General features: G+C 44.7%; 4 protein-coding genes across 5 annotated transcripts in view; 1 reads left to right on the top strand and 3 right to left on the bottom strand.

Moving 5' to 3' along the window:
• LOC115480841 (gap junction beta-6 protein-like) overlaps positions 1-409 on the bottom strand; it is a 10,212-nt gene extending 9,803 nt beyond the window's left edge. Inside the window, exon 1 of the mRNA XM_030219775.1 lies at positions 326-409. The gene's annotated coding sequence lies outside the window, so the exon portion shown is untranslated. The remainder of the gene's footprint in view (positions 1-325) is intronic.
• A 27,225-nt stretch (positions 410-27,634) lies between these two features.
• APC2 (APC regulator of WNT signaling pathway 2) lies at positions 27,635-91,310 on the top strand. The gene is made up of 15 exons (XM_030219911.1): positions 27,635-27,775; positions 31,560-31,650; positions 38,610-38,808; positions 45,956-46,064; positions 52,265-52,378; positions 61,150-61,227; positions 63,408-63,500; positions 67,622-68,003; positions 68,647-68,742; positions 71,889-72,028; positions 77,112-77,189; positions 80,575-80,691; positions 84,243-84,457; positions 85,682-91,104; positions 91,180-91,310. The coding sequence occupies exons 1-15, from the start codon at positions 27,635-27,637 to the stop codon at positions 91,308-91,310; spliced, it is 7,407 nt and encodes a 2,468-aa protein (XP_030075771.1).
• A 16,222-nt stretch (positions 91,311-107,532) lies between these two features.
• Positions 107,533-118,789, bottom strand: LOC115479797 (UPF0449 protein C19orf25 homolog). The gene is made up of 3 exons (XM_030217992.1): positions 118,528-118,789; positions 111,593-111,760; positions 107,533-109,006 (listed from the first exon to the last, which is right to left on the bottom strand). Exons 2-3 carry the CDS (start codon positions 111,726-111,728, stop codon positions 108,837-108,839), a joined length of 306 nt encoding a protein of 101 aa, XP_030073852.1. The 5' UTR covers positions 111,729-111,760; positions 118,528-118,789; the 3' UTR covers positions 107,533-108,836.
• An 8,414-nt stretch (positions 118,790-127,203) lies between these two features.
• The window catches only part of LOC115480849 (receptor expression-enhancing protein 6-like), a 19,576-nt gene continuing 2,600 nt past the window's right edge, over positions 127,204-144,179 (bottom strand). The window contains exons 2-6 of one of the 2 annotated variants that reach the window (XM_030219785.1): positions 137,222-137,315; positions 129,853-129,991; positions 129,412-129,580; positions 129,017-129,090; positions 127,204-127,712 (exon numbers count right to left, since the gene is read on the bottom strand). In XM_030219785.1, coding sequence (XP_030075645.1) covers positions 127,698-127,712; positions 129,017-129,090; positions 129,412-129,580; positions 129,853-129,991; positions 137,222-137,315 — 491 coding nt within the window. In that variant the 3' untranslated portion in view covers positions 127,204-127,697. The remainder of the gene's footprint in view (positions 127,713-129,016; positions 129,091-129,411; positions 129,581-129,852; positions 129,992-137,221; positions 137,316-144,179) is intronic. The other variant, XM_030219787.1, reaches the window with a different exon arrangement.

The following is a 144,179-nucleotide window of genomic DNA, read 5'->3' as shown; positions in this document are numbered from 1 at the left end:
AATGTGGGGCTCCTGGCACCATGAGACATCACCTTAGTATGGTCATTGCAGCAATATTTCTGAGGAGCCAGAGATTCTACTGAAATCCCTATTATTCGCTCTAAATCCAGACACTTACATGAAAACCACAACTCCACCCCCCTCCCCCAAGCCAGGGGACTAAAGACCTCATCCAGGAATTGAACCGGGGCCACTGCAGCAGCCTTAATGTTTTTTTAAACAGAAATGTCCTTTCTGTAAATCTTGTTTATCTTTGGGCAATATTCCCAGCATTCAAATATACATGAGCAGCTCAGGATTCCTGCCCCCTGTCATTGTCACTCACCTCAGAAGTTTGCGAAACTGCCTCCCAGAGTTTCTGGCCTTGCCAACCATCCCCTCACATCTTTGCTGGCTGCTGAGGACTCCTCTGTTACAAGCAGTCCCCTCTCTTACTAGGATCAGTTTCTAAGGGGTCATGACTGTTTGCAGTAAATAACAGAAAAGCTCTGTGGAAGTACAGGGTGTGGAGGGGATTACATGTAAACAACATGAGTTAGTCTGCAACTAGATCCAAGTGACCATGACTGGATAAAGGGCTGACAGAATAAACGTAGTCTGAAATCACCTTGGGGAAGCCAGCAAGGAAATGTAAGCTAGAGCAACTGCATTCTGTGTACCAATGACATCAGCGCAAAAGCACACACATCTTTAGAGTGTAATGAATGAACAGTAGAGAGCTTTAAACTGGTGTAGGCCTGAAACAGAACAATTCCTGAAGCTTGTATTTCAGCAGAATGAAGGTATTACAGTAACTGATCTTTCCTGTTTATTGATTCTGCCTCTGTTTCCCCTCACAGTCCTGCAGCAGGTCCAGTATATCCTGCCACAATCATTCCAAAATTATACAGCAGGAGCCGGCTCTGTGAGTGCTGTGGGTACTTGAGCACCTCCAATATTGAGAAAATTCCTTGTATGTGTCTAGGGAAGGGTTATTTCCATTGGGCTTAGCACCCCCCAATAATTTTGAAAAGTTGGCTCCTATGCAAAATGCTAACTTCTTTCTTTATTTTTGCTTTATACAGATAAGATTATGTTCTGATATTTCTCTTGTGTTTGGATATACTTGTTTCTTTAGTGAAGGGGGATTTTAGTGATCAGTGCTTGGAAGGGAAGGGGAGGAGGAAAACTAGGGGCTGGGAGAAGAAAAGAGGAGGGGGTCTCAGAGGAAGGAGATTAAGAAAAGATCTCAGGGAGGAGAAGGAAGGAAGGATTGAGATGGAGGTGACAAGGAGCAATAATGGGGATCCAGATCAGGGGATGGGGAAGGGGTGGACCTTTGCTTACACACTCACATACCCGCTGTATTCCCTCACTCACTCCCCTGACTCATATATACAGATCAATATTAAAAGGAATATTTCTGGATAATGTCTGCTGTTATCTGGATATTTCACTTAGCCAGTGCTGGCCATGGATATCCAAATAGTGCCACTGAATATCTTGACAAACCATCTTGGCAATATCCAGATAGTGCTGTGGTGGTATGTGAGCAGAGCAAGGTTGGAACTGACAGTTATTGGAAAAGCGGCAACTTTCAGTTCGCTATCCAGATAACTGCCATAAAAATGTTAGGACAGAAAAATTGCAGTTCTAACGTTATCCAATTATATAGTAACATAGTAGATGATGGCAGAAAAAGACCTGCACAGTCCATCCAGTCTGCCCAACAAGATAAACTCATATCTGCTACTTTTTGTGTATACCGTACCTTGATTTGTATCTGCCATTTTCAGGGCACAGACCATAGAAGTCTGCCCAGCACTAGCCCTGCCTCCCAACCACCAGCCCCGCCTCTCACCACCGGCTCTGCCACCCAATCTCGGCTAAGCTTCTGAGGATCCATTCCTTCTGAACAGGATTCCTTTATGTTTATCCCACGCATGTTTGAATTCCGTTACCATTTTCATCTCCACCACCTCCCGCGGGAGGGCATTCCAAGCATCCACCACTCTCTCCGTGAAAAAACACTTCCTGACATTTTTCTTGAGTCTGCCCCCCTTCAATCTCATTTCATGTCCTCTAGTTCTACCGCCTTCCCATCTCCGGAAAAGGTTCGTTTGCAGATTAATACCTTTCAAATATCTGAATATCTGTATCATATCACCCCTGTTTCTCCTTTCCTCCAGGGTATACATGTTCAGGTCAGCAAGTCTCTCCTCATACGTCTTGTAACGCAAATCCCATACCATTTTCGTAGCTTTTCTTTGCACTGCTTCAATTCTTTTTACATCCTTAGCAAGATACGGCCTCCAAAACTGAACACAATACTCCAGGTGGGGCCTCACCAATGACTTATACAGGGGCATTAAAACCTCTTTTATTCTGCTGGTCACACCTCTCTCTATACAGCCTAGCAACCTTCTAGCTACGGCCACCGCCTTGTCACACTGTTTTGTCGCTTTCAGATCCTCAGATACTATCACCCCAAGATCCCTCTCCCCGTCCGTACATATCAGACTCTCACCGCCTAACACATACGTCTCCCATGGATTTCTACTCCCTAAGTGCACTTTGCATTTCTTCGCATTGAATTTTAATTGCCAAACCTTAGACCATTCTTATAGCTTCCGCAGATCCTTTTTCATGTTTTCCACTCCCTCCCGGGTTGTCTACTCTGTTACAAATCTTAGTATCATCCGCAAAAAGGCAAACTTTACCTTCTAACCCTTCGGCAATGTCACTCACAAATATATTGAACAGAATCGGCCCCAGCACCGATCCCTGAGGCACTCCACTACTCACCCTTCCCTCATCCGAGTGAATTCCATTAACCACCACCCTCTGGCGTCTGCTCATCAACCAGTTCCTAATCCAGTTCACCACTTCGGGTCCTATCTTCAGCCTGTCAAATTTATTCAAGAGCCTCCTGTGGGGAACCGTGTCAAAAGCTTTGCTGAAATCTAAATAGATTACGTCTATAGCACGTCCCTGATTCAATTCTCCGGTCATCCAGTCAAAGAATTCAATGAGATTCGTTTGGCACGATTTACCTTTGGTAAAACCATGTTGTCTCGGATCTTGCAACTTATTGGCTTCCAGGAAATTCACTATCCTTTCCTTCAGCATCGCTTACATTACTTTTCCAATAAACGAAGTGAGGCTTACTGGCCTGTAGTTTCCAACTTCTTCCCTATCACCACTTTTGTGAAGAGGGCCTACGTCCGCCGTTCTCCAATCCCACGGAACCTCTCCCGTCTCCAAGGATTTATTAAACAAATCTTTAAGAGGACCCGCCAGAACCTCTCTGAGCTCCCTCAATATCCTGGAGTGGATCCTGTCCGGTCCCATGGATTTGTCCACCTTTAGATTTTCAAATTGTTCATACACACTCTCTTCAGTGAACGGTGCTCTATCCACTCCATTCTCATTCGTGCTTTTGCCAGTCAATCGCAGTCCTTCTCCAGGATTTTCTTCTGTGAAAACAGAACAAAAATATCTAGTTAGCAAATTAGCTTTTTCTTCATCATTATCTACATAGTGGTTCGCAGCATCTTTCAGTCTTGTAGTTTTCCTCCTTTCACTAATATTCCTGAAGAAATTTTTGTCACCCCTCCTTACATTTCTAGCCATCTGTTCTTCTGCTTGCGCTTTCGCCAGACGTATCTCTCTCTTGGCTTCTTTCAGTTTCATCTGGTATTCCTCTCCGTGTTCCTCTTCTTGAGTTATTCTGTATTTCAGGAACGCCAACTCTTTAGCCTTTATTTTCTCATCCACTTGCTTGGAGAACCATATTGGTTTCCTTTTTCTCTTGCTTTTATTTAATCTCCTTACATAAAGGTTTGTGGCCCTATTTATAGCTTCTTTCAGCCTGGACCACTGTCCTTCCACTTTTCGTTCGCCCTCCCAGCCCATCATCTCCTTCCTCAGGTATTCCCCCATTTTACTAATGTCAGCATGCTTGAAATCCAGGACTTTGAGTTTTGAGTGGCCACCCTCCATTTCAGCTGTCATATCAAACCAAACTGTTTGATGGTCACTGCTGCCCAGGTGGGCACCCACTCGGACATTTGACACACTATCCCCATTTGTGAGCACCAGATCCAGGGTCGTTCCCTCCCTCGTGGGTTCCGTCACCATTTGACTGAGCAGAGCACTTTGAAAAGCATCCACGATCTCTCTACTTCTTTCCAATTCCGCAGATGGAACCTTCCAATCTACATCTGGTAGATTGAAATCTTCCAGCAACAGCACCTCTATCTTCTTTCACAACTTTTGAATATCTGCGATCAGATCTTTATCTAGTTCCTCCAATTGTGTTGGGGGTCTGTAGACAACACCCACATGGACAAAGGTTCTATCATCTCTTTTTAAGGTGATCCATATCGCTTCTTCCTTTCCCCAGGTCCCTGTCATTTCAGTCGCTGCGATATCATTTCTCACATACAGAGCTACTCCTCCACCTTTATGACCATCTCTATCCTTCCTAAATAGATTATAGCCTGGTATGTTTGCATCCCATTCATGGGAACCATTGAGCCACATTTCCGTGATTGCAACAACGTCTAAGTCTGCCTCTAACATCAGGTCATGAACTTTATTGCTTAGACTGCGAGCATTTGTGGTCATCGCTTTCCATCTACATTTTCTGGTATGTGTTTCAACGTTTGTGATTTGGGGGTGTGTCTTTTCTCTTTGGGTACCTTCATATCTTTTTGTTCCACCTTCATTGCTTTTTCTTCCACCTCAGTTCTATTTTCAGGAACATCACAGTGCTGTAATGGAGCAAAAGAATTCTGTAGGGGCAACACTTGTGAGGGTGGATGCTTCTGAGTCACATAATGAAGTCTGCTTGAGCCTACCGTGAACCATCTATTCTTAGGTGGTTTTATCCTTTGAGGCAGTGGTGAGAATTTGGTAAGATTCTGTGCAGTATGATTTTGTGCAGTCCTAGAAGATGCTTTAAGTGCATTCAATTCCTGCTTTACTTTACTGAGCTCCTGTTTTAAACTAGAGAGCTGAAGACAGATAGGACAAGCTTTAAGTCTCCAGATGATTGGCCTTGAAACTAAAGCACCACAGTTATTACAGAGAATAAAAGTCATCTTGATTGGTTGAAATGGGTATGAACAGGTGTACTATGATGGGGTTGTAATTAGGGTGGAGTTAATTAGTGATAAGTAGTGTATGTAGGAAAGCTATTTAGGAAGTGTCAGTCTTGGGGTGGGTGGGCTTAAGCTTAATACCTGTGGAGTGTGTTTGCTGTAACCTGTCTCTAGAGTTGTATTGAAATGCACCAGAAATGCCCAAAACCACAGAAATAATGTCAGAATTAAGTCTTATCTGTGTGCATCCCACTCCACAGGCAGAAACTGAGACTTCGAGGAATACTCTCACCAGCAGATGCTTAGTCCACACCTATGCTTTACAACCAGGTGGGGGAGGGTGGGCTCTACACTCTAAGGAAACAGACAAACTTTAAAGCAGTTTTTAAACCCAGTTCTCTGATTTACAGATATCAAAAGGAAATAGCTAATAAGCAGATTTAAACCAGTACTTGGATTTAACAGATATCAAATTAGAAATAGCCAATAGCAGTTAGTTAGGAAATCAAACAGTAAACAAATCACAAAATTCACAAGCTTAGCAGAGCAGATAAAGACAGGTGTTTTTTTTTTTAATGTTTTTGCTGTAACCTATCTCTAGAGCTGTATTGAAAAGCACCAGAAATTAGCTATCTAGATAGTGGTTTGAATAGCAGCAGCAGCAGTAGTAGTAATCATTATACCTAGATATTGAGAGCCACTCGCCATTGTACCTGGCTAGAGAGCACTGATCACTGTACCTGGATGTAGTGCATTTGTCATTGGAACTAGGTATTCAGAGCCATTCAGCATTGCACCTGGATATATTCACTCATCAGTGTACCCAGATATTCAGACTCGGGAGACAGCCAAGGTGACCAAATAAAACGATGATACTGTGTGGTCTAGAAGATTTATTAATCAGCAAGATTGACTCAACATGGCCGTGTTTCGGCCCAGTGGCCTGCCTCAGGAGTCTTTCTATGTCGTGTAGATGGATCTGTCAGTAACACTTGCCGTAATGTAGTATCTCAAGTACTATCGCTAAGAACCTTCTCTCAACTCGTGACAACTTTTCAGCAGTTCAAGGGTATTCAGAACCATTCACCATTGTACCTGGATATGGTACACTCATCATTTTACCCAGATATTACATAGTAACATAGTAGATGACGGCAGAAAAAGACCTGCACGGTCCATCCAGTCTGCCCAACAAGATAACTCATATGTGCTAATTTTTGTGTATACCCTACTTTGATTTGTACCTGTGTTCTTCAGGGCACAGACCGTATAAGTCTGCCCAGCACTATCCCCGCCTCCCAACCACCACTCACCACTGTACCTGCATATGGTGGCACCTGGATGTAGTGCACTCACCATTGTATCCAGATATAGTGCAATCGTCACTGTACCCAGATATTCAGAACCACTCACTATTGTATCTGGATATAGTGCACTGGAGATTGTACTTGGATATTCAGAGCTGCTCTACCTGGATACAGTGCACTAGCGTTGTATCTGGATGTTGCCTCAGGTACAAAATTAGATTGCGAGCCCTCCAGGGACAGGGCAATACCCAATGTACCTGAATGTAACTCACCTTGAGCTACTACTGAAAAAGGTGTGAGCAAAATCCCAATAAATAAATACATTCAGAGCCACTTGCCTTTATACTGGATATAGTGCATTCACTGCTGTACCTGGATACAGTGTCACTGAATATCTATAAATAATTTAAATACCGAGGCCGTCTTATATTCAAATCCTGGGAATGGAAAATGTTGCAAACTGTCCTAAACCTGAATTGGAAAGGTGGTGTAGGAATACAATTATTCGTTGCTTTGGTTTTATAATGCAGATTGGAATTGGGGGAAAGTACTCACCGATGGAGCGACTGTTTTGTGCGAACGTTCACATGGAGGCGCACAAGGTGCCGAGGCTGCGCTGTCACTACTAACCGGAGAGAAACCCCGGCCTCCTTTCTTGGGAGGTGACGGATTTTAGCCAAGGTGCTTTATGCTGTGCCAAAGCCTTTCTACTGCCATCTAGTGGTGAAAGCCGGCCTAGCACGGAGGACCCAGCCCAGCAGACAGACGAGAAGAACGGATGCAGGATCGGGGCTGCAGGATGCACACCCAGGGACTCTGCCCCGTTTTCGCTCCTTTCTGGACCCTTCCTCCTTTGGACATGAGGTAAATGACAAATATTTTCTCAGTTTCCGACACCATGTTAAACTAGATATTGTGAAGAGAAGAGGAGAGGAGGCTGTCTGCAGTAAGAATGAGAGCTGTTTATGTTGCTGCTGAATTCGCTCTACGTTCACACTGATAACCTGAGCAGCATATTAAACAGCTAACCAGGCATCAGCGCACACGGGGACTCTGCCTGGTGATGCTAATTAGAGCAAAGACTCTCAATGTTTCTACACCCCAAAAGCACCATTTTAGATTAAAATATAAGGACATTTTAAAATAAATAGGTAGGGTGCTGCCGGTGGGGGTTTCATGTGTATATAAACAAAGATTAGCTGAATCATTATAGAGGCTGTGGGTGGTGTGTGTTGTCTGGATCTATAAATGGTGAGCAGGGGTAGTGCAACATCTTTTTGGCCAAAGAAACCAATCTCCTGGCCTGCCTCACCTCAAGCTCTCTTATTGCTGATGCTGTGTTGGGCAATTATTGCCCCTGTGGGGCCCCCCCCCCCTTCACTATGATGGTGAGTGTTGTCTGGATCTATGAATGCTTGGAGTAATGTCATTGTCTTGGTCTTTGGATGGTGAGTCTGTGAATGGTTGAGTGTTATCAGTATCTGGGTCTGTGGATAGTGGGTATTGTCAGGGTCTGGGTTTGTGGGTGGTGTATGTTGACAGTGCCTGGGGTCTGTGGGTAGTGAGTGCTGCCAGTGTTTGGATCAGTGAATGGCTGTCTTGCCAGTGTGTTGCATTTGTGGATGGTGAGTGTGTAAATGGTGAGTTTTGTGAGTTTCTGGGTCTGTTGATGATGAACGTTTAGGTCTGCGGATGGTGAATGTTGCCAGTGATTGGGTCTGTGAATAGTTGAGTCTTGCCAGTGTCTGTGGATGGTGAGTTTGTCTGTGAATGGTAGTGTCTGGGTCTGTGGACGGTGAATGTTCTCCAAGTCTGGGTCTCTGTGGTTTATTGCTGTCAGTGTCTGGGTTTGTGAGTTTTGTCTGGATCGGTGAATGTTTGAGTGTTGTCAATGTCTGGGTCTGTGGATGTTGAATGTTTATTTATTTTATTTATTTATTTTCCAAGGCTTGATGTACCACCAATTGCCACGAAATGGCTTCAGAGCGGTTTACAAAGGCAATACATGCAATACAGAACAGAAAAGCAATTAACAATTAAAGGCGAGCTAGAGGGAGGGAATGAAACAGAGACTAATGAGGAGCAGCATAAGCAAGGGTTGTCAGTGTCGGCTCTGTGAATGTCTGAGTGTTGTCAATGCCTGGGTCCGTGCTGGTGAGTGATGTCATTGGTTCTTGGATAATTACTAGGGGGCACTATATTGTATTTGGCAGCAGAGAGGCAGTGCCATATATGAAATGTTGTGGAACCTCAGAGTCCTGGTGTCATGTTCTGATTGCATAGTAGGGGCAATTCTTTGCTACTTGATATGTTTTACCACAACAGAGACTCTCAGTTCTAGCTCTTCTAGTTCTGTTAATGGGTTTCATTTTGTAACTAAATTTAATTTCTTTAGAACAAAAATTGAAAAGGAATTGAGGTGAGGCTGACCCTTGCACTGACGCTTGCTTGCTGTTGTGATGAAGGTAATGTACTCAATAACAATATTATACTTGGTCCATTAACATTCCTGCTGTATTCACTGTATTTTTTTTTTTGTAATGACATGAGTAATTTCAGCAGAAAATTGTGCCCACTTGTATAACTAAATGGGTTCTGGTGTTCTTCTGTATCTGTTAGCATGAGTCAATTAATGCATCTGTGGGGAGGAGGGAGTCTAGAGGCTTTATTCAGTAAAGATTTTTTTCCATAGGCAAAGGATGGGAAAAACCTATTGTTCAACAAAGCCTAAATCTGGCGATGTACAAGGCCTTGCCGGCTGTTTAGCTTTCTCCCTGCTGCTCTTTCGTTTCTTGCTCATTGGAGGGCATCCTCCAGTCCTCTGCTGTTGAGTATACAGGAAGGGTGACAATCGCTGTCCCCTCCTCTGATAAACATCTGGAATTGGGCTTTTCTGCTTTCCCAGGCTCTTCTTCCATGTCAGGTTTTCCCTAGAGTGACTGCACCATGATGTGTGTACATCTGTAGCTGAGCCTTCATCTGATCATCTGGAGATATTGTTCTCTAGTTTTAGAAAACAAAGTAAAAATTTGTGGATTTGAGCCAGAGCTTTCTATTTGTCTTGAGCTGTGATTTTAGAATGTTCTATTGCTACAAAATAAGGTGTCCTTTTACTAAGCCACACTGAAACGTGGCTGGTGGTACTTTTAGTGCATGGGTTTCCCACACACTCTGGCCACTTTTTAGCATGGCTGTAAAATGGCTGAATTTTAGTTCTAGTACTCTCTCAATTAGAACAGTGGAATAATAAATATTCTTCACTGAGTCCAGTATCAGTAACTGTAAATTTTCTTTATTAAATTTTCATTTATGTTCTCTATTTTCTTTTAGGGGTCCTTTTACTAAGCCGCATTAAAACGTGGCCTGCGGTAGTGTAGGAGTGTGTATTGGGTGTGCGCCGGGCCAGTTTTTACCGCATCTACAAAAAAAATTTATTTTAATGGAATGGGATGGGAAAAGGGCCTGTGGTAAAAATAAAACCAGTGCACACCCAAAACCAGCATGAGCCCTTAAGGCCACCCATTGATGTAGCAGTAAAGGCTCAGGCGCTACACGCGCAGTGACTGGTTTGCGCGTGTCAAGTGCCGATTACTGCCAGAACCGGTGAGCATAGGAGGAAATAAATAAATAATTCATCCAAGCATTATGGACGCGTGCCAAATCTGAAATTACCGCCAGGAGGGCACGCTGGCCTGGTAATAGTTTCATTTTGGCATGCGCTGCATGCACGTAGAGGCTACCACGGCTTAGTAAAAGGGCCCCTTAAATACTTAAAGTATAAAAATTCCTTTGTTCAAATCATGCTTTCTCTGTCTATAAATTAATGTGGGAAAAGAAGCACTTAGCTCAATATGGACGATCCCGATGGGGACACGTTTCACCCTGGCTTCATCAGGGGATGTCCTAACGTGCTTTTCTTTCTCACTCTCCCATTACAGTTACTGATACTGGACTCTAACCAGAGTTTTTTTTTAAGCCAATGATTGACAAGAGCTGGAAGTAGTTGGGACATTGTTTACACTCCTTATATCGCCATTGAGCGTTTTCAGCAAAAACGGAGGCTTTTTCCTCCAGCAACATAGAAGTTCAGTTTTGAATAAAGCATATGGAACTCCTCTCAATGAAGTATATTTATTATTCCACTGTTCTAACTGAGTGTGTACTAGATATTTGATTGGAATATATTCTCCAATTGTGAATTGTACATTATTGGCCATGTGCTAATTTCTGTCTGAGCCCTTACCACCACCTAATTAGTGGGTGATAAGGGTTCATGTGCTACCTGTATGGTAATCGGCCAGAGGGTGGCAGTGTGCCTGCACTGCCTGATTACCGCTGGGCTCGCCTACTCCCCATCCCCCATGCTAGAAAATAAAAATGATTTTCTAGCGTGGGAAACAGCACACGGCAAAAGCAGAACTACTGCAGGGCACCATATGGGTAATGCACTGTCTTGCCACGCACTACCCGTATGGTAGCCCTACCGCACCTTCATGAAAGGGCCCTTAAAAATATTATTTCACATTTTTTCATGTTGAACATTTATTTCTAATAAGTCAGTTTTCAGATCAAGGGGCCCTTTTACTAAAGGACGTTATAATCTGGGCTTAGCAAGTCTTAACAACGGACTTTCCTGCGTGCTAAGCCTAGATTCGACATGACAGAAATTAAGGCATTTAAAAGTATTTTTTTAGGTCATGCACTAATGTTCACATTAGCATGCATTACCTATAGAATGTTTGTACGTTTGGGAAGCTCACCAGGTGCCCTTGGCCTGGATTGGCCGCTGTCGTGGACAGGATGCTGGGCTCGATGGACCCTTGGTCTTTTCCCAGTGTGGCATTACTTATGTACTTATGTACCTGTGAAAAGTTATCATGGAGCACTTACTCCTGTTTAGGAGATGCTGACTGCTCCCACGTTAACTCAGCTTTAGCCAATTAGGATGCTGTAATTTGAATGCGCTACTGGTTAACACGTCCACACCCATTTTCTGCCTGTGAAACACACCTGCCAAAAAATATTTGAACAACATAGCTAATGCATGGGCTAGCGATTGCCATGAATGCATTGTGCAGTAGCCTGCTTTTCATGCGTTAACCTATGTATTACGGCTTAACGCCCATTAGTAAAAGGACCCCTTAATGATTACATTCAGAATGTACAAAATGTCGAACTATGAAAGAGTGACCCCACTGCTTGTAATGTTGCACTGGCTTCCAATTAAAGCCAGACTAATTTTTAAAACAAGCACTCTAATGTTCAAAATACTATTTGGAATGTCTCCAGACTACATGTTAGACTTGATTGACCTATCGCCAAGAAATGCAAATCCAGGAACTAGAAGTTATCTGCTACTCTACCTACCCAATTGCAGAAACCCAATTTACAAATCCTTCTGTACGGCTGGATTTAGTTACATGGGCTCCAAATGGTGGAACTCAACACCCAAACTCATATGCAGTATTACAAACAATTCAGAAAAGACTTAAAAACAAATCTCCTCAAGAAATTCTATGAATAACCTGCCTGTGTCACAAATTCCCTAATGTTTCCTGTGCTCCACACTGCCTGCAACTATAACATAACAATGTATCTCCTCCAAAACTAATAATTGTAAGCCACTTTGAACCGAAACCTTGTTTTTGGATAATTGTGGGGTATAAGAATGAACAAATAAGTAAATGAATTTCCAAAATATTTTCTTAAATGGTATATCAATTACTTGTTATTTCAATAGTGCTACTGTACCTCCTCAGCACATAAGGCACAATCCTCAGGATGTAGTCAAGAGAAGCAAGGCAGGAGAAACAAAAATCTTCAGGAAACACATATACTCAGAGCTGCCAAGTTGCCCAGTTCCAGGCTGGAGATTTTGGGACACCCCTAGTTTTGAACTCACATCCCAGAACACTGTGGGATTTATAGTGTCTGATCCTGCCCATTGAAATCAGTACTGCAAATCCCATAATGCAACAGGGTGGGGTGGTCAGACATCCAGGACTGTCCCCAGGGTCACCGAGGGGGGAGAGCGGGAGGGGGTAAGATTCCCCCGGACCCGTCCTCCAAGGGGGACCCGGCACAGGGGTCTGTCTCTCTCCTGCTCCTGACAGGACCTAGGTGATTGCGTCCCGAGAGGAGCAGGAGAGAAAAAACTCCTGTGCTGGGCCCCCCCTTAGAGGCTTGGGGAGGAGCACACACAGGGTTTCAGGGCCGCCGAGAGACTAAGCTGGATCTGGGGCAGGGCTGCTGCTGCTGCCCCCTCCCCACGCCACATAGCCAGACTTAAAATATTGGGGGGGGGGGGGGCAGAGCCCAAAGCGGGAGGCACATTTTGCCCCACCTCCCTGCCCCCACCACAACTCAACATACCTTGGCTGGCAGGGGTCCCAATCCCCGCCAGTAGAAGCCTTCCTCCAACACTGATCTCCACCTCGTTGCCTGCCCTGTGGCTGCTTTTTCCCTCACATCGCGCATGCTCGGTTTTGATTAAATTGAGCATGTGTGATGTAATGGGAAAAGCATCCACAGGCCAGGCAATGCGGTGGAGAACAGTGTTAGAGGAAAGCTTCTGATGGTGGGGCTTGGGGACCCCCAGCAGCCAAGGTATGTGGAGTTGTGGTGGGGGCAGGGAGGTGGGACAAAATGTGCCCCACTTTGGGCTCTGGCCCGCCCCCCAATTTTTTAAGTTTGGCCATAATATGCAGCGTGGGGAGGGGGCGGCAGCGACAGCCCCGCCCCAGGTCCAGCTTAGTCTCTCGGCGGTCCTGACTGTCCCAAAAGCTCCAGCCTGGAACTGAGTAACTTGGCATCTCTGCATACTTTTATTTTTTAAATAGTTCTATCATCACAAATATTAAGAAAATAATAAACAGAACAAAAAAACACAAGTCATTTCCATGAGTGAAGCAGCTTCTGCTCACATTCATCTTGAAAATAGTGGAGTGATTTAATTTCACTGCGACGGTGTGGGATGTTGTACTGAGTGGATGGAAGATGTTGAAAAAACCCCACATTTCCTTTCATAGGTTACTCATAATGATGAATCTACTCATCCACAGATCACAGATACCAAGGATAGCCCTTGCCAAAGAGTTAGACTTATTGCACTAGTGGATGAGATTGAAGGACAAAGAGTGAGACCTTTCCTGTGGCGTGGCGTGGCGTGGCATGACGTGTCTGGGGGGGGGGGGATTACCTGGAAAGAACTAAGTCTTTTATTTCTTTGGCATTGCTCCAATTTCCGGTCTGACACTCTTCTTGTGCTGGTGGGGCCTGGAAAATCCCATCAGCTGCACTGCTCCCATCCATGACCTGACTCTTCTTGTGCCAGCAGGGCCTTGGGAACTTCACTTACCATTCTACTTCTTGTCTTTGGCTTCCGGTGGCAGTGCTTGGGAGGAGGTGCTCACTGCACATGTGTTTCTCACACCTAATGGGTGATCATTCATTTCACTCATGACATCTCCCCACAGCCTAATCCCAGTGTTTAATAGATTGTGGCTGGATTTACCCAGAGATAAAATAACTGACCTGCATTTCTGCTTTTGCAGCTTTATTTATTTAATCAAGGAACAGGCTGGCTTCAGGCAGCCTGAATGGATGAGAGGATGAGAGCAGCAGGCCTAGCTGTCATGGCAGTGCTAGCTTTGTCTATATGTTTATTACTGCCTTTCTGTGGTACAACCAAAGTGGTTTCATAATACATTCAGGTACTTTGTATGTACATACAGTATTGGCACAGAGCTATACTTGTGAGATAAATAATCTCTGGATTTACTGGGACAGATATGAGGCCTTTTTCCACCCTGACTAACCGCCTTATTTTCGAAAGAGAAAGACGCCCATATTTCGACCCAAATCAGGAGATGGGCGTCCGTTTCCCGTGGGCACCCAAATCGGTATAATCGAAACCCAATTTTTGGCTTCCTCAACTGCAGTCCGTCATGGAGATGAACAAAGATCAAGGGGGCGTGTCTGAGGCGTGGCGAAGGCAGGACTGGGGTGTGGTTATCGGCAGAGGGAAAATGGGCGTCTTTAGCTGATAATCGAAACAAGAAGGGTGTTTATTATGAGAATTTGGTCCGCTTTATTTGGACCCTTTTTTTTCAGGTCCAAGTCCCAAAAAAGAGCCCCAACTGACCAGATGACCACCGGAGGGAATCGGGGATGACCTCCCCTGACTCCCCCAGTGGTCACTAACCCCCTCCCACCAAAAAAAAACCCACTTTACAAACTTTTTTTCCCAGCCTTTATGCCAGCCTCAAATGCCGTACCCACCTCCATGACAGCAGAATGTGTTCTATCCTCTGACAGCCTTTCCCTGGTTCTGATGTGGGTCTCGGGTGAGTGTGACACCTTTTCTGTTAAGGGCACTGCAGAGTCACATCAGCAATGCATTGTGGTGGGTGTAAGGTATTGGGCTCCGTGATTCCACTAGCTTGTGTTAAATGCTCACGATGTTGGTAGTTGGTAGGCTCTACTCCCATGGTGCTTTTTCTTCTGCTTACTGGGTCAGAGTGCGCCCTGTTTTGTTTCCGGTAGTCCATGAGGTAGTGGCCATTTGTGTAAGACACTTTTAGATCCCTTTCATGTGTTAGCCATGTTACAGCACTTAGTTCTTACCTTGAATGTTGCTGAAAGAGGGCATTGTACACCATTCTGCCAGCTTGGACATACTGCTAATCTTAGTACCAGCGAGACTCGTTGCTAGTGGGGCACAATCTCTGATCTGCAGTTAACTGTGAGTAAACGTGCTTATTCAAATAAAGGACGTTTTCAGCAAGATTAGTCTTCAGGTGTGAACTGCTGTGCCAAGGTTATACACCAGCAACAAGTACTGTCCCTGGAGCACTTTTAGTGTGTACTGCAGTGCACTTCAGGCAGGCAGACCCAGGCCCATCCCCCCCCCACCCGTAACACTTGTGGTGGTAAATGGGAGGCCTCTAAAACCCACTGTACCCACATGTAGTTGCCCCCTTCACCCCTAAGAGCTATGGTAGTGTTGTACATTTGTCCCTCCCACGACCAAATGGCTTGGATTGGGATGTTTCTGAGCTGAGCGTTTTTAGTTTCCATTATCGCAAAAAACAAGGAACGCCCATCTCAGAAGGGACCAAATCCATGGCATTTGGTCCGTCCAAACCATATTTTCGAAACAAAAGATGGACGCCCATCTTTTTCAATAATACGGTCTGTCCTGCCTCTTCACATACCCGTTTTCGGACATAGACGCCCATGGAGATGGGCGTTCACGTTTGATTATGCCCCTCTAAGTGAGCTTTGACCTCACTGTACCAAGTTTCAGTTTTGATTCAGCCGCCTTCTTCTGGTTCTCTGTTCTGGGTCATGCTGAGAGTTTTTATATTCTGTAGAAATGTTATATAGATTGCAATTTTAATTTTCTTATCTGCCTGATCTCTTCTTTACATTAATTACTTCCACAGACCTTCACTGTCGTTATGGCATTATCTTCTTGACGAATCAGTATTTCCCTTTCATTGCTGTAAGATCTGTGATAAGATAAAGTAGATAAATAAGTTACAGATGGACACCTAGATTTACTAAAGTGGGCTAATGTAGTTAAAGCAGGTTATTAGTAACTAGGCCACATTTCACAAAATAGGACCTACCTACGGTATATAACACACAGAGATCTAGCTTTCAGACTGTAAGTCCTCTAGGGAGAGGGAAATACTTAGCAAAATGCCTTGAGCTACTACTGAAAAGACCTCAGCTAAATCAAATAAATAATGAAATCCTATGTAAAATGGTATAGGAGCAAACGAGGGAGGGAGTGAGAACTGTGCGGGTGTGTGAATTTTCTGGCACATTTCAATGTTACTACTATGAAGAATGAGCTGAATCTAGGCTTCATCCTTCTCTTCTGTTAGTTTATATTATGATTTTTTTTCTTTTCTGTTTTTGTTTTGTTATCCTCTTTGAACCTAATTTGGGAGTTGACAGACTACAAAAGCCATATTACATTACATTACATTCTAGTGCTGATCCAAATGTTTTGTGAATTCTTGAGCTTTCCACTGCTGATCTCATCCTTTCTGGTCATTTTGTAGGCTTCATTCCAGAGTTCATTAGGGCACCGATGTCTTGGCTGTATGGATCCAAAGTGATCCAGGTACCAACCTTATTCCTGAAGCTGTGTGATGAACTGTATGCAGACACATTCAGGAGCCTCTACGAGAAAGTGACCCACTCCTGAGCCGAGGCAGGTTAGGTACAGGACCTGCACCTTGAAGCTAAGTTAAAACAGAGTGGAGGAGTAGCCTAGTGGTTAGCGCAGTGGGCTTGCTTGATATTCAGGGGTGCCTGGCACAAATCCCACTGCTGCTCCTTGTGGTCTTGAGCAAATCAATCAACCCTCCATTGCCTCAGGTATAATGATGAGATTGTGAACCCTTCAGTGACAGGGCAATGGCTAGTGTACCTGAATGTAATTGGCCTTGAGCTATAACTAAAAAATGTGTGAGCAAAACTAATGAAAAGTCAGTCAGGGTCCAATAATGAGAGAGTTGGTATATCCTTGGATGGATCCTGCTGCTGTGGGCCCAGATCTAATGCACAGCAGCACTGGCACCTGGTCAGAAGGATAACATTTAGAGCTGTGCTCCTTGGTGTTGTTGGGTTCATGAGGTGTAGTGCTGTGGGAATAGGTTTCATATTTATTTGATGTACCACTTATTAGTGAACTATCTAAGCAGTTTACAAAAGAATAAAATTATAATTATACAATAAGGGCCAGGTTTTGTATATGGCATCTAAAAATGTAGGCACGTCGGAATAACGCACGTAGTGGTACTCTATGAACCGCATCTACAGTAAGACACGGTTTATGGAATAGCACACAGGCCAGGAGAACAGGCATACATTTTGGCGTGGCCATTTACATCACTGAAAACATGATTTAAATGCCCGCGCCTAAATGTACACACGTTCCCCTGAATTCTGTAACAACATGTGTAAATCTGATTGACGCCCCTGACACGCCTACACTACTCACATGGCCATGCCCCCTTTTCAGCTACACACATTGGAATTTACGTGTGCCTCTTTTTAGAATATGCCTAAAAGAAGTGCATGTAAATTCCAATTACTGCCAATTAGTGATGACGGTTGGTTGTTATCAGCCAGTTATCATGACTTGCCGTGCCTTATATAGAATCCAGCCCTAAATGCAATAGTAAAGCAAGAGGGAAAAGGAAAAAAAACTGTAGAAGTTGTCATAGTAAAAAAGTAATAAATAGAAGTAAAATAAAACAAAAGAAAGGAAAATAAGGTGATACCTTTTTTATTGGACTAACAATACATTTTTGATAAGCTTTTGAAGGCACAGTTTCTTCAGGTCAGTTCTGAGCAAAGGATGACAAAATCAAAATATATATAGTGAAACATGAAAAGCAGTCCAACAACAGTCGGGGGGGGGGGGGGGAGGGGGATGACAGGGAGTAACAGGGATTGGTTGATGGGTAATCAGTAGGATCCTTTTATGTTGGCTGTTTTCCCATGTGGGAAACAGTGGGGTCCTATGATATGTGCTGGCTCAATTATATCGCAAGGACTAGTGTCCTTCTCAGTAGTTTTGCCAGGTGATGTCAGGAGGAATGGAGAGGTGACCGCATAGATGCGGGCTCGGATTGCATAGGCTCAACAGACCATGTGAAAAATAGGTGGCGGCACTGTCGGAAGTCCGTTTGGGGGAGCAGTCGCTCCCCTGGTCCCCCCCCCCCGCCCCCGCTATGCCACTGGTCCTTCTCTTTCAGCTTCTGTTGGGAGCTTGCTCTTCACTAAGTTTTGCTTCAGATTTGGTGGCTGTCAGAAGGCCAGCATTGCTGGAACTGAGAATATCTCTTTGAGTAATTTATCTTTCTGGAATAGTGGTTGTAGATCTTTTTATGATTTTTCTCATAGTATAAAAGCATCAACAGAATTTGGGTGCACTTTACACATTGGGCCTGAAATTCAGCCTGTGGGGATAAGCGACTTGTAAGCTGCTCACACCTGAGGACTGAAATAACCCCAGACATTCAGATACCTGCAGTCACTCAGAAATTAACCTGGTGCTGGTCGATATTCATACCAGTGCCCGGTTAACTCATCAGATAAAGTTAGGACAGCATTTTTATTGTCCAAACGTTATCCGCATAATGACACTAACCTCCGGATTCTATATAATGTGCCTAGAGATCTGCACCAAAAATCCAAGTGTATTCCATAACAATGCGCATAACTTAATTGGCTTAATAAGCCAACCCACATTGATAACAGCTCTTAACAAGCAATAATGAACACTAATTGGCAATAATTAAAATTTACATGCACAAGACACTAAGCGTATTCTGTAATGCAGTGCGCCTAACTTTTAACGCGTGCAGGCAAAAAGGGACGTGGTTATGGGTGGGGAAATGAGCGTTTATTGGGTGTTCCAAAATATACATATCTAGTTATAGAATATGGCCCAGGGCGCCTAAATCAACGTGCCAGGATGTATGCCATGGTTTGCTGGCTTAAATGGATGAGCATAGTTTCAGGCGCTGGAATACTAAGAGTATTCTATACACCATGCCTAAATCTAGGTGCTACTTATAGAATATGCTTAGTTGGCACTGTTTTCCACGCAAATGTTTTATGCACCATATATAGAATCTCCCCCTTACTGCCTAAGTCGTGGCTCTGCCGAAAGTCCTCCCCTGGACTGCTCCTCACTTAGCTAGTTAAGGAATAGTGTGCTGGTAAATTTTTAACAACAGGCTCTGTCTCCGGGCGTAGCCAACCCTGCTATTTGGGGGGGAGGGCAGGGATGGTCTATGGGGGCAACGCATTCCTCTCCCCCCCTCCCTCCATGCGGGCATGCTAATCATATATTTGCTGGCAGGGATGCTGCTGACTCCCGTCAGTCAAATAAATGGATTACTGCTACTGCCTGCTGCCTGTTTCCAGCTCTGAGCAGCATGCGGATACGTCTTATGCAGTCCTGACATGCCGCTTAGAGACGGAAACAAGCAGCAGCAATCTATTTGGCTGGCAGGGCTCAGCATCCCCACCGGCAAAGTAAAAGTGAGTTCAGGATGAACTTTGGGAGCCAGTTGTTAAAGTAGCCACAGGGAGCGTACTTTAACAACCAGCTCCCCAAATTCTTCAAATCTTAACAAATGGCTCTTGTGAGCCAACTCCAGCACTCCATTGGTTAGGGCTGATATTCAGTGGCATTACCCAATTAAATGCCACCGAATATCGCTGGCAAACCAGCTTAGCAGGGTTTAACTGGGCAGGAGCCTCTTCTGCCAGTTAAACCGCTTTTGAATATCAGGCCCGTTGTGTCTTTCAGTGTGGCCTGGGTGGGATATTGGATGGATATGTTATATTGGCTGTCACTAGGCAGGTGTGGTGCTTTGGAGCGAATGGTTTGCAGAATTAAGGGAAGCTTTTTTTATTATTATTATATATATATATTTTTAGTTGTACCTGGCAGTTTATAATATGTACTGAAAAATGAACTGATTGTGTTTCCACCCAGCTAAGGCAGCCTTTGTCCTAGCTGTGGAATAATGAGGGTGGGGAGAAGGTTCTCTCTGTGTCTGGTGCTGTGAGCTGTTTTTATTGTCTTCATTAAAGCTTCCCTTAGAAGTCTATAAATAGATTGTAAATGTGTTTTATTCCATTTCCTCCAGTCCAGCCTAAACAGCTCATTCAGCTTGACCCAAGGACCTTCTGTACATCACGTTTCCAGTGTTTTTTTTGTTTTTTAGTTCAATATTTTATTAAGTAGAGAGGTGTAGTAGCCGTGTTAGTCCACTCTTAAAGGTTATCAATAGAAATCAAACAAAATAAAACATGGAAAAGAAAATAAGATGATACCTTTTTTATTGGACATAACTTAATACATTTCTTGATTAGCTTTCGAAGGTTGCCGTTCTTCCTCAGATCGGAAATAAGCAAATGTATACCATGCATACCTCCTACCCACCCCCACCTTACTAGACTGTCATTGAAATGCTTTGAAGCTTCACTTATATATACTATCAACTAACACATTTGCTTATTTCCGATCTGACGAAGAAGGGCAACCTTCGAAAGCTAATCAAGAAATGTATTATGTCCAATAAAAAAGGTATCATCTTATTTTCTTTTCCATGTTTTATTTTGTTTGATTTCTATTGATAACATTTTATTAGAAATGTAATCAACAACAGCAACATAACATAATAAATAAGATAGTGTGCACAGTGTTTTTCTAAGGTGCTTTAACTTGTACACAAAATATTCATAGGTAAATTTTATAGTAATCAGACACACATCGGTACCACAGTCTTTTCATTCTCAAAGTGCAAAGCTGTTTATTTCTGGTTCTTCTTTGTCTTTAACAACTGGCTGCTCATTTCTGTATTTGATAGGAAAAAAAGCAAATTGGTGGAGTGTTTTCCAGTAAGATAGTGAGAGACAATGAAAAGCTCTCTGCTTCGCCTAGTCTTTTGTTGTGGTGTGATTGGTTGTTGCTTAGCAACCAGTCAGTCTCCTCTAGCTGTGATTGGTGGATCTCACTTTATTCACATCAGGCTTGCACAAGAATTGCTCACATGGCAAGACTGATTATGCCTCATAGCCTGGCAGACCAAGCCTTTGTCTGCAGCTTGATGGTATTTAATTCAAAAGAAATTGGTTCTCATTAAAGAGGCAGTAAGAAGTTTTCCGCTGTTAAATTTCTTTTTGCCTGGATGTCTCTTTTTTTTATTATTATTATTATTATTATTATTTTTGTTAAGTTAAGACAGATCCTCTTTTCTTCTTTTTTTTTTTTTTCTGCCCCACTTCCCTTTCATATCACCTGCAGGTCTATAACATCAGGCTTTTGTTTGTTACCATGTCCCTTCCTCAAAGAGGCTGCAGTCTGTTTAAGCACAGTGTGGCTTAGTGACTTGTTCAAAATCACATAAGGTCTTTTCAACAAAGTTTTATTTTCCACTGGCACAGAACAGGGAAAAGGCAGCTTTGAGATTCTAATCATATGTGGATGGTTGTTGTACTACTACTACTTAACATTTCTAGAGCGCTACTAGGGTTACGCAGCGCTGTACAATTTAGCAAAGAAGTCCCTGCTCAAAGGAGCTTACAATCTAAAGGATGAAATGTCAAGTTGGGGAAGTCTAGATTTCCTGAATAGAGGTAGGTGGTTAGGTGCCGAAGGCGACATTGAAGAGGTGGGCTTTGAGCAAGGATTTGAAGATGGGCAGGGAGGGGGCCTGGTGAATGGGCTCAGGGAGTTTATTCCAAGCATGGGGTGAGGCGAGGTAGAAAGGGCGGAGCCTGGAGTTGGCGGTGGTGGAGAAGGGTACTGGAAGGAGGGATTTGTCTTGAGAGCGGAGATTACGGGTAGGAATGGGTAGAGAGGTAGGGAGGGGCTGCAGATCGAGTGCATTTGTAGGTTAGTAGGAGAAGCTTGAACTGTATGTGGTACCTAATCAGAAGCCAGTGAAGTGACTTGAGGAGAGGGGTGATAGGAGTATATTGGTCCAGGCGGAAGATAAGACGTGCAGCAGAGTTCTGAATGGATTGAAGGGGGATAGATGGCTAAGTGGGAGGCCAGTGAGGAGTAGGTTGCAGTAGTCAAGGCGAGAGGTAATGAGAGAGTGGATGAGAGTTCGGGTGGTGTGCTCAGAGAGGAAAGGGCGAATTTTGCTAATGTTATAGAGGAAGAAGCGACGGCTATCTGCTGGATATGCGCAGAGAAGGAGAGGGAGGAGTCGAAGATGACTCCGAGGTTGCCTGCGGATTAGACGGGGAGGATGAGGGTGTTATCAACTGAGATAGAGAGTTGAGGGAGAGGAGAAGTGGGTTTGAGTGGGAAGACAATAAGCTCGGTCTTGGCCATGTTCAGTTTCAGGTGGCGGTTGGACATCCAGGCAGCAATGTCGGATAAGCAGGCCGATACCTTGGCCTAGGTTTCCACAGTGATGTCTGGTGTGGAGAGATAAAGCTGGGTGTCGTCGGCATAAAGATGTTATTGGAAACCGTGAGATGGTACAAGAAGAAGAAGACTTCCCTGTTCATAAGATCTCAGAATCCCAGGTTAGATAAGTAAATGAATGAATGCCTCATTAGGACAATGAGATGTAGGGAAAGAGAAAGCATAGGCAGTGAAGCTGAAGAGGTAGGGTTAAAGGTTTGGGTCCCATGGTGTTACAGGAGTGTGTGGCGTGTGATGTTGTGAGGTACAGCCCTTTCAGCACCTTCACATCTCCAGTCTTTCCAAAAATGGAGGGACTGTGTTCTTTGCATATGGTCCAAGGAGTGAACAACTGAACTCTGCTTTGTTTTCCTACTTTACGAGATACAGTAGAGAAGTTTTCAAAGGCTTAACTGGTGCAGCTAAAGCGGCTTCACATTGGTAGAATTTCTGAATCCCAAAAAGGGATTTCAGACAGCTAAAAATATGTACATAGGACTAGATTCATTATATGGCACTGAAAAAAAATCATCACTGAATGGTATTCTACTTGTTGTTCCTATTTCCAGATCATTAATAAATATGTTAAATGACATGAGGATTTATGCCAGCTGAAACCTGGTGTACGTCCTGGTGTGCAGGTTAAGTGTGGATCCCCAGAATTCTATAACAGTGTGTATCTCTTGAGAACGCCCCTGACCCTTCCATGGCCATGCCCTCTTTTGGGGTGTGTGCTATAGGATTTGGGCACCCAGGCTTATAGAATAACATACAGTCAGATGCTCATGCAGTCCCCTAATTGGTGCCAATTAACATTAATAATTGATTGTTAGTGTCCAATTATTGGTGTTAATTGGCTTGTTAATCAATTAGGTTGTGCACACATCTTGGACACATGCCCAAATTTGGGCACAGATATTTGGGTTAGTGTGCACATAGCATTTCTGCTCGTGAATATTACATTCTATAATCTATATTAATGTTGTATTTTATAATCTTAGTGTGCAAATAGCACTTACATTTAGGAGCTAAGATTATAGATTTAGAAAATAGTGTGCTGGTGAGGTGTGCACTTGCCAATAGGCAAACAGCATGCCAATGAAGTGTGTAGTGTACCAGGGAAGAAGCAAAGGAGTAGTGTATGCAACAGGACACTTCTGTACTCAAGGAAAAATGAAGATGCAGTCAAGATGTTCACAAAAGGGTAATCTTTATTTTGAGATTGAAAGACTCGACATGGCACTGTGTTTTGGCCAGATGCCTACCTCGGGACTCTTGATAAATAGTATATGGATCAATAGAGTCTATATTAAAGGTGTATCAGTGAGCTGTAACGTACCACTGAGGCATAGAATGTGCTACTGAAGATCCCACCCACAAAATACATCTCACTATGTTTGATCAGGGCCGGCTCAAGGGATAGCGACAGCCTGAGCCAACTTGCTTTGGAGGTGCCTCCTCCCAATCACATTGCACCACTTCTGGCACCCCTCCTTCCCACCGTGGGTTCGGCATCTCTCCCTCCCTTGGGTTGGCATCTCTTCCCCCTTCCCTGGTCCAATCTGTCTTTCCTTCTCCTCTGTCCTCCTCCCCATGGGTCTGACACTGCTCCCTCACCTCTCTCACTCCCCTGTGCTTCCATAACGTTTACGTTGGCCAGCAGCAGCAGCATGACAGGCTGCCTTTGGCCAGCCCCTGAGTCTTCCCTCTACCCCATCTTGCCCATAGGAAATGGCATCAAAGGAGGCAGGACACAGCAGAGGGAAGACCCAGGGGTTATCCAAAGAAAGCCTGTCATGCTGCTACTACTGCCACTGCTACTGCCAACTGACATTAATTTTACAGGACAACGGGGGAATAAGAGAGGTGAGGGAGCAGTTCTGGACCTACAGGGGGGGGGGGGAGAAAAGGGGAAAGACCGAACGTGGGGGGGGGGGGGGGGGGGGAGAGAAAAGGCTTAACCTGTAGACCAGGTGAGGTCAAGGAGCATTGTCCCCATTTTGTGCCTATGGAAAACTGTTTATTGCATTCACCTGCTGAAGGTATTAGTGAGTTGTGAAATGGGCTTTGCTTAGCATGGGTGCCCTCTAATGTAGTTTGAACCAGAGGAGACATGACAAGAACTGTACAACTGTACTGTCCTTCCTTCTGTCCCTGCCAGTGCAGGGTATGGAAGGCTGAGTTTAGGCAGGATGATGGCCAGGGGTCAGGGGCCAGCAATCAGGGAGAACTAGATGTAAGTCTGACGGAAGAAAATCTGCTTTCATTTTGTTGCTGTGATGGACCAGAAAGAATCAGGCTCTGATGGAAATGCAATCCAAATCTCTCATAGTTAAATTCCCTGTGTGAGGTGCAAAATGCCACAGGTGATTGTCTTTGGCATCAATTATCTGAAGAAAGGATCTAGGTAACCTCATCTTTAACCTTCTTCTCCATATTTTTCACAATTAAAGCTCCTTTATTAAGACAGTTTTCAGAATATGGTTGCAGAACAAATGATCATACTCTACCCAAAATGTAACTGTCTATCCTGCACTAGGAAAACAACCCTCAGAGTTAGACTAAAGTAACACCCCAAACTCCTTTTATAAAATCTCATTTAATGACAGTTATTCCAGCCAAACACTCACAGATAAAGAATTTAGGACTTGTCCATGCCTTAATTTCCAAATCATTTAAGGAATTTTTTCAGATAATTACACTGGAGAACAAATTTCAGGAAAATATTTGGTTTGTTCAACAAATTTGGGCTAATCAAAATATATCCTTGCAATATTTCTGTCACACAGGGTTTGGCTGAAATATGTACTCCGCTGTCCAAGTCAATTAATTAAATTTGAGTTATTAGATGAGGTTTGTTTGATTGTGATGACTAAAAATCTAGATAATTTTCGCTGCCGAAGTCCAGTGTTTCATCTGTTGCTTTGCCATCATCAATGTCTAAGGTATATTTGTCTGGTCGCTTCGGCATAGGAAGACTGTCGTCATGTGGTACTGATCTGAAAGCTGACGGCAGATTAGGATATGAAATTGACTTGTTTTTGGAAGAAAAGCCCAAAACATTTGTCAAATAGAAATAACAATCTGAAATATGATCTTACTGCTCTCTCCATATCTTTGGGACACTAAATGGCATGGTTGGCCATGAACCTGTGATCCAAGCTCTCAGATTAACTGTACATGATGCACAATAAACACGAGGAGCTCAGCTTTTGTCTTTATCGCCAGTTTTACATTGAAGATACAGTTCATCAGCCTTTTTCACCAGCAAAGACATGGTTCTTCATTGCACCTTCAGATAGAACTTACTACAAATGTAGTAGAAACTGTCAGCATGATTAATATATTTCCGTGGAAAAAAAAACCAAGGTGAGACGATGGAGAGACCCTATGTCACATCAGTCAGTCTTTTTAATAAAATATATAAATGAGGTATATTTTCAAACCACTTAGACTTACAAAGTTCTAACAATCCTGTGCCACAGATTGGTTACTATAGAACTTTGTAAGTCTAAGTGGTTTGAAAATACACCTCATTTATATATTTTATTAAAAAGACTGACTGATGTGACATACAGTCTCTCCATCATCTCTTGTCTCACCTTGTTTTTTTGTCCATTCTCTTTCATTGTGGGAACCATATCCATCTTCTGTTTGTCTACACTTCTAATACCTTTCCGTGACATTCTCAGTTTAATTAACCATCAGGTCATCCAAAAACTAGCAGCTATTCGTCAACTTTTCCTATAAGCAATACATAAAAATTGAGCTAAATGACACTCATTTGTTGACGCACATGTGTCATAATAAATTTCTGGAAAACCATAAGTTATGGAAAACGTTTGCTGTCATTTCTGTAATCAGCATCCAAAAACCTATAAGAAACACCCAATCTCATTATGGACAAAAAAATCATGTTGTCCAGTGGCATCTTTACAGAGAAACTAAGGGGTGCTTTTACTAAGCTTCATATGCGTCTATGCGTGCCCAACGCACGCCAAAATGGAGTTACCACCTGACTATCGCATGGCTCTTGCGGTAATTTCAGTTTTGGCATGTGTCCGATAGGCATGTCTGAAAACAATTTTTTATTTTCGGGCACTCATAACGGATGCGCGCCAAGTGGCATTTGACGCGTGTAGGTCATTACTGCCCGGATTCTTTACCACTAGGTCAATGACTGGTGGTAAGGTCTCAGACCCAAAATGGACGTGCGGCAATTTTGATTTTGCCGCACATCCATTTTCGGCAAAAAAGGCCTTTTTCACAGGTGCGCTGAAAAATGGATTGGCGCGCACCCAAAACCCACGCCATTTTTCAGTGCACCTTTGTAAAAGGACCCCTAAGTTCCATTGTAGCCAAGTTATGAACTGTGGCTTTTCCTGTAAGTTCCAATTTCATCCAGCAACAACAAGTAAGTGCGCATTCAAAGAGGGGATGTGACTGCTTTCTACCTTTTGGAATTCTGCCGGGTACTTGTGACCTGGATTGGCCACTGCTGGAAACAGGATAAAACATAAGCACATAAGAATAACCATACTGGGTCAGACCAATGGTCCATCTAGCCCAGTATCCTGCTTCCAGCAGTGGCCAATCCTTGTCACAAGTACTTGTGGCAGAAACCCAATTAGTAGCAACATTCCATGCTACCAATCCCGGGGCAAGCAGTGACTTCCCCATGTCTATCTCAATAACAGACTATGGACTTTTCCTCCAAGAACTTGTCCAAACTTTTTTTAAACCGAGATATGCTAACCGCTGTTACCACATCCTCTGGCAGTGAGTTCCAGGGCTTAACTATTCTTTGAGTGAAAAAGTATTTCCTCCTATTTGTTTTAAAAAGTATGTCCATGTAATTTCATTGAGTGTCCCCTGGTCTTTGTACTTTTTGAAAGAGTGAAAAATCAAATCTACACCACTCAGGATTTTATAGACCTCAATGTAAACCGTTCTGTTTTGCAGTCGCAATAAGATACGGTATATAAATTAACATAAATAAATAAATAAATCAAACCGTTAGTCTGACTCAGTAGGGGAACTCTTATGTTCTTATGATATAAATTTCTATTTCTTGTAATATAAGTCTAAATGTTAAATAATTGCCTAAAGACAGATTGAAGCTCTACATTTGTCAGTTTTTTTGTGTGAACCACTCTGACTTTCACTGTTCTGTTGTGTCAAAGGACATGTACATTGCATCCAGATCTTTGGCTTTCTTTCTAAAGAGCTGATGTATGTAGGTGACGACATGAGGCTGTATGTTTGACCTTTTGCAGGAGCTCAGGATGTCAGGCTCTCTTGCATCATATGATCAGCTTGTGAGGCAAGTGGAAGCTCTTAAGAAAGAGAACTCTCATCTTCGCAGAGAACTGGAGGACAACTCCAACCACCTGTCCAAGCTGGAAAATGAGACTTCTGACATGAAGGTTAGAAGCTGCTCCATTGTAAGCTGTCTGTCTCAGTGACAGATTTTGGCTTGTTGGTCTAATCCCTTAATAAACTCCTTTCTTTGGTACATTCTATTCTTTTCTCCTACCCCTTCTTCAGATCAGATCTGAGCTCATGGGCAAACCTGAGATGCCATTCACCAATTTCCTACCCCCACCCCACACACACAACTTGCTTACTTCCAATTTCATTTTGTTCCCCTATTCCAGGCCACATATTCGATCCCTTAACCCATATGCCCAAAGAGATCTCAGATTCCACTGACTCCATTCTCTCTCAGCTCCCACCAGGGGTGGACTGACCATTCGTGCAACTGGGCAGTGCCCGAGGGCCCAGAGGCTCTATGGAGCCCAGAGGCTCTACCCAGTTGCCCACTACCACACACTACAGCCCCCACGGGGCCCTGGAGGTCTAGTGGCCACTGCTGCTATTCTCCCTGGTTGCACCGCTGTGTTTACAAAATGGATGCCGAGACTACCGAGGAATGTCTCAGCAGCCATTTTGTAAACAGTGCTGTAATAGGAAGAGTACAGGCAGCGGGTGGGCAAGAAAGAGGGGATTTATTTCCTGCCCTGAAAAGCCACAGCCACTAGCCACCAGGTCCTTTCAAGGTGGGGGGGGGGGGGGGGGACAGCGGCAACACGGTGGGAGGGAGGCAGCACAGCGGGGGGTGAGGGCACTGGTGGCAGTGGCAGCAGCATGGCGGGGGCAACAGCAGCATGGCAGGGGAGCCCAGAGTAGTCTCAGTGCCCAGGGACCCAGAGTACTCTGTCCACCCCTGGCTCCCACACACCTCAAATTCCAGTTTCCTTCCTGGCTGCCTCTCAGTACACTCTCTCCATAAAATCTCAGATTTGATCCCTTAACCTCCATGCAGACTTGAGATTCCATTTTCCATCTTGCCACCTCTAGTTCTTTTCTCTCCCTCTTCCCATTTCCAATGTACCTGTGTCTTAGCTGCAGGAGGGAAGCCAAACAGCATGTCTCCATCCCCATTAGCCACTTAGGATGGATGCAAGTGCCTGTTCATCCTTGTGGGCCACCTCAGGGGTAGAGGGCAAGGGCAGGGGCATTTGCTGTGGCGATGTGCTGGGGAAGTATTCTATGCAGTTGCACCAGGACCCAAGCAAGCAGGTTGTGCTGTGCAGTTTAACCAACTGGAGTCTGTGCGCTTCCCATGCAGTGTAGAAACAGCATTGGCTCAAACCAGTGGAGCCACACAGGATCCCTGCACTCACTCAGCCCACCTCTACCCCAGTTTTCATCATAGAAGGGCCCCTTTCCTCCTCCCTCATTCCCTCAATTTTGTGGAGGTGACCCAAGCAATTCTTTCTGCACTACTGTTCAGGGAAGGGGCAATAATGATTCTTATGTGGCCCCAGTGGGCCATATGGGAAGGTGGCAGCCACTCTTGTGTCTTTTTACTCATGGCTACAGGGAGTAGAGCAGACAAAATTGAAAATGTCAAAACATTTGATCTGTATACTGCCCAGAAGTGTAGCCAGGTTGTGACACCAGGGAGAGCAGAGAGGCACGTGTGCCCAATGCTTAGGCCCAACAGATCGCCTGAAAAATAGGTGCCGGCGCCATCTGAAGTCCATTTGGGGGAGAGGTCGCTCCCCTGGCGCCCCACCTAGCTATGCGTCTGTTACTGCCCTGGATTTTTGCCACCCTGGAGTCTGGTTCTCTGTCAAGGCTGGTTAGAGTCATGGATTTTATATACCACCATACTGTGGTACAACCATAGGTGTAGTTTGACTGTTTCATTTGGGGGGGGGCAAAAAAAAAAAAATGGGCAGGAGCATATTAGCATATCATTTGCATATATACATATGCAAATGAATATGCTAATATGGAGGAAGGAAATGAAATTTACAGGCAAAATATCACAGATGCACATTTCAAAAAGCTGACACATTTCAATTAATAAATTATGAATAAAATAAACTTTTATTTACCTTTGTTGTCTGATCATGTAGTTTTTCTATTCGCTTTGATCCCAGTGTCTTCTGTTTTATGCAGTGTCTTCTTTCCAGTAGGCTTCCCTCTGCTCCCCACCCTCCCAGTCCCATCCATCTCTTGCTCCTTCCCTCTGCTCACCATCCCTCCGTCCCATCCATCTTCTGTTCCTTCCCTCTGCTCACCATCCCTCCGTCCCATCCATCTTCTGCTCTTTCCCTCTGCTGTGCCTGACCTCTCCCAATCCCATCCATCTCCTGGTCCATCCCTCTGCTCCCCACCCCTCGCAGTCCCATCCATCTCTTGCTCCTTCCCTCTGCTCCCCACCCCTCCCAGTCCCAACCATCTCTTGCTCCTTCCCGCTGCTCCCCACCCCTCCCAGTCCCATCCATCTCTTGCTCCTTCCCTCTGCTTCCCACCCCTCCCAGTCCCATCCATCTCCTGCTCCTTCCCTCTGCTCACCTCCTTTCCCAGTCCAATCCAATTCCTGGTCCTTCCCTCTGCTCCCCACCCACCCCTCCCAGTCCCATCCATCTCTTGCTCCTTCCCTCTGCTCCCCACCCCTCCCAGTCCCATCCATCTTCTGTTCCTTCCCTCTGCTCACCATCCCTCCGTCCCATCCATCTCTTGCTCCTTCCCTCTGCTGTGCCTGACCTCTCCAAATCCCATCCATCTCCTGGTCCATCCCTCTGCTCCCCACCCCTCGCAGTCCCATCCATCTTCTGTTCCTTCCCTCTGCTCACCTCCTTTCCCAGTCCAATCCAATTCCTGGTCCTTCCCTCTGCTCCCCACCCACCCCTCCCAGTCCCATCCATCTCTTGCTCCTTCCCTCTGCTTCCCACCCCTCCCAGTCCCATCCATCTCCTGCTCCTTCCCACTGCTTCCCACCCTCCCAGTCCCATCCATCTCCTGCTCCTTCCCACTGCTTCCCACCCTCCCAGTCCCATCCATCTCCTGCTCCTTCACTCTGCTTCCCACCCTCCCAGTCCCATCCAATTCCTGGTCCTTCCCTCTGCTCCCCACCCACCCCTCCCAGTCCCATCCATCTCCTGCTCCTTCACTCTGCTTCCCACCCTCCCAGTCCCATCCATCTCTTACTCCTTCCCTCTGCTCTCCACCCTCCCAGTCCCATTCATCTTCCCTCTGCTGCCCCCCCAACCCGCGGGGTCCAGGATCGTGACTCCGTTTACCCCCTCTCTTCCTCCCTCCCTCCGGTGCAGGCTGCAGTCTTCTTCAACCTTTCTGTGCTCCTGGCAGCGGTAGCGATGTACACGCTGCCTTCAGTCTGCCCCGGAAGCCTTCTCTTCCAAGTTCCTGTTCCCACCTATGCGGGAACAGGAACTTGAAGAGAAGGCTTCGGGGCAGAGCTGAAGGCAGCGTGTACGTCGCTACCGCTGCCAGGAACAAGAAAGGCTTAGAGAAGATTGGTGCTGCCTGCGCCGGAGGGTAGGAAGAGAGGGGGTAGATAGACGCGCTCGTCTCCGTCCGCTTTGCTGCTTCCCTGCCCTCTCTGTCTGCGTCCCGCCCGAAAGGAAATTACATCAGAGGAAGGCGGGACGCAGACAGAGAGGGCAGGGAAGCAGCGAAGCGGATGGAGACGAGCGCGTGCCTGCTTGTTTTTTGTTTTTTTTTCATTCTAGCGCCAGTCCACGTCCTCGTCGTTTGGGGGGGCATTGTCCCCCCTCGCCCCCCCAGTCTACGCCTATGGGTACAACCATGTATTATTTACAACTACTTTCTCTGTCCCTAGTGGACTCACAGTCTAAGCTTTTGTTACAACATCATGTCTTTGTCCCTTTTCAGGAGGTTCTGAAGCATTTGCAGGGTAAGATGGAGCAGGAAACTGAGGTCACAGTCTCCTCTGGCCAGATAGCTGTCCTTGACCAACTGAAGGGTAAGAAAATTCAGATGTTATTGACCACAGTGTCTGATCTTAGTTGGTTCTTCCCTTTATGGATTCTTCCAACTACAGCCATTACAAGATGACTGGCTTTTGGCACTGTTTTTATTTCTCACTGATCTCTTGAACAGTCGTACCTCTCTGCAGCCTGTCTGCCACACATATGGATTCAGTTAAGCATATAGGAGTCGATATTCAAAAGGGTTTAACCAGGTAGGAGAGGCTTCTGCCTGGTTAAACCCTGCTGAGCTAGCCGAATGAGCAGGGGCCCATCCAGTTTTGCTTCAGGCCCACCCAGTGGCGACACACATCATTAGTGTAGTTGGCGGGGATCCCTGGGCCCCACCGTCTGAAGAGTCCTCTCTAGAGTCCCCCCCCCCCAGGCAGTCTTATCCCTGAAGCGGTCAGCAGCACATTTCCAGCTGCTGACGCCAGAACTCCTCTGTCTTGCACATGCTCAGTTCAGTTGGCACCTCCACGCATGTGTACTTGGGGGGATGCATGTGTGGGGGAGGGGGAGGCAGTGTTTGTGTCAGTGGCCGGAAATGTGCTGCTGGTTATCATGAGGATGAGACTACTTGGAAGGACTCCAAAGAGGATTATTCAGCTTGCGGGGTCCAGGGATCCCCGCCAGCCAAGGTATTCATTTTTAGTTCTTTGAGGGCAGGGGCAGGAGTAGCAGGCAGAGAGGAAATGCTTGAGTTGAGCCTACATCCCCAGACCCACCCAGAAATTGAGTGTCTGGCTATGCTGCTGTTCAGCGACACTGAACCAGGTAGTGCTGCTGAATATCTCTGCTAGCCGACCATTCCCTAAACGGCTAGTTTAGGGGTGGTCTGGGGGTGGAGCCAGCCAGAACTTAGCCAATGAGTGGCAATATTCAGTCCACTAATCAGCTAAGAAGGCCCTTAAAGTTAGGACTGCAAAAAGGCTGACCTAACTTTAAGCTTCAAGTTAACTGAGCACTAGTCTGAAGGTCAGCCAGTGCCTGGTTAACTGCCAGGTCAGTGCACATTTAAATGCCAGCTGAAAAGACATTTGTTATGCCTGGCATATTATATATCTGATGATGCTTCTTTTTTGATTACCGGAACCTGGATGTTACCTCTTCTGCGGTCTGATTTACTATGCATTTGATAATACTTCTTTTCTAGATCTTTTCTACTTTTCTATAGGGCCCGGATGTCATTGCTTAGTATAATTGAGTATCATGTACTACTACTACTTAACATTTCTAAAGCGCTACTAGGGTTACGCAGCGCTGTACAATTTCACAAAGAAGGACAGTCCCTGCTCAAAGGAGCTTACAATCTAAAGGACAAAAAATGTGCAATCAATCAATTTGGGGCAGTCTAGATTTCTTGAATAGGGGTATAATGGTTAGGTGCTGAAAGCGACATTGAAGAGGTGGGCTTTGAGTAAGGATTTGAGTAAGGATTTGAAGATGTGTATTTACTAGATATTATGTATGCATTTACCTGATTTTATTTGTGTACTTTTGTAAGTTGCCTTGGATAAAGGCGGGTTAAAAATAATAAATCCAAACCAATCCAATCCAGTACCCAAATTGTCAATGCCAAGAGTTGCATGAGCCCTGGCATTGCATATCTGAGGTTAGGTCAGCCCATGGCTGAGAGTGGTTTTCTAGCCACTTACTGCCATGGGCTGAATATTACTCCCATAACTTTACCTTGATATGTTATCCAGAGGCGTAGCTAGGTTTTGACGTCTGGGGGAGCAGACTTTGTAAAATAGGCGCCAGACATGGGCATAGTTTGACTGTTTCATTTTGGGGGGCAAAGTGTGTGGCTTGGCACATTTGCATATTCATTTGCATATGTACATCTCATACATATTTGTTAAGGCCATTTAAAAGAACACACATATGCACCAGACTAAAATGCTGAATATGAAGCCAGCATATCAAAAACAATAGGGCCAGACACTTTATGAAATAACACAAAACCCTACAAAAAGACACTCAAAATCTATACAGAAAACTTAACACACAAGAGCCCTAACTCACCTATGAAAATACCCTGGACCCTAGAGCACCAATATACCTGCTACTGGAAAATGGAACAAGCTGGATTATTACACATTCCTACACAAAACAGTACATGCTAGCAGAATCAGTCACCTCAGTCACATATGCAGAACATGGACAGACCCTCATGTGATACAAAATAGGGAACCACAAAAAACATGCCCACAAAAACTGAAATATAGATCTCTTCAAGAAAGCCAGACTCTGTAAGCAGTGCAAATACTGGTAAAAGAGAAACAAAAATGTATTTTCTCCTGTACTCTGCAAAATACAATACGAAAAAAAAAATGTACATTTCACAAAGCAGGCACATCTTAGTCCTTAAAAAGCATTAAATAAAAAGAATGTTTTGTTTTCTACCTTTGTTGTCTGAGCATTCTATTTTTCTAGTTGGGCTGGTCCCAGTCTCTTTTCCACTTTTCATGTGTCAGTCTTCTCCTAAATTCTTTTCCGGGTTGGCTTTTCCATTTCTTTGCTCTTCTCTTGTCTTCTTCCTGTCCTTCTCTGCATCTGTCTGGCACTATCTTTCATTTTATGTTTTTCCTCCCACTTTTCTCTCACTCTTTAGTCCTTAGTATTCATCTACCTTCTAGCTTTGACCATCTCCCTCTCATTCCCTTTCCAGCACTCCCATTCCCCCCTCTATCTCTCCCTTACCCAGTCTCCTAAGTTCTTCTCCCATCTTTCACCCACTTCATAAGTGTTTTTCTGATCATGCTAGCCCAGTATCTGATTCTGCTGCTATCTGTCCTCTTAACTCCGTTTCCAGGGCTTCCTTTCTATTTATTTATTTACTTTCCTCTTCTTCATTTCTTGCTCTATATCCATAAGTAAAACCTGGGTCCTCCGCAAACTTGACTGTCCAGTGGATCCAACTTCTGCCTATTTTCTCCATCCATGTGCAGTTTTTCTCCTCTCTTCCTTTTCCCTCATCTCATCTTCTTCCTCTCTCTTCCCTCCCCTCCATCCTTGTCCAGCATTTCTTCTCTCTCCCTTCCCCTCCATCCATGTGTATCTCCTTCCTCTGTCTTCCCTCCCCTCCATCCATGTCCAGAATTTCTTCTCTCTCCCCTCCATCCATGTGCATCTCCTTCCTGTCTTCCCTTCCCTCTCCTCCATCCATGTCCAACAATTCTCTCCTTGCCCTCCCCTCCATCTACCCATGTCCAGCAACCCTCCTCTCTCCATTGCCCTCCCCTCCATCCATGTCCAGCAACTCTCCTCTCCCCTCCATCCACCTATGTCCAGCAACTCTCCTCTCCCCTGCCCTCCCCTCCATCCACCCATGTCCAGCAACTCCCTATCCATATCCAGCAATTCTCCTCTCTCCCCTGTTGCCCCCTCCATCCATCCATATCCAGCAATTTCTCCTCTCTCCCTGGGCCCTGTCCTCCATCCATGTCCCTCTCAGCCCTTCCCTCCTCCATCCATATCCAGCAGTTCTCCTCTCTCCCCTCCCTTCCATTTCCAGCAATTTCTCCTCTCTCCCTGGGCCCTGCCCTCCCATCCATGTCCATCCATGTCCATCCTTGTCCCTCTCTACCCCTTCCCTCCTCCATCCATATCCAGCAATTCTCCTCTCTCCCCTTCCCTCCATTTCCAGCAATTTCTCCTCTCTCCCTGGGCCCTGTCCTCCCATCCATGGCCATCCATGCTCCTCTCTCCCCTGCCCCCCTCCATCCATCCATATCCAGTAATTTCTCCTCTCTCCCCTCCCCTCCGTCCATGTGCATTTCCTTCCTGTCTTTCCTCTCTTCCATCCATATGCAGCATTTCTCCTGCCCTCCCCTGCATCCATGTACAGCAACTCTCATCTCTCCCCTGCCCTCCCCTGCATCCATGTTCAGCAACTCTCCCCTGCCCTCCCCTGCATCCATGTCAGCGATTTCTCCCCTCTCCCCTGCCCCCTGCATCCATATCAGCGATTTCTCCCTCTTCCCTCTCCCCTGCCCTACCTCTTAAAACTCATTTTACCTGGCTGAACGGCAGTGAGAGAAGCAGAGGACAGCCAGCTCGTTTTCAGATTTCTCCTTCCTCTCAGCGTCCCATCCTTGCGTAAACAGGAAATGAGGGCGGGACCACAGCTGCTGCCCAGCCAGGTAAAATGAGTTTTAAGCACTGGCTGGGTGGCAGGAAAGCAGGAGGGCAGGGTTCAAATGGCTGCATAGGCGCCGATTTTAAAAAAAATCGATTTAGGGGAGCGACCGCTCCCCCTGCGCCCCACCTAGCTATGCTTCTGATGTTACCCATTGCCAGCTTTTTGAATATCAGCTTCTAATGTGTACATCTGGTTCATGGGGTTGATATTCAAAAGGTTACCCAGATACAATGTTTAATATTTATTAAATATGATATGCCATTTTTCAAAAATTAAATTAAAAGCGGTACATAATCATTAGTACTAAAGATACAGAACAATCAAAGCACTAGCACATAATTGTCAACTCTAGCTACAAAGCAGTGTACATAACAAACAAACACTAATACAAAAGTCAAAAGACTCAAAATTCTCAAAGAGAAATTTCAATTCAAGAAACATCAAGGCTTACGGCTCTTCAGAGAATCACAGCGGTTCAGTCCAGAGACCTGGAACTCATTATAAACAAACAAAAAAACAGACATAGGAACAGCCGAGGTAGATATCTATAGAAGTGTGCAACTTTGTTTATGAATAAGAAAAATTCAGTTGCCAAATTAATTTCGTGTTCAGTTAAATAAATTATTAAACAAATAAGCATTATTTTTCTCAAATAAAGGTCTCTTTTGTACATATAGCACTGGACAAATTGCTCTGTTGCCCTGCCCCACCCTGATAGACCTTGTCAGGGATCAGTTACACTCAAAGGCGGCCCCAGGACCAGCAGAGTCCTGCTTAGTCAAAATATGCCAAAGAAAAATACCAGTGGGTTAATATTCAAAGTGATTTAACCAGCCAGAAATGGATCTTGGCAGGCAGGGCCGGTCTTAGCAAGTGCGGGGCCCTATGCAGACCAATTTGGTGGGGCCCCATCCTAGGCCCGCCCCGCCCCACCCTAGCCCCACCCCACCCTAGCTCCACCCCATTGAAAAGATTATTCCATTTTTAGAAAAATTTTTATTTATGAAATTTCAAATAAAGACAAATGAAGCTGTAGCACAAGGGTGCACCCTGATCTGCTTAGCTTAACCTTTCTACAGGGACCCACTAATCTAGCAGAGTTCCCTGTGGGACCACAATGTTTAATTGGTACTTGATATACCAACTTGTCTAAGAAGGTCAAAGTGGTTTACAATAACAATAATAACAAGAATATAGCAAGGAAATGAACTCCATTTTAGGATAGGAAAGACAAATTCAGCAAGTGATTCAATCATACAATAAGTTAAAATTATAAGTAGCAAAGCTTCAATTGCTCTATATTACAGGGGGGGGCAACAAAATGCTCAATCCGGAGGCCAACTGAAAGTCAGTTGAAAGTAATAGGTCTTGGTCTTCAACAGGATTTTCGAAGGCAGCTTATTCAACAAAGAAGGTGCTAAAAAATAAAAGGCTGATTTCCTCCACTTACTTCACTATTTTATTTTGCGTCGCACTCGCACCAGCGATGGCGATGGCTCACCTCCGCCAGGCTTTTCCCTTCCCGCTCATTGACTCCCGCCCGCCCTCAGGAAATACCTCATAATCAGAAGGCGGGACATTGAGCGGGAAGTGAAAAGCTGGGGTGAGCCGTCGCTGCAACTGTATGTCAGGGGCCGGGGCCGTCGCTGCAAGCCTGCAACTGTGTGTCGGGGGCTGGGCCGTCACTGCAAGTTAACTGTCGTGGTCCGGGGAGGCGGGAGCTGACGGCGGGCTCGGCGGGGGGTGGGTACCGGACCGGTGGTGGAAGCAGAGCGGCCGAGCGGGATCAAATCATGATGCGGTCCGAGCGGGGGTCGGTCGGAGAGACAGAGTTGAGGCGCGGGGCCCCCTTAAGTGCGGGGCCCTATGCGGCCGCCTTGGTCACGTCTGCCTAAGACCGGCCCTGTTGGCAGGGTTAAATTCCCTGTTCAGGGCTATCTGCTCATTTTCAGCAGCATGTAACCAGTTAGTGCCACTGAAAATAACCGGTTAGCGCCACACTGTAAACCGACTATTTTGGGGGCGTTCCAGGGTGTGGAGTCAGCACTTGGCTGGTTAAGTGGGGTCAGCACTTGGGGTCCTTTTTACAAAGGTGTGGGAGGGCTAACTCGTGGGTAGCATGTGCTTTAATTCCGAGTTTGGCTTGCGCCGAATCCCGCAGTAGAAAATTATTTTCTATTTTCTACCATGGGGGGTATTTCCAGCTGTAACCGGCAGCATGCCCACATTAGCACGTGCTGCATGGTTACCACATGGGTAGCGCATGAGCCCTTCCTGCTAAGTCAGTGGGTGGTGGTAAGGGCTCAGGTCGTAAATAAGTGCACGCTAGTTTTAATATTAGTGCAGGCCTATTATCCAGCCCATTAAAAAATGATCTTTTTTCCAGCTGCAGTAAAAAAAATGGCCCAGTGCACACCCTGAAAGACAGGTCCACACTACCACAGGCCACTTTATACTGCGGCTTTGTAAAAGGACCCCTTAACCGGCCATGGTAACTGCATAACCAGGACAGCATATGTCAGTCCTGTCTTTATGCAGCGCCCCATATCTGGTTAAATGCTATGTGTTAGCTGGCTCCGCAAATCCGGAAATTCAGTGCCAGAGCTCGGACATGACCCAGTATTTGAATTTCTGGCCATAATGCCAGCAGCGGTCACGAAAACGCTGAGCGCTGCTGGCTGAATATCAAGCTAGCCTTAAACCAGGGAGGCAGATCAGAGGTCAGAGGGAACAGAGTTCCACAAATCAGGAGACGCTACTTTTTTGGTGTATATATTTTTAATGTGCCTTTGTCTCTGCTTCTTGCAGCTATTCAAATGGACATCACAAGTCTGTATGACCTGAAGTTTCCCATTTCCACCTTGGGCCAGGCATCTGAAGTGCCCTCCAAGTCAGGATGGCCACCAGAAGGAAGCCTGGAGTACTCTGCCGCTCTCCAGAAGAAAGGCAGCCTAGGAGACCTAAGCAAATCAACCTTAAAACATCTGGATGAACTGGACAAGGAAAGGTACAAGAGACTACTTAGTAAAAACAATCAGAGAAGTGCCTTATTCAATCCAGGCTCAAAGTCCACCTTTTTGAGGCTACTTTTAAATCTTAGCCTCTTCTCTGTCTGTTTTAATCGTTCCCATCTAAATGAGACTCCATAATCTTTTATTTGTCCTGTTTGCATGTCTTGAATAGATTGCAAGCTCTGTCAAACAGGGACTGACTCTTATCTGCCTGTGTGCAATGCTGCATATATTTAGTGGCACTATAGAAATAATAATAATAAGCAGTAGTAGTAATGCCCCAGAAAAGAAACGTTAAAGGCCTTGGACCTTGTGCATTTCATTGACTAACTCTATGACCTTGGGTTTGTTTCATCACTTCCCTGGGCTGTAGTTACCGTCTGAGTTATCAGATTCTGGTGTACCTGTAAAGTGGCAGATCAATCTTCTATCCTGCTGGAATTCTAATGGGAATATAATTTGTGCCCAGTGGCATACCAAGGGGGGGGGGGGGGTGGTGGGTGCAGTCCGCCCCGGGTGCACGCCGTTGAGGGGGGTGCCGTGCGCCTGTCCGCTACATTCGTTCTGTGCTCCCTCTGCCCCGGAACAGGTTACTTCCTGTTCCGGGGCAGAGGGAGCATGGAAACGAACGAAGCGGACAGGTGCGCGGCACCCCCCCCCAGCGGCGTGCACCCGGGGGGGTTCTTTCGCCGGGGGTGTGTGTCCTTCCGCCGGGGGTGTGTGTCCTTTCGCCGGGGGGGGGGGGGGGTTGTGCTGCACCCAGGGGGCGGAGCGTATCGGCGATCTGCCCCGGGTGTCAGCCCCCCTAGGAACGCCACTGTTTGTGCCTGTTAGAGCACATTACAGATTGCCAGGGGTGGCATCTTGCTGGCAGCGATCGAAACAAACACAAAGAGGGGTCCTCACAAGTCTCACAGAAGAGTCCAGCAGCAATGACAGGGGTGAGAGTGAGGCGGGCTCCAAATGACCAAGGCAAGCAAGCAGTAGAAACATCAAAGAGTTTATTTGCCAAGAAACTGACTCCAAGACCCTACACGGGCTGTGTTTCGGCACAGAGCCTTCCTGAGGGGTCGTAGCAGTTCAGAGCAAATCTACTTCACGGTGTTACAAATTGAAAAACAATTAGGAACAGTATGCACTGCAGTGCAAAACAGCCAGCCGTTTGTTCCTGCGTGTTTTCCAGTTTGTAACTCTGAGAAGCCGATTTGCTTTGAACTGTTACGACCCCTGAGGAAGGCTCTGTGCTGAAACACGGCACGTGTAGGGTCTTGAAGTCAATTTCTTGGCACATAAACTCTTTGATGTTTTTACTGCTTGTTTGCCTTAGTCATTTGGAACTCGCCTCACTGTCACCCCTATCTCGCCGACAGCAACAGATAAGAATGTTGGAAGGTTGTATGGTGGTTTGGAGTCTATCTGTCTTAAGAGAATGACTCATGTTTTGTTCTCTAGAGGTTAATGTCTCCAAATGGGTGAGTTTTGTACCAGGGGCGTAGCCACGGGTGGGCCTGGATGGGCCTAGGCCCACCCAGTTTGGGTTCAGGCCCACCCAGCAGCGGAGCGGAGGAAGCAGGCAGTGCTGATCCTGCATCTGCCTCCTTCTCTCTGATGGCAGCGCTTCCCAGACGCTGCCTACCGCCGCCACGATCTACTTCCTCCCTCTGTCTCACTCTCAACAGCAGCGGTAGCGATTCAAACACGCTACCTCCTCCTTCTAACCCGGAAGTGTCTCCTCTGCAGAGGAGACGCTTCCGGGTTAGAAGCAGGAGGTAGCGTGTTTGAATCGCAATGCTACCGCTGCTGTTGAGAGTGAGACAGAGGGAGGAGGTAGATCGTGGTGGCGGTAGGCAGCGTCTGGGAAGCGCTGCCATCAGAGAGAGGGCGGGCAGGTGGAATGGGAGGGAAGGATGCATGGGGGTGAAGAAGAATCGCTGGACACATGGATGGGAGGGGAGGGGAGAGAGGAGAGTCACGGGATGGATGGATGGAGGTGGGGGGCAGGGGAGAGAGGAGAATTGCTGGGGATGGATGGATGGAGGTGGGGGGCAGGGGAGAGGAGAATTGCTGGGGATGATGGATGGATGGAGGTGGGGGGCAAGGGAGAGAGGAGAATTTCTGGGGATGATGGATGGATGGATGGAGGTGGGGGGCAGGGGAGAGAGGAGAATTGCTGGGAATGGATGGATGGAGGGGACAGGGGCAAGAACAGAATTGCTGGGGATGGATGGATAGGGGCAGGGGAGAGAAGAGAATTGCTGGGTATGGATGGATGGAGGGGAGAGGAGAGTTGCTGGACATGGGTGGATGGAGGTGAGGGAAGAGGAAAGAGGAAGGTTGCTGGACATGGGTGGATGGAGGGGAGGGCAGGGGGCAGAGGAGGGTTGCTGGACATGGATGGATGGAGGGAAGGGCAGGAGAGAGGAGGCTGCTGGATATGGCTGGAGGAGAGGGAAGGGAGAGAGAAGAAATGCTGGACATGGATGGAGGGGAGGGAAGAGTGAGGAAGGAGATGAGATGAGGGAAAAGGAAGAGAGGAGAAAATTGCACATGGATGAAGAAAATAGGCAGAAGCTGGATCCACTGGACAGTCAAGTCTACGGAGGACCCAGAGCAAGAAATGAAGAAGAAAGGCGGAAAGTAAAGAAATAAATGGAAAGGAAGCCCTGGAAACGGAGTAAAGAGGACAGATAGCAGCAGAATCAGATACTGGGCCAGTATGATCAGAAAAACAAAGTCACCAGACAGCAAAGGTAGAAAAAAATCATTTTATTTTCATTATAATGATTGGAACATGTCCACTTTGAGAATCAGGTGCTCAACTTTAAAAGTTTATATTTATTTACTTATTTATGGCATTTTATCCCACATTAAACATGAATTAGATTGGAACCTGGGATCATTTAATGTTTTTTTTCCTGGAGAGAGTAATGCATTGCCTCCCCCACCCCCCAGGCTCTCTCCCAGGCTATAGCCAGCTCTGCAATTTTGAGGGGAGGTGCACAGGTGGACGGGGGGTGGGGGGGGGGGGCGCAGAGGTGGACCGGGGAGAGAGCCTGTTGTTAAACATTTACCAGCACACCACTGTCTAGTGCCCACCCATCCAACCTGTTGGCCCACCCAAAAATTGACTTCTGGCTACGCCACTGTTTTGTACATATTATGACAACAATGAACCTCATTCCTAAGCCAGGGTATGTGAAGTATGATATCAATCTCCATAGCTATGATTAGAAAGTAGATGTGTTATTTACACATAGACTTCTTTGTAGGGTTACCATATGGCTCCAGAAAAAGGAGGACGGATTGAGCCAACCGGGTTTTACTTCCATTGCTTTCCATTGAAAGCAATGGAAGTAAAACCCGTCCTCCTTTTTCTGGAGCCATATGGTAACCCTACTTCTTTGGAGCATCCAAGCAATGCTTATTTGGCCTCTGACAAATTGACATGCATCAGACAGACGCAAGAAGTGACCATATTTCAGAGAGAACACTCTTGAACAAGAAGTCACGGTATGACATTTGCAAGGGGGGAGCTGTGAAGAGACCCAGGAAAATATTCCTTCACAGAGAGGGTGGTGGCTGCATGGTTTCTGTCTCCACTAGTAGGCCAAACACTAACAGGATTCAAGAGATAAACTTAGGAGATCCCTTGTGAAGGATAAGACAGAGATAAACTGGGGTCTATGGGACTGCACCTAGAGTAAAACCCATTAACCCATTAGTGCCCAATGTTCCCATAGTAAGCCATATGGGAACAAATTGATTTGTTTGGGCACTAATTGGTTAACTAGATAGGTCTTCTCCACTGTCATTCTATAAGAACAATAGGAACTGGATTAGGAGAATGCCATGTTTCTAAGAAGCCACACTTCTCTCCAGAAAGAGAAGAGGTAATAGGGAGAAAATGAGGGCTGAATTAGTGTCAGCAGGCTGCAAGTTCTCAGAAAACAATCAAGTCAGTGACAGCAGGTTGGTAAGAGCCGGCTACCATCTAATGAGGTCGCAGGGTCATAGGAGGCCAGTTGTTTTAGCCTCAATGCAAGTTATTTCTTAAAAATGGAATATAAAATAAAATACATTTAATCTAATCTTAGCTTTCCTGATAATTGCAATGTAATTCTAATTGAGCGAGACATTGCTGAAGTGTTAGAAGGGAAAGTTTGCCTTTTTGCAGATGACATGAAGATAATCAGTAGAGTCGATACCCCAGAGGGAGTAGAAACCATAAAAAGAAATCTACAAAATTAGAAGAATGATCAAAGGTTTGGCAATTAAAATTTAATTAGCACTTCTCTTTTTCTGGGGTAGCCACTCTTTCTGGTTTCACTTTTACTGTCGTATTAATTCTAAAAGAAACCGTTACACCTCCTTTTTTATTATGCTCTTATAGTGAACTTCTACCTAATGTGTATTCTAATGTTATTAATAATATAACAGTGCTCAGTAATCACATATTACTCCGGCTAAGTTGCTCTTAGCAATATGTTGTAACAAACATCACAGCACTGCAGCTCTCCCTGCCTCCTTACATCATCACTCGTTTGTGTTTTTCTTTGTTCAACATTATATATGATCACCCAAATCACTTTTCTTTTGTAACATCTTATTGACTCGTGCACTTATCTTAGGGCTGGTCTTCCTTTGTGCTGATGGAGATGGAGATGTGGTCATGTCTCCGGAGTAACTGGTTTGTGTGATATTGTGCTCATGAACGCTCTAGATAAAATTATCTTTCATTCAGTCTTCTTCCATTCTCTTAATTCTCGCTCTGTTCTCTCATTCTCGCTCTGTCAACACAAGCTGTGTTTCGCTAGTTGTTCACGTCATCAGGAGAACTGATGGTGTCTAGCGTGGAACCTCGCTCATACTCAAGCTGATATCTAAAATATAAATGTATACTTCTGTTATGCGATCCCCTGTTGTTTATTGAGCTTCTGCTTCCATATTCACATATATTATCTCAATAATGAACTTAATACTTTCCTCTTATCAATACATTCTAAATTTCTTAATGTTCTATATTCTTAGCCTACCTGGCGTGGAACATCGCTGCTACTCAAGACTAACCGTTCAAAAACGCCAGTGCATGCGCTTTGCTTTTATAGACTGCTTTTATGACATTCCTCCCTTTCAACTATTCATGTAGCCACTCAATCTCCCGGTTCAGGCCACGTGGTATTACCGTATCCCATTGAAAAATTAGTTTTTGTTCTTTGCGCTGCAATACTTTAGCAATATCCCCTCCTTAAGGTAGCTTTATTTGAGTTAGTGTTACATATTTTAAATCCCGTAGATCATGATTCATGCTATTCCAATGCTCCACTAGGGAGGCTTCTTTCTTTTTTATTCGTAAATTACTGATATGTTCAGCTATTCTCTGTTTGATCTTCCTGGTCGTGTATCCTATATACCACTTTTTGCATGGACATGTTATGCCATATACTACTTGGGATGATTCGCAGTCAGTGTTAGTCGTAATCCAGTATTGTTTCCCCGTCCTAGGGTGCGGCACTGCATTAGTCTGCCATATGTATTTGCAGTAAACACATCTGGAGCATGGTCTATGCCCTCCTTCACCTGGACTTGTTTGCCTGTCACTGCACCTAGACTGTTGTTGCAGCAATTCCCCCCCGTATTTTTAGCTCTTGTATACGCAAACAATGGATTTTCTTTGAAGTTAAGTAAGGATAATATGGACCAGTGTTTTTTTTATTATACTTTTCACTCGCCCCATTTGGGTGGAGTACGGTAATATGCACATGAATGTGTCCCGCTGTTCTGTTTGTCTCACTCTAGGTTGTAGCAGCCATTGTTGGTGTGTATTGGAGGCTCTTTTTTGAGCTTTTCTGATCATTTTTGTGGGATACCCTCAGGCCCTGAACCGGTTATACATTTCCTTTGACTGTGTCTTGAAATTGTTCTCTGTACCACATAATTTCCTTATTCTTCAGAACTGCCCTGTTGGAATGCCAGTTTTTACTGCTTTTGGATGAAAACTTTTTTATGAGTTTATTTTTGTTGGAAGATTGAATGGACTATACAGGTTTTCATCTGCCGTCATCTACTATGTTACTGTGGGTCATGGGGGTTGGAGAGAGAGGACTAGATAGATTTTGGATCTTGTACGCTTATCTGCCCAGGATGGTAGAGAATCAGCAAAGACTGACTTGGATAAGGAGCTATATCCTAGAGCTGGTTTATATCCTTGCAGTGTAGACAGGAGTAACTGGGCTAACTGGTCTTTCTTCTGAGCTCAGCACTGCATGTCTGGTACTAGGAACATACGTGTTACAGACAACTTGAAAAGCTTTACAGCCTGGCCTATGATAGGGTTACCATATTTTCCATGACAAAAAAGAGGACACAAAATATAATTCATCCATGCCCCCTGTCACACCCCTGCCCTGCCCCCCTGCCACACCCCTGCACAGGTGTCACCTTGATCCCCCAAAAGAAAACCAGATTCTCTCCCTCTCCCCTCATGTATGTCCCCTCCCCAATTTTTCAGCCTCCCTCCACCTACCTTCTTTTTACAGCGCCCTCCCTCCCTCCTCCCTCCACCCACATGACTCCATTTACATCCCCTCCCCTCCCCTCCTGTACGTTATCATCGTGCCTTGGTGGTCTAGTGGCCTCTTCAGGGCAGGAAAGAGCCCGCTCTTTCATTCCTGGCACTGCCGCAGATCTCTCGCTCCCGGCGCCACTCCAAAATGGCTGCTGAGAGTTCAAATGGTGATCTTGCAAGATATTTGCGCAAGTCTTGCGAGGCCACTGCTTGAACTCTCGGCAGCCATTTTGAAGCGGCGCCAGGAGCGAGAGGTCTGCGGCAGCTGCAGTCAGGAAAGAGGGGGTTCTTTTCTGCCCTGAAGAGGCCACTAGACCACCAAGGCATGATGATAAAGTACAGGAGGGGAGGGGAGAACAGGACAACCTGAGGCCCACCCGCAAGCCAGCCCGCCCACCCGCCCACCCACAAACCTGGACAAACGGGCAGGCTGACAAAACCCGCCTGGATGCCCTGCGGTGTCTTCAAAATGAGGACATATTTGGGTAAAACTGGACATATGATAACCCTAGCCAATGACATCTGCTCCCTCAGATGTGATGCAGATGTGATCCAAACCCTTTTTTCATTTCCTTTAGATGCTTCCTTTTGAGTGAGATTGACAAGGAAGAGAAAGCAAAACTCTGGTACTACAGCCAGCTGCAGAAACTATCCAAGCGCCGGGAGCAGCTCCCTCAGGCTGAAACTGTGAGTAAAATGTGGTTGGGAGATCCTGAAGCCTAAATAATCCTCCTGTGCTCCCCACATCCTGATAGAAGCACATGTGTGTACACAAATATCAACCAATGTACCTAAAAGTCGATTCCAGACTTGCAGGGATATAGGCAGCCCTCCATTTTTTTTTGGGGGGGGGTGAACTGGGGGGAGCAACACATTTCCTCCCCCTCCCCCCCCCCCCCCCCCACCCCGTGCATTAAAAAATATTACCTCGGCTGGTGGGGATGCCAGAGCCCTGCCAGCCAAATAAATTCACTGCCTGAGCTTCTCCCCTCCTCTTCATGCTGCTGCAGTAAAGAGAAAGTTGACGGTGTGCATCCAGCCGTCAGCGCCAGGACTCCTGTGCATATTCAGTTCACTTAAGAACTGAGCATGCACAAGGATTCCTGGCGTTGGCGGCTGGAGGGATGCCGCTGACTTTCTCTTTACTGCAGCAGTACAAGAAAGAGGGGAGAGGCTCGGTCAGCATATCTTTTTGGCTGGTAGGGCTTTGGCATCCTCGTCAGCCATTTAACAGGTGCTGCAGGTCTGGAGGAGGCCCGGTCCCCAGTTGTTCCAGAAGTAAATATCCAGCATGGCAAAACTGATAATAACTTTATACAGAGAAAATATTTATATAAAGTTATATGTCTACATGCTGTGATAGGGTTATGTACATATATTTTATCCATATAAAGTTGTACCAATTTCTGCAGTGGCATTTATATTTATATATTATAATACAAAGAAACTGTCACACACTTTGATCGGTTGCTGCAATAAAAGATCTTACAGACATATTACTTGGAAAGGCACAATACAGTTATAGCAATGATTCATTGGAACTTTTGTATGATATACAGTTTACCAGCTTAAAATAATGCTAAGGATCATAACAAATAGAAAGTAGCTGAGAATGAAGAAGCTAAGTACTCTAGGATGCAAACGGACAAGCACAGGCACATAATACACCAGATGTAACAGTGGTTCAAAATAAGGAAGAAGAAATTGAGATTGTCAGATATTTGTTTTATCTTAGTTTTCAATGGTTGTGTTGTGTGGACTAACACGGCTACCACACTCCTCTACTTACAATGGTTGTGTTGAATGTTGGAATATTTAGTTTTATATTGTAATTTTATTAAGTGAATGTTAGTTGGATTTTTTTTTAGTAATTTTTTAAAAACTTTTCCCTGGTGATGGTGTATGGATGATTATGTGTAATCATTACATTTTTAACTTGTGAACTGCCATGATAGTTTTTTGCTGAGAATGGCAGTATAGTTAAATTTTCATATACAGTTCACTCCATTTAAGTGCACGTCGGATAAGCGCATGCTCTGTTTAACTGCATGCCGTACTTCTGTCCTGTTTTTGGTGTCATCAATTTCTATGGGGACAAACTTCGGTTTAGCCTACCACTGATAAGTGCAAGATTCGCTTACATGCGTGGTTTAAGACCGCTCCTCTTCAGGGAAGACTCCGCATAAGCGTGCGCACGGAATATGGAAGCCGATTGGTGCTTGACAACCAACGAGATTTAAATTTACTGCCCCTTTAGCTGCCACAGGCAGAATAAGTGAAAGAATGTTGTAGGAGTGTACACTGGGATCGTCGTCGCAGCGGAACTGTAAGACTTTAACACTGGCTGAACGAATAGAAGTTCTTAAAAAATTAGAAAACAAACAAAGTCAAGCATCTATTGCTAAAGAATATGGTGTCAATCCCAGTCAAATTTCACGAGTCTTGAAGCAGAAAGACCAGCTTCTGGAAGACTGGCAAAACAATACAAATCCACAACGGAAACGAAAACAGGCAGGAAAAGCTGAGGAGGTAGAAGATGCTCTTCTTCGGTGTTTTTCTCAAGTCAGGAGCAGACAGTTTCCTGTCAGTGGTCCACTGCTTATGGAGAAAGCTAACCAACTAGCCGAAAGTCTTGGACTAACTGAATTCAAAGTCACTGTTGGATGGTTGGAAAGATGGAAGGAGAGGAACAACATAAAATTCAAGAAACAGCATGGTGAGAAAAAAGACGCTGATGACTTTGGTGCTGAAAATTGGGTTGTTTCAGTTTTTCCTACCATCTTGAATGAGTTTTCACCTCGTGACATTTTCAATGCTGACAAAAACGGTCTCTACTGGCGAGCGATTCCTGATGGAACACTTGCATTCAAACATGCCGAAACTACTGGAGGTAAAACGTCGAAGGACCGATTGACGATCCTCCTTTGCTGCAATATGGATGGGAGTGAGAAGTTGGAACCCCTCGTCATTGGAAAGAGCAAACAGTCCCGTTGCTTCAAGAAAGTTAAGTGACTTCCTGTGTCATACGAGGCTAACGCAAATTCATGGATGACTTGGGAAATTTGGAAGCAGTGGCTAAAGAAGTTAGACACTAGAATGTGGGCACAAAGGCATCAGATTTTGTTGCTTTGTGATAATTGTGCTGCACACAGGGATGATGTCAGGCTGTCTAACGTCAAGGTGGTCTTCCTGCCACCAACACTACCTCTCTGATCCAACCTATGGATCAGGGCATAATAGCCAATTTCAAACAACATTATCGGGCTCTTGTGCTATGTCTTCTGATGAGCGTTATGGATGACCAGACAGGCAAGGATAAACGTGCTGTTGAACTGGCTCGTAATCTATCACTGTTGGATTCCCTACATATGCAGAAAGAAGCCTGGAATCATGTTACACAGGCAACCATTGTGAACTGCTACAAGCGGGCAAGCTTTGTTAAGGATGTGGAGAGGGACGAAACAGATGCAGCTGTTGCAAGCGTGTCAGATGAACAGGTTATTGACATCCCAGCCGTTGTTACTGAAGAGGAGTTTCATTGCTACGTAGCTGTTGATTACGATCTACAAACAGCTGACGACAGCACTGATGTGGAGATATGCACCTACAAGCAGGTAACAACGGCTGATGATGAAACAGAGGATGAAATGAGCAGCGAGGCACATGCTGACGAAATTCAACAACCTCCACGTGTCATTTTTGCAAGAGCGCTGGAGAATCTCAACACCATGCGGGCCTATCTGGAGGCCACTGGATGTCAGTGTTATAACAGTTTTTACCGTCTGGCAGAAGTAGTCTATGGAACTCACAGACCCATTAGTGTACAGAGGACTATAACTGATTACTTCAAGTAAGCCTAATGTCAGTTAACGGAGACTGTATACTGTACGTATAATAATAAACAGTACTATACATATGTTTATCAGATGTCAAGCTTCTTTGGGTCACAAGGTTAAGTGCACGCTCCGGTTAACTGCATGCATTTCTTTGGTCCCAGACCCTTGCACTTAAGCGGATTGCACTGTATATATATATATATATATATATATATATATATAGTAAGTAAGTTAAAAAAGACACGTCAATACCAGGTGACAGAAGAAACAAAGAAACTTGAGAACTGAATAAAATATAAAGATTTACAAACTGAAACTGAACGACCATGGAGGAAAAGGGCAACAGAAGTTCCAAGAGCAAGTGACGCCCTGTGTACAATCCTCAAAGATTGGACCACCACCTAAACGCATTAGCTGCCAATGACATTTCCAGCTCTACTTGGCACAACCCATAGCTTCTGACAATAACTCTAGGTGTTTTGGGCTCTGGGAAGGACACGGTACCTCTAGACCTAAATCGGTCAGTAATATTTATGTATCAAGGTAAGGTATACACATATGAGTTTATCTTGGGCAGACTGGATGGACCGTGCAGGTCTTTTTCTGCCGTCATCTACTATGTTATGTTATATTATGTTACTATGTAGCATTAAATATTATTTATCTTTTTTTATATATAGAAGTACTGGACAACTGCAGCACTGCACAGTGGTACAATACGCCCCTGCCCCAAAGAGCTTACTATCTAAGTGGGTACCCAAGATATTAGGTGATAAAGTGATTTGCTGAAAGTCATGAGGATTGTCAGTGGCAGAAACAGGACTTGAATCCTGACTGCCCTGGTTCTGTCTGCACTCTGCCCTAGCCTACCCTAAATCTCACCATATTTAAATCACATAACTTTTGGCCATAGAGGCAGTGGCATACCAAGGGGGGGGGGGGGGCGGTGGGGGCGGTCCGCCCCGGGTGCACGTTGCTGGGGGGTGCCGCGGCACGTGCCTGTCAGCTGAGTTCGCTAACTTCGCTGCAGCTCCCTCTGTCCCGGAACAGGTTACTTCCTGTTCCGGCCCGGCCAGAGGGAGCTGCAGCGAAGTTAGCGAACTCAGCTGGCAGGCGCGCGCCGCGGCACCCCCCCCAAGCGGCGTGCACCCGGTGGAGGGTGTCATTTCGCCAGGGGGGGGGGAGGTGTCATTTCACCGGGGAGGGGCCGCGCTGCACCCGGGGGGGGGGCGCATCGGCGATCCGCCCCGGGTGTCATGCTGGCTAGGATCGCCACTGCATAGAGGGGTTGATTTTATAAAAGATTACCCATGTGGAATCCAAAAAAAGGCTCCTGTTTTATAAAGATTCCCTAGACACCCATATACCTTTATAAAATAACTAAAAATGTTCTTATTCCCAAAGACTGTTATATGATCAACCATTATATTGTACCCTAGAACTGCTTACAGGATTGTTTTTTTTTCCTTCTGTTTTTGTATCTTCTAACTGATTATTGGTCTGCTTTTCCTTGCGCTGTACTGACTAATGTAAACCACACTGAACCCTGAAAAGGGGATTTTAGCGGTATATAGGACCTGATTTGAATTGAATTGATATAGGCTGCCAGACCTAGTAGCTTGCAAATGCTGACATTAACATTTGCACCTGCTCCAAAGAGTGTAAATATGCACTTAAGTATTTTATAAAATGCATGCATAAGGTCGGATTCTATAAATGGCGCTGAAAAATGGGTGCTGGAAAAGATGGTGGTAAGTGCGATTCTATAAAAGGCATGCGTTATATATTAAATTGCGCTTAGCATCAATTCCTGCATCCTAACCTTGGTCACCAGACTTTCACCTATCGAAACCTGGTGTAAATGCTGGCTCCCCAGTTGGGCACACTGACCCATTATTCAGTTAACCGGCATCCACCGGTAGTACGTGTCTTCACAACTATTTATTCTTCTTATCAATGGTCTTTTTCAAGACCTCCACTAGCAATTGACTCTTTGGAGAATAGACTTTCTTAATACAAGATACACACGTTTGTGATTGCCATTTCCACAAAACTTTTAAGAAACTCCGAAACATGGTACCGTGTTGAGTCATCATCCAGATTCATCAATAAAAGTTTGGATTTTATATGTGGTATTCCTTGGTCTGTGTTTGAAGTGCCTAGATCAGTTTCTCACTACTGTTCCCCATTATTCAGTAGTAACAACACATGCAACTTTATGGAAGGCCCCGACTCGCCCATGGTCAGGCCCCCTTTTCAGTTACGTGCTATGGGATATGGGCGCCCAGCGATATAGAATAGCGCACAATCGGATGTGTGCGCAAATCTCTGTTGGTGCCAATTAACATCAATAATTGGTTGTTAGCATCCAATTATTGCTTGTTAATGGCTCATTCACCAATTAAGATGTGCATGCATCTCGGCACGTGCCATATATAGAATTAGGGGGCTACTTCACAACTCAGAAGCTTAGCCAGGTAGAGGGCGCGGGGGAGCAGAGAGTGGACTGCTGATGCTACCAGCGCGTATTTTGAACAGGACAGATCGCGTGAAAAATAGGCACCTGCAGAAGTCCATTTGGGGGAGCAGCCGCTCCCCTGGAAACCCACCTAGTTACACCTCTGATTACATCCCCAGGAATGTGCAGTCTTGAAGGTGTTTCAGCTCTGTAGTTGTATAAGAACCCTTTAGTGCAGGTAAAACATGCTTCTCATGTGGAAAAATCTTTTCTTAAATTAATCCCCTAAAGAAACATATCCATTACCTGGATCGTAAAACTGAATGCAAAGGAGTTATTGAGTTGATGCCTGCTTCAGAGCACATTACTGTTATTTTGGATATTGGCCCTCAGATGAAAGTAATTGCAAAGTAACAAAGATTTGATTGATGATATCACTGATTGATTGGATGAAGCAGCAAAGGGTCAAGATGAAGTGGGAAGCTGCAGTATGTATGTGAGGATAATTGCACCCTGCTGTCTGCTCCTGAGATTTCACTATAACAATAGCTTCTTTAAAAAACACTTTTCTGACATTCATTCCCTGGTCTTAGTTCTCTTTGCAGATGGATTTGATCCAGCAGCAATTGGAATTTGAGGCTCAGCACATCCGCTCTCTGTTGGAGGAAAGGTTTGGGACTACAGATGAAATGGTGCAGAGGGCTCAGGTACATGTTAGAATCTGGACCCTTGGAAAGCTTCACACCTCTCTCTCAGGCTCATCTGGGGAGCTGGATTCAGTGTTTTGTCCTGGGGTTGGATCCCATGTACTTTAATAACAGATAATGGGTGTTTGTATACTACATTTCTCAGATGCACAGTCAGACACAGAGATTGCTCTCTCAGTAAGAAGTCATGGTCAGGAGCTATTCTCTGTTAAAAATGAGATCTTACCTGCTAATTTTCTTTGCTTTAGTCCCACTAGACCAGCCCAGAACCTGTGGATTATATGCCTGCCAAGAGCAGCAGATGGAGACAGAGAACAAAAGCTGCAAGCTCTGCCTGATAAGGGTACCATGCAAGCTTAGTTCCTCAGTATTTCAAATGACAAAGCAATGGTACAGGTGTCTTGCCCTTTTCCAGAGTTGTTATGTCCAAATTATTTCTTTCCTATTATTTTCCTTTTCTTTCTTTTTTATAAGTACAACCTGAGAAGACTTCAATACCTAATAAAATCAACAGAAAGAGACTGCTTGAACTTGAACTCAATAAGGACTGCTGACTTAGTAGGGAGGGTCACTGATTGGTTGTTAGTGATCTGCAACCTGTCATTGTTAGTCTGGTTGTGAGCCCTTGGGCCCCGGCCGAGGCCTAGTATAGGGGTTAGGCCAAGGCCGAGGATGGGCATAGCAGGCATTACACACTACCCCAGCTACCAAGCCCTGTACATACACACAGCAACCAACTTGCACCTCCAGAAAAGGGAAGATAGGGCAATCAGGCGGGCCTCACGGCCTATCAGGAACCGATTCACTCAGAATTCAAGCCTGCGGGCCTCATGGCCTAACTGGAACTGACTCATACTTAGAGAGGGGAGAAAGAGACTAAACGAGGGGTCCCCCACGGGGACCGGAGCACCAGCAACACCCTCGGTGCTGGTAATCAAGGAGAAAGGGAAGCATACACAGAAACATGTCAAGCCGTAGCCCACCACACACAAAGAAGGTAAGGGACTGTAATATAAGATACTGTAGGCAGAGACCCTCAGCAGATAGGGAAGGGAAAAGTCCGCAAAACGGAGTGCGGAGCCTAACACACACACCCAGCACAGAAAGGGACAGTGCTCTGTAATACAGGAGGTAGTACAGCAAAGAAAGTACTGAGACAGTCACAAAGGGAAGACTGCAGTAAACAGACAACTGCCAGAAGCAGAGAAGCTCTGCAGACAAAGGGTTAAACCATAGGCGCCCCGTATAAGAGGCTTGGGGAGGCTAAGCCTCCCCAGCCCAGCTCTGACCTTCCCCGCGGCCCTGCCGAGACTCCTGACAAAATCTTCTGCTGCCGCCGCTTCTATTGAGCAGCGCAGCGGCAGCCAGGAACGACATCTATGCAGCTGATCCGCTGCCGCCGCTTCTCTCGGAGCCAGCATAAGAAGAAAAAGAAGCACGGGGCCGCAGCAGCGTTCAGACATGTGCTGTCGGCTCTGCCGGTCTCTGCCCCGTGACGTCAATTTCCCGTTCCGGGGGCAGAGGACCGGCAGAGCCGACAGCGCATGTCTGAAGGCTGCTGCGGCCCCGCGCTTCTTTTTCTTCTTCTATCAGCGCTGCTGTTAAGAGGCCCGGGCCGGAGGGAGAGAAGAGAACGTGGCCACTGGCTGGAAACGGTAGGCGGAGAGAGAAGAAGAGCAGGGGAGAGCCAGGGGACATGGCCAGCGCAGTGGAGAGCCGGAGAGCAATAGGGAGAGAAAGAGGGGACATGGAAAAAAGCAGAGGAGAGCCAGGGACATGGAAAAAAAGCAGGGGAGAGCCAGAAAGAGATGGGGAGAGAAAGAGGGGCCATAGAAAAGAGCAGAGGAGAGCCAGGGACATGGAAAAAAAGCAGGGGAGAGCCAGAAAGAGATGGGGAGAGAAAGAGGGGCCATAGAAAAGAGCAGAGGAGAGCCAGAGACATGGAAAAAAAGCAGGGGAGAGCCAGAAAGAGATGGGGAGAGAAAGAGGGGCCATAGAAAAGAGCAGAGGAGAGCCAGGGACATGGAAAAAAAGCAGGGGAGAGCCAGAAAGAGATGGGAGAGAAAGAGGGGCCATAGAAAAGCGCAGAGGAGAGCCAGGGACATGGAAAAAAGCAGGGGAGAGCCAGAAAGAGATGGGGAGAGAAAGAGGGGCCATGGAAAAGAGCAGGGGAGAGCCAGGGACATGGAAAAAAGCAGGGGAGAGCCAGAAAGAGATGGAGAGAGAAAAAGGGGACATGGGCAGGAGAGAGAGAGAGAGAGAAGCTGCTGGGGAGAAACTGGGGGAGACCCTAGCTGACAGACTGAGAAATGCTGGCTGGATGAAAGGAGGGAGAAAGAGGAAAAATGCTGGAAGGAGGGAAGAAACTGGTAGGGAGGGAAAGAGGAAAGACACTGGAAGGATAAGGTGAGAGAGGACATGCTGAATGGAAAAGGGTCAAGAGAGAACTGTCTAGAAGGAAGGGGAGATAGAGGAAGACAATGGATGGAAGGATTGGGAGAGGATAATGGGTGGAAGGATGTAGAGAGAAAGAAAGAGGGATAACACTGGATGACATGGTAGGAGAGAAAGAGGGAAGGTGCTGGACATGGATGGAGGGGAGGGAAGTATATGCACATGGATGGAGGGGAGTGAGGAGAAATGCTGGATATGGATGGAGGGAAAACTGTTGAATATAAGAGCTGGATCGGGATACTGAAGGATAGGGACAGGGCTACAGATGGTAGACAGGACGTATAAGGACACAGGAGGATGTGGACATGGTGAGAGAAAAAATATCAAATGGAAAGAAGACACTGCATAAAACAGAAGACACTGGGACCAAAGCGAATAGAAAAACTAAATGATCAGACAACAAAGGTAGAAAAAAGTATTTTATTCAGAATTTATTAACTGGAATATGTCAGCTTTTGGAAATGTGCATCTGTGATGTTTTGCATGTAAATTTCAATTTTTCTAGTATTGCTGCATGCTGAGTCTGACTTCTTGAGGTAACTTTCCAGTTCAGTATTTTGCCTTCATATCTGTTGTGTCATGTGTTTTTCATGTGTGATCAAGGTGCAGTATTCTGCTAGCGTGTAGTATTTTCAGCCCTTTTTGGGTTGTTTTTTTTTTGTTTCACTAGGTTGTGCACTGGAGTTTTAGAGCCCCGTGTAATTACAGTGCTGCCTTTCCACGCATAAGGTTTAGCTCGTCCTGTCCTTGGAATTAGTACTGTTATGGTTTGGTAAGGCTATATGAGTGTGTTTTTGCACAAGTTTGTGTATAGTGTTTTGCAGTGGAGAGATTGTATATTGGCCTTACTGAGGTGGCACCAAATCATCAGAAAGGGTTTTAGAGCCTAAATCATGACACACTACCTCTTGAAGGATCTACATATAGTCATTCATAAAAGGAGCTCATTGTGAACACTTTCCACCCTAAAAGGGTGTTTTGTGGCTCTACATGAGAATTGTGATATTATGATCCCTTGTTTCATATTGTTGACGGTCTGCATTTTCCGTATGGGTGGTATATTGGTTTATTAGGGTCTGCCCAGTGTTATGGTACAGTAAGATTTATGAGTGTGTTTTTGCACAAATTTGTGCATAGTGTTTTGCAGTTGAGCAATTGTGGTTAGTACATGCTTTGAGCAACCACTTTATTCTTTGACATATGATACATATTTAATATCTAAATTTAATAAAAGGTATTAATTGTGTCTTATTTTTACTTATTTTTTTCTGTTGTCAGACAATTATGGATGTAAGCCCCGCCTCTGGTCCCACCCCTAACCCCGCCCCCTTTAGCCTCCCCAAACAGTTGGGCCACCGACCGCCTATGGGTTAAACCAAGTTCAGCACACACACAGCAACCAGAGGCAGGGAATACTGCAGACAATGGGTTAATCGGGAGTACAATGAAAGAGTGAACAAACAACCCCCCCACGGAGAGAAACAAAAGGGTCCCGAGTCTGCTACAAGGGCAGGACCTGCCAAGCAGAAAACAAACACGGCAAAGGGAACTCTGAAGGAAGGGGAAGCAAAACGAACAAACTGGAACAGAACTCACCACACAGCACCACAGCCAAACAGAGAAACCCAGGTGTAGTGAGAGAGGTAATTAGGCACAAGCAAGCAGCAGCCAGCAGACAGAGACAGAGCAACAGAAACTGCAAGCAAGGAAAGGAGTAATAACTCCACGCAAGCACAGAACTAATAGCTCAGACAGAGCAAAGGTAAGGCTTCAGCAGAATTGAAGTAATGCCAAAGCAGGGGTTGTAGGGACAGGTGAGCTTAAGTAGATCAGACTGACATCAGCTCAGCCCCTGACGGACCAATCAGGAGTGGTTCCAAGCATTCCCCTGTCTGACTAGCAGAATTCTAACAGAATCATAACAGTCATTAAAATCATCGTAGTACCTGACGCCAATTTTTAAAAAGGGCTTCAGGGGTGATCTGGGAAATTACAGACTGGTAAGCCTGACTTCAGTGCCAGGGGAAATAGTGGAAACTATTATAAACAATAAAATTACAGAGCATAGAGACAAACATGGTTTAATGAGACAGAGTCAGCATGGGTTCAGCCAAGGGAAGTGTTGCCTCACCAATTTGATTCAATTTGCTTCATTTCTTTGAAGGCATGAATAAACATGTGGATAAAGGTGAGCCAGTTGATATAGTGTATCTAGATTTTCAGAGAGCTTTTGACAAAGTTCCTCATGAGAGACTCCTGAGAAAATTAAAAAGTCATAGGATAAGAGGCAATGTCCTTCTGTAGTTTAGGAATTGGTTATTGGACATAAAACAGAGGGTAGGGTTAAATGGCCATTTTTCTCAGTGGAGGAGGGTGAATAGTGGAGTGTCACAGGGATCTGTACTGAGACCGGTGCTATTTAACATATTTATAAATGATCTGGAAATCGGAACGACAAGTGAGGTGATTAAATTTGCAGATGACACAAAACTATTCAAAGTTGTCAAAACACATGTGGATAGTGAAATATTGCAGGAAGATCTTAGGAAACTGGAAGTCTGGGCATCCAAATGGCAGATAAAATTTAATGTGGACAAATGCAATTGGAAAGAATAATCCGAATCATGGTTATCTGATGCTAGGGTCCACCTTAGGAGTCAGCACTCTAGAAAAAGATCTAGGTGTCATTGTAGACTGGGCTGAAATTTTCTGCCCAGTGTGCAGCAGCAGCCAAAAAAGCTAACTGGATGCTAGGAATTATTAGGAAAGGCCTTAACCCTTTCATCTATGCAGACGATGTCACTATATTCTTTCCTTACAAATCTAAACTGACAGAAATCACCAACGAAATCACGATCAGCTTGAACAACATGGACTCTTGGGCAAATGCATTTCAACTAAAACTAAACAAAGAAAAAACACACTGTCTCATTCTCTCATCCCTACACAGCGTGGATAACCCCACAGTTATCAACACCCCAGATTACTCCCTCACTATCTCAGACAGGCTGAAAATCCTTGACGTTACAATGGACCGCAACTTAATACTAGAGAGCCAAGTGACATCCACAACAAAGAAAATGTTAGCAAACAATTGGCTTGCAATTACTTGAGACACAGAGCCAGAAAAAAAGCTAGCTTTTGTCTAGGAGACCTCCCAGCATAAGGGTTGTAGAAATCAAATTCTTCTCTTTGTTGCTACATAACTGCAGGAATCAGCCAGTTGTTCCAAAGATTTCTTCTAGGAATAAAAGATTACTACTAGTACTAAGAGCCAGGAGAACATACTGAGAGCAGTTGGGAACAAAAGACCCAATTTGAAAATGGAAGCTATCCTAGAATGGAGAAACTTAAGAATCTGTGAAGCGGCAGCCAGATTGGAATATGGATAAAAACTTACTTGAGAACCAAGACTGCAGGGACCATTTCATATCATGATCCAAACATGAAACCATAGAAAGGTCAACCATCGAACCTCGTTCCTCCTCTGAGACAGGGCCTAACTCAGGGTCCTAGAACATGTGAATTACTCATTTGAGATCTAGAAGTATCTTCTTTTGTTGGCACTATAAAGAAATATACACCGATTTCCACTCAGCTTGGAACTGGTTCCACTGCTCTGAAATCTCAGAGATTTAAATCTGCAAGGAAAAGAAAAAACTCCAGAGCTGAATTTTTTGAATACCCCCTGACTGAAGTGATTTAGAGCCATTCCTAAAGAAAAAGGCAGCTGGCCATCTGGTGGCCCCTGCAAGAAAGGAAGGCAAAAGAGTACTGGATTCATCTTAAAGGAAGACTGATGAAATTGAAAAAACAAAAAAGGAGAATAGTAGTGAGACCTAGAACATCCCTATCTGAACATTTCCATTTTCTGAAAAGTAGCTCTGTCCAGAGAAGGCAGAAGTGATGGCTTGGGTAAATCCCCAAGGAATCTCCAACTGGCTCAGGTGAGGAGCAGTCCCATTGACCAGTTCAGGAGCCGCATGGTAAGCCTGTCACCATCTGCTGGAGACAAAGAAATACTGAGGGCAGAGCTTGTATCTCTTATTCTCTGTCTCCATCTGCTGGAGGCATAATCCATAGGTTCTGGAGGAGTCTGGTGAGGACACTAAGGAAAGAAAAAAAAAAAACAGGTTAGTACCAGCAATGACCTCTTCTTTTTACTCCAACTTTAATGGGGGAAGGAAACATTTCAGGAAGGTCCCAAGTCAGTGATCTGGCAGAAGTTAGCACTGAGCAGAGCAAAACACCTGCACTTACACTCAGCCTGCACAGCATCCCCTGGATTCTGTAAAGGTCGTCCAAATTTGGGTGCAGTCCTGAGATCCATGTACAAACTAATTATTTAATGATCTATTAGCAATCAATTATTGGTATTAATTGGCACTAATTTGAGTTTATACGAGAATCTGCCTATGTGCTATTCTATAACATTGTGCGCCCAAAGTGTCTCACATACAACCCAAAAGGGGGTGTGGCCATGTGAGGGGCATGGGTGGGTCAGAGACTTTCCAAAAATATAGGTGCAGTGTTATAGAATTCCTAGGTTGCATGCTAGGATTTACAGTAGGTTTCAGCAGGGGTAAGTCCTCGTTCCCAAAGTTAGGTACAGGAATCAGCATTAAGTGCTAGTCTATAAAGGGCAAGTGACACGGAGCACCCTTTGTAGGATATGAGTTTAACCGGATCTTTCTGGTGCCTAATTTTGGGTGACAGTTACTGAATCTGGCCCCATGTATCTTGCTAGCCAATAAAGCTCATGGTCATTTGTAGCACCTTGTTTCTTTATTCTAAAACAAACAAACAAAAATCTGAAGTCTCTGCTTCATATACCTGAATAAAATAATACTTTATTGCTCATGTTAGCTAAAGTGGCTTTTTTGTACTTGTGCATCATGGATGAATACATCAGAGATGAGCACTAAACCACTGCTCATCCCTGAACCTACTTCTGCTGCCACACATCTTTGTTGCTGGAATCTTGCCCTCTGCTTTCTTATGAAATGGAGCCATCCAAGTTAGGGTTGCCAACTGGGTCCAGATTTGCCCAACAGGATTGATCCAGTCCTGGGCTTACCCCAATACATGCAGAGACTTGTAGCCTTGCTTTTCCTAGGGAATCCCAAGGAGGTTTGATAACAGGAGACAACATGATGTCTCAAGGCTGAAGCCGGTCTCCACCCACTCCACCAAAGGTGGTTTTAATTCTCCTCAATGCAGCTGCTGCCATCTTACAGGCTCATTTTCAAAGCACTTAGCCTCCCAAAGTTCCATAGAAGCCTATGGAACTTAGCCTCCCAAAGTGCTTTGAAAATATGCCTCATAGTAAAACCCAAACAATTACATTGATAGGGTGACAAGCTCTGCCTACTGGCTTCAGCCCACATAATGGGCCAGATGGCTCATGCCATCTCCTGTTATTAAACCTCCTTGGGGAATCCAATGTGGAAATCGGAACCACAATTCTCTGCATGCTGTGGGGTAAGCCTAGGGTTACCATATGTCCGGATTTACCCGGACATGTCCTCTTTTTGAGGACATGTCCGGGCAACCGGGCGGGTTTTGCCAATCTGCCCTTTTGTCCAGAAATCCGGACAAATGGGCAGATTGCTAGCCTCCCCTCCTCTTACTTACTACTGCCCTGGTGGTCTAGTGACCTCTTCCGCCTTCGAGGCAGGAAAGAACCCCCTCTTTCCTGCCCAGAGCGCTGCCCTGCATGCATCGTTCGTGTTCCTGATCTTGGCGCCGATTCAAAATGGCCGCCAAGAGTTGAAGTGACCTCGCGGGACTTCAACTCTCGGCAGCCATTTTGAATCGGTGCCGAGATCAGCAACATGAAGGATGCATGCAGGGCAGCGCTCCGGGCAGGAAAAAGGGGGCTCTATCTTGCCCCGAAGAGGTCACTAGACCACCAGGGCAGTAGTAAGGTAAGGGGAGGGGGTGATGGGGTGTGTGACAGGGGGGAGGGGAAAATGTGACAGGGGTGGGGCAATGGCATGATGGGCGGAGCAGGGGCGTGACAGGGGTGGGGTGAGGGCGTGACAGGGGGTGGGGTGGGTGTGTGGTGGGACGGGGCATGTGTCTTCTTTTTGGGGGACAAAATATGGTAACCCTAGGTAAGCCCAAGACTGAATCGACACTGTTGGGCGAATCTGGATCTAGTTAGCAACTCTAATTCAAGTAAATGGGTCAAGGCCAGAAACCTGTGAAGTTCTTGTTGTGGAAGTACCTATTACATTGCAATCACAGCAGCACAAACAGTCTCACAAAGGCACCTACGAACTCTGACCCAGCATGAATTCTTTAAATCCCTGCAGATCCGGGCATCGAGGCTGGAACAGATCGAGTCAGAGCTGGTGGATGTTCAGGAGACGGTGCAGCAAGTAGAGACCCAGGTGTGCAGCAAAGACAGCAACCTCTTGAGAGGCAGGATCTCTACTCACTATTTGATTTAATTTGGGCTTAGCGTGTACACCTATTCAGTTAGATGCAATCACACACCCACAGATGGATATGAGCAAGACTCAGACCGGCTGATATTCAACCGGCAGCAGTGAGCGTTTTTTTAAATGCTTACTGACCGTGGCTGAATTAGCCACCAGTATTCAATGCAAGGCCATGTCCAGGCACTGAATATTGGGGGCTAAATGTAGGCAGGCTGGCTGCTGGGAGTTTATGCGAGACCAGCCAATATTTAGCCAGGGCCTGCTTAAGACAGCTATGTGGGTCCTGGCCGAATATCAGGCTGGCACCTGTATAATTTTTTAAAACATATTTAAGCCCCCTCCTACCCTCCATGACAGAACCCCCTCCATCTTTCCCCCCTCTTTCAGCCTGCAGCCAAAAAGCAGTCCCCCCTCCACTGGAAGGCCCCCGCCCCCAATCCCCCAGCCGTCCAGGTGATCCCCACCGGGCTTACCTCTATTCGTGGTGGTCCAGTGGGGGTCGATGAGGGCAGGAGCGCAGACCTCTTGCTCCTGCCCTTTGTGGCTTCCTGGCAAACTGGCTGTCACAACCTCTTATGGCAGCTCACGGTACTTCATGTATCTATGCCAGCATCCCCATAACCCTGGGCTTCTCCCTTATGCTGCCCCCTGTACTACCCCTGACCTGCCCACTTTTTTTGTGAGTGGTCAGAGGCAATATTCAGTGGCACTGCCCACTTTAGTACCTCTGAATATCAGGGGTTAAACTGCCCCGGGGTATTTAAGCGGACAGGAGCAGTGGCGTAGCAAGGAGGGCTGCCACCCGGCGGTTCGCCGTTGCACACTCCCCCCCGGGTGCAGCACGATGACACCCCCCCCCCCTCAGCGCATCAACACCCCCCCTGACCCAGTGCCTACCCTCCTCAGCTCCCTCCAACCAGCTGAGCACCCTACCTTTAAAGAAATTTCGGAAGCCGTGGAGAGGCGAGGCGCAGCGCCTCGCGCTTGCAAGTAAAATGAGTTTGATTTCCGGCACAGGCAGCTCCTTGTGACTCTGGGCAAGTCACTTAACCCTCCATTGCCCCATGTAAGCCACATTGAGCCTGCCATGAGTGGGAAAGCGCGGGGTACAAATGTAACAAAAAATAAAAAGAAAAAGAAGCGAGGATCGTCATCGGGCCTTCCCTCACGCTGTCTGTCCCGCCCTTGCGGAAATAGGAAGTTGCGTCAGCGGAGGGCGGGACAGACAGCGTGAGAGAAGGCCCGATGATGATCCACGCTTCTTTTACTTGCAGGCGCAAGGCGCTGCGCCTCGCCTCTCCACGGCTTCCGAAATTTCTTTAAAGGTAGGGTGCTCAGCTGGTTGAAGGGAGCTGAGGAGGGTAGGCACTGGGTCGGGAGGGGGTGTCATCGTGCTGCACCCGGGGGGGGGAGCTGGCAGGGAGCACCCCCCTCCCCGAGCTGACACCCGGGGCGAACCGCCCCTCCCGTCCCCCCTTGCTACGCCACTGGACAGGAGCCTCTCTTGCTCACTTATATCGCTTTGAATATCAGCCGGGGGGGGGGGGAGTTGGGGTTAGCTAGAGAACCTATATGCTGGGGGTATGTGTAGAATTTCCCAGCTCCAGGAGGGAGACTTTATGCTAGTCCTGGTTTTAAAGTTATGTCTGAAAATGATATGGTATTTATACTTTGCTATTCAACTAAAATCAATGCTGCAAGGCCCATAATACATCCAGATAGGGTTGTCAGAAACCTAGGATAGGCCTAGAATATCGCTCCTGAGATTAGGGTAACTCAGCAGGAGTGTGTGTAAGAGATAGAGAAAGACCAGGGCTCAGAGTGACTATTATATCTGGGATGACACAGAACTGTGTGCTGGGGTAGGATGGATGTGTTAGAAGGTGTGGGGGAGAGCAGGGCTCTGTGACAGTTATACCTGGATTATATCTGGAAGGGAGATGCCGTAGGACTGTGTGTTAGTGTTAGGGGGAGTGCATGTGTTAGAAGGTATGGGGGAGATCAGGGCTCAGAGTGACTGTTTTATTCCATAGGAGCTGAGTGGCTATGGTATGCTGGAACAGCATGGGAACACTATCCTGGTGATTGCACAGCAGTAATGTATTGTGACAATTTCTCTTCTGTTTCAGTCACTACCTGAGACACAAGAGAGCCCAGAGAGTGATGTGGGTCCAGAAAGCTCTACCCATGATGAAGCGGAAACAGGAGCAGCACAAAGCAAGGTACAACACCCTGATGGTGTGAGGAGATGGGAGAGAGGGCAGGAAACAGGAATTAGATGTAGGGGAAGGAAGTTGTGACAATGTGAGAAGGAAGAGATTATATCCCGATCCATTTGTTCTGCTCTAAACTTGGTGATTTGTGTGCAAAAATCATGAACTAACACCAAATTAGGATGTTATTCTATGTCCTCATGTAATTTAAAATATATTTTTAAAGTAAAGTTTGGAGAGCAATGAGGGAAAATGATGGTTTTGTTAGAAAGAGCGGTTCCTATCTCTGGTAAAATATCTCAATCCAATGACTCCCACTCTTCTATGGTGCTGATCCAGAAAGAATAAATGTTGTTCAAACAACGGAAGAAGAGTGGACACAGAGGAGGAGACGGAAAGGACCTCCCAGGGTGTAGCTAGCATTGGATTTTTAGGGGGTCCCAGGGGTGGACTGGGAGGTGAAATGCATTTCCTCTCCCCCTCCTTGCATGCCTTACCTTTGTTGGGCTACTAATGAAAAGGCTTCAGTTAAATACCCAGTGTACCTGACTGTAACTCTTCTTGAGCTACTACTGAAAAAGGTGTGAACAAATGATAAATAAGTAAGTAAATAAATAAAAACTAGTTGCTGGGTGAGGCTGTGAATAATATAACTAGAGGACACGTGGAGGGGCATTTTTGATATGATATCTAAGTCCGACATCCCAGGAAAGCAATAGGGCACCCTAGGGGGCACTGCAGTGGACTTCATGAAATGCATCCAGGTACATATCTCACCACTGCTCCTTTATCTTAATGGCTGAGGCCCCCAGAACTCACTACCCACAACTGTACACCTCTACCATAGCACTTACGGGTGAAGGGGACACCTATATGTGGGTACAGTGGGTTTTTTGTGGGAGTTTTGGAGGGCTCACAGTTTCCTCCACAAGTGTAAGGTAGGGAGAGATATGGGCCTGGGTCCACTTATCTGCAGTGCATTGCACCTACCACTAGACTATTCCAGGGACCGGTATTCTGTTCTAATGGACTTGACTATAACATCTGAGGTTGGCATAGAGGCTGGCAAGTAATATTTTTAATCACATTTTTGGGGGGTGGGAGGGAGTTAGTGACTACTGGGGGAGTAAGGGGAAGTCACCCCTGATTCCCTCCAGTGGTCATCTGGTCATTTAGGGCACCTTTTTGTGCCTTATTCGTTATAAAAACAGGTCTAGCTCAAAACATCTTAGTGTTAGTCTTGAACGGTTTTGTTCTGTTCCAATATGGCTGAAAAACATCTAAGTGTTAGGAATGCCCTTAACATGCCCTTGACATGCCCCCTTATGATCTGAACACACTTCTGACAGAATTCATAGAAAAATGTCTAAAAATTGGTTTTGAATATACCAGTTTGGATGTTTTGTGAGAAAAATGTCTAAATGCAGATTTATGCCACTTTTTGGATGTTTTTCTCTTTTGAAATGAGCCCAATAGTCAGGCCCATCTGGGAGACTAGAAGAGTGAAGTTTGGGAATGGCTACATTACTTCATATAGCTATTTAGATTATTCAGAAACCTTGTGATTAACATGAGAAGAGAGGGGTGCTAGGTACGAACTAACTGGGGAATTCTACAGTTGGTCAGCTGCCCCAAAACTGCAGAGTACAAATGAGAAAGACATCCAAACCTGTCCTGGATATAGCCTGAACAGTGTGGACAGGAAATACCGGGCAGATTGGATAGGTCAGTTTTTTTTCTGCTGTCATCTATTAATTGCTATTGGGGCTCATTTTCAAAGCATATGGATGTCTCAAAATGGCATCAAAATGACAAAAAAAAACCAACAACCCCAAAAACAAAACCTCCATCTGACAAAAATGTCCTACACTGCAGTTTGTCCAGATAGCAGGGGATGGGGGGTTGTGGCATATTTTGGGCTGGATTGCAGAGGGCCAAAAATTAGGACATCCAACGGCGACAATCAAATTGGAAGAAACATCCAGGTCTAAAAAGAAGGATTTTATTTTTTTAGACTCTTTTCAGTCACATCAAGGATACAAAAAGGTGCTCTGATTGAGCAGCTGACACTGGAGGGATTAAGGCAAGACCCCTCATGAATCCCTCGGTTGTTTGGCCCCCTCCCTCGCCCCTGAAAATCAGAAAGGAATATCAGGTATTATAGACATTCTAAGCAAAGCAGGCCTAAGGAATAGCCTAGTGGTCAGTGTAGTGGACTGTAAACCAGGGGACTCAGGTTCAATTCCTACTTCAGCTTTTCCCTTTTTTTCCCCTTTAAATTGTGAGCTGTCCAGAAACAGACATATACCAACTGTAGCTAAGTACTTATTCACCTGCAAGCCTGAAGGCTATTGAGATGGCATATAGTATGTATTTTTCCCTGTTTCTGGAGGGCTCAGCATTTAAAATAAGAGTTGCAGGCGGATATGAACCTTGGTGCCCTGGTTTAGAGTCCATTGTACTGACCAATAGGCTGCCTCTCTGCTCTGCAAGGATGTCTATGTGGCCATTTCTGTAAAAATGTTGCCAGAAAGATGGTCTTTGTCCCAGGAGTTTTGGCATTCATAACTTGGACGTTTCAGTTTATAAAATAGCTGTTCAGTTTGGACGTTCTCACATACTTTCAAACAGGAAACCCCAACATGTTTCCTGTTTGAAAATGGCTGTGAGATGAATGGTTTTTATTGTGGGGGGGGGGGGGGGTTATGAGTAGGACGTCCCAATTCTGACTTGGATGGCCTTTCAAAAATGTTCCTCTATGTAAATTATCTGAGGTGAAGACTCAAGATGGCCAGTTTAAAAGCTGAAGACCAACAAAAAGAGAGTCCAAATCTCCCACAAAAAATGTCAAACGCACAAAACAAAAGAAACTGAAGAAATCCAAAAAGACCAGACTGAAACCACAGATGGTAAGAGCACAAAAAATGTTTATTGGGACCCTACACGGTCCATGTTTCGGCCAAAAAGGCCTTCCTCAGGGGTCTAAAACAAAAAACATAACATATAAAAATATGTAAAACACATACAAAAGTCTTCCATGCAAAATTCTGTATATAATACGTGTAATGGTGACATTCAAACACTATTAAAACCATAAAAGTCTAAAAACATATAATTTCACAAAACATTATAAAAGGTAAATGAGGATGCAACATTTGAAATAATCTGGAATAAGAATAGCAATAAAGACAAATTAAGACTGCACCTCTAGTGGAACATTGGACACAGGCTAAACATAATTGCGATGATATTAAATTTTTCATTTTTAAGACTTTTAAAAATAGTTGGCGAGGTGGAAATCTGGATAGTGCACTGTTAAAAGCCGAACAACGTGCTATCTATCAGTTAGACTCGGTAATTCCAAATGGCCTAAACAAGGATTTGGAACTCATACATTTCTTGTGATGTACATTTTTATCATGCTGTGTTTCAAAAAAATAACATTAAAGTGCTGACTGTAATCTAACAAAAGACTTAATCAAAAGCGCCAACAAGTATAAGGCAACACTTAGCATTTATACACATAAAAACAAGGAGAATTTTGAACCCCCATGATAGAAACTATCAACGGCCACTACCAGGCACGTTGTAAACCTAGGACGTCATGTCCGATAGGTTCTGAGGGGTTCTCTCCTTTTTACAAAAATTTACATAAAGCAGACTAAAAATACTAAGTATTTAAAAGAATGTATCAGTGGATTAGCCATTGTTTCTGGTGTTATTTCTTTGTTTAGTATAGATTTACCGTATGTTGCACCAGTTTTCCTGCACTATTTTCATTTGATGGATTTCTAAGCCCCACAAGCTGAAGACATCTGCAGCCTTCCATAACCCCTATCATAAAATGGCAACAGGCAGCGGCAGGGCTCAAACCGTGCATGGTCATTTCTTGTGCATGGCACTATTTTCTGACAAGGGTTATGGCAGGCACCAGATGCCTTCAGCTGGCGGGGCTTGGGGATCCCCACTAGCTGTTGAGTTGGGAGGGATGGGGAGGAAATGCATCATGCCCCCCCTCATTCTACCTATTGGCCTACCCAAAAATTACCTTCTAAATACACCATTGGATCCTATACAATGAAAATACACAGATTCCTTATCTAAGCAGAAAGATGTCTTGTGATCCTTAGGTGGAGGTTGTGTTCTGGCTCTTGTCCATGTTAGCGACACGGGACAAGGAGGAGATGTCTCGTACACTGCTGGCCATGTCCAGTTCCCAGGACAGCTGTATCGCCATGCGAAAATCTGGTTGTCTCCCATTTCTGATCCAAATCCTGCATGACACAGACCGAGATGTCACAGTTCCTGGAGGAAGCAGCAGCAAGGATTCCCGCATGCATGCCAATGCAGCTTTGCACAATATCATCTTCTCACAGCCAGAGGAAGGACAAGCCAAGAAGGAGATGCGAGTCCTGCATGTGCTGGAGCAGGTTCGCTCATACTCTGAGACTTGCTGGGACTGGTTGGAGATGCAGAATAAAGACAGTGGAGACGGGAAAGGCCTTGATGCGAGTTTGGGTATGTACTTAGGAGGTTATAAGGAGAGTGTGGGGTGGGAGAATCTACATTGGCATGAGAGAATGCAGACCCCCACTACTGCCGTATCTATATTGTTAACTATCTCCCTTGTACAATCCTATTTATTGTAAACTTTGGTTTTATATGTGGTATATCAAATTCAATAACTAAATAGACACATACTGTACTTAGAGGCCGACTGAATTTCGGTTTTTGGTTTTGGTGCTGAAACCGGCCTGAAATTCAAATTTGACCGTGTTGCGGTTTCAGCCAAAAATGCTGGTGCATTTTCAGCTGAAAGCTACACTCCCCCTCACGTCAAACAAAAGTGGTTCCAACTCTATCCCCCCCCCCCCCCCCAACAAAAGCAGGCCTCACTCCTGACTCCCAATCGCTCTGCAGTCAAAATGGCTGTCGTGAATTCCTGTGGCAACGGTGAATTTTGGTTGCAGATTCGGTTTCAGCTGAAATCGAACAAAACAGTTTTGGTTGCCCTCAAATAGTACTTCTCTGAACGGTTATGCTTAAGAGCTCCTCATTGCATATGCAGTCATACTAACTGATTAGTGGCAAGGGCACATCAAAGTAACGGTATCCTTCTGAGGCAGCCTCTAAACGTTTTCCTGTTTTCTTTCAGTACCAGTATCTATTGAGCCACAGATCTGCCAGGCCACTTGTGCTGTGATGAAGCTTTCATTTGATGAGGCATACAGACAAGCGATGAATGAGTTAGGTATGTTACACACATTGTGAGTGGGGTGGGTCTGTTATATGAAATGCCATGAATGATCAAACCAAAGAAGAGAGATTCATAATCTGGGAGTATTTCTAGAATCAGATTTTAGTTTTTCATTCACAAGTACCTAAAGTGTCTAAAAGTGTCTTATGTTATTTGTGGTTTATTAAAAATGTTAGGCAAGCGTGGGGGGTAATCTGCACAGAGTATATGTTATGACTCTAAACAAAAGCATGGGGGAGAGGGTAATGGGCACATAGCGACAGTTATGACCCTAAAAAAATGCATGCGGGAGAGTGTAATGCACACAAAGTGGCAGTTATAATAATCTGCACAGAGAGGTAGCTACAACTCTGAACCAAGTTGTGGAGGGTGTAATCTTCACAGAGAGGCACCCTCCCCCCCCCCCCCCCCCCCATGGCAAACCCTTCCTGGCACCATATCCCCTAAGAGCATATCCCTCCTCACCTAGCCACCTGAAGGTTCCCCCAACCCTGGGCCTACATTATGCTCCCTGGTGGTCTGATGGGGTAGACCAAGCAGGAGTGAACCCCACTTGCTTCTGCTCCTGGTGGTTCCATTTCTAAAATGGCTGCCATACCTCTAGTGATATGGAAGGCTAACCCTTAGCAGTAGTACCACAAGACTACTGCTAGAGGTCACTGCAGCCGTTTTACAAGTGGAACCATTAAGGGCAGGAGCAGGTGGGGTTCACTCCTGCCCAGCCTACCCCACTAGGCCACCTGGGAGCTTAAGGTAGTCCCAAAGTGGGGGCAGGTCCTACAAGTGGCTGGGTGAAGGGGGGAGGAGTTTATTCTCTGGGGATGGGTCATGAAGGGGTGTGCCAGGAGGGGGCTGTTCTTGGGGGGATTTACAAGGGGGGGACGGTCAGAATTGATGGAGACGAAAATTACTAATCCCCTTATGTTGGTCCTGACTGAATATCAGATTTGAATATTGGCTGGGATCCATATAAGTTCCAGGGGCCAATGAGATTTGGACATTTAATGCCAGTGCCAAAACATGGCCTGGCATTGAATATCTGGATGTAGTTTAGCCAGCAATGGTCCGTGCATTAAAAAAAAAAACATTGCTGCCAGCTGAATATTAATTAGTGTATAAATATATGTAGAATACAACTTTGGTACTGGGATAACAAACTTCTAGAAAGCTATACTTACTAATAAAAAGTTTGTTTCAAATTGACTTTAGAGCCATAATATTTGTGTCCTTATATAATGTTAATCATTAAATAACTGGAACCTCAAATCTCCCGATAGGGGAAATCTTAAAGATTGTAAAACCCTCTATCACTTCTAGGAGTCCTTTTCTATCATCGATTCCCACTAGGGGAAAACACTGAACCAGTGGAAAAAAACTCCAAACTATAAGGAGAAAAACCACCGGTTCTAAAAAACAAAAATCCCCATTAAACATCTGTACAAATGTAAGAACTGAATAAATATGTCTCTAAATTTAAAAAAAATCAAAAGGTGTCAGAAAGATCAATCAACTACAAACAAACGGAAAAAAGCTGAAAAAAAGCCAGCCAGCGTTTAGCAAACATCACTAGTGGAAAACCGTGCACTTATCTGACAACTTGCAGTGCTGCTCTCAACCTTTGCCATCACTATGTTGGACTGAATGCTGGATACAGTTCCACAGCTAAAATCCATCAAATGTAAATTCCTCAACAAGAGTGCGTTGTTTTGCCATTCACTAATGCTGCTTCACGAAGAATCCCATCTTCACTCCTAATTGCAGTCTTAACGTGTGAGCCATGAATGTACAGGATACGTGAGATACACACAAGTCATAAATGAGCTTAATATTTTACAGAGACACTTACTTGCTGTGTTAAAGAATGATCCTTTGTCTTGGAGCCTACATGCTATTTGTTTATTTATTTGTGACATTTACATCCCACATATCCCAAAAAAAGTTTGGGTTCGATGTGGCTTACAATGTGTTATAATAATACATAACAAAGAATAATGCATAAGAAAGCAGTTTGTTGTAAGAATCCAATTTTACAATACAGTATCATAAACATACTGGGATAGCTATGGATGTTTAACATTTAGAAAATCTATTATGAATGAGAAATTGTACATGAAGTTAATAGTGAATAGAGTAATAACCAATTCAGGTAATAATTAATTGTTTGAGATATGGTTGTTCTTTGTGAGGGTTTGTTTGAATAGGAACGATTTGAGGACTTTGCGGAATCTAGTATATTCCTGAATATTTCTTATTTTGGGTGGTAAGGACTTCCACCATTTGGTTCCTAGATAAGTGAAGTCTGCAGAGTGGACAGTTTTGTAGATCACTTTTTTGCAATTTGGGAAGTGTAGTCTGAGATAGTTTTCTTGCCTCATATTTAGTGTTTCTTTGAGGTAAGTTTATTAATGGTACCATATAGTCTGAAACTGTGCCATTTAGTATTTCAAAGATAAAGGTACATAATTTGAAGATGATTCTCGCTTTGATGGGAAGCCAGTGTAATTTGATTTTGTATATGAACCTGGCTGCAGTGTTTTGAGCTGTTTGGAGTTTTTTCAACAGGTACTCCTTACAGCCAGCATATATGGCATTACAATAATCAAATTGGGATAATGTTAATGATTGTACCAATTGTCTGAATGTTTCTGATGAGAAATAGGGTCCTATCCTTTTTAGATTCCAAAGAGAGGAAGGACTGAATCCCAAGCACTTGGTGGAGATCTTTGATACCAGTTTCAGACCTACACACTCACTCTAAGTGAAACGGCTTTCTTACACTGAGATATGTGTATTTACTGTATTACAGGCGCATACTCAGTAGGAGTGAGCTGGCTGTATTACACAGATACGCTTACTATGACTCATGTCCTGTACAAACATACATAACATAGTAACATAGTAGATGACGACAGAAAAAGACCTGCACGGTCCATCCAGTCTGCCCAACAAGATAACTCATATGTGCTAATTTTTATGTATACCCTACTTTGATCTGTACCTGTGTTCTTCAGGGCACAGACCGCATAAGTCTGCCCAGCACTATCCCCGCCTCCCAACCACCGGCTCTGGATAGGTCACAAAAACTGATTTCAGTCCTTCCAGTCCAGTTCATTTTTCTAAATTTTTTTCTGTTTATGCAGGAGGATTACAGGCCATTGCTGAGCTCTTACAGGTTGATTATGAGATGCACAAGATGACAAATGATCCTCTTAACCTTGCTTTGAGACGCTATGCAGGCATGACCCTCACGAACCTCACCTTTGGAGATGTGGTTAACAAGGTAGGGTTGGACTGTTGCAAGAGGGTGACTGCTGGGGTATTTGTGAAGCTCAGATTCCCTAATATTGAAAGAGGGCTCAATACTTCATTTTGGTGCTTTAGTTAGGAAACAAATGTAGGTGTCTCAAAATGTAAACTTCTATCTTTTTTTTCCTGTAATTTATATTAGTATTGTTAAGGTACATAACAGAAAAACAATACAAGAAACATTACATTAAACCTTGGGGTGGGGGATCAAGTACCACCTATACAAGACTTCATAACAAGGCTGAGACTGAAGAATGGCTCGCTTGGCCATATATCCCAATACATTGGTTCCCACTAAGTTCACAGCCCAAATGCCTCGTATATTCCAATTTTTAAATCTCCACTTCCCCCAAACAAGAGTAAAATTGTGAGATTACTCCTCTTGATTCATTACAGGAGGCCCACATCCCTTCGAATGATGTATAACCCCCCCCCCCTCTTCTAATTACAAAGCCTTTCTTCATAATAGGTAATGTAGCACTTATAAAACCAAAAAAATCCCCAGCTGCCAACTCAAACTCATCCTTCATTTCACTAAAAGTCAAAAACCTGCTGTCCTTAATATGTTGGCTAAATGTACTCAATTCCATCCTTTCCCATCTTCCATAAACCCCCACGTTCTCCCCATGCTGGAAGTCTGGGTTGAACCACATTGTGGCTATAAGAAAATTTACCTCCCTCCCTCCTTTCGACCAGACCATCTGCCAACGTGACACTAAAAGGGCAATGCTATAACAGAGCATCTACAATTAGACACCCAGAGGGTGCTTGGCAGGGGTCTATTTTTAAGGGAATATAGGTGTATACGTTCCTTTATAGAATATTAGCCTAACCAAGTATATACATGCCTAACAGTCAGGAGTTCACACTTTCACCAGCTCTATAGCTTGGTTCTCCCCAGTCCCGGATCTGCTCAACTGGAATTTACTAGACAACCAACCTGCTTTCTTTTTTCTTGCACCTTTTGGTTGGAATGGGCTTCCCTTATCACTTCTTAGTAATACTTCTTTCAGAAAGTTTCAAAGTGAATTAAAAGCTTGGCTCTTTTCTCAGGACTATGGGGGTGGTACGCCAAGGTCGGAATTGCAGTCCAGCTCTCCTCCTTTATATGCTTCTTTGACCCTTCTTCCCTTGCCCTTTTTCTTCTTTTGTGTGTGATTGGTATGCTGTGTTATTGATATTGTAGTTTCGTTCTTCTATTGTTTTTATATTTTAGTCTGTACACCGCTCTGCTCTGTTCGCCAGTTAGAGCAGTATAGTAAGTATAATAAAACTATAAAATATTGGAGAAATTCATGTATCTTAACAGTATTCTGCAGGTTAGGGACTAGATTTATTTTATTTATTTATTAATTTGTTGCATTTCTACCCCACATTTTCCCACCTATTTGCAGGCTCAATGTGGCAAATAGCGTCCAAATTTGGGTACCGAAAAAATCCGCGCATCATGCTATTTTATCAGTGGTGCTCAGAGTTGCATGCCGTTTATAGAATAGCACTTAGAGCCAATTTCCATGCCAAACTTTGGGCAGGAAGATTTATACCAACTGAAACCGGGTGTAAATCCTGGCGCGTACGTTAGGCTTGGATCCCTGGTCTTCTGTAATTCTGTGTGTGCCTTTAGCGAACACCCCAGACCCGCCCATGCCCCTCTCATGGCTACGCCCCCTTTTGAGTTGTACGCTAAAGAGTTGTGTGTGGATTTTTACAGAATAGTGCGTACCAAGATGCATGCACAGATCCTAATTGTTAATTGTTATTAACTCCAATAATTGATTGTTTTCACCCAGTTATTGGTGATATTTTAGTTGCACACTCAGATCAGGATCACACACAGTTTTGCTTGCGGAATTTTGTACGTCAATTTGTACAATCCGGGGATATGTGTGTAAGCGGGAGCCCTGCCCATGTGTAACACTCACCTTGCAAATACACACTGTGTAAGTTAAGCGAGTATTTGCAGAATAGTTCTTAGGAGGCATTTATGTGTGTATGTACACACATCCACGTATAAATGCCATTATTCTAAACATTTACACATGTAGTGGGTATGTAAATGTTAGCGCTTGTCAGGGGCGTACTGACCATTCAGGCAACCAGGCAGTGTCCAAGGGCCCAGGGCAGTGGGGGGCCCAGTACTTCCCTCCCATGTACCCAACATCCCTCTTTCCCCTTCGTCCCCAGGTATGGGACTCCCTCTCTCTCTCTCCCTCTCGCACTCCAGCATCTCCCATCTACGAACCCCACCTCACCCCCACCCCCTGGGTAGTGGCTCAAAGTGTCCTTTTTTCTATGCAGGGGCATTGGCAGCTATATTGGCTGTCTGCAGCTGAAGCCAGAACTTCTCTCAGCCATGTCCCCCTCACCTAATTTCTTTCTTCCGTAAGGACGAGCTATGGCAGAGAAAAGTTCTGGCGTCAGTGGCGGGCAGTTAATGTAGCTGCCGGTGCTCCTGCATGGAGACAAGGAGGCTTTGAGGTACCCAGAGGCTGAGCTGTACTTGTTTCAGCAGCCAGACTGTGCTATAACGGAAAAGATCAGTGGCAGCTTAAAGGCAGAGGAAAAGAGAGGCAGCAGGAACTGGACAGATGCAGAGCCAGTGATCTGAGTGAGTGGGGGGGGGGGGGGGGGGGGGGGGATGAGGGGATGGTCCAATGATCCTTACTGCCCAGATTACTGTCAGTACACCCCTGGCACCTGTGTAAGAAAATTGTCCCCTAAGCACCTAGTGAAAGGATTATCTGATTTAGTATTAACTGATTCTATAACCTTTGAACTTGCTATGTGTAATCCAGGGTAGGTAGCAAACAGGGCATTCACCCACAAAATAATTGCTCAACTTGCACATATGGGCTTATCCTATCCCATTGCCATTCCAGTAAATACTTTAATAGTGATGCCATATAATACTGTCTACAATCAGGGACAGCCAACCCACCCTGTCTCCTAGAGTGGAATAGGATTGTCTTCACCTTTCTCAGAGGGTTTTTTTTTTTTACCCCAGACAAATATCAAGCTCTTTCTGAAGCTTTCTCAAAGCTTCCTGTGGTGCACTAATTGTTAGTGCTGGGAACAGAAATAAAAGTTGAGGAAGAATCATCATTTTGTCAGTTACAATCTGCCCAAACCAGGAAAGGGCACCCCGTCATAATAGCCCTGACACAAAATAGGCCCTTGACAAATCGGCCCCTAACAAAATAGCCCTTGACAAAATAGCCCCCTTGAAAAAAAAATAGCCCATCACAACAATAAGAAGTCTACTAAAAAATATATATTGTTTTATGGTAAAAAAGAGGACTATTCTGTCACTTAAGGCACTTCAGGAAATTCCTGCCGGTGTAATAGACTACGGCAAGTCTAGCAATACACTGTGAACAGATTTTAAAAATTAGTCTGCTGGAAAACAGAGTTATTTCACTAATTCCTGGCAGAAGTCCAACTAGTAGTTCCTAATCTGGCCATTCTAGCAGTGGTCCTGAAGCCAGTAGCCAGGCACAAGACTCCTTTCAGAACCCTGCATTAAAGGGCTCTAACCTTGATCAGTACCAAGGACTTTGAATAATATCTCTACAACAACCTAGATGTTAGGTTTATTTTTCTTGGGGTTATTTTGTCTAGGGGCTTTTTTGACAGAGCTATTTTGACCGGATACCCCAGGAAAGAGTTCCATCCTGCCATTTATGCATATTATTTGTCAAATCTTAAAACAGATAATTTAGACTGTAAAATTTGTTCACTTCCCTGGAGATGCTCATCCCCAAATATCTGAGTGACTCCTGTGCCCATTTTTAGGTAAGTTCAGATTGTACATCCCTCTCACCTGACCTAAGAAGGTTAACATTGAGCACCCCTTTCTTATTCATATTTATTTTGAATCCCAAAATCCTCCTGAAATTCAAACACTCCCTTATCACAACTGTCTAGGATAATTTGGGTCTCGTCAAACTCATCATGATGCCATCAGCAAAAAGAGTAATTTTATGAGCTTCATCTCCTACCTTATCCCCCTTTACATCTGGGTTGCACCTTATTCTCTCAGCAAGAGGCTCCACAGTTAACGAAAATAACAGGAGCGATAAAGGGCAACCTTGTAGGGTGCACCTACCCAGACTAAAGCTTATGAAGAAGACCCATTGACTTTCACATGGTTTTATCCTAAGGAGGCAGGCAGAGGATAATATAAAGAGAATTGCTAACTTAGTATGAGCATAGTATAACTGAAAAGTGAGCAGTCCTCTATGATATTAGTAATTGGTGCCATAAAGGCCTTTGATAGAGTGGATTGGGAATTATGATACAGGCATTAAAGAAAATGGGCTTAGGAACCAATATTGTCACTTTTAGATAGCTAGCCTTCATGACTGTATAGAGGTTTGTGTGAAAGTCAATAGAACTTCCTATCTTTTGGTGCCTCAGTTATGCATCCAAGTGTGAAAATCAGCACTGAATGTCTAACTCACGGTGCCAACCAGGACTGGTGCAAAGGTATTAGGTGCTCTAGAGAAACCTTCAGCCTTGTGTGCTCCCTTTCTCTCAACTACCTTTCTGGCTCCTAGGCTCCCTCCTCTGAGATTTTCCTAATTAAATCATATCACCCCATCATATCTTCCCAACACTATCTCTCCCAGATCAGTCCTATAAAAATGAATAAGTAGATATAGATATCATACTTGTAAATATTGAGGTAAAGTTCCAAAACCTATTTATCTGGGTAAATTACCTGTTTGAAAATTACCCACTTTCCCTGCAGGTAAGTGTTACATGGTGATGATTTTTGAGTTTGTGTAACTGTTGGTCCTTATATCTTTGTTTTGACTGTAGCTACTCTTTGTCACCTCTAAGCAGTTCCTGTCCTATGCAGCCACCTTGTTTGCCTGATGGTTAAACCGGCCTCGCTGCTAACCCATCTCCGCCCTGGCTCTGCCCCCATTTTAGATAGGGAGCCCAGGATAATTTGTGGACATTCACATCTAGGCACGTAACTAAAAGTTAGATGCCTAGATTTTTTTGACTATCAGGGTCATACTGTAACCTCCACTTTTTTTTCCCCTTGGCAGGCAACTCTGTCTGGAAGACGAGGCTGTATGCAGGCTATTGTGGCCCATCTGGCATCAGAGAATGAAGAGTTGCATCAGGTGAGTGATCCAGGGTGTCCAGAAGGGGGTGTTGGCTTGATGAGTTGCACAGTAGGTTTTAGTTATAATCAGATACCGCATTCAATTCAAGCTTCTCCTTCTTACCTACAAATGCACTCAGTCTGCTGCCCCTCACTACCTTTCTACCCTCATCTCCCCTTATGCTCCCACCCGAAACCTCCGTTCACAGGACAAATCCCTCCTCTCAGTACCCTTCTCCACCACCGCCAACTCCAGGCTCTGCTCATTCTGCCTCGCCTCACCCCATGCTTGGAACAACCTTCCTGAGCTCTTACGCCAAGCCCCCTCCCTGCCCATCTTCAAGTCTTTGCTTAAAGCCCAACTCTTCAATGCTGCGTTCGGCACCTAACTCTTACCGCTCAGTAAATCCAGACTGCCCCAATTTGACTGCCCCTTTCGGACTGACTGTTCACTTGTCTTTTAGATTGTAAACTCCTTGAGCAGGGACTGTCCCTCTATGTTAAATTGTACAGCGCTGCGTAACCCTAGTAGCGCTTTAGAAATGTTAAGTAGTAGTAGTTTTGGTTATTTAGGATCAGTAGGAATAAACCAGCTGCGTACGTCTAGTAGCGCTATAGAAATGATAAGTAGTAGTAGTAGTGTTACCACTGAGGTATGCAGTGCAAAGCTACTATTGAATTGTTTGATTGCTTTCACACATCTCTCAGAAAGTTGCTGCTGAAGCATGGCTGAGCCTGCATAGAAAACTGAACAGTTATTCCAATGAGAATTCACCACTACATGTAAGGAAGGAAGCAACAGAATTAACAAAACAAGAGAAAAAGCTTTTTAAACAATTTAGATCAACAAACAAGTAAAAACAAGTGGCAAATGCAAAAATACAATAAGAAATACAAAGTGTGACTTCCAGGGGTGTAGGCAGAGATACCAAATTATACAGAACTCTATCAGTCTTCAAATAAAGTGCTTTTGAATGGAGAAAAAGCCCTCAGAAACCTTAGGCAAACAGCCACAGGTTTTAAGCAAGGTTACTATCAATAAAAGTAACACATGCTGGGTTTCTATCCTCAGGCATAAAAAACTCCACAAAATAGCTGAGCGTCTTTCTTGCTCTTCAGCTGAATTACTTGTACAGATTTCTGCTCTTAAATATTGAAATAACAACTTTTTGATCTACAGCATCAAAAAAATGGAGGCACTTAACGTTAATGAAGCACTCCTACATTATCTGGCTCTGCAACTACAGAACATCTGAAACCACCATGTTGCTGCACCATGTTCATCTATCTTTCCACCTACGCCCGTTCCTCATTCTGACTTGTACCAAGGTGTCTCAACAGATCATATGCTTTGATACTGCACTGAAGGTCAAGCCAGTGTCACACAAACCTAGGGCCTGTCATTTTAAAGGAGGATTTGAGCCCTGAACCAAAGTACTGTCAATGGTTCATAATACACATAATTAAGTACTTTTTTTCCCAATTTCACATCATTGGAATGCTTTTTCAGCCTTTTTTGGCAATATATATATACTAGTAAAAAAAGACCCGTTTCTGACACAAATGAACCAGGCGCTAGCAAGGTTTTCCTCAGAGTGTGTATGTTTGAGAGAGTGTATGTGAGAGTGACTGTGTGTGAAAGAGAGAGTGAATGTGCGAGTGTGTGTGTGTGTGTGTGAGAGAGAGAGTGAGTCTGGGTGCGAGTGTGTCTGTGAGAGAATGTGTGAGAATGAGAGTGTGTGCAAGTGCGTATGTGAGACACAGTGTGAGAGAGAGTGTGTGTTTCACACAGATACAGTGTGTGCAAGAGAGTGTGTGTGAGATACAGACTCTCTGTGAGACTGAGTGTATGAGACCAAAAGAGTGTGTGAGTGACTGTGTGACACATAGAGAGTGAATGTGATACAGTGTGAGACATAGAGTGTGTGAGAGACAGTGTGTGAGAGTGAGAGAGAGAAAGACATTGACTGTGTGAGAGAGAGTGTGTGTGTGACAGAGATACCCCCCTCTCTGGTGTCAGGCCCCCCCCCTCCCTCCCTCTCTCTGATGTCAGGCCCCTCCTCTCTCTCTGGTGTCTGAGCGTTACTGTGCAGGACGCTGAGCTCTGGCTGTGCTTCAAGGAACTGACCAGTCCTATTTAATAGAATGCACCTCCAACATCCTGAAGCCGAGAAACCTCGTGTGGTTGGTCACTTCTGCTTGTGACGAACCCGGAAGTACTTGATGTCAATTCAGGAGATGGATACAGAGAGCAGGAATGCCTCAGCCATGCAGTCAGCTTCAGAATGTTGGAGGTGCGTTTTATTATATAGGATATACTAGTGGAACCATGCCCGTTTCCTCAACAATGAAATGGGCCCTAGAAGGCTGTCATGTAAGCTTTTTTTTTCTCTCTCCCCTGCCCTCCCCTCCATGTCCAGCGATTCTTCCCTCCCCTCCCCTCCATGTCCAGCGATTCTCCTCTTCCCTGCCCTCCCATCCGTGTCCCCGTGATTCTCTCCTCTACTGTTCTCCCATCCCATCCATGTCCATCAATTCTCCTCTTCCCTGCCCTTCCTCCCTCCTTCCCTCCCCTCAATGTCCCGCGATTCTCTCCTCCCCTCGATTTGAACCTGAACGTTCTCTGGCTGGCTGGCACTGGCTTCTGTTCCGTTCATAACATCCCTTCTGATGTCAGCTCGCCTCCAGCGTTCCCTTCCCTCTCACTGTTCCGCCCTCTGACGTCATTACGTCTTGACGTGAGGTCGGGACGGTGAGGGGAAATGGAACGCTGGAGGCTGGCTGACGTCAGGAGATGTTAAGAACCCAGGCATCCAGACATGGAACGTTGGAGGTGCAAATTATTATATAGGATATTTTTGTGTTTTTTTTTCTTTATGACTGAAGTTGTGAGAGTACATAGTTTTGGGACAGTGATATTTTAGAACATTTACTGAAATGGTTTTGATACAGTGTTTTTTTTTCTCCATCGACAGTTTTCACTGATGTTTTTCTGTGTTTCAGTTGAAGCTAGTGATAGTAGTCCATTAATGGTTGTTTGAAAAGTCTACGACTTTCCCTGAACCGTTGACGCTTCTTTTGTTTAATGATTAAGTTCTATTTGTCCCTTTCTATGGTTCTCCCTCAGGAGTAAGTCTAGCAAAAGGTTTTGTAAAGATAAAGTTTTGACCTTTTGCTATCCAATTTTGATTCGTCTATATGCAAAAGTAACCCATTTGGAGACACTACCCAGAGTGAAATATATCTAATTCCTTAAACTCCTAGCAGGCCAGGCCAGGTGAGGAATTTGGTGTGAAAGATGTCTTAGTTAGAGGACATGACAGCTTCAGGCCACCGCTGTCATTTATTTGTTTCTGCAGTTAATACTGCTGATGGTGCTTAGGCCTTGCTGCTTTCTTCTGCAGGTGGTCTCCAGTATTCTACGGAACTTATCCTGGCGGGCAGACATTAACAGCAAGAAGATGTTACGTGAGGTGGGCAGTGTGACCGGACTGATGCAGTGTGCCCTACGAGCCACAAAGGTATAAGCCCATTCTCAGACTGTGGATGTAGTTAATTCCCCTTCTACCAAGCACTTTGGGCTAGCTCTTACAGATCCTTCATTATGAAGGGCTGGTGTTCTGACACAAACGTGGATGAAGCCTTCATATGTATCACCGTCTGCATGCTTTATTTAGAAATTGTCTGGTACATCGCTGGCTAAATTAGCTCTAGTTATTCAATGCCAAGCCATGTTTGGCCATCAGCATTGATTATCTGGGCCAGACTGCACAGTAGCTAGTTACTGGATCTTTTGTAGGTCCAGGTCGATATTCAGCCAGGAGCTGAATAAGCAGAGTTCACATATCCCCCCTCTGAGACCCATCTGATCCCCCTTCTTGCCCCCCCCCCCCAAGCTCCAACAAGCCCTCCTGTGCCTATCTACAAGACCTGGTGGTGTACTGGTCCTTGAGGCAGGGGTGTAGCCGGACCTCAATGGGAGGGGGGCCAGAGCACAAAGTGAGGGGGCACATTTTGGCCCATCTCCCCACTGCTGCCCTCCCACTGCAAGTTCTGCCCCCCCTCCCGCTGCTGCTCTCCCTGACGCTGCTGCACCCCTCCCCCGCCACCGCTGGAAAGTACCACTTCTGCCTCCCCGCTGCCACTGCTCCCCCTCCCCTGCCGCCGCTGGAAGGTACCTTGGCTGGAGGGGGTTCCCAACCCCCACCAGCTAAAGCGTTTGTCCCGCACTGATCTCACATTGCAGGTGCCTTGTCCTGTTTTCAGCACTGTGCACGCTCATTTTAATGAAACTGAGCATGCACGAGCGTGCACGTGGACGTTTTTCTGCCATAATGGAACAAAACAAAAAACATCCAGGGCTATAAGTTGGACGTTTTCATCTAGACCTGTTTCATTAACGAATAAGCCACAAAAAAGTGCCCTAGATGACCACTGGAGGGAATCAGGGATGACTTCCTTTACTCCCCCAGTGGTCACTAACCCTGGTTGAAAGATAGGAAGCAGAGAGTAGGATTGCGTGGCCAGTATTCTCAGTGGAGGAGGGTAGTTAGTGGGGTCCCGCAGGGGTCTGTGCTGGGTCCGTTGCTTTTTAATGTATTTATAAATGACCTAGAGATGGGAATAACTAGTGAGGTAATTAAATTCGCCGATGACACAAAATTATTCAGGGTCGTCAAGTCGCAGGAGGAATGTGAACGATTACAGGAGGACCTTGCGAGACTGGGAGAATGGGCGTGCAAGTGGCAGATGAAGTTCAATGTTGACAAGTGCAAAGTGATGCATGTGGGTAAGAGGAACCCGAATTATAGCTACGTCTTGCAAGGTTCCGCGTTAGGAGTTACGGATCAAGAAAGGGATCTGGGTGTCGTCGTCGATGATACGCTGAAACCTTCTGCTCAGTGTGCTGCTGCGGCTAGGAAAGCGAATAGAATGTTGGGTGTTATTAAGAAGGGTATGGAGTCCAGGTGTGCGGATGTTATAATGCCGTTGTATCGCTCCATGGTGCGACCGCACCTGGAGTATTGTGTTCAGTACTGGTCTCCGTATCTCAAAAAAGATATAGTAGAATTGGAAAAGGTACAGCGAAGGGCGACGAAAATGATAGTGGGGATGGGACGACTTTCCTATGAAGAGAGGCTGAGAAGGCTAGGGCTTTTCAGCTTGGAGAAGAGACGGCTGAGGGGAGATATGATAGAAGTGTATAAAATAATGAGTGGAATGGATCGGGTGGATGTGAAGCGACTGTTCACGCTATCCAAAAATACTAGGACTAGAGGGCATGAGTTGAAGCTACAGTGTGGTAAATTTAAAACGAATCGGAGAAAATTTTTCTTCACCCAACGTGTAATTAGACTCTGGAATTCATTGCCGGAGAACGTGGTACGGGCGGTTAGCTTGACGGAGTTTAAAAAGGGGTTAGATAGATTCCTAAAGGACAAGTCCATAGACCGCTATTAAATGGACTGGAAAAATTCCTCATTTTTAGGTACAACTTGTCTGGAATGTTTTTACGTTTGGGGAGCGTGCCAGGTGCCCTTGACCTGGATTGGCCACTGTCGGTGACAGGATGCTGGGCTAGATGGACCTTGGTCTTTCCCAGTATGGCACTACTTATGTACTTATGTACTAACCCCCACCCACCCCCAAAATGTGATTAAAAACATTACTTACCAGCTTCTATGCCAGCCTCAGATGTTATACTCAGGTCTATTAGAGCAGCATTCTTACCCTGGGCATCTGATTTTTCCATCTTAGCTTTGCTATACATTTCAGATTCCTTCCCTCCCTCCCCCTCCTCTTATTGATATTCAGTCCTGCCCTTATCTCTATTAGGTCGAAAGCAGGAAAAAACAGACTGGAACTTGACATTAGCTCCCAGCTCTTGTATCAGCGGAAGGCAGCTCCATAATGACTGTCCCTTCTGGCATGCTCACTGCAGTTTACTGATACTGTGCCAGAGCAGGAGTTCTGGATATCTCCACATAGGTCTTCTGAGAATCACCAGAGGGCAGAAAGGATGGGAATGGATTAGAGGTTGGCCAGGCAACAGTGGGCAGAGCACAGTAGCAGTGCCCTAGCGAGGGCGGCTGACAACCGGGGCGGGTCGCCACTGCGCACCCCCCCAGGTGCAGCATGGCGCCCCCCCTTGGCACGCCCCCTCCCCCCTCTGGAGCGCATTCTTACTTGAATTAGGAAGCAAGGGGCGGGCGAGAGGGCCGATCCGCCCCCGAGTGCATGTCGCTGGGAGCTGCGACAGCTCCGCTGGTTCCCTGCTCTCTCTGCCCCGGAACAGGAAGTAACCTGTTCCGGGGCAGAGGGAGCAGGGAACCAGCAGAGCTGCCCCCCCCCCCCCCCCAGCGGCGTGCACCCGGGGCAGACTGCCCCACCGCCCCCCCTTCCTACGCCACTGCACAGTAGTAATAGTGGCACACCGCTATGATCATCTCTCCCACTATTGAAACTGAACTCTGTATGCCTCCAAGTCTCTGCCTTTATAAAATACAAGATTTTTATTCTGGTCCACCATTCACTCCTTATCAATACCCCCTCCTACTTGCCAAACCTTCCTGGCCGTACGCTTCATGTTGTGGCATTTTACCTGTATTCTGTCTCCCACCAGTGTCTGCCCCTTCTCTCTCCCACTCCTCCCAGTCAGGGTGAAGTGTAATTCCTGGTCAGCCCCCACCCCCTTTCTTCATATTAGCTTTTTTTTATTCTGATTTGGTGCAACGTGCGGTGTAACAAGTATCTGTAATAGTAATAATAATAATCTAAGATCTATTAGTTGGACGGTGGGGAAGGAGGAGCATTCTATTAGCACCAATATTGCCTAGAAGTGGCAAAAGTCAATATCTGTCACTGGGTAAATTCACAGTACCGGAGGGTAAATTCTGAATATTGCCCAGGGAGAAGAGACACAGTGAAATATTTTTCAGTATGTTACAGGGTCTTAGTATTTCCCTAGTAAAATTACCTACGTGCCCCACAGGAGAATGGTACAGCCACTTTTTAGACTCCAGGCCAAAGTTAAGTCATTAGGAAGATTTTATTTCTTGGATTTCTTTGCTAGGAATCAACACTGAAAAGCATTCTGAGTGCTCTCTGGAACCTGTCGGCTCATAGCACGGAGAACAAAGCCGCTGTATGCACAGTGGAGGGGGCACTGAGCTTCCTCGTCAGTACATTGACCTACAAATGCCAGAGCAACTCACTGGCCATAATTGAGAGTGGAGGTGGTATCCTACGCAATGTATCCAGCCTCATTGCTACCAGAGATGATTACAGGTCTGTGTTTAGGCTCTTTACAGGCCTGTGCAGTTATGGAAGACTTGTGATATACTTAACAGCATGAAGAAACAGATATCTAGAAACTCTTGTACCTACTAATTGTAGTACTAGTAGTGACCCCTTGAAATAACGTTGAAGCAGAGACATATGTGTGTGAAGCTTGCACTGCTGCTGCCGGTACTGTACCTATTCTCTGGTGAGGCAATAAATGTGAATGTGGAAGCTTGCATTCAGGGCTGGTCTTAGGCAGGGGCGACAGGGGTGGTTGCACAGGGCCCTGTGCTCCTAAGAGCCCCGCATCTCTGGCACGTCTGTCCTTCTGTCTCAGAACACCTCCCTGCTCCATACATTAATGTGCGTCCACATTTCAGTAGAGAGCATCAGGCAGCGGCGGCGATTTTCATATCCCATCAGCTGCCAAACCCAGAGCCTCCTTGCTGCTGCGACCCTTTTGATGTCATTTCCTGCTTCTGAAAGGGCAGGATGCAGCAGCAAGGAGGCTCTGGGCTCAGCAGCTGACAGTATAAGAAACTTGCTGCCACTGACTGCCGCTCTCTACTGAAACGTGGTGGATGCACTTCAAGGGGGCGGGGGTGCAGACGCAGGAGGGCAGGTGCGGGCACGGGCAGGGGGCCCCACTGCACTGGTCTGCACAGGGCCCCACAATTGCTAAGACTGGCCCTGCTTGCACCGCTGCTGCCTGTGCTGTACCTGTTCTCTGGTGAGGCAGTGATTGTGAGTGTGTGAAGCTGGCACTGTTGCTGCCTGTGCTGTACCTGTTCTCTGGTGAGGCAGTGATTGTGAGTGTGTGAAGCTAGCACTGCTGCTACTTGTGCTTTACCTGTTCTGTGGTGGGACAGTGTGTTCAGAAAGCTTGCACACCCACATCTCTATTTTGGGGACACAAGGCTTCTTTTTGATAGGAGATGGTGATGATTCATATTTTTACATGTTTTCACTGCAAACTGGATTTATGTGTTCTTGTATTTTCAGTTTGTATCACTATCACCTTCTTTAAGCCAATTAAATCACAATCTCACAGATATATGAAATGTTTATGTTTTAGATTCTTGATATACTGTCTTTCTGTGGTACAACAAAAGCGATTTATATATATGTCTGGCAATAGTTTTCTGCTCTTGCCCTCAAACAAAATCTGTTTTATAATAATGTGTAACATGTTTACAATCTTAGCTAAAGATTTCTCATCTTCTCTTGTAGACAAATTCTCCGAGACCATAACTGCTTGCAGACTTTGCTTCAGCACTTGAGGTCTCACAGCTTGACTATTGTCAGTAATGCTTGTGGTACACTGTGGAATCTGTCAGCTCGCAACTGCAAGGACCAGGAGTTACTCTGGGACCTGGGAGGTGTAAGCATGCTTCGGAACCTGATCCACTCCAAACATAAGATGATTGCCATGGGAAGTGCTGCTGCCCTGAGGAACTTACTGGCCAATCGACCCCTGAAGTACAAAGATGCAACTGTCATTTCTCCAGGGTCCTGTATGCCTTCTTTGTACATGAGGAAACAAAAAGCCCTAGAGGCAGAACTGGATGTCAAGCACTTGGTGGAGACCTTTGATACCATGGAGAAGCAAGGCCTGAAGAATCAAAACATGAAGAAGCCTCTGAGACACATTGAGAGTCTGGTAAAAGACTATGCCTCTGACTCTGGTTGCTTTGATGATGATGAAGCCCCCAATGTATCCAACAATCTGGAAATGGGAAATAATTCAGTATTGTCTATGTTTCTCAACTCTTCATTCCTGCAAGGACAGTCAGTACCCAGGAGTGTTAGCCAGGGTAGGTGTGCAGAATCTGGACAAGAAGGTATCAGTTCACAACTGGAGGTGAAAAAAACCCAGAACTCCAAGGATGAGGATTGCACTGTAGCTGAAAAGCTGACAAACAAGATTTCCAAGATTGATAAAGTAGTGGAGAATATCTCCACCATGCACACATCTTCTGATGATAGCTTCAGCCTGAGTTCTGAGGATCATGGACTGGACTGGCACTGTCGCTCCGATGAGCTGCGTGAAACTCGAGCTCAGTCCTGCTCACCCTGCAGACTCTCCGACTCCAGCAGCTTTGCAAAGCAGGAGTTCCCTAGCAGAGCGCTTGCCCTCTTGCGCCTGAAAACTGCCTGCACCAGCTTATCCAATGACAGCCTGAACAGCAGCAGCACCAGTGATGGATACTGCACCCAGGAACATATGAAGCCGTGCACTAGAGCCTCCTTCCTGGATTACAAGCAAGAGTTCCCGAGGAATCAGAGGCGGCCCAGCAGGCTGGACTTGAAAAGCGTATTGATAAACAAAGCAGAGAAAAATGATCTATCACAGACTCAGGCAAAGGAATCTGTGGAACAGGAAAAGATGGATTTAAAGATCTTTAATGAAAAAATAAAGAAAATGGCTACCTTCCCAAGTTCAAGCAAAATTAATGACTCTGGGGGCAAAGATCTTCAACCAAAAAAGGATGCAGCTGGCAATCTCTCAGCTGACAAGGTGGTTCATACCATTAAACTTTCACCATCTTATCAACATATCCCTGTTCTGGAAGTCTTAGATAAAAGTAGTTTAACCCTTGGTGTAAGATTCCCCAACAGTCCTACCTCTCCGACCTGGCTCTCTAACGTTTCACCACAAATAGGTGAGGATCTCTGCAAAACCCCTGAGAAATTGTCTTCTCACACTCCAACTCTACAAGAACCAGATTCTTCGCAAAAATGCTCTGTGGAAGATACTCCAATCTATTTCTCCAGGTATAGTTCTTTGTCTTCTCTTTCTTCTACTGAAGATATTTTAGACGAGCAAAACCAAAGTGAGAATGAGATTGGTAGCGACTCCTCCTTAGAAATACTGGAAGTGGAGAAAAGCAGTGTTCAGTCCAAGAAGATCAAGAGAAAAAGCAGAGAAAAAAACATCTCTGAAGGGAGCTCAATGAAAACTGCTGGGCCTGGAATCTCACAACCCATTGGAATCCCCTTGCCAAAACGAGATAAACTATTTCTACGGGAAACATCTCCTTCAAGGAATGAGGACATGACCCCCTCAAGTTCCTCAGAGAATTACATTCAAGAGACCCCTCTAGTGATGAGTCGCTGTAGCTCTGTCAGTTCACTGGGAAGTTTTGAGAGCCCCTCCATTGCTAGCTCTATTCAGAGTGATCCATGCAGTGAGATGATCAGTGGGACCATAAGTCCCAGTGAGCTGCCTGACAGTCCTGGGCAGACAATGCCCCCAAGCAGGAGTAAAACACCATCCTTTGACCCAACCAATCACCCAGAGAAAGAGACCAGTCAATTCAACATCCAATGGGAGAACAATGTTAAAAAGTTCATGGAGATCACCGATTTCAAGGAAAGGTTCCAGTTTCACCCAGATATTGACTCCATGATATATTTCACTGTGGAGAAGCCCAATGAAAATTTCTCATGTGCATCTAGCTTGAGTGCTCTTCCGCTCCATGAGCACTACATTCAAAAAGAAGTAGAATTGAAGCTGATGCCTCCCTTTTCAGAGAAGAACAACTTAAATTTTATAGCACATGAAAAAAGAGAGGATGGGAGAGAGGAAAGACTTTTTGGGGGGATGAAAACATGTGAACATCATGAGCTGAACTCAGATGATGATATTGAGATTTTGAAAGAAAGCATCAGTTCAGCTATGCCATCCAGACTCAGGCGGGTGAAGAACACTTTCTTGTCCAATCTGCCAACACAGGGTTTGAATGCTCAAACTAAAAATACTCTCCACTTGCCACTTTATATGCTGTTGCCAGCCCATACTCAATCAAATAAGACCTATCGGCTGGACAAAGACATGCTGCATGATGACTCTTCATTTACCAATTCTGCTGAAGGGACTCCAGTTCATTTTTCCAGTGCTGCCTCCCTCAGTGATGAAACTTTGCACTACTCGATGAAAGAGGAGACAACACGGAAGCAAAGTGCAGGGAGAAGGTTGAAAAAAACTGGCATTATGGCATCAGGAAATTACTATGGTAGTGACAAACAGGGGCACAGAGAGAGGAGCATGCCTGCTTCTCAAGCTACAGAAAGTAGGAAAGGAAAGTCAAGCACTGTGCTCCCCATGAAAAGCACCAACACCCACAAGCAAAAAGCATCAGAGAACCATTTCACTTGGCTGAAGACAAGGATCAATCATGCAACTGATGCAAAACAAAGCCATAATACTTCACTAAAAAGCAGAGCTAACTTAGACATACACATTGAAAGAAAAAGTAATATTAGCTCTCAGCAAGAGGAGTGCCAGGTTACACCGGAGGAATGTGATCACAAGAACCTTGCCTTTCAGTCTCTATGCCACACTACACCTACTGAAGAAGCTATTTACTATTTCTGTGAAAATGACTCAGATGATTTGCTGGATGCAGTTAAGGACTCAGCCCAAAATAGAGGAGATCCTGTTCGTGCTTTTAAAAAAGGTGGTTGTGATAGAACTGGAGCAATGAGGAAAGAACAGAACAAACGTATGAAAGAGACTTCCCAGGGCAAACCCAGAATGCCTGCTACAAAATTTCAAAACAACTTGATTGTAGATGAAACTCCACCCTGCTATTCACTCAGCTCTTCAATGAGTTCCTTAAGTGATTTGGAACTTTGTGGCTATCAAGAAAAATCACAGGTTCTCAATAAAACCACAAGACAGGTAATTCGGAGAAGAATGAAGGAATCCGCCATCACCAAATTAAAAGGAAGAGGTAGCTCACAGAGCTCTGTGAGCTTAGATTCTGACAATGACTTGATCTACAACTGCATTCATTCTGCCTTGCCTAAGAGGAAGAAGCACTCAATCCAGAGGAGGAATGGAGAACGGAAGCAAAAGTCAAAAACTAATAGTAATAGTAAAGTAAATGAAAAACGAGTGGTTTGCAAAGAGTGGAAATGTCAGGGGATGCAAGGTTTAGTGGATGAAGTGATATCAGACAAAGGATCGGATTTAGATAGTGTGGAGTGGAAGGCAATCCAAGAAGGTGCTAACTCTGTTGTAACTTGGTTACGTCAAGCATCAGCTTGTCTCGCCAAGGAACAGTCCTCTGAATCTGATTCCATTCTATCTTTTATGTCAGGGCTATCTGTTGGATCAACACTGCAGTTTGCTCTTGACAAGAAAGATAAAAGAGAAAGTAGAACAGAAGGTTGTCCAACAGCACATAAGAAAGCTTTTCAAGAAGACAGAAAAATGGTGGAGACCAGAATTACACAGAAAAAGACTACCAGAGCTAATAAAAGTTCAGGTCAGCAGAAGCAAATCCCCAATTTGCCTGTAGTCTTCAGAGGAAGAACTGTTATATATATGCCGAACAGGCTGACACCTTCTTCCAGTTCCACATCCACACCAAAGAAAACTGTGACTACAAATGATTCCCCATGTAAGAAGCCCATTCCAAGTCAACCAAGGTCTCATAGTTTACACAGACCAGCAAAACCCTCAGACATGGCTGATGCCACTTTGCTGAAAAGGAGTGCCACCCCTCCAGCAAGAATGAATAGAGGGCCTTTATCAGGGTCCTCTAGAAACTCAACACCATCTCGACAACCTCAGAGAAAGTCACCTTCCCCCACACAGCTGAAAAAAGAACCAACAAGTCAGGGGGTAAAAGGAGGAGAAAATCAGATAGTTTCCAATCCAAAATCACTTTTTAAATCTACATCCACCAACCACAAAATTCAGAAATCTCCAGTCCGAATCCCATTCATGCAAAAGCCAAACAAGAAGCCAACACTTGGAATGTGCACAGCCTCGTCATTGGATATGCGAATACATGGACCCAGGCAAATCCCAAATGGGAAAAAAGTAATGCCGGTCATGCAGATGTCTCCAGTTAGATCACATACCACTGAGTCAGAGAAGTCTGGGTTCCTGAGACAGCTGACTTTCATTAAGGAGTCTTCCAGCCTGATCATGCGTCATAGGTCAGATCTGTCCTCTTCCAAATCCATGTCACCCACTGCCCAGAAGGCTTCTCCAAGAAAGAGCCAACCACAGCTACCGGCAGTATTCTTATGTTCCTCCAGGTGTGAGGAACTTAAAGTGCCAAAAAGAGCAGAATCCAGTAAGAAGCCTATGGTGACAAGAACATCCCCCACCAGTAAAACTACAGCTAGGAGAACAAGTTCAGAGAGCCCTTCTAGGCTTCCTGTGAAAAACAATCCTTCCCCTCCTGAGGCCTTCAAAAGGTATTCTTCTTCCCCTAACATTAATATAAAACATACCAGCAGCCCTTCTCATTTGTCATCCTGTTCCGAGTCCTGTGCAAAACAGAAAAATAATGAAGACAGTGGGGAGCTGGGGAACACTGCAGAAGAGCAGAAAGATCCTGTAATGGTGAAAGGAACATGGAGAAGGATTCGAGATGAAGATATTCCCCATATTCTGAAGAGCACTCTGCCTTCTTCTGCATTGGCTTTGGTGAATAGTTCTCAGGAGATGCCAAACACTAGCTCTCAGTTAGATATTCAGAGGAAAATGAGTGATGCAGTAGTGCAGACAGAGGACATCTCCCACACAAAAATCAACTCCAGCACATCTCCAACTTTGGAGATTGCCTCTGTTCCTGCATATGACAGGACCAGGGCCTTGTTAGATGAACAAATGGGCTCCAACCCCATCCACAGTGACTCTGTGGCAATCAGCCTGGCTAGAAGCACAAAGGCCATCACTTTTACCCATGAAAGCCCCCCAGCTGCAGTGAGCCCTTTGCTGGTTAGTAGACACAGCTCCCCCAGCAGGGCAGCACGAGTAACTCCTTTCAACTACATCCCAAGTCCTAATGTAGTTCAAGCAGTGAATGATAAAACAGGAAAAATTCAAGCTCAGTGAAGGTCAGTTCTTTGAAGTCCATGTTTCAGCTCGTATTGCTATAGCACCTTCATGTGAAAAATGGAGCAGTTGACGATAAAAGCACCCTCTTCGTGCCAAGTGAATTTCAATGGAAATTATCTGCTCAGGAGCTGATACAAATCTTTTTATTGTTGTTTGTTTGGAAAGTAAAGATCAAAAGAATGCAGCAAAATCTTTATTAGCTTTGTTTGAAAGTTTAGGAACAATTCTGTAGCAAAATAGTCCCTGCACCTTGGTAAGAGGGTGAGACAGGTACTGCTGGGGCCTTCTTCTTCTTACCAGTGGACACATATTGCCATTTATGGACAGATAGAAGGATGGAGTTGAACTCATCTCTTGAACCCAGGGTACATCCTGCTGGCAAAGACATCTGAACCCATGAACCATTTTTCCTTAATAATTTAAATACAAATATTACCAACAGAGGGGGCAAACACTGACAAATTCAAACCCTGCATTATCAATGCACTTTGTGGGGCTTGAGGATCTTTTCTTACCCTACTACTGATAAATCTGTCAAACAAAGTTTTTAGCATAATCTGTGCTTTTAATGAAAATGGTGTAATTTCAAAGGATTCATCTGGAAAATTAAATATATCAAATCACTACTACTTCCCTTGCTGTCAACCTAATGCCTTTAAGAGGATGTTACATGCCCCTCTGCCTTTCACCCCCAACCTCATGATAAATCCTTAGCACGTAAGATTTAGCTGTATTTAGCCAAATTCTGTATGGAATGTCCCTTTCATGGACAGAAGTGAACCTACAAGCAGCTGAAGAGCCCTAAGAAATGCTTAAAGCCAACAGTGCATTTGATAAAGCATGCATCTCATGCCTTGCATATCAGCATCAAATAACTAATTATGTGCATTGCACCTCGAGAGGAACCTAGGGATTAAAACATATGAGGAGGACATATAATAAATAACAGCATTCAGAACCATAGATGTAGAAGTGACAGAAGGTACAAATCTTTCACTCCAGGAGGCTGAACAACTGTAATTGTACTGACTATATAATTAGCAATTAATTTGCTTCTGTTTGTGTTCTGTAACCCACTTTTTGGGATGGGGTGAAGCAGCTAGAATGTAAACAGTGTGTATTTTATAATGGAACACCATTGATATGTATGAAGCTAAAGAAGGGTAAAGGTTTATATGCCACTGAGGATGGTCTATATGTCGCAGGAAATTGATAGTGGAAACAGGCTGTGATAATGGGAATCATTTGTGTGCCACTGGAGATGGTAGAGCATTGGCACAGGGGATGATCTGTGGAGCATTGGGAGACAATGGGGCTCATTTTCAAAGTACTTAGACTTACAAAGTTCCATAGGTTACTATGGGGCTCATTTTCAAAAGAGAAAAACATCGAAAAAGTGGTATTCATCTGCATTTGGACGTTTTTCTCACAAAAACATCCAAATTGGTATTTTCAAAACTAATTTTTAGATGTTTTTCTATGAAGTCCATCAGAAGTGCGTTCAGATCGCAAGGGGGCATGTCAGAGGCATGTTAAGGATGGGATCTGAGCATTCCTAACACTTGGACGTTTTTCTGCCATAATACATAGTAACATAGTAGATGACGGCAGAAAAAGACCTGCACGGTCCATCCAGTCTGCCCAACAAGATAACTCATATTTGCTGCTTTTTGTGTATACCCTACTTTGATTTGTACCTGTGCTCTTCAGGGCACAGATCGTATAAGTATGCCCAGCACTATCCCCGCCTCCCAACCACCAGCCCCTCCTCCCAACCACCGGCTCTGGCACAGACCGTATAAGTCTGCCCAGCACTATCCTCACCTCCCAACCACCAGCCCTGCCTCCCAACCACCGGCTCTGGCACAGACCGTACAAGTCTGTCCAGCACTATCCCCGCCTCCCAACCACCAGTCCCGCTGCCCACCACCAGCTCTGGCACAGACCGTATAAGTCTGCCCAGCACTATCCCCGCCTCCCATCCACCAGCCCCGCCTCCCGATCTTGACTAAGCTCCTGAGGATCCATTCCTTCGGCACAGGATTCCTTTATGCTTATCCCACGCATGTTTGAATTCCGTTACCGTTTTCATTTCCACCACCTCCCGCGGGAGGGCATTCCAAGCATCCACCACTATCTCCGTGAAAAAATACTTCCTGACATTTTTCTTGAGTCTGCCCCCCTTCAATCTCATTTCATGTCCTCTCGTTCTACCACCTTCCCATCTCCGGAAAAGGTTCGTTTGCGGATTAATACCTTTCAAATATTTGAACGTCTGTATCATATCACCCCTGTTTCTTCTTTCCTCCAGAGTATACATGTTTAGTTCAGCAAGCCTCTCCTCATACGTCTTGTAACGCAAATCCAATACCATTCTCGTAGCTTTTCTTTGCACCGCTTCAATTCTTTTTACATCCTTAACAAGATACGGCCTCCAAAACTGAACACAATACTCCAGGTGGGGCCTCACCGACGACTTATACAGGGGCATCAACACCCCTTTTCTTCTGCTGGTCACACCTCTCTCTATACAGCCTAACAACCTTCTAGCTACGGCCACCGCCTTGTCACACTGTTTCGTCGCCTTCAAATCTTCAGATACTATCACCCCAAGATCCCTCTCCCCACCCGTACCTATCAGACTCTCCCCGCCTAACACATACGTCTCCCTTGGATTTCTATTCCCTAAGTGCATCACTTTGCATTTCTTTGCATTGAATTTTAATTGCCAAACCTTAGACCATTCTTCTAGCTTCCTCAGATCCTTTTTCATGTTTTCCACTCCCTCCCGGGTGTCCACTCTGTTACAGATCTTAGTATCATCCGCAAATAGGCAAACTTTACTTTCTAACCCTTCGGCAATGTCACTCACAAATATATTGAACAGAATCGGCCCCAGCACCGATCCCTGAGGCACTCCACTACTCACCTTTCCTTCCTCCGAGCGAATTCCATTCACCACCACCCTCTGGCGTCTGTCCGTCAACCAGTTCCTAATCCAGTTCACCACTTCAGGTCCTATCTTCAGCCCCTCCAGTTTATTTAAGAGGCTCCTGTGGGGAACCGTGTCAAAAGCTTTGCTGAAATCTAAGTAGATTATGTCCATAGCTCGTCCCTGATTCAATTCTCCTGTCACCCAATCAAAGAACTCAATGAGATTCGTTTGGCACGATTTCCCTTTGGTAAAACCATGTTGTCTCGGATCTTGCAACTTATTGGCTTCCAGAAAATTCACTATCCTTTCCTTCAGCATCGCTTCCATTACTTTTCCAATAACCGAAGTGAGGCTTACCGGCCTGTAGTTTCCAGCTTCTTCCCTATCACCACTTTTGTGAAGAGGGACCACCTCCGCCGTTCTCCAATCCCTCGGAACCTTTCCCGTCTGCAAGGATATATTAAACAAATCTTTAAGAGGACCCGCCAAAAACTCTCTGAGCTCCCTCAATATCCTGGGGTGGATCCCATCCGGTCCCATGGCTTTGTCCACCTTTAGCTTTTCAAGTTGTTGATACACACTTTCTTCCGTGAACGGTGCTCTATCCACTTCATTCTCAATTGTATTATTTCCAGTCCATCGTGGTCCTTCTCCAGGATTTTCCTCTGTGAAAACAGAACAAAAGTATCTATTTAGCAAATTTGCTTTTTCTTCCTCATTTTCCACATAGCGGTTCGTAGTATCTTTTAGTCTCACAATTCTCTTTTTAGTCATTCTCCTTTCACTAATATACCTGAAGAAATTTTTGTCACCCCTCCTTACATTTCTAGCCATTTGTTCTTCCGCTTGTGCTTTTGCCAGTCGTATCTCTCTCTTGGCTTCTTTCATTTTCCTCCAGTAATCCTCCAGGTGTTCCTTTTCTTGAGTTTTTCTGTATTTCTGGAACGCCAACTCTTTAGCCTTTATTTTCTCAACCACTTGCTTGGAGAACCATATCGGTTTCCTTTTTCTCTTGCTTTTATTTACTTTCCTTACATAAAGGTTCGTGGCCCTATTTATAGCTTCTTTCAGCCTGGACCACTGTCCTTCCACTTCTCGTATTTCCTCCCAGCCCATCATCTCCTTCCTCAGGTATTCCCCCATTTTACTAAAGTCAGCACGCTTGAAATCCAGGACTTTGAGTTTTGAGTGTCTGCTCTCCACTTTAGCTGTCAAACCGTTTGATGGTCACTGCTGCCCAGGTGGGCACCCACTCGGATATTTGACACGCTATCCCCATTTGTGAGCACCAGATCCAGTGTCGCTCCCTCCCTCATGGGTTCCGTCACCATTTGTCTGAGCAAAACACTTTGGAAAGCATCCACGATCCCTCTACTTCTTTCCGATTCCGCAGACGGAACCTTCCAATCTACATCCGGCAGATTGAAATCTCCCAGCAACAGCACCTCTCTTTTGCTTCCCAACTTTTGAATATCTTCGATCAGGTCTTTAACTAATTCCTCCAATTGTGTCGGAGGTCTGTAGACAACACCCACGTGGACAGAGGTTCTATCATCTCTTTTTAAGGTGATCCATATCGCTTCTTCCTTTCCCCAGGTCCCTGTCATTTCAGTCGCAGTGATATCATTCCTCACATACAGAGCTACTCCGCCACCTTTACGACCCTCTCTGTCCTTCCTAAATAGATTATAGCCTGGTATGTTTGCATCCCATGATGGGAACCATTTAGCCACGTCTCTGTGATTGCAACAACATCCAAGTCTGCCTCCAACATCAGGGCCTGAAGGTCATGAACTTTATTGCTTAGACTGCGAGCATTTGTGGTCATCGCTTTCCATCTATATTTCCTGGTATGCGTTTCAACAATAGTGATTTGGGGGTTTCTTTTCTCTTTGGGTACCTTCATATCTTTTTGTTCCACTTTTATTATTTTTTCTTTGGCTTCCGTTCTGTTTTCAAGAACATCACAGTGCTGAAATGGAGTAAAAGAATTTAGTAGGGGTAACACTTGTGAGGTCGGATGTCAGACACCCCCCCCCCCCCCAAAAAAAAAAAAATCTCAGAACCTACTTTACTCACATATAGGTGACACCTGCAGCCATAAGGGCTATTGTAGTAGTGTATAGTTGGGTACAGTAGGTATTTCTTGGGTTTTTTTTTTTTTTTTTTTATTTATTTGAAGTCAATATTAACAAATGATACATGTTTCAGACAAGGCATACAAAGGTCTGATGACAATGCAAAGCCATACATATAACTTCAAATTTTATAAAACTTTTACTTTAGAAATCAAATTTGCCCCCCTCCCCCCCACCCTCTTCCCATACCCCCCTTGGACTGGCTTTATCACAACCCGGTTCGTCATCAAAATTATGTATGAAGGAGAAAGGGGTCCCAAATCGTGTGCCATCTATTTGTACGGTTACTCCGCTCAGCTATGAGCCGTTCCATCTCACAGACATATCCCAATTTTCGAAGCCACCTAGTTAATGGCGGAATCGTATTCTGTTTCCAACAAGCCGCTATAACTATCCGAGCTGCACAGGTGGCATAGCGCACCAAAGTCTGTTGAGTAGGTGTGAGGCCCGCTGCTTTTGTTGAAAACAGAAATATGGTGGGATTCCATGGAATCTGAGTTCCCAGCCATACCTGCAGTCTGCTACGGACTGCTTTCCAGTAAGCTTTGATTTTCCTACATTTCCACCAAATATGTCCCATGGATCCCTTCACACCACATCCCCTCCAGCACTGCCCAGACATTGTGGGATAAATTCGTTGTAAACGCTCTGGTGTCATATACCACCTAAATAGAACTTTAATGGCATTTTCTTTGAACGGGACATGAGACGACACCCCGGCCGCCGCTCGTTCCATCCTCTCCCATACCGTATCCTCCAGTTCAATCCCCAGTTCCCTCTGCCAACCCTTCCTGTGAAGTGTATAACAAGGTGTTTGTTGAGTAATAATATGATGTAGACGAGATATCAGCCCTGTGGTCATAGCCTGTCCCTCACATATTTGCTCAAGAGTTAATTGCTGTCTGTGTATTACTTCCTGAATTGCTTTCGTCTTAAGGAAATGCGAAAGCTGGAGAAATGCATACTTATCAGTCACCACTGTTGGAAACTGTTGTTGAATTTCTGTATAAGACAAAAGGGACTCTCCCGCCAGTAGTTGCCCCCAGGTTCTCAGCCCTCCTTCATACCATCTAGTGAATATGCCTCTCTCTGTCCCCGGAAAAAATAAGGGGTTATATGCTATGGGGGATAAGCGCGACAGTAAGCATTGACGATGCGGAAAAAGACTATCCCAGTTAGACAGAGTAACGTATATGGAGGGGCACAAACCCTCCTCCAATGACCTAAGGGACTTTGGTAGCCACATTAGTGCCCCCAACGGCCTTGTGCCCAATGTGAACTGCTCCAGGCCCACCCATTGCCGATCAGGGTAGTCCTGGAACCATTCCACAGCCGCACGTGCCTGAGCTGCTCTGTAGTACCAACCCAGGTTGGGGACCCCCAGCCCTCCCCTCCTCCTATCCTGGTACAAGAAAGTTCGTGCTAGCCGCGGACGTTTGCCAGCCCAAATAAAGCGCACAATACGATCTTGCAGTGCAGCAAGAAATTTACGAGGCAAGGGACCGGAAGAGCCTGGAACAGGTACAATAAACGTGGTAGGATGTTTAGCTTAACTGCGGCAATACGGCCCAACCAGGAGAGTGCAATGTCTCCCCATCTCTCCATATCTGCAGTGAGGACACGGCCCAGGCCTTTATAATTTGCTGTGAAAAGATCAGAGAGCCTAGCAGTAATGTTCACCCCCAGGTAGCGAATACTCCCACTAGCCCACCGAAAAGCATACGTCGATTTTAGAGTTTCCACCAGTTCCGCATCGAGGGTCACGTTTAGGGCTTCAGATTTGGACATATTTACTCTAAATCCTGAGAGTGCTGAGTATTGTTCAATGTCCTGCAAAAGCTCAGGGAAAGATGTTAGAGGGCGAGTAATGAACAATAACACGTCATCTGCGAAGAGGGCCAGTTTATGTGCTCTCCCCGCTATTGTAATGCCAGTGATCCCCGGGTTGGATCTAACCCTAGACGCAAAAGGTTCCATAACCATTGCAAACAACATCGGGGAGAGAGGGCATCCCTGCCTAGTGCCCCTGTGCAGAGGGAAGAGTTCAGAGTAGCCCCCATTCAAGCTGATACATGCTTTAGGTGAGGTGTAGAATGCTTGAATCCACCTACAGAATTGGGGTCCTATCCCAAAGGTCTCCATCACTTTGTACATGAATGGCCAATGCACCCTGTCGAAGGCCTTTTCAGCGTCTAGACTAAGGAGACACATAGGCTTTCGCATTTTTTTTGCCAAATACATTAAATCTACTACTCTCCTCGTGTTATCCATTGCTTTCCTATAGGAAACGAAACCCACTTGATCTGGGTGAATAATCGCTGGGAGTATAGGGGCTAGTCTATTAGCTAAGACTTTGGCTAAAATTTTGACGTCTGCGTTTAGAACCGATATAGGACGATAAGACCCACAGTCCGCTAGGTCCTTGTCTGGTTTTGGCAATACTGCTATCCATGCTTCTAACATGGAGGCTGGTAGAGACTCCCCCCGTCCTATTTGGTTGAACATGTCAGCCAGAAGTGGGGCCAGATCAGAAGCAAATTGCTTATAAAACTCATTAGGTAGTCCATCCAGCCCCGAGGACTTACCAGATGGTAAATGCTGAATAGCTTTGTGTATTTCAAGCGGGGTGACCGGCTCATCCAGAGTGGCTCGTTGCTGGCCTGTCAAAGAGGCTAAATCAGTCTCAGCTATGTAATCTGCGATAGAGTCAGCAGGGGGGTTTATTTCTCGGGCATATAACTCCTTGTAGAAGTCACCGAACCGCCTTCTAATAGCTTCCGATGTATTCAGCATGTCCCCTCCTCTCTCCCGGATATGTGTTACCGCCCTTTCCGCCTTTTTCCTACGTAGCCTCAGGGCCAGCAGGCGTCCCGCTTTGTTAGAAAATTCATAGGAATAAACCTTCGATCGGGATTGTAATTGGCTTAAGTGTTCAGAGTAAATAGAGTCCAGCTGAAGACGCTGGTTTCGCAGCTCCTCCAATGTGGTCGGAGAGCCGCCAGCCTTGTGCTGAGCTTCTAAACTCTTGATCCTATCTAAGCATTGAGCCACTTGTTTTCTGCGAATCCTAGCCCTCCTACTAGCCAACTGTAAAAAGTAGCCTCTCGACACTGCCTTCATGGCGTCCCACACAGTGCTAAGGGGTGGCCCCGATGTCTTATTGATCTCCAGATACTCTTTCAGCACTTTTTTACAGCCCTCCACCACCTCACTCTCTTGTAACACACTGGCATTAAGTGCCCATCTTTTGTCTTTAATCTCTGCCTTGATTGTTGGCAGTACGACCCAAACCGGGGCATGGTCAGACAGGGTCGCACTGCCAATACCTGCGCTGGGCCCCTGCTCTGATAGAGCTACATCGAGAAAAATATAATCAATACGTGAGTATGATGCATGCACTGCTGAGTAATATGTATAATCTCTCATTTGCGCGTGACTCAATCGCCACACATCCAGAGTCCCCAGAGAGGTGGCCATTGATCCCAACGCTAAGGCATCCCGAGTGCCTACAGTCTGCCCCGTCCCAGACCGGTCTAAAACCGGATCCATTACTCCGTTGAAGTCGCCTCCCAGTATTATAGATCCTTGTGCAAATGTAGCTAAAAGATTCCTTGTTTTAGTGTAGAAAGCCTGCTGGTGATCATTCGGGGCGTATATACAGGCTAGTGTTATGTCCATGTGATCTAGTGTTATGTGCAAGAACAGAAACCGCCCGCCTGGATCCCGTTTGACCTTTACTATTTGGGCCTGTACTGACTCATGAAATAACACCGCCACCCCACGTTTTTTGGATCCTTCGTTAGAGGAGGCAAAAAAGGACCTGGGGTATTTAGGATGGGAGAGGAGTCTTTCGTGCTTCCGGCGGAGGTGCGTCTCCTGCAACAGAACTATATGAGCCCCCAGCTGCTGGAGCTCTTTAAATAATTTCTGCCTTTTTTGCGGCATATTCAATCCTTTTACATTGTAAGATAAGATCTTAAGATTTATACTCATAACTAAAACATAAAACCAAGCAGAACGAGCGGAGCATACCGACCCACTATCCTCACTTTCACCTCCCTCCTCCTACATTGTGCCAGTCCGAGCCCCCCCTCCCCTTCCCTCCCCTTAAACCCAGTATCTAACCCCCCCTTCCCCCTTCTCCAGTCACCAACCCGAAGGTACATGCCCCCCGAGTGGGATGTGAGAAAGTAACCCACTGTGTTTCAGGCCGATCCAATTCCCTCCCGCCCCCCCCCCTTTAATTGTTGCCATGTTACCATCAGATGTCTAGTCCCATTTAAACAGAGCAGAAAAAAAAAAACTGTAACTTATATACATGCCACAACTCTCCATGAATTACCCCTCTCCCAGTACTAATACAAAACCTCACTCCTATTAGGCGTCTCACTGTTGAGACCATCCCTCCTCCCACTAAAGGAAAAGAAGAGGAGGAGATGAGAAGAAAGGAAAATGAATAAAATGTATATATATACATACAGACCCCCCAATAACCATGATACTTCAGAGTAAACTCAGAACAAAGCAGGTTGGGAGACTCTATGAGCAATGTCCCCCTGGTACCACATATGCGTCCATCTGTTCTTCATCATCCACAGACGCAAGGAACTCAGGTGACAGGCCCCGATTAGGCCAGCGTATCAGCATTCAGGTTCCCTCCATCGTCGCTCTCCGCCTCGGGTTGCTGCGCTTGTTGGATGCGGGAACCCGCTGCCATTTTTGTAGCTTTGCTTTCGTCGTAGGTGCCAGCTCTCCCAGAGGCGCCTTCGAGCTCACCAGTCCCACTGCATACAAAGACGCCCAAGCTTCGGTTAGGGAGCAAACCCTATATCTGGTCCCCTTAATCGTGAAGTTCAGCGAAAAAGGGAAGCCCCACCGGTAGATAAGCTTCTCTTTGATTAGGACATCCAGGGCCGGCTTCATGAGTCGCCTCTGCTGCAGCGTGAACTGAGAAAGATCTTGGTATACTGTTATCTTGGCTCCTTCATACTCCAAATCCTGTTTCTTCCGAGCACAGGCAAGAATTTGTTCTTTTATTTCATACTTATGAAATCGCACGATGATGTCTCGCGCTCTCGTCTCCTGACGCGGGCCCAGGGCTCTATGTGCTCTGTCCAAGTCAATCTTCTCTGCCGCTACCTCGGACCCCATCAGGTTTGCACATATAGTTTGCACTATTAGTGGGACGTCTTCCGTCTCACCACCCTCTGGAACCCCGCGGAGCCGGAGATTATTCCTCCTGCCCCGGTTTTCTAAGTCGTCCAGTTTATAAGCCAAGTCTTTCGCTTTTTGGTCCAATTCCTGTATGTGTGCATCATGAGCAGTTAGGGACTCCGAATGCTCGTCCAGCCTAAGTTCCGCTTCTTCCATTCGTCCCCCCAGCTCGCGGAGATCTGCGCTTAGCACCTCCATCTTTTCTAATATCTCCTCCTTTGATTTTTGGATGTCCTCTTGGATACCGGACAGAATCTGTTTGAGTTCGCCCGAGACGCCCTTTTTTGCGGGGGGTCTCCGCGTTTCCGCCAGCGATAAGGCTGAGTCGGAGTCAGAAGGCGAGGCCTGTGCCATTGCCTCATGGCGCTTCGGGGTCTTACTCGGCCCGCCGCCTGCCGACTTCTCCGAGTCCTTGTTCCGCGCCGAATGCGCCTTACTCATACCGGCTGGTGGGTATTGCCAATCGGGAGTACTCAAAAGCGGCGAAAATGGCTGATGGTGGTCACTTAAAGCTGTTTTATCGCGGCGGGGAGCGGGAGCTGAGAAGCTAGACCGCCATTGCCAGTGGTGACGTCACTTCCTCTCATTTCTTGGGTTTTTAATGGCTCACCATACATTATAAGGGGTTAATGGTGAGATGCATACCTATAATCTTTTATGTGAAGTCCACTACAGTGCCCCACTGTTTTGCTGGGATATCTGTGTGGTTAGTCTAAAAGGAAAGCTGACTCCTCCTATGTCCTAATGGCTTGATTTTGTGTGTTTTTCATTTGGACATTTTTTTTTAATGGCTCAAAAAGATCCACGTACTAAGCACAACAACATGTGGGAAATGGTCATTTTCAAAGAAAAAAAAAGATAAACATTTTTTCTGGTTTGAAGATGGTCATTTTCACTACTTGATTTTTGGACATTTTGAGCAAAATGTCCAAAGTTGGATTTAGACATCATATTGAAAATGCTCCTCCATGTAACTTTGTAAGTCTAAGTGCTTTGAAAATACGTCTCTATGTTACTAGAGACAGAATGTGACACTAGGAATGATCTATGTATTACTGGGAGACCGACAGTGGGAATGGGAAACCCATTCTTTTGGGCACTTGACATAGTCTATGTTTCAAGGGTGATGGTGGGAATGGTCTGTGTTGTGCTGGGAACTGTTATGACAATCCTTACAAGCTTTACATATTTTCATGTGCACATTTCCACCTTAGCTTCTTCAATTTAGGATTTAAGAAACAATAGCACAATAAGAAATTTCTCTATAACTCATCGCTCAAGAATTAGATCAGGACGCAGGATGAAATTAGATGGCGTTTCAGATCCCAGTATCTCATTCCCTGCCCTGAAATTGGCCGATTTTTAAAAGAACATGAAATGCAATGAAGGGAACATGAGGCATACAAAAAAAACATTTTTGCATTATCCTTCAAGGTCAGGAGCTTACCTACCTGGTACTATGGAAGACCCTATTTGTAACTTTAATGTTTAATTTCATCAGCTTTTCAAGGACAAACAGTACTGCCCCTCACCGCACTTTCCTGGAAACCAGTGTTCCTGCATGGGTCCCAGATATCTCCTTTGACTGCACTGGTGAGAGCTGAGACGTGATCATTTCCAGAGAACCATTTCCATTCAGAACACTGAAGCACGCTTCCTTTTCTAAGCAACATTTCATTGATGTCTTTTACTTTTATTACAAAAAACTCTGGGTCCTTTGAGAAAAGGCCTGAATGAAATCCCCCGATGCCCCTGGGCAGTATCACAACGTCACCTGTGACATGCGCACATGTGATATCAGCAATCTCTCTTATTGTATGAGTAGCGCTGCATTCATGTTTGCTGAGAGATAAGCCAGACATGCAGTTTTGGAATCCCAATTTATGTTATAAATTTTGACCTTTACATTTCTAGGTGCTTTCTTATTTGTGTACTTCTTAATATGCAAAGTTTCTCTGCAGTCCACTGCATATTGGTCAGTTGAACTTGCAACAGAGACTGTCAGCCAGGCAAACACAATGATTGCCCCATGCTGCTTTCTAATATGGGGCAACATTGGTAGTTGTGGACTGGACAAGCGCTGACATCTTGTATTTCTTATCGTACCCTCATAGTAAGTAACAAGAACTAAGGGGCCCTTTTACAAAACTGTGGGAGGGCTAACGCACTGGTAGCGCGTGCCAAATCGGCAATACCAATGGGATAGCGCACATGCCCAGCGATAATTCCGAGTTTGGCGTGCACCAAATCCCACGGTAGAAAATATTTTTCTATTTTCTATCGCGGGGGCGTTCCCGTTGGTAATCAGCCATGCTGGCGCACTGCATGGTTACCACATGGCTAGCGCATTAGCCCTTACCACTGTGGCTAGTGGTAAGGGCTAATGCGCTAGCCATGTGGCTAGTGGTAAGGGCTCAGGCTGTAAATAGACACACTACAGTAGTTTTAATTGTTGCGTACGCCCAGTTCTTGGCCCATTAAAAACAAAAGGCCTTTTCCCTGGCCCACGGGCCACTTTTTACCGCAGCTTTGTAAAAGCCTCAATCACTAAAGACCTTCCCATTGCACTATCTCCAGGACTACTTCCTGTTCACATCCACCTGGGAGCCAAGCTGGGTAATACGATAGGTCCATGGAGCTGAATATCTTGTTTCAGACAGTGGCCAATCCAGGTCAGCAGGATCCCAAAGTGCAGATAATGTAAAGCTAATTTTCACAGCTATAGGCTGCCAATATTCATCACTTGATTTAGAAGTCAGACAGTTGATAACAGATAGGGGCTCCAAAACATCTATCACTGACAGGAAGATGTTTTGTGCAAATATTAGTTAATTCTGAATTTCATTCCTCTTAATAATAACCTATAACCTAAATACAAAACAAACATGTAAATCTGAATTGGGTATGATAATTACAATTTCCTGTTTCTTCTCAATAAGGCTCTGGCTTTTAAGTCTCCCTTTGGTTCAAAAAGTCACTGTGTAAATGAAGAACCTGTTGCAATAGTGTCAGTTAGAGCCCTCATGGGTAGAGAGGGTCAGGAAGTAAGGGTGTGAAAATGTGGACTTTATGTAATAAATAGAACGTATCTGACCTGTTCATGATATGAAAGCAACTTTCTCATCTACATGAAATGAAGTTTTATAAAATAAAGATACTAAATGCCACCACTAAATGAAGTGGACAGCAGCATTTCCAACCTTGAATAAAAAAGACCATAAGGGCAAGTACTAAGCATAGGCCTCAACTGGACTAATAATTTATAACCTCAGGAAACACCAAGAAGTATCTGACACAGAAGAAAGGTGTGAAGAGAGATAACGCTTTCTTCATCCCCTTCATCAGGATATGTCAAGTTCATTTATTATTTGATGTACCATTGAAAGGTAACGTCCTCAACAGTTTACACATTGTTGGAAATGTAAAGAATTTTAAAAAGTTACATCTCATTGAAGATATAGTAGTGTCTCGATTATCCAACATAAATGCGACCTAGCCGTTGTCGAATAAGGAAAACAATAGTAACCCCTTTAAAAAATGCATGGGAAACATACTAAAGAACAGGCATAGGATAACACTAACCAGCAGTGTGTGAAGCCAGAAAACAGGAAGAGAACCTGCGCACTTAAGGGCAATGCGATGACATCACGGGGGGTGGTGGGCTGTGGGATATGCTGGATTAGCGAAGGTCAGAGAATCGGGACTGTACTGTGCCAATAGAAAATCTGAGTTCAATATTTCAAGCTCTCCCTGGTCCCATTTGACCCCTATCATTTCTATACAACTATAAAGTGTTAAATAGGGAAGATCTTAAGAGTGAAATAACTATTAAAACTGTATGTTTTTAGATTACTTTTAAAGTGTGTAAACATATAAAAGCCTAATGTATAAATGTAGTGCATTCCAAGGTGTGGGTCCAACTACACTAAAGATGGCAAGCTGAAATGTGGCCATTCTAATAATTCTGAAAGAAGGTGAAACAGGGTAATTTTTCCAGTGGTTTGAGGTTTTCACAATGAATGTGCATGACAGAGATTTGCATACTAAGGCGGCAGTGAATGCAAATCTCTCATATACATATTCATTGTGGATATCTTGAAAACCTGACTGGCTAGGTGGTCCCCAAGGACTGGGCTGAAACCACTGGGCTAGAGCAGTGCTCAGCAATCTTTTTGTGGCTGTGAACCCGGCCCCCTACAGAGCTGCAGAATGATACCTCTCTGGAAAGCCCATTCAGATCGTGACCCCAACTGTTGGTTTTGTGACCCTAGTTTGGGTCCCAACCCCCAATTTGGGAAGCTCTGGTTTAGAGAGTTTGTCTCTGTGTACAGCAGTGCTTCCCAAGTTGGTCCTGGAGTAGCTCATTGTCAATCAGGTTTTCAGGATATCTACAATGAATATGCATGAAATTGATTTGCATATACTACCTCCATTATACGCAAATCTCTTTCATGTATATTTTATTGTGGATATACTGAGGGCACTTGGTCCATAAGTTAAGCCAGCCCTGTCAATCATGTGTCATGATTCCGAGATTCCACACTAGAGTTGAACGGGGACAGAAATTTCACCCATCCCCAATGGAATCTAACCCATACCTCTAAGATGTATTCCATCCCACAATTATCTCCTTCATCTCCAACTGTACCTGCAGGTGTCGATGCTATTATTTACCTACTCGCAGCCCTGTTTCCCCTGAACCCCAACAGCTTCCCGTAGTTTCTGTATGGTATTCATTATTCAACCAATGAGTGTTCCAAGCCTTAGGCTGGTGTTCCAGTTGCCTCTCTGGGCATTCTAAACCTCATTCTGGCACTCCAACCACCTCTCTCCATACATTTCATGCCTCATTCTGGTGCTTCAAATTACCTTTCTCGGTGCATTCCAAGCCTCATTCTGGAGTCACCAGAGATTTTGACTACACTCCTGCTGAAATCCCACAGCAACTTCTTCCATCTCCACAGGAATCCTGCGGTTTCTGCAGGATTCTCACAATACCTATTCCCATGCAGCTCTCTATTCTGCATCTCAGCTTGCTGTTTATTTTATTTATTTATTGCATTTGTATCCCACATTTTCCCACCTCTTTGCAGGCTCAATGTGGCTTACAATACATCGTGAATAATGGAAGTATATTAGAAAATAGATAATTAGTATTACAGCAGGATTTTTGGTAACATGATAGTGATAGGACATGGTAGTAATATAACAAGCATATATTGTAAAACAGTTCTGACTATATGTGGGGGAGTTGTGTATATTCACATTGGTTGATTTTTGTGGTATGCCATGTTAAAGAGATGGGTCTTCAGTAGCTTGTGGAAGTCCGTTAGTTCGTAGGTCGTTTTTAAGTTGCTCGGCAATGTGTTCCATAACTGTGCGCTCAAGTAGGTAAAGTTTGACGCATGCATTAGTTTGTATTTCAGACCTTTGCAGTTAGGAAAGTGCAGGTTAAGGAATGTTCCTTCTTGCAAGCAACATACCCCACGAGAGGAAAAGAAAGTAACACTACCACGACTGAAAAAAAATAGGCAACACACACAAAATGAGAAGCTGCACAGTAACAGACTGAGGAAATAAAACACACTACACAAATAGTGAAGAGAGAACAAGAGACAGCAAAGTGATATAGTGCTTGTATTTCTACTTTCAACAGTCTATCTGCCATTTATAGCTTCTGTAATATTATAATTCTAGTCAATAATTTATGCTCTATTTTAAAGTCTGCTGAAAGTAAACATTGCTGAGAGAGACACCACACTAGGACAGAGATAGACGTAAAACGTACAGAAAACCATAGGGCCAGAGGCACAGGCATTTTGGCAAAGCGAGATTGTACTTAATTTGATTTTTTTTTTAACTACAGCAAAAGCAACAACATAAAAGTTTCCAAAAAGACTAAAGTTTAAGAACAAAACAAGAAGGCAGAACACTAGGTTGAGAGATTGTATTTATTAGGGAAAGGAGCCAGAAAATGCCAGATCAGCTGGTACTGTGGCATGAATCTCACAACCACAATACAAAGATTTTCCTCACAGAATTCAGACACCCGTGCCAGGGCCAATGAAAAGCAAGTTTTATGTATGTTCCTTTGGTCACAAAATTACTTCCACACAGAGTCATAAAAGGCCTCTCATCCTGGGATAAAAACCAGAGAACCCCCCCCCCCCCCCCCCAATACTCCAGTAATACTCTGTCCTGGTCAGTGAACATTTCTATGGTGCCTTCTCATCTGTCACTTTTTGAGGTTTACTTCTCTCAGAGACATTTGCTGAACAGCCATTAATCTAGCATTATATCCATAGTTCACATGCATGGGGATAAACTCTAGACCACAGCTTCTCACAGTTCACAAAACCTGCATTTGTGTTCACAACCCGGGCTCTCCATAGATGCATTATCCTGCACCTGGGGGGAGGGGGGGTCATAACTTTATTTTGCAGCGGTCATGGCAACACAACAGATGGATTAGCATTGCTCTTGATGATCCTGGTTCAACACGATCACCAGCTACCCTCAGAGCGTGGGGTCTAAACCCCATCAGGCTCCACGAGGGGCAGAATTAAGACACGCTCTGTTAGCCTGGACAACACCAACTGCCTCTAAGATGACTCATATCTGGCAGTGCTCCATGCGGCTGGGAAAAAAAATAACTTTGCACTCGCAATGCCCAAGAGAACAGTCATACAGGGGTCCTTTTACGAAGGCACTCTAATGGAATTAGCACGTTAACAATTATTGCACGTTAAATACCATGCAGCATTATATTCCTGTGGGCCAAATGGGATTTAGCACACACTAATCATTAGTATGCGCTAAATCCATTAGTGTACCTTGGTAAAAGGACCCCACAGTGTTTTGACTACAAGAAATCTCGGACCCCCAATGAGAAACAGAACTCCCAGTACAAATTTGGCAGACAAGACCACCACCTCATCGGTTCTGATAGCCCATTACAATGGAGTTACGTTCCTGAGTTAAATCAGGTGTCTCACTTTTACCTGCTCAGTCATATATACTCCATAAAGTGCCTGAGAAGACACTCCTATATGTTGGTACATAGGCAGGTCTGGTATTTGAGCTAAATAACATCAATGTTACCAGTTGAAGGTTTCTTAGAGGAATTTTTAAATGAATAAAAATGTCATACAACAATGTTGACTCTGAAGGGAAAATGTAAGATTCTAGTTGTTCTCCAGATTCTAAAGGAAGTGGTTTTCTCCCTTTCTCTGAGCATTATAAGGTTTTTTCCTTCATTTCTAGGATCTTGTCATCCAGCATCGCCCCTGTTTGCTGCATTTCTTTGCATTTTATCTTCATGAGACTACAGGCCTCCTGTAACCTGTGGTTCAGCTCCACGTAGGAATGACTCTGACGGTACTGCCTTTCACGGTCGTCCCAGGTCTCTGAAGAAGGTAAAGAGAGAGGACAGTCAAATAAATCAAAAATCCAACCTTACTGCAATGAGAATTCCTGGGACAGAAGGATTTCAGAGTCACCTCCAAGTCCAATCTGCTTGAAGATTCAGCTCAGCTGGATTACAATCAAAAAGTGAAAGGAAAAACAATGCAAATATATTTTCTCAGCAATTTATAACTGAAGTTACAAATAACAAATATTTGTAGAGTAAAACAAATATACAGTTTGCAGTGATATCGACATAAGACAGGCTTTTTAACCCATAACCCCTGGCAAATAGGTCTGAATTGACTGTTTCTTATAGTGGAAAATAGAGAATGACATGGGGACAAAGTTTGTCTCTGTCCCCGCCCTGCCGTCATCTGCTGATGCCTCAAACACTTATAATGTATTATTTAAATCTTTTTATTAACAAAGAAACATGACGGCACATAAGGGCCAAAAGGCCCATCCTCAGTAACCACTAACTCTTCCTTTCCTAAGGGATCCCACATGCCTGTTTCACGCTTTCTTAAATTCTGACACAGTCCTCATCTCCATGACCTCCACCAGGAGGCCATTCCACGCATCAACTACCCATTCCGTGAGTAAGTATTTTCTTAGATTCCTCCTCAGCCTATTTCGTCTTAACTTCATCCTATGCCCTCTCATTCCAGAGTTTTCCTTCTTTTGAAGGTTATCAATAGAAATCAAACAAAATAAAACATGGAAAAGAAAATAAGATGATACCTTTTTATTGGACATAACTTAATACACGTCTTGATTAGCTTTCGAAGGTTGCCCTTCTTCCTCAGATCGGAAATAAGCAAATGAGGTTGCTTATTTCCGATCTGAGGAAGAAGGGCAACCTTCGAAAGCTAGTCAAGAAGTGTATAAAGTTATGTCCAATAAAAAGGTATCATCTTATTTTCTTTTCCATGTTTTATTTGTTTGATTTCCATTGATAACCTTTAAGAGTGGACTGACACGGCTACCACACCCCCCCTTCTTTTGAAAAAGCTCACATCCTGCATATTAATGCCACTGAGGTATTTAAACATCTCTATCATATCCCCCTTTCTTCCAGCATATGCATGTTGAGGTTCATAAGCCTGTCCCTATATGTTTTATGGCCGAGGCCGCTTATCAATTTTGTAGCCGCCCTCTGGACTGACTCCATCCTGTGTATATCTTTCTGTAGCTACAGTCCTTAGAATAGCACACAGTACTCTAAATGGGGCCTCACCAGAGACTTATACAAGGGCACTATCACCTCTTTTTTTTCCTGCTGGTCATCTCTCTCCTTATGCAGCCAACCATCCTTCAGGTTTTGACTGTCGCCTTGACTGTTTGGAGACCTTAAGGTCATCAGACACAATCACCCCCAAATCCCACTCTTCTTTCAAACACAAACATTTCACCCGTTCCCTTAGATTCTTATAACCCAAGTGCATGACCCTGCATTTCTTAGCATTAAATATTAGTTGCCAATTATTGGACCATTTTTCAAGCTTCGCTAGATCCTTCCTCATGCTAGCCACACCCTCAGGGGTATCCACCCTATTACATGGTTTGGTATCATCTGCAAAGAGACAAACCTTACCAGACAGCCCTTCCGCAATATCGCTCACAAAGGTGTTAAAAAGAGTCAACCCGAAGACCAACCCCTGCGATACACCACTGATAAACTCCCTTTCCTCAGAGCAAGCTCCATTTACCACTACCCTCTGTCTTGCTTTAACCAGTTTTTAACACAGTCACTTTAAGTCCCATACCGAGGGCAGTCAGTTTATTTATCAGCTGCCTGTGTGGAACCATGTCAAAGGCTTTGCTAAAATCCAAGTACATCACATCTTGCACCACTCCCACATCCAACTGTTTGGTCACCCAGTCAAAGAAATCAATAACCTGCCTCTAGTAAAGCCATGCTACCTCGGGTATAAAAAGGAACAATATTCTGTGCAACTGTTGTTTATAAATCACAAAGAGAAGACAATAATAACAACAACAAGCAACTATAATAACACCCCCTCACCAACCTCTACCCTTCCAACCCCAACAATAGCTGACTTCTACTACCCCAAGGAACCTTAATCCACCTTGTTAAAATGTCCAGGGGTACAAAATACAACCCGCTCTGTATGCCCTAGCAGCGGAGAAATATGCCCTACAAAGCACGGGTATGATTTTTTAATCTGTGGATAAATAAGTCGTCATCAACAACCTCAGGATTCAGTGTAGTTCTCTTGTCTTCCACAGTCCTTCCTGCAACAGAAAATGCCTTCTCAGAAGATTTGCTGGTAGCAGGAATGCACAGGATCCCTCGTGCAAATTTTGCCAGTTGCAGCCAGTACTTTTGCTTGTTTTCCCAAAAAATCAAAACACTGTCATCTGCATCACTTGAACATATATAACTGTACAATTCATTAACAGCCTTCAAAGTAGAGAATGACACAGGGACAAAGCTTGTCCTTGCACCCCCGTGGGCTCTGTCCCCATCCCCACTCCGAAGGCTCTGACTCTGCCCCGTCCCCGCTGTTAATGCGGGTCCTCGTCCCAGTGTCATTCTTTTATGAAAAGGTCATAGCTATTACCTTCACTGGTCTCTCCTCCTAACACAAACACAGGGTCAGAGGCAGGAGCATTCTGCACATCTTCCAGGATCTGTTCAATGCTAGGGGGTGCTGGTCGAGTTGGCAGAACCACACGCTTTTTTATTTTAGAGGTCATTCTTTCATCACTTCATGGGTGGTGTGCAGGTCCTAATGCAAGAAAGTAAAAGATAAGCGATGAGAGTGACTGCTCATTTATCTGTAGAACTCAAGCAGAGAAGTGAAGGGCGAGTTCTTCCCTGAGGTTTGTGAGCCCCTGGAATCCACCTGATCATCATCTGACATGAGTTCTTACATAAATATAGCTGAAGACTATGCTATCTTCAGATAAGGACTGCACAGCCCATCTAGTCAAATAAGAAAATGTTTCACCATCTAGCGACGTATTGCATGCCTACTCTTTATTGTTAAATGGCCAAAAATGTTGTGACCTGTGTATAAGTTGAGGCAGAAAATAGGTCCAACATTGCTCCCTCTCTCTCCCTCCCCTCCACTTCCAGGTCCAGTATCGCTTCCCCTCTCCCCTGTGTACTTTCAAACTTATTCTTGGTGCAATACCACAGAACCTCTGGTTTTACCCACATTCTTACAACAGAGCAATGACCAGAGCCAAAAGGATGTCAGGGTGCATTGAAAGAGGCATATTTGGCAGAACAAAAAAGGAGGGGATAATATCTCTGTAGAGTTGGAAGACTTCACCACACCTTGTATCCTCAATCAGATATAGCATCCACAAGTGAACACAGTATTCCAGGTGAGAACATAAGAGTTGCCATACTGGGACAGATCAAAGGTCCATCAAGCCCAGTATCCTGTTTTTAACAGTGGCCAATCCAGGTCACAAGTACCTGGCAATATAACAAAAGAGTAAAACAGATTTTATGCTGCTTATCCTAGAAAAGGGTAGTGGATTTTCCCCAAGTCCATCTTAATAATGGTTTATGGATTTTTATTTTAGAAAATTATCCAAAATTTTAAACCCTGCAAAGCTAACTGCTTTACCACATTCTCTGGCAACAAATTCCAGAGTTTAATTACATGCTGAGTGAAGAAATATTTTCTCCACTTTGTTCTAAATTTAATACTTAGTAGTTTCATTGCGTGCCCCTAGTCCTTGTATTTTTGGAAAGAGTAAACGAGTGATTCACATTTACCATTTCCACTTCACTCAGTATCTTATAGACTTCCGTCATATCAATGAACTGTACAGATGCATTATCACCTCTCTGTTTTCTGCTGGTTATACCTCTCAAAGTGGGGATGCATATTCCTGGCTCTTTTCATCACCTTGTCACAACTCGTTGTTGAGGTCTCTCTCCAGGTTAGTGCACAGCAGAATGTCACCCATTAGACTACTGAACTCTACAAACTGTAGATAAAAATGTTCTGTGAATACCCACAGTCCTGGATTATGGCACGTTTTCTTCTTAGCTGTGCCCTTTAGAAGTCTCAGTGTGTGTCAAGGACAAACTACAGCCCCAGAACCCACCAGAACCCAAGGACCCTAGGAATAACGTGCAATTAACAAAAATATGCTACTCCTTGTATAACAAGCATGCTCACATTGAATGGGCAATATCAAGTTCCTGTAATACTGTATACACATCTAGAAATTTTGACTCCAAAATGCCTTCAAAAACAAACTGTTTTATCTATAGGTTATTCTCTAAAGCAGCTCATAAAATTAATCCCCCCCATCCTCATTGATGGCACAATCCAGCATCTCTCCTTCCAGCAGCCCATGGTTCTGCTTCTGAATCCCCTCTCCCCTGTTTACCTTCAAATTTGTCTTCTATAGAGCAGCGGCAGTACAATGATACACCTAAACTATGTGTGACTACTCTAGAGAGCTCCATTTGACCTTCCTGCCCATGTGGATACAGCTGAATCAGAGGGGCAGGACAGGTCAGAGGAAGTGATCTGGAGCAGGCAGTCTAGGTTTATCGCTGCACTGTCACTGCTCTATAGAAAACAAGTTTGAAGGTACACGGGGAGAGGGAGAATTGAAATGCCAAACCATAGGCTAACGGAGGGAAGGAAGAGAAAGATGTTGATGCTGGATAATGGGAGGGAAGGACAGAGGGGAAGCGATACTTGACCTGGAAGTGGAGGGAGGGGAGGAGAGAGAGAGGGAGCAATGTTGGACCTATTTTCTGCCTCAACTTATACACAGGTCACAACATTTTTGGCCATTTTTAGTCCAAAAACTGCCTTCGACTTATACGTGTGTATAATACTGTAATACCAATAAAGAGTAAGCACCCAATACATCGCCAGATGGTGAAACATTTTCTAGCACAATTCACCCCAAACAGTAGCCCCAAAATAGCTCAATGGTCTTGAAACAAAAAACCAACATCATAAATAAGTTACCATCATAGTGATAATAAATTCATTTCTTTATTTCGCTGTATTCTGTTTAGGTATATCAATACATTATTTTCTAAACTTGGTATAACTGCACATAGTCTTTTCCATATGTGCAATGACATGGTTGTAAGTCACCTACTCACATTAAAATGTACAATACAGTCTTCTTTATAGAAACAACATATACTTTGCTGCAAGGCCTGGAACTTTCAGACCACATAATCATAAAGTTGCCTCGGATCAGTGATTTACCTTTCGGTAACTTATTCTTGCTTTCTAGAGGGGCTATCACATGAGATCTTACTGTAGATCAGGAGTGGGAAGTACAGAATATAAAAAATAAAATAACTGTAATAAAATAAAGAAAATGGAGCGCAGAAAGTTAAGGTGAAGAACCCAAGCATCAGAGTGGATAATGGGAAACACAAAAGGAGTCAGAGTTAGAAAAAGAAAAAAAAAGCCTCCCCCCCCCCCCATACATTTGGTAGACTGTGTATCAAAAAAACAAGGGGGGGGGGTGCTTCAAGTAGGGGTATGGTTACACCAGGTCTCAGCGAGGTTTTTGAGAGGCAAATATACAGACCAAGCTTGGAAATGAGATCCGCAATCAAAAGCCCTTTTTGCTGAAAATGGGAGTTGTTAAGCAACCTGATTTTGATAGGAAGATTGGCAGCCGCAATGGAGGTAGTATGGCATGAAAGAGCGTGAAGTGCGATAGATCCTACATGAATAGAAGAGATACAACATAAGTTGCTGCTATTTCTTCTATTTGCCCCAGGATTATAATGGAAAGTCTTTCTTTCTCTGCCAGTTTGGAAAATACAAATCTCCGATATCTTTGTATTTTGCGTTTCGTTTTTTTGACCGGAAGCCACTTGATTAACCAAATTACTATTAATAAGAAATAGGTTTGCAGCTGAACCAATTATGGCACAGGTACCAGCTCTCTGGCTACAGTAGTGCTCTAACATCATCAATACTAAGCAGACGCCTGCACTGTGTGTAGGATTTGGGGGAATATTTCTGTTTTTAGCACCTGCACTCTTTTTCAAACACTGGGTTCATAGGAGCCAACTTTTCAAAATGATTGGGAGTGCTGAATTTTTTTTTTTAAACAGGTGGTGCATTCCCCCCTCCCCCCGTCCCCGCTCCCTCCCTCCCTCCCTCCTAGTTCTAGTCCCTGCCAGTTCCAGGCCCCACCTCCCTCCGAGTTCCAGGGCCCCCCCTCCCTCCGAATTTTAAAAGTCATCTTACCTCATCGGGATTACGGCGGCAGCAGCAGTGAAAAGCGTGCAGGCTCGGCACTTCAGCCCTAGGGCGGGACCAGAGCTGAGAGAGAAGGGAAGGCTGAAGCGTTGAGCCTGCACGCTTTTCACTGCTGCTGCTGCCGTAACCCCGAGGTAAGATGACTTTTAAAATTCGGAGGGAGGGGTCCTGGAACTGGAAGGGAGGGACTTTTAAAATTCTGGGTCGGCGAAGGGAACTTCTGGTGGGTGAAATATTGGGGGTGCTCGAGCACCCACAGCCCCCATGGAGTCGGCGCCTATGACTGGGTTCTATTTGAGGTCCTTATTAAAGAATTTCAGGGGAACAGGGACTCACGGTAACCGCAGGGATGGGGACAGGGAAAGAGCCTATGGGGACGGGGACAAACTTTGTCCCTGTGTCATTCTCTACTTTGAAGCCTGTTAATGAACTGGACCGTTGTTTATGAGTGATGAAGACAGTGATATTTTGATTTTTTGGGAAAACAAGCAAACATGCTGGTCACAACTAGCAAAATTTGTATGGGGAATCCTGTACATTCCTGCTACCAGCTCAACTTCTCACATCTTCTACTGCAGGAAGGGCTGTGGAAGACAGGAGAGCTAGACTGAATTCTCAGATTGTTGATGACTTGTTCATCCACAGATTAAAAAATCATTAACAGTGCTTCATAGGACATATTTCTCCTCCATTAGGACATACAAAACGGGTTGTGTTTTGTACCCCTGGACATTTAACAGGGTGGATTAGGATTCCTTGGGGTAGCAGAAGTCAGCTATTGTTGGGGTTGGAAGGGTAGAGGGGTGGTGATGGGGGGGATTATTATGGTTGCTCATTATTATTGTTTTCTATTTGTGATTTATAAACAACAGTTGCACTGCATATTGTTCCTTTTAATACTTTAATAAAAATATTTAAATATAAAATCATAAGTATTCAAGGCTTCTGCAGATGAGAACAGAACCTGGGGGGACGGGGCAGGGACAGAAACAAAACCTGTGGGAACGGAGAAAGAGCCTGTGGGGATGGGACAGGAATGGAGACAGAACATGCAAGGATGGGGTGGGGATGGGGGCAATCTTTGTCCCTGTGTTGTTCTCTAGTCCTGATGTTCCATTTCTGCCTCAGCAGCTCTTCTGTCTCCAAGCGAGGAGGCGGTGGATGGAGCTTTGTGTGACTTCTGTAGCAGTTTGCGTGTCCACCAGCATCTCAGAAAACACAGATATGAACTTCCTTGCCCACAGTTAAAGTAGCTACAAAGAAAAATTATCTTGGGATTTTTTTTAAGAAAGTGCCTAGCAAACAAATATTACTAGGAAAGTGACAAAAGCCTTCCCAGCACAACCATTCCACAGCCCCTGACCCCCTGACTGAACACACAAACAGCAAAACTCCACGGGCTCTCACAGTCGGGGCTAGTGCAAGAGTAGTATATATTCCAGGTGAACCTTCTGTCCCTCTCTTTAATTTTCAGGTCCCTAATCTGCTCTCCCTCAATACGTATATATCACACACAAATGAGAGCAATTTCTAAAAACAATTTACCCAGGTACATAGGCTATTTGAAAAATCGACCACTCTTCCTGCACATAAAAGTACATATTGATGGTTCCTTGAGTTTAGCAGTCAGATCTATTGTTTTGCTTTGATTACAGCTGCTGGTTGCTGCCCCCAAAAACCTGCTGCGCTGGGCAAAAGCCTATATACCTCTCAAAGTCACTAAATTCTTTTAGGGAGCTCTCTCAAAACGTCAAAACTTCAATCTCCCATGAATCATAAATATACCACAAACCTCCGCGGTGTCGCTCACTGATTCATATCTTAATTCAGCAAGAATTACACACCCACCTCCTCATCAGTTTATGGTAATATTTTCTAATATCAAATTTTAAACAAATATTTATATATTTGTTTCTTTTGTGGTTTGCATCAAAATATTTTAAAACTCAGCTTTAATTCATTCTTATAGATTTTATAAATTCTTAAATTGCAATACTCATCTCAAAGATATTTCAGTTGGGGGGGGGGGGTTCTCCGACATAGACTAAAGTTTTGCTTTTCAGTTGTATTAAGGCATACCCCTTGCTTAGAACGACACCAACATTAATCAATCCACACATCTTCCCGACTTTTTGAAGTTCTAAGAAGGGGGTATGCCTTGATACAACTGAGAAGTGAAACATAGTCTATGTTGGACAAAAACCCCAGGCTGAAATACATCTTTAAGATGAGTATTGCAATTTAAGCATTTATAAAATCTATAAGTTTATCAATAGAAATCAAACAAAATAAAACATGGAAAAGAAAATAAGATGATACCTTTTTTATTGGACATAACTTAATACATTTCTTGATTAGCTTTCAAAGGTTGCCCTTCTTCGTCAGATCGGAAATAAGCAAATGTGACGAAGAAGGGCAACCTTTGAAAGCTAATCAAGAAATGTATTAAGTTATGTCCAATAAAAAAGGTATCATCTTATTTTCTTTTCCATGTTTTATTTTGTTTGATTTCTATTGCAATACACGGCTACCACGCTCCTCTACTTAAAATCTATAAGAATGGATTAAAGCTGAGTTTCTATAAAATATTTCTGATACAAACTACAAAAGAAAAAAAAAAAAGATATAAATATTTAAGTTTACAATTTGGTACTAGGCAAAAGCCTAGCCGTGCCTGATGGTTAGGCTGCCCTACTCACAAGCTTACAGAACAGCTTCACAGCAAAACCCAAAAAGAGCATTGGATGCACTCTCCTTACATGGCAGGCTCAAAAACCCACTTCCCAGCTACTAAAAAAAAAATAAGGGGATATATCATAAGAATAGCTATACTGGGTTAGACCAATGGTACAAACAGCCCAGTATCCTGTTTCCAACAGTGGCCAATCCAGGTCACAAGTATCTGGCAGAAACCCAAATAGCAACATTCCATGCGATGCTTCCCTGTCTGTCTCAATAGCAGATTATAGACCTTTTCTCCAGGAACTTGTCCAAATCTTTTTTTAAACCCAGAAAAATAATTCCTCCAAATTCCAGCCCCTTTCCCTTTCCTGTTCCCAATAAAGGGTTCTTTAGTGCTTCCCTTCCTTGGCTGAATCTCTCTCGTTTCACCTTGAAAAAAAGGCCGGTGTTGAGCGAGCTACTGCAGAAAGCGCAGCAGGCTATATTCAACAGCACCATTGTTATAGTCCCCATTACTGTAATCCAGCCTTGCATTTTGCAGATTAAGCCTATATATAAATCAAACATATATATCAAGAAACGTATCCATATTTCCTCACTTTTCTTGAGATGTCTGGCGCCAGCAGCTCTCGGCACCAGTTTTCTTCCCACAGAAGAGGCAGTTTATTCTGACACCTTATTCTCTAGCCACCCAACTCTGCCTCTGAGGTGGCAAACTGCAGTCATGATATTATGAAAGTGGAACGATCACCACTACAAAAAGTACGGGGCCATCCCAGTACAAGATTATTAGAGCACCAGAATGAGGCTTAGATTACACTGAAAGCGAGCAAGCAAGCAATCAAGAAGGTTTCTTATTAAACATCCTTCAGAGACGTTACTGGAGCACCAGAATGAGGCTCGGAATACACTGAGAAGGAAGCTGCTGGAGCACCAGAATGAGGCTTGGAATATAGTAAGGCTAGGAACGCTCATTGGTCAAGGAGGTTTGATTGAAAGAACAGAATGGCATGATGTCTAAAAGTTGACGCCACTTAGGGCAGTTTCAGTTTCCTCTCCCCCGCACAGCCGTCATTCAAGTACACCCACAACAAACCTATGAGATACTGCATCCATGTTGGTAGTATTTTTATTTAATCTTCACTTATATTTTCAAATATGCCAGCTTGTGCAGCATATGGATGTACACAGCGCATAATAATGGAATAATTTTACATAGGCAGAGCAGTTTTGTAATAAATCATAACCAGTGTGTCATTTGGAGGGGCTGGTTATATAGGGACACCCTAGCATATGTTATATTGGTGCAGAGATTTTGTTTTTCCTGGTAAAGGGCCACTACAACAGATATCATGTTATGAGAAGCAGGTGTTCAATATTCAGAGTTTCTATCTAGCTATCTATTTACTTAGATTATTTTAATGTTACTTATTTGGAATTTTGCTCACACCTTTTCAGTAGTAGCTCAAGGTAGGTCTAGCATTTTACCCCATTCCTCCTTCCCCTGCAACACCCAGCATATCTTCCTCACCTCTCTCCCAGCAGCCTGGCATCCTTGTCTTTGTGGGCGGCAGCACTCAAGACAGGCTGGTGCAGGGCCTTTCCTCTACCCTGTCCCACCCACCACCAACAGGAAGTTGTGTCAGAAGAGGCAGGAGAGGACACAGCTGAAAGAAAGCCCTGCACCCTCCCGAAGCAGCGCATCTTGAGCACTGATGGCCACTAACATAAGGTTGATGGGATAGGGGACTGAGAGATGCCAATGCACAGGGGGCAACATGTAGGGTACTTAGGCATGTGAGCTGGAGAAGGGCCTTAAATGTGTATGTTACACACCTACCTCCTGTTTGTATAAAAGTCACCAAAAATTACATATGCAAATTTAGGCACAGCCCCACTTTGCACACACACTAGAATAGCAAGCCAATTAGTACCAATAATTGGCTTAACAATCAATTACTGGCACTAATTAGATTTAATTGGGATTTACACACATGCAGCCTGAAAAAGGGAGGGCGTGGAAATGGAAGTGTTATGGGCATTGCAAGGCCGTGGTTTTGAGTTATGCGCATAATTATAGAATAAATGGTGGTGTGTGTGTGTAAAGTTTGGGAGTAGGCACTTTGCATGCTTTGTTAGTACAAATGGCAACACCTAAACTTACACGCAACATCTCTACTTAAGCATTATTCTATAAACCATGCTGAATACCACTTAGGCGTTTTTTTTTTTCAGCGCCATTTATAGAATCTAGTCCCTAATGCCTGCGACTTGGCTTGTCCCAAGGTTAAGAGGGGAGAGGGAGCAGGAGAAAAACAAACAAACCAAAAAGAGTGAGGAGACTGGGAAAGAAAACATAAGGCGAAAGAGGAGAGAGGCAGTACAGAAAGGGGGGGGGGGGGGGGGGGGGAGAACACAGTATTGGAACTAGCAAGGGAGAAACAAAGAAAATTGTTGTAATGTATAGAAGCACCAGCTTCCCAGCTGTTTTACTAAATATTAAATTTTACTTAATTTCCAAATTTTATATAGAAAGAAAAAAAGTTTTTTTTTCAACAGAACAGAAAATGGCCATCTGTCCATTTGCACATGCCTGCTAATTGTCATAGTCTTACTAGTTTTGTTGTTATTGCATTTGCTCTGCTACTAAGAGCCATATAACCTAGGCATGCATTTAGAATACTAGCACTTAAGCATGCATGAGCACACATACCTGCCTAAGTTGATACCATCTTTATATACCATTATTCCTCAGAGGGACGCTTTACGAATTATTGAGGAGATACTGGAGGGAAGACCTCCTCCGCAACGAATATCTACAGAGTTTTTAATGAAGCTAGCACGATTAGTTATTGAGAAGAACTATTTTTTCTTTCAGAGCCAATTTTTTGAACAGATCCAAGGGGTTGCGATGGGGGCATCATTAGCCCCCTCGATAGCAACGCTTTATTTGGCAAAATTTGAAGAGCTTTATATATACACCTTGGAGGTATTCAAGAACGTTTCATTATGGAAGCGTTTTTTAGACGATATCTTTTTTTATCTGGAATGGTTCAGTTTTGGCTCTGGAAGAATTTATGGGTATGTTGAATTCTCAGCAGCCAAATTTAAAATTTACTATGAAACATCATGTGCTAGGCATTGAATTTTTAGATGTCTGGGTGTATAAAAAGAGTGGTCAATTACATACTGATCTATATTTAAAACCATCCACACGTAATACTCTGTTGCATTTCTCCAGTTTCCACCCCTACCACCTAAAAATGAGTTTGCCTATGAGTCAGTTTTTACGTGCTAGGAGAATTTGCTCTGAGGATATAACATTTCATACTCAAGCTTCGAAGATGGCGACACGTTTTTTGCAGAGAGGATATCCTAAGGCGGTGTTGAAGAAATCATATTTAAGAGCAAAATATTCCAATCGAGATCTATTACTACAATATAACAACATACAGGAGATGGATAAATTGGTCCTTGTAATTCCTTACTCCTTCCTAAGCTCTCGTATTAATCAGAGTATACATCATAACTGGAGGATGTTACAAGTCCATTCTTGCTTTGTAGAACACCCTATTTGTGCATTGAAGAGAGGGAAAACGATTGGAGAACTACTGTCATATAAGCGGTTGGACTACATTGTGGAACCCTTTGAAAATCTGGGTCATTCCAGATGTGGATCCTGCCAATGGTGTGATTACACTATTGAAGGCTCTACCTGGACTCCACCGGATTCCTCTCGAGCAATAGTAGCACGTTCGTGTACAAACTGTAACTCTCAAAATGTGGTATATGTGCTCGTATGCCCGTGCCAGAAAATGTATGTGGGACGTTCAAGTCGTCCAATTAAAATTCGTCTGACTGAACATAAATCCCGCATAAAAAATAAAGTGTTATCAGCCCCTATGGTACAACATTGGCTGGACAAGAATCATACTGTAGAGGACATACAATGGCGTATCTTGGACCACATACAGATGGGTTGGGAGGGTGGGAACATTGAATCTTTATTAAACTATAAGGAACAAAGGTGGATTTTCTATTTACACGCGTTGCAACCTCACGGATTGAATTCAGAAATAGATTGGTGGTCGTTGATCTGATTGGAAGACGTAGATGTTGACGGTCCAATCAGAATGAGAAATGTTCAATCAGCTGTGACCTATTTAAATTGAAGTGGTTGCTCAGAACGCCGCAGCCATTTTTCTTTTCTTTTTTATGGTGATACAAAGGGTTACACCTTGAATTGGTAGGATCTCATTGCTTATGGATTGATAGGTTTTGAAGTATTAAATAAGAAGAAGAATAGATTTTTAATATATGTAATTTCTTTTCAGCATACCTCTTCCCTGAAGAAGTATATCGAAACCTGGCCATGTCGGCAGAGGTTTGCTTTGGGAGAAAAATGCTGTTGAACTGCAACCATAAAGCTAAGTTTTAAAAACATTACAATTTTGATACATACTTATATAAATATAAATAAGGAATTAAATAAAAAAAAAAAAAATCTTTATACGGGTGGATCAATGAGGATGTATGTGACGCCGATATACGGAAACAGTTGTTCCGAATGGCGGGAAGGTTTAAATCTGAAGATCCCCGTTTTGAAAGAAAAAGTTATGTTGATTTGAAGCACTGGGACACTATCATATAAATATTTCAAGTTGGAAGTGTTTGGGAAGACTGTGATATACATTTGATTTAATTCCCCACACTTGGAAGACACAGGTCTACTTAATTTGCAAGTTGATAGCAGGGCATCTCAACACTATTCTGCAAATACCCACTTAACGTATATAGCACCAATCTGAAATCAGGAGCAGTATTGGGGAGGGGGAGGGGCAGGGGCAAACAGGGCAGCTGCACAGCTACAAGGGATCCTGTGAGTGTGTGAGCCTAGCCTGACATGTCCCCAAGAGCAGCGCTATAATTTGGCCACCTAAAACTACTCTCCCCCTCACCCCATCTTAGAACTTGGCTTTTTACAGAGACTACCAGCCCTCAAACCTTCCCACTGTAGAACTGCAAATTTAAAAAAACCCACTAGACTATATCAATAAACCAATTATTGAATTGAGCACAATCAATTTATACAACTATACAACACATACTTACTAAATTCTAACCCATTAAAATATGCAACTTCCTGTTTTTGTGTGGGTAGAATTCAGCAAAGGGAAAGATACTGGGCCAACCAGAGGCAGTGTATGTGAATTGCTGAGGCTGCCATTGACCTCTAGAAGACAAGTTTTAAGGTAGAGTTGGGGGAGGTGGGGATGAGAGGAAAGGAGATACTTGACCACATGCAGGGGAGTGGAATGGATGGAAGAGAGAGGCACTTGAAAATAGGAGATCAATAAGGGAAGTAAGGTTGGAGTCCAGCACAGAATGGCAGGGAGGGAAAAAAAGGAGAGATGTTAGACCCAGGGAAGAAAAGAAGAGGGGGGAAAAGATGTTGAACCCTAGAAGCAGGAAAGGCGGAAAGGAAGAGATTGGGGGGGGGGGGGGGTTGTTAATGAGATGGGTGAGATAAGGATAGTAAGTAGCTGATAGAAATGTGGTAATGAGTAGATGAAGATAGAAAGGAAGAGGAGGCTGGGTAAGGAGATAGGAAATGTGAGAGCTAACGCATGAGAGGAGACAAAAGTTAATAAGTAGATGTGCAAGAAATGGGGGGGGGGAATGATTAGACAAAATAAAAAATAGGGAGGAAACAGCTAAAAGTATGTCAGACACAGGTGCAGTGAGGGAATGGAATGAGACAGGAGGAGAGAGGAGAAAGCACAATTGGGCAGAAGCTACTGGCAAGAGAATTAGCATCAAAAAATTATTACCTTTATAATCTGCCTATCCAAACATCCAGGTGAGGTACACAAACAATACACAACCTTACAAATCACAGAACCAGCATCAGCCAAATGCCCTAGTAAACAGCCAGGTTTTTAGTCATTTCTTGAACTGGGGAACAGATACTGACTGGTGCATAACCACTGGTAACAAATTCCACAAAAGAGAGCCAGCACTAAAAAACCACCACTACAAATTTCCTCCAAACGTACCAGATGAAAAGATGGAACAACCAATAATTCTGGTTTTGAGGCCGTAATGACCAACAATAAGACTGCAAACTGCAGGCCTCAGGAGCAACACCCTGCCATGCTTGAAACACCACCAACAAAAGTTTTAAATTCAATACACTGTACCACAGGCAACTTCCTCAACCGAGGCATAATATGCACCTCCTGACCCAAACTCAAAAGAACCCGTGCAGCACACTCTTTGCAAACCTGCAAGGTCCACAAAGTTGTACTTGGCAAGCCACACAACAAAGTATTACAGTAATCAAAAGAAGGTGACACATAACTCTGCAGCACAGTATGAAAATTCTCCACAGAAAAAAAAAAAGTCCACTAGATATCCTCCCCAGTTTAAAGAAAATAACCTTAACCATAGCAGCCACCTGCGGAATAAAAGGACAGCCTCGTGTCCAAATCACCCCTAAACTATGAAGCAAGAAAACCACTGGCACAAAAACAGAATGCAACTCAAATCCAGAAACAGGGCATGGTTCCCCTAAATGGGACAACCACAAAATTCGTAGTCTTTGCTACATTTAACGAAAGACTATTCGCATGCATCCAAAGTTGACTAAAGGAAGTCCTCACCAATGCAATATCATCTTCCTTAGAAGTTACAGGAAAAAGAATTGAAGATTGTCTGCCTAAAGACAATAACTAACCCCCAGATCAAATAGCACCTTGACACATAGGGTGCAGGAACCTTGTAGCACTCCAGAAACCACAGTTACCCACTGCAAAACAAGTACACAGAGCCACTTTTTTTTTTTTTTTTTGGGGGGGGGGGGGGGGGGGGAGCCTGTCAAAAAGGACCAGAACCTTACCTACCATCCCAAAAGAATGAAGATGTTCTAAAAGCATATGATTGACTGTATCAAATAGACAGGAAAGCAGAAAAGAGAAACTGGGACAACCATGATGGAAAAAAATAAAATATCCAGACAACAAAGGTATTTAAAAAAAAAAAAAGTGTTTTATTTTGAATTGAACTGGAATGTGTTAGCTTTGAGAAATTTTTAATCGCAGCTGTCCTTGTATTGTATTCAGTACCAACGAAGTGCATTTCTGTTTTTAGTTCTTCAGCATTGCAGTCCATACCACTTAACTTCTTGATGTTGCCAGTTCAATTGTTGCCTTCATAGTTCTAGTTTGTGATCCCTTATTCTATATTTGGCGAGGGTCTGGACTGATTTGCACGTGGTGTGTGTGTAGGGATCCAGTCCCCAAGTGTTCTGTTCATCTGTAGTTGTAGGGCCCATAGTTGTAGTTCTGCCTAATCTTAGGTAGGGTTCTTGCTGTTCAATCATAGGACTAGGGCTATGGTTGTATGATATGTTTCCTATATGTATGTTAGGATATTTTTTCAGGTTTTTTATTTCACAATGTGTCTGCTACGTCGAGAGAGACTGAGGTTGCTATTTGCTCAGATGACTTAAGGATCTAAACTTTTTGTATGGTGATTTCCATAGAGAAATGTCTTCGATCCAATTTGAACTTGTAAGGGGGCAATTGGATTGTTGTGGATGCAGAGTATGTTTACATTTTAACACATAAGAAATGCTATACTGTATCAGACCAAGTTTGTGAGGATCATGTATGCACTATGCCACCTTACACAAGCATAGTCCAGCTGCTGTGGCCTGACTGATAAAAAAAAAAAAAGAAGTTGATAAGCATAGTCCTAGAGCTTCAGCAGCATTTAAAAAAACCAAAATGTGCATGATTTTTGTCCAAAAGGTATACCCAGCTGCACCCCAATACAAAACCTCATTCATTGTGTTGGTGAATCTCATTCTTTGGGATGGGCTACCCTTGGTTTCACTGAACTGGGGGGTGAGGTTCCCACATTACCCTTAAGTGATTTGTTTAAATGACTATTGGAAAAAAACTCCAAAAAGGATAAAAACAGTAAAAGAAAAACTGAAGTAGAGATGCTATTTGATCAAATTTTTTAATCGGGGTGTTGATAACCCCCACCCCAAAGCATGCACCTCCCCACAAGAGCCCTCCTTCCAGCACAGCAACCCCTCCTGAAGACCTTCCTTCCCCTTGAAGCCTCCCCTCATCCAGAGCTCCTACCCATAACAGCACCCATATACCCTCCCAAGGACCCCAAGTGCTCTGTAGCCTCCCCGGCCTATTTGAACCCTTTAGTGTCCAATGGTCCCGTAATAAGCCATATGGGAACAGATTGATGGGAACATTGGACACTAAAGGGTTAAAGATGCCTTAGTAATCTAAGGTTAAGAAGGGCACTAGTGATCACCTATCGTTACTGCCCTTTCCATTCTGGTTTTTAAATGGTGGTTCTGACCTCTGTCAAGACTACCACTAGAGATTGGGCTAGCTGGATAACACTTCCATACCTATTCCCTACCCATAAACACACTCCTTCCCTCATAAAATAATTATAAAAAAAGTGTATAATTAGCATGAGCAAACAGGCAACTTACCGCAAAAAAAAAAAAAAAACCTTACTGCAACAAGCATTAAATTGAAGACTAGGTTTTTGGTCATCTTTTGTTTGTTCACTGCACTTTTACAAACTGAGCATTTGTAATCTTGTAGTGGATATTGACTACATAAAAATTATTTAACCATAAATACAGTTTAGGAAAAGGGCCCCTACATGACAGTACTATAAAAATTGTAAAGAAACTGCTGAGGCTATAAGCAAGGACAAGGAGCATTGACCAAAAACCTCCTGTGAAAATCAGGAATAGAAAGTGCTCTAATCACAGCATAACTCAGAAATGTAACACCCAGTGTAAACAAAATCAGTTTGAGTACATTTCCGAGACAGTTTTTTTTTTGTTTTAAATGCAGCGGCCCTCCACACCCGCAGCCAGGCCACATGGGTTCTCTGCACCTAAGTGGGAGTGCTGCAGCTCAGTCTTACCTCTGTGCTTGATGTAAAGTTGATTGAACCAGCAGCAACACATCAGGAACTAATTCATGTTTGTTATTTTAGGATATAATCCAGGAAATTCTTAGGGCTCTAAGCCGTACTGTAGGAGTGCTAACTTTTAGCACGCTCTAAAAATTAGTGTGTGCCAACGATAGACACACCCATTATACTCCTATGGGTGTTTCTAGCGTTAGCACGTGCTAATTTTTAGTGAAACACTAAAACGTTGTGCGCCTACAGCGCGGCTTAGTAAACAGGGCCCTTAATCTTAAAAAAAAAAAAAAAAAAAAATACGCTTTCTCAGAGTTTTGGGTTGCTGGCATCGTGTTTATTCTTACTTGAAAAAGCTCTAACCTACTTAGACTGCTGAATTTAAAATCTACCAAGCCAGATGATAAAGCAGTATTTAAATTAGTGATTTATGACATGAAGAAGAAAATATCCATGTTTAAGATGGCAGGGATTTAGAGAGAGTGATTATACAGAGTGCAGGATATCTTAACTAAAAAAGTACTTTATTGTGAACTCTCCGTATGCTTGAAGGTCTGGAAGAAAGCCCAAGGTTATGACGCTTGTATATCTTCTCACTTTATAATGAAGATAGTATACATTCAGATCAGCAGGGCTTTTACAGGATTCTTGGTGATAAGCATGAGGTAGACGTTGGTGGAGCGCTCAAAATTAGTGACTCACAGATTGATTTGTTTTGGGGTTTGAATTGTCACCAGTTCAAGGGTTACAGAATATTGTGGTCACATGTCCTTTTCTGACTCTGCTGCAGGAGTCACTACTGCTCTGTATGCTGGGGGGGGAAAAAAAGGCACGTTTGTGAGCATACCTAGACTACAAATATCCGTCTGAAAGTAGTTGACAGCTATCACTCTAAGGTGGCTACGACAGAATGCAACTGTGCAGAGCTACAGTGAAAGAATGAAGGCTTTATGACCAAGTCCTAGAGTCAGGATCCTGGAAACAGATGGTTGCATTTGGATGCAAATGTGCAGCGGCCAGTTAGCACCAAGGGGAAGAATACAGGCTTTCACTATTTACAACTCCTTCTAGGTCTTATGATGCATTTGTCTCAACCATGGCAGATAGAAGGGCTCAAGTTCAGCACCAGCAATAACAGTGATATACAGATGATGCCAGGGGCGGACTGACCAGTCAGTCAGGCAGTGGGGCAGTGCCCGAAGGACCAGAGGCTCTGCCCAGTTGCCTGCCACCACTGCTGCACTCTACAACCCCCTGGGTCCTACCTTGAAGACCTGCAAAACTACCGTGGGAAGTCTCGGCCGCCATTTTGAAAACACGCCGCCGCCGCCAGGCAGAATAGCAGTAGTGGCCAGAAAAGAGGTGGGGGGGGGGGGGTTTGCTGCCCCCAAAGAAGCTACTAGACCACCAGTGCCCTTCAAGGTAGGACCGGGAAGGGCCTACTGAGGCCCAGATCACTGTCAGTCCGCCCCTGGATAATGCCAAAAAATAGCTGCACACTCACAGCAGGGCTGTGGAGCCAATACACCAAATCTCAAACTCCTGTTTTTCTACTGTCTGACTTTGACTGATATTAAGCTTACATTTTTTTGTTACAAGGTGTATTTTCACAGCACTTACAAATATCCATAGTAAGCTATGGAATTTTGTAAGTCTGAGTGCTTTATCTGTCACATTTGTATCCTACATATCGAAAATGAGCCCCCATATTCAGAACAAAAAAATATATAAATATATAGTAAAAATGTATTTATTTTGAAGCTAGAGTTGGAGTCAGTACACTTTTACCGACTCCAAAGCCCCCCGACATGCAAGATGTAGAGGGGGGAAAAAAACAAACCAAACCAAAAACATAACCCACCACAGTTCAGAATGATGTCAAGCAAAACAGTTAGTGTGTGCAATATCCTTTGCCAATGGCCTCAGGCATGGACTGGGTGAGTATTCTTAGTGTGAGCATTGGTGATTTCAAATTTGGGTGGGTGTTCAGGCATGGACTGGGTAACTATTCTTAGTGTGAACATTGAAACCCCCCCCTCCCCCCCCCCCCAAATTTGAAATCACTAAAGAAAGTTAAATCGATCGATTGATAGAACAGAGATGAGAATTACATACAGAACTGCTGGCTGCTGCCTGCTCGGTCTGTCCTGCTGACTGATGTGCTTCGCTGCTGGCCAGAGTATGTAAGACTGAATACAGATAAAAGGACAAAACAAAGAAAAATAGTGAGATGACAGATTTACTTAAGAATTGATTTGCAGCATTCTGTGTTAAGGCAGAATTAAATCCAGTTGCAAGTGTTGCACAGACTCTGTATCACCAGAACTGTAGACAACATCTGGTTTTCTGACCTTATCTAGTTCATTAAAGCAGATAGAGAAGGACCACAGTGAATTAAGATGAGAGTTTGGAAATTAGGACAAAGGAGAGCCCATGATATAGGGTTAAAATAGCAAAGGCGGCAGCAACAGCAAATGGTCTCCCTAATACATTCACATAGAAAGCTTTACCTTCTCTGGTGACAGTCTCAGCAGTGCTGCGTGCTTGCTCACTGAGATCGTTCACCATACTGTCCACAGTGTGCTGATGTTTCAGGAAGAAAGGTCGGATGAAACGATTGTACATCACCTGAGAACCATTCCACGAAAATGGGGCCATGCACCAGAGCAGGAACATACACTGAGAATATATATATATATATATATATAAGAGAAAACGAGAGACAGGATCTCTGTCTCAGTTTCAAGCAGCGTACAATACAGACATGCAAGGCTCTTTGGTAACTGGGAAAAGGGAGAGCATGCTAACTTCTAAACTAAAACGAGAGGCATCTAACAAGCAGCAATGAGGAAAAACCCCATTGTCAGATTTCCCATCCAGAAAGAGCTATCCCCCCCCCCCCCCACACAAAAAAAAAACCACCCACACAAATACTTTCAGCCTCTTCACACCTTTCCAACATAATAGAGTGGAAACCAGAAGAGAAAAATGTCAGAAAAGAATTCCACCACACTGAAGATCCCATACACAACCCAGTAGGTCAGCCAGATGGTGTCATCCTTCTTATCTAGGCTTTCAATGGCTTTTATCCTGCAGGAAAAGAAAAAAAATTCAGTACTGTGGTTCCAATGCAATTAAAATAATACCAAGAACAAGCAAAACCAGAGAGTAGATGTGCACAGAACTATTAAAATAACTACAATCTCCTACTTAAGGCCCTCATGATCAAAAGCCCCGCACTGTTCCAAACAGCGCGGGGCTTTACCACACCGATGATCAGAGATAATGCATGCAAATTTAAGCAGTGCAATTATCTCTGATCATCGGGCAGAAGTGCGGGCGAATTGGGCACGAGCACGTGCTCAGCACAATCCTCCCGCACTTGTTTGACAGGTCTGGGCTGTCAAAAGCCCAAACCTGTCAAACATCCTGCTCCATCAACTAACACCCTGCCCCCGAGGCCCGAGCAACGGGGGCTGGAGGTCCGGTGGATCTCCAGCTCCCCCCCCCCCCCAAATTGGTCCCTGGTGGTCTAGTGGCCGCTGGCAAAACCCCTCTAGTGCATCCTGGGCGGGGCTGGGCGCCGCCATTTTGCTGTGTCGTCAACCAAGAGGAGGGAGGCAGGCTGCGTCCCTCCTCCAACTAAGGTAGGGGGCTGTCCTTACGCTGGACCACCAGGGATCTCTCGGACAATGCTGTGGGGGGAGGGGGGAAGTTGGGGTGGGCTGGAGGTCCACCGGACCTCCAACCCCCCCCCCCCCCAATCGCTCGCTGGGTGGGAGGGGGTTTTGCCGGCGGCCACTAGACTACCAGGGACCAATTTCGGGGGGGGGGGGGGGGGGCGGCAACGGGGATCCCTGGTCAGGGCTCACCATTCCTCCCCAATGATCGGCAAACCCTAACGCCAGCTCGGAGCTGGCATAAGGTTTGCCGCGGCCAGCGACCCAATCTTTGGCGCGCTGGTCGCTGATCATTGGGGATGAATGCGCTGAGCCCTGTTTAGCATGCATTTGCATGCTACTTGAGCAAAGAGCCCTCGAGAGCGTTGTTTCACGCGCTCGAGGGCTCTAATCATGGGGCGGTAGCAAACGCTGGCACTAGTATGGCGCTAACAGCCTCTAGCGCCGGCGTTTGCTTTTGATCATGAGGGTGTAAATACTGTCTCTCTCCAGGGTGCCTGCTGTTTATATAGATGTGGGGTGGTGCTGCAGTCCTTGTATCGTGTCCAGTATTTGCCTGTAGGACCAGCAACTGAAGTCTGATGTGAGGGTTTTTCAGATATCAGGAATTCACTGCACAGAATTTATTTATAATGGAGTCAATATTCAGCTGTTGGCGATGAGTGTTTTTGCTCACTGCCGACAGTGTTATTCTCAGATATTCAAAGCCAGTACCTGTGCAGGCTCTGGCTTTCATATCCGGTTATTTTTAAGCCTGTTACAATATAGCCCTCAGAATGCCTCCAATGTAGCCAACTTTGAGTTATTAACCGTAATATTCAGTGGCACTTAATATCAGCAGCTAGCCCTGACCAAGTGATTTAAAAGGGTCAGCAGCCAGCTAAATCGCTTTGAATAATCAGGCCCAATATTTATATCCTGCTTACCAGTAGCGTAGCCAAGGGTGGGCCCGAGTGGGCCCAGGACCACCCAGTAGCAGCACACCTATGATGTGGCTAGCAGGAATCCCCAAGCCCCACCAGCCAAAAACTGTCCCTCCTGCATTCCTTGTAAATAGCAGATCTTTGCCTGCAGCGACTGATACATACTGTTCGCACCGGCCCCACAACCTTCCCTCTGATGTGTTCCCACCTATGCGGAAACAGGAAGTTGCATCAGAAGGAAGGCTGTGGGGCCAACATGAGCAGTGTATATTAGTTGCTGCTCGCTGCCAGTGAAAATCTGCTGCTTAAAAAGGTATGTGGGGGAGGGGGGATGTTTGAGAGACCATAGGACATACAGACGAGAGACCAAATCACTTATGGGACAGGGGTCTTCGGCCCACCCATCATTGGATGTCTGGCTACGCTCCTGCTGCTTACAACTAAGCGGGTAACAAAAAGACGTGCACCTCTAATCCTTCCACAGCAATGTGTCTTTACCATGTGTAAACCCGGCACTTAATTTTATCTTGCATAAATATTTAAAAGTACCTATTTTACAAAGTTGGGATATGCACATATCAAATCCAAATGCCAAGGGGGCACGGTCTGGATATGTTTTGAACAGGACAAGAGGGAGGCAAGTTTGAAGACATTAGTCCCCATTTCAGAAGGGAAGGAAATGTCCGTCTTCTAAAAGATGGACGTTGGGAGTTACACCTGCTACCAACCATGTTTAGGATTTGGTAAACAGCTACTATTGAGCAGCACTCTAATGGAAGGATATGGGGTGGGGTGGGGGGGGGGTTGTCCCCTTAATCCCCCAGTGGTGTTTATACTCCCAAATGTCAAATGGGCAAAAGAAACCAGTCACTGATAGCTTTGGGATAATGCCTGGTTATGTTTCTAAGTTTGCAAAGGCTGAATCCATCAACAGATGTTTATTTTTCTAAAATGGACGTTTATGCTGTAAACACCTCGCTCATAAATGTCCATTTCTTCTGCATTTTAGAACAGGCTTTACTTTTAGCAGATTCTGGTCAAACTTGAAATGCACTGACTTGCATGTCAATTCCAGTATCTATGACCTGTCTAAAATGGGGCTGTAAATGTGCTTATATAGATGCATCTGCAGCAAGAAGCCTGCTTTCTGTGCACTCCTACGAGACCAAAAGACTTCTATATAAAAATCAGAGGCTTAGCTACCATTGAGCAAACTTGCCAAAATACCCATGGCCGCCACCGTTTTCCTCCTCCACACCTCTCTTCCTATACCATTATCTGGCATCTCTCACTCAGACACCTCCTCCCCCACCCCTCCTTTACCTTGCAACCCGTAAATGTCACTTCATACCTACTGTCTGCAGGCTGCCTTGGATCCTTCCCTCTGATGTGTCCTGCCCACCTCTGATGCAATTTGCAGTTTCGGGGCAGAACGTGTCAGAGGAAAGGCTTCAAGGCAGGCCACAGGCAGTGGATATGAAGTTCTGCCACTGAAGGCAGACACAGGGGAAGTAGAGAGTTTCCAGATCCTGGTAGAGGAGGAGGGGAATGGAGCTGGACTACAGGGATGTGGGCAGTGAAATGCTGCACCATGGTTGGGGGGGGGGGGGGGGGGGTTGCAAAGATTGAGAACGCCTGGCATACAGGTTAACAAACTACTGCCTAGAGCTGATACTGGAAAATAGAAAGATCATAGGTAGGTGAGATGTGGAAAAAACAAAACAAAGTGTGACAGAACTAGAGGGTGAGAAAAGGATGAGGAGTACATCTACATCAGTGTTGAAATGCACGTTAGAGAAAAAAATGATGAAGTGTCAGAGACAGATGTATAGAGAAAAAAAATGAAAAACACAAGAAAAGTTGAAAGGAGAGGCTGGGACCAAGTGGATAGTAACATAAAATGCCCAGCCATTAAAAAAAAACAAAAAACACTCCATTTTATTTTCAGATTTAGACTGGCATCTTGAAATGTGCAATCCTGATAGTTTCATATTTTACACACAGTAAAACAGGAAATATAGTTTCTCCAGTGTTGCATTGCACTCAGACTTCTCCGAGTTCCTATTTCTAGCTACTGGTTGCTTATTCTGTATTTGAGGCTCTGCCTGTATTCGTCAGAAACTGATGTTGTTTAATTTCTGTGTAGGGATCTGTAGTAGTCTGTTTTTCTAGAAGGAAGTAAATCAGTATTCCAGGTGTTGCCTTTTTAAAAAGGTAGGGTTGTTGATACTGTTTTATTATGACAGCTTTTCTATCTAGGTCTGGAATTAATGTTTTGCCAAATTTGATTACTGGAACTCAAAAGGTGACCTCCTCCCCTCCTGTGCCCTGCTACCTTGAGAGAGAATTAATGTTTTGCCAAATTTGATTACTGGAGCTCAAAAGGTGACCTCCTCCCCTCCTGTGCCCTGCTACCTTGAGAGAGACAGTGTTATAGGGGCCCATATTGAATTTTTCTACCTGGGGGCCCTTTAAGTCATAGCTACAACACTGAATATAATACAAAGAATCAAGGGACAGTATTTCCCTTAACTATACCAATAAGTCAGGATCCCATACAACTCTCTAGGCTGCTAATGCTACTCCACAAAAGGGATCACTACTCTTGGGTATTTAGCCCAAGAGGAATGTGGAAGTAGTTTCAGAATGATTTACACTGGTGAAAGGATTCTATATAGAGCAGCTAAGGATACTGTAAACCGGCATCAGCTTGCCACGCTGAACAAATCAGAGTGAGGAGTTGTTTGGTTTTGGTTTTTTTTGTTTGTTTGTTTCAGTGCTCAAACAGCTTTTTTTTTTTGTAAGGCAGGAGAGGACGCCGGAGCAAAAGAAACCTCAGACGCTTTTTAAAGTCAGGAGAGTAAGAACCACAAACCCCAGTCAGGCAGAGAGGAAGGGGCGATGGGGGAGAAAGGGAGGGACCTGGCACCACCAGGTGTGCAACCAGGACCAGGACACTCCAGAAGCCAATCAATCCAGAGCTGCACATGACCACATATAGTAAGCCTCTGAAGTTCTCTCTCTACTGTTGGTAGAGGGACATCACCCACAAGTCTCTGGATTGATCTGTGGGACACTATGGAAAAACATTTCTCCAAGGCCAGGCAGGCTGCTTGTTCTCAATGATGGGTCGGCGTCCACGGCAGCCCAGGAACGGAGATTTTCCAGCAAAAATCCAACAAACTTTGCGACAGCTTCTGGAGCACAGGACAGACGCACTGCACATGCATGGTCATCTTCCCACCCACGCACGTCCGTTCCAGTCTCAGTTTTTCTTTTTCTGTGGTGGAGAGGGGCTGCGTGTCAGTTTCTCTCCCTCAGGCCGAGAGAAAGACTTCGGTGTCTTTAGTGCTTTTTGGTTTTCGGTCTTTTTTCCAGTTTAAAAAAAAAAAAAATCCTTATTTTATTTTCTTTGGTTTTTTCCCTTTTAAGTTTCCTTTAGTTTCCAAGGCAGCCTTATTAGGCCGCGCGTACGCGGTTCCCATTTTTGTGCCTCTCGGTTGGCACAATCAAGCCTTTTGATTTCGCCACCGCGATTTTTCTGCTCATGTCCTTGAAGCCTCCCAACGGCTTAAAAAAAAGTGTGCTCGGTGCCAGCGGTCGATCTCAGGCACTGACCCACACGCGTGGTGCATCCAGTGCCTTGGGCCCGACCATCGCCCAGCCGCCTGCAAGTTGCATCTCAGCTTGAAAAAGCGGACACAGGCGTCAAGAAGAGCTCTTCGGGACCGTCTTTTCGGAGCGCCGACTGATTCCTCAGCGTCGACATCGGGAGACAAGGTAATGGCTGTCCGGACTTCACCTCTAGCTGGGAGAGGTGAGCCGTCGAGCGGGTCTCCACCTGTCTCGAAGGCTCCAGCTGTGCAGGCCCATCGGGATCGACCACTGTCAGATCTGACCCCGAGGAGGCATGTGGATTCCATGTCCTCCTCGTCGGTACCGAGGAGTACCGGTGACGTGCTTCGAGCAAAGGTGAAGAAGCATAGTCATCGGTCTCCTTCGAGACACGGTACCGGGAGCGTCGAAGGATTTGGCACACGAGAAGCGTTGACGCCGGGAGGATCGCTCACCCTCCATACAAGAGGTGTCAGTGCGTAGATCTTCTGACAGCCCGGTACCGCCTCCCAGGCCTCCACAGATTCTGCCGTCGACTTCTGCACCGACCCCCCAGCCTTCCTCGACAGCGACTCTGGACGAGCGCATCCAAGCCATTCTTCCAGGTCTCCTGGAAGGGCTGCTGCGTCAATCTATTTTGGAACTGGGGGTGCTTGCACCCTCGGTACTGTCGATGGAAGCAGCAGCTGGCTCTGTGCCTGTGGTGAGGTCTCCGACGCCGGTACATCGCCGGCATGGAACAGACTCCTCGGCATCGCCATAGAGGACGGGGTTCCTCGGTGTCGAGACGGGCCTGGTTTCGGACTGCAGTTGGAGAACTCTTGTCCGATACCGAGGAGGATGCCTCATGGGATGAAGGAGAGGACCCCAGGCATTTCTCTTCCGAGGAGTTGTGGTCTTCCTTCTGAGCCTACTCCTTCACCTGAGAGGAAGCTTTCTCCATCAGAGTCTCACCTTCTCATCATTTGTCCGGGAAATGTCTGTGGGCATTCCCTTCCCGGTGGTCACAGAGGATGAGCCCAGGACTGAGATGCTCGAGGTCCTTGACTATCCTTCACCACCTAAAGAGTCGTCTACTGCCCCTCTGCATAGTGTCCTTAAAGAGACATTGCTTAGGAACTGGGCGAAACCACTCAGTAATCCCACCATTCCCAAAAAAGCTAAGTCCCAATATCGGATTCACGGAGAACGTGAGTTGAGGTCCCAGTTACCTCACGACTCTATGGTTGTGGATTCCGCCTCGGCGCCCCCGGGTCGAGAGTCTAGGACTCTGGACTCTTTTGGGAGGAAGGCCTATCAGTCCTCTATGCTCGTGTCCGAGATCCAATCATACCAGCTCTACACAAGCATCCATATGCGGAACAATGTTAAGCAACTGGCGGACTTGGTGGACAAGCTTCCTCCGGAGCACGCAGGCCTTTTCAGGAGGTGGTCAGGCAGCTGAAGGCGTGTCGCAAATTCCTGTCCAGGGGTGCTTACGACACTTGATATTGCATCCAGATCCGCTGCTCAAGGTACAGTGATGCACAGACTCTCATGGCTACGTGCTTCTGACCTGGATAGTTGAACCCAACAGCGGCTTGCGGATGTTCCTTGCCATGGGGGGGATAATATTTTTGGCGAGAAAGTCGAGCAGCTCCACCAGCGGGAAACCGCCCTCGACAAGCTCTCCCACCGGGCGCCTTCAGCATCTACCTCAACAGGTAAACAGTTTTTCCGGGGAAGGTGGAATGCTCCCTATGCTTACAATAAGCATAGGCACAATCCACCTTCCCGACAGTCTTCTCAGGCTCAGCCCCAGTGCTCGTTCGCATCAACAGCGTGTGCCCAGATAGGCCCCTGCAGCTCCCCAGCAAAAGCAAGGGACAGTGCGTCTGTCCCGCGCTCCGGAAGCTGTTGAAAAGTTTGTTGGATTTTTGCTGGAAAATCTTCGTCCTGGGCCGCCGTGGACGCTGACCCATCAGTGAGAACAATCAGCCTGCTCTCCTCGGAGAATACCTGCTACAGGTAAGTATCTTCGCTTTTCTAGACACTGCGAGAGAACAGCATGCCTAGACACTGAGGAAGTATAAGATGGGGCAGGCCAAGGTAAGAGTACTCACGAAGAATAGGCTGGATAGACGAAGCCAATTAAGTTGCAAAGTAGAGAAGCACCATAACCAAACATGAGATAGAGACCCATGGCGCAGACAGAACCTAGGCAAAGAGATAAAACAGAAATATAAAGGTCATAAAACATTGTGTGCAAAAGTCCTTTGGGCTGATGCTCAAAATGTAATGCTGGCACTAGAGGCGATTAGCGCTGGACTAGCACCGGCGTTGGTGAATGCAAAATGCTCAGAGGGCTCTAGCATGTAAGACAATCTGTATACCAAAGATTAGTGCAAATAGCATGCAAATGTAGTCAAACTGATGTTAATAAGGTAGTTTCCTATTCTCTCCCAATGCCCAGAGAACAGCTCACAAAACAAAGCCGCACTTATGCTGAAAAGCAGAACGCCAGCTCAGAGAAGGCATTAGGATGTTTGAAAAGAGGCTCTTTCACGATTCTCTTTAAAATCCACTGGATTTTTTTTTTTTTTTTTTGGAAATAGGAGGAATCCCATGCAGTGAGCTCAGGCAAACCCAAGAGTGAAGCACACATTGGCGCCTGTTTCCTGTACTTAAATATAAGCCTTCCAAGTAAAAAAAATTAAAAGAAAATTGAAAAGCTTATATTTAAAAAAAGGTGAAGAAAACAGGCGCCGTGTGCTTCACTCTCAGGTTTGCCTGAGCTCACTGCGAAACACTTCTGTGCATGTGCCCCCCCCCCTTCCTTTTGCAGTTCGCATATAAATACCATATCCTTTGAGCATTGGTGACCTAGGTTTTCTACACGGTTGGCTTTACTATGCATGTTCACAGCATCGGTCCACATACTAGGGGGTAGAGATGTGGCCATGAAGCTGCAGGAATCCAAGCAGTTTCATGGCTTCCTTTCCCTATTTGCCAGTACATGACAGAATGAAGCAGATATATGCCAGCCTGTGATTGAGGAAGCTAAAATGAGTAACATAAGGAAATATTTCTTTACAGGAAAGGCAGTGGGTAAATGAACAGCCTCCTAATGGAGAGGCAAAAAAAAGGAACACAACACATGCAAGTCACCCTTGTGTGCCCTGCTTCTATTTACAGCAACATCTACTTAGACTTAATCTGTAATTGCATTATCCAGAGTTGATGAGATTAGTGTCTGTTGAGGTGTTATGCAAGCGCCAACACTTGCTTTATTTTAATGCTTTAACCCCATAACAATTTACACCCTCCCCATGGAGGTGGTAGGATCAAAAGCAATGACAACAGGGCATAAATTAAAAACAAAAACCAAACACACACCATACAAGTCTTGCCATACTGGGAGAGTCCATCAAGCCTGGTGACCACTGTCAAACGGATAATCCAGGTCACAAGAACCTGGCAATATACCAAAATAAATTTTATGCTGCCTATTTTAGAAAAAAGTAAAGCAGCAGTGGATTTCTATATGAGAGCAATCGAAGCAAAACAAATGACCCCATATTAAAAACAATGCATAAACAGCATAAGCAGCAGCATGGTCAACCATAAACTAAAGATATAGAGGTGTCACCTACAAGAAGAGCAGATACAACTCAGCTACCCTATCAGACAGACTAGATAAAGAACAGAAGATAAAGACCTGTATGGTTCACTATCTTATGGGTTTACATGGATTAATCAGTGCAGCTCCATTACAGACACAGCAAATAGTGAAAGAACTGCAGATATCAAAATTACTGTTTAGGTCACAGTAACAGCAGCGGACAAATTACTCTTACATTTTGATCCTAAAAATTCTACGAATGGCTTCACAGAAGCTAGATGATTATGTGCAAGTATTCTTTTTTTAGGGACGGATTTTTTTTTTTAATTCAGCCTTTTCTTCCTGCTTTTTCATATTTACACAACTCAATCATAATTACAAGCCTCTGTGGGGACTGCAATAATATAAACTTTCATAGCTACCTTGGGTTTTCTCCTTAATCACAGCCTCTCACAGAGCTACAGACCTTTTCTGGGATCATGTATGCATAGACAACTCCTAACATAAGATAAACCAATGTGTGTTATTCTGGGTCAGACCAAAAAGGTCCATGGAGCTCAGCATTCTATTCCACACAGGATCCATTATTTGCAATGCACTGTCACAGATTATTAGTAGACTAGTAAAAAAGCCCCGTTTCTGATGCAAATGAAACGGGGGCTAGCAATGTTTTCTTCTGTGTGCGTGTCCCTGCCCTCTCTCCCCTCCCCCCTCCGAGTCCTTCACTGTTACAGAGCCAGCGATTTGATTTGTGCTCTGCTGTTTTCCTTCACTGACTGTTTGTGTTACAGAGAGGGCGAGGCAGACACTCATGGGGAAACCGGATATATCTCCCCCTTCACACTTCCGTCTGGAGGCTTCATAGAACGTTGGTGTTGCCTTTTATATAGAGAGATTTGGGAAAGCTACTACTTTAAGAAGCATTCCGTACCTAGAGACTCCCATTACAAGTCAGCCACATATAGGTGACATCATCTGACAGCTCCCATTGGGTGGAGAAGCTCAGAGAGATTTAAAAAAAAATCCCTCTAATTGGGTGTGAGAACATGGGGCCAGCTGTTTGAGGCGGATTCCCTGTTGCCCTTTAATACACTGCGGGATAGTTACCCAGGGGTAGAGGGTGATGAGTTTGCCTATTGCCAGTTGGCATCCCTTCTCAAGAGTAAGGCGGTGCGAGAGGTAATGCAGCGTAAGAAAATTGACCTGGAGGAGATATGTGAGAAGTTTGAATCTTCCTGGGGCTTGATAGGTTCCTTGTACCGTATCATAAGTAATCAGGCTTCCGGTTGTGGAAAGCACAGGGGTGTCTGGGAGCGGGAACTGGGTGTGCAGTTGGGAGAGTCCGAGTGGGAGAGAATAGAAAAAGCAGTGATGCGGGTATCAGTTCATGTTCCTCTGCAAGAGAACGCTGTCAAAGTATTATATCGATGGTACCTTATGCCGGCCCGTCTGCGAAGGATCTTTCCGTCCTCTTCGGACATGTGCTGGAGAAGGTGTGGTCACAAAGGTACAATGGGGCACATTTGGTGGAGCTGTATCAAAATTCGGGCATTTTGGAAAGCTGTACATTCTAGGCTACAGCACTGGCTGGGGTGTGTTGTGCCATGGGCCCCTGAGGTGTTCTTGTTTTCAGCTAGGACCACAGGCCTACTGTCACATCAGCAGACCCTAGTTCAACATGCGGCTGGCACAGCAAGGGTCATTGTGGCGGCACATTGGCGAAAGGAGGGGGTTCCATCTTTATCTCGATGGCTTAATAAGTTGAGATATGTTCGGGAAATGGAGAGACTAGTGGCGGAGCGTAAACGACAAATGGTTAAATGGCGTTCAGTTTGGGAGCCCGTCCCTTTTGACGCTCTATAAATCTAGTTGCTAAATGCATAGAATGCCATGAGGGGCAGTGCCCAGTAGTGTCCACCTGGAGGGTGGGGGAGGGGGGAGGGGAGGATGGGTGGAGAAATCTTTGTTTTCTTGAAAATTGGATAAAAATGTGAAGTTTATTGCTGGTGACATAGTTATATTGAAACGACTGAATGTAATCTTATAAGCTGTATGGGTAGAATCCTGTATTAGAATAAGCATGTTGTACTTTTTTTTAGTTTTTGTGGTTCCATTGTGCTGTTTCAATGGTGAATAAAGACTTCTTGCAAATAAAAAAAAAAAAAATCCCTCTAAGCATACATGGTAGGCATACCAATAGGGCAAGCCCAGGTACTTCACTTCCTGCCTCAGTTCATCTGTCCAAAGGGAGGTGGGTGGGTTGTATGGTTGACGTATCCTGCTCTCCACAGAAAACTCCCATTACAGCTTTCTTCTAGGACAAGCAGGATGCGTCATCCACCTATAGGTCCCTCTCTAGCCAAAGGGTGGGTAAGGGGGCCAGTCGTGATTCTATTTGCACTCTTTATGGCCCTTTTGGTACTCTGGTAGGATGAGCTGGCTCACTCCCGTATGAAAAATAGGTTATTCCAAAAGATCCGAACAATAAAATGGTTTTATTTTATGTTGTTAGTTGAGCTTTCTCACTCCTTGAAAATGCATTTGTTTGGCTCTTTTTTTTCCCTTCGTTCAAAATGTTTCAAAATATACACACATTTAGATTATAATCTTGACAATTTTTCAAATATGGGTGTTATTTAGCAAATATCAGAATAGCCAATAATTGTTGATCCATAACATATAAAGTGGATTTCTTTGTGACGACAATAAAGATAGTTCAACGTTAAACTGACTGAGAACCAAAACATACAAAATAAAAAGATCAGGAATGAATGAACTACATCAGCAAATCAATATTCAAAAACCTCAAATCAACAAATAAAATATTTGAACATCAAACAAGGGCAACATGGGCCTCAGAAGTCATGAGTCAATCTGTGCACATTAGCTTAACAAAACACATAAATCGGGAAGTCGGGAGTAGAAGCTAAAGTTGATCTCCGATGGGGGACCAGGTTCCACAGCTCCTGACTGTAGAAGGGATTCCACCTTCTGGAGTAGGAGGGCTGATACGTGCGACAGTCCTGAAACCCTAAGTGGTGGTTTACGAGGGGGTGGGTGGCAGATGCAGTAACCCCTCTTGATGATGGCTGAGAACCTATTAGTTGGTGGTGATAAAGAGAAGAACATAAGCACTACCATACTGGGACAGACCAAAGGTCTATCAAGCCCAGATCCCATTTCCAACAGTAGCCAATCCAGGTCACATGTTTATTATGAAAACTTGATATACTACCTTATCCGACTTGCAAACCAAGGCAGTTTACAAAAGGTACAAAAAAAAAACAGAATAGAAAGGAATGCCATTGGTTTATAGAACAGGGAACAACCAATCACAAACATATAAAAGAACAAAAATAGATAAATTTACACTGCTAAAAAACAATCCAGGAATGTAACATGTGGGGTGATCCAGGAATGTCACAACACACATGGGGTGTCCGAGCTGATGCCCAAAGATCAACTCAAAATAATAAGTCTTCAAAAACACCATAAAATTTGATAAAAGATTGTTCATACCACAGAAAGGGCGGCAAATCATTCCATAATTTCAAAGCTAGGAAAAAAAAACCAATGTCGTACATCTGGTGGATTCAAGGTGCACAGATCAAGGAGATGACAGAACGAAAAACCAGTTGCCCCCTGTGACCAAAGAGACTAACTAGGGGTATAAAGCATTGTGGGGCCCTTTTACTAAAGGCACAGTAGACCTACCACGGGACATGTTTAGATGTCCCACAGTAGTCTTCTGCTTAGTGTGTGCTAATCCCACACTGGAAAATTTTTATTTTCCCAGTACAGGAGGCGGGTCAGGGGGCAGAGAATAGACATGCCTGCTCTAATTAGCGTGGAGTAACACAGGAGCCCTTACCGCCTCCTAAATAGGTGTCGGTAAGGGCTCCCAGCAGTAATGGCCATGTGCTAATGAGGAAATTAGTACGTGGCAATTACAAAAATAAAACAAAACCCACCCAAACCCCATTTTACTACCGCACTAAAAGAGGCCGCAGTGCACGGGAAACCCATGTGCTGACAGTAGCACCTGCCACTTTTTACAAAAAGGACTACTATGTGAGGGGGCAGATTAAGAAAGATTTCCAAGTGAAAGGCCTGGTGAGACAGACAAAATCTTGAACTGAACATGAACAGGGAGCCAATGCAAACAAGACAATAGAGAAGAGACATGGTCAAAATGCCACGCACCAAGTATTTGACACAATCCCAAAACAGTAGAACACATTTTATGCTGCTTATCCGTGGCTTATGGACTTTTGTTTTACAAAAACTTGCCCAACCTTTTTAAACCCTACTATTCTAACCACTTTTACCACCACATTCTCTGGCAGCAAGTTTCAGGAGTTTAATTACATGTTGAGTGAAGAAATATTTTCTCCGATTTGTTTTAAATTTACTACTTAATAGCTTCATTATGTGCCCCTTAGTTCTTGAATTTTTGGAAAGAGTAAACAAGTGATTCACATACACCTGCTCCACTCCACATTTTATAAACCCATCATCTCTCCTCTGACATCTCTTCTCCAAGCTGAAAAGCCCTCTTTAGCCTTTGCTCATAGGGAAGCCATCCCATCCTTCATCATTTACATTGTCCTTCTTTCTACCTTTTCTAATTCTGCTATATCTTTTTGGAGATGCGGTGACCAAAATTGCATACAATATTCAAGGTGCGGTCGACCCATGGAGCAATACAAAGGCATTATAAATATTATAATATTCTCAGTTTTGTTCTCCATTCCTTTCCTAACAATTCCTAACACTCTATTTGCTTTCTTAGCTGCACTATACACTGAGCAGAGGATTGTAAGATATTAATTATGACACCTGATCCAGCCTCCTACAAGGTTGTGGTTCACTGGCAGGCAGTCAATGGCTCTGGCTGGAGACAGATTTGTTTCTGTCCCCATCCCTGGTTGGTCTTCTCTGATAGTAGGTGATATTACAATGTTGCAGGCACCACCTTGGTAGTGATGTGTAGCATCATGAGCTGGAGAATGTATTCGGGAGATGACCTCTGCAACGCCTTTTTATAGGGAGATGCTCACTTGATTAAAGTCTGCTCAAGTCCAATGTTGTGCAGTTGACCTTGATGGAGTCTCTGAAGAGGCTTTACCAGAGCAAGGCAGGGCATCCGCAAAACACAATGTCCTTCCAGAGCAGTGATGCACAGAGCCAAGCTAGGCGACATGCTGCAATGAAGTGTTTTCTACACTCCTACAGGTAGTGTATGAGCAGAGAGAGGAAGTCCTGTATGTCCTTGGTAAGCAATGGGAGGCCACTCTTGATCTTAACATAACCTCTTGGTACAGGATTGTTTGGAATAGACAGGTGGCCAAGCATTGAGCTTTGAAAAACCTTTTTTGCCCATCCTGCCTAAATTTTATCTGGAGGCATGTTGAGAGTTAGTGTAGGAGTTCTTATGCCTCTTCAGGCTAGAGTCCACC

Source organism: Microcaecilia unicolor, chromosome 11 (genome assembly GCF_901765095.1).
Source record: "Microcaecilia unicolor chromosome 11, aMicUni1.1, whole genome shotgun sequence".
Lineage (NCBI taxonomy): Eukaryota > Metazoa > Chordata > Amphibia > Gymnophiona > Siphonopidae > Microcaecilia > Microcaecilia unicolor.
Note: the sequence above shows the minus strand (reverse complement) of the source record. Positions and strands in the feature narration are given on the sequence as shown.

What these genes read in the sequence shown, in the direction of transcription:
- APC2 (XM_030219911.1), top strand. Translation starts at nt 27,635, where the DNA reads ATGTCAGGCTCTCTTGCATCATATGATCAGCTTGTGAGGCAAGTGGAA. An exon ending in CAGGAGCAGCACAAAGCAAG is followed by an intron (nt 63,501 to 67,621) that starts GTACAACACCCT and finishes TGTGATCCTTAG; the next exon opens with GTGGAGGTTGTGTTCTGGCT. An exon ending in GTGCCCTACGAGCCACAAAG is followed by an intron (nt 80,692 to 84,242) that starts GTATAAGCCCAT and finishes TTTCTTTGCTAG; the next exon opens with GAATCAACACTGAAAAGCAT.
- LOC115479797 (XM_030217992.1), bottom strand. Translation starts at nt 111,728, where the DNA reads ATGACCTCTAAAATAAAAAAGCGTGTGGTTCTGCCAACTCGACCAGCA. An exon ending in AGGAGGAGAGACCAGTGAAG is followed by an intron (nt 109,007 to 111,592) that starts GTAATAGCTATG and finishes TACCTTCTTCAG; the next exon opens with AGACCTGGGACGACCGTGAA.